Here is a 144,179-nt window from a genome sequence, read left to right on the forward strand (position 1 = left end):
GATATTAAGGATTGAATAAATTTGATGGGTAGATCTATGTATGGCCGTCCATAAGTTGAATAGATGAGTTAAAAGTTAGATGAAAGTTCTTGATCAAACTAATAAACGGTCAGATCATAATAAATGGTCCATATCTTCCTGAATGAGTTAGATTATACGCTCATGATTGAACCCATATATGGTCCAGGCCAAAAATAAAATAAAATTATATCAGAATGATATCAAGTGGACCAGATTATCAGACCAATGGGCCTTGAATGATGTCAGGGCCCACTAATTGAAATATTGGATAATAGAAAATCCGGTTCGGGTCCTGAATTGCAGACCTGAATAATTAAAATCGGGTCTGCAGGTCCGATTATTAAATAAAAGGAAGCAAGCTCCCTGGAATCGGGTCCATATACCCGAACGGACTCAAATCGGGTCCTCAAATCGGGTGTTTTATTCTCAACAGGGCAAGATGCCCTGGACTCCTCTCGAGGCTCTCCGAAATATCTCACCGTAAGAGAGAGAGAGAGAGAGAGAGAGAGAGAGAGTGATCATCCGACCGCCTCCATCAACCACGGAGATCATCTCCTGCCTGGATCTAAGAAGAGATGAAGACTCTTCAATCTCGGCTCTCGTGTCTGCCTGGAGCGAAGACACCGCATTGCATCAGAAGCGGCGGACATGGTCGAATGCCATCACCATCGTCTGCAATTCCTGTTCTCGATGATGACGGATGGCACTCACAAATTGCAGGTAGATCATGGTGAAGTTCTTATGGGTTTGAAGTCCCCAATATGGATTTTGGGATTAAAATCCCTAATTTCACCGATTTGGAATTGGAATCCCTAATTAGCTAGATTTTAGAGTTTCGAAAAATCCTAATTTCCTTGATTTAGGGTTTTTGAGATCTGGATCCCCAATATTCAGATTTGAGATTTTGAAATCCCTAATTGACTGGATGGGATTTCGAAATCCCTAATTACCTGGATTTTGAGCTAATTTGGATTTCCCCTAATTACCGATCTAAGATTCGAAAGTCTAAATCCCTAATAGGAAGTTGAATCTGAAATTCCCAAATAGGGATTCCGGTTTTCGAAATCTCTAATTAATTGCCGTATACACAGTTCGAAATCCCTAATTTTGTATTTCGGATTCAGAGATTTGAAAATCCCTGATGCTTATCTGATATGGGATCTAAATTAGAAAGCCTTAATCGCTGTATGGGTTTCGAATTTGAAAGCCCTAATTGTCGAATTTGATCATCCATTCCTATGCACATTGGCTCTGATACCAACTGTGGGACTTAATCTATATGCGGAATAGGCCCACGGATCTGACTGTGCATGGGACATGGTGATCAGGGGTCGGATAGCTTACCTAGCTGAGACGCCGCCATGGAAGCCGGATAAGAATACCAGAATACCTGTAGAACTTAGGATCTTCCTCTCCTTCACACCCTTTCTGCAAATCAGTAGATGGGACTCGAATTTTTGCTGTGGTATAGGATTGGGGACCCAGCTCTCTTTTATAGAGTTTGTGGAGAGGGAGTTTGAAACCCATCACAACTCTCTCTCTCATGCTCCACGTTGTAGCATCCTAGTTCAACTCAAACTGCTGTCTGCGTAAGACAGCTATAGCATTCCAGCCCTAGTACGCAGAGCTGCGCAGATAGACTGTGCAGCGCATCACCTGAAGTGGGGCCCACTGGTCTTCTCAATCATCCAGTCCAACTGTATAACAATCCAGACCGTTGATCAGTGAGGCCCACTAAATAGAGTTCTTACAGTGGGGCCACCATAATCTAATTTTCTTAAATTTGTTTTAGATATGAGCCTTAAAATGAGGCATATCCAATGCTCAAAATCGTAAATTTAGATCAATATAAAAGTATATCACGGTTAATGAGAAACACAATATCATTATAAAAGAAAAGAAACAGAAACTTTAGTTTTCTTCATTTTTACCTGTGTTATCAGAAAATGTCACTTGAGTACTGGACATGCACATTTTCCGATAACGTAGTTAGTGGAAAGGATTGTGATTTCTATTTTTCATGGGCCCCTGTGTAGAGAAGAAATATGACATGTTAGTTTTCTTCATTTTTAATTGGCTGATTAATCATGAGGGCTAGAGCTAATTACCAGATTATGATTCCCTTTCCTCGTATTACTTAGATAGACTCCTCTTCAAGCATTTATTTCATACATGGAAGCTAGTGTCTAGTGTTTTGCACTGGTTTTGCACATTGCACAAACTATTTTCTGGTGTGGTTATTCTTACTGCAGGTGGGTTTTCTTGGTTATACTCTTATCTTTGTTATGTCTTCTTGTAAGTTCACTGTGCAATTTGTGGCGGGTTTTTTTAGCAGAAGAAAATAGAGAGATGCTGCTCAAGGTCTAACAATAGAACATATTTCAGTCAAAGCTAAAATAAAAAAATATAAAAAAAAAGAAACAAAAAATAAGGATAGTATATATTTTGACAATGATTAATGGAAAGCTTGTATTTTTTGAATGTATCTCGTAATGTAACATCTCATCCCTGGTAATGTAGGAGCTCGTAAGGAACATATGTTTGATAATTACTTTTTCAGAACTTACCCAACAACATCACAAATTTCTGGTTCTTAATAAAAGATTTTTTTTTTTTTAATGATTGCTGCTTTCCAAAATTATTTTATGATCTTATCATCAATTTTTAGTGCATTTTATTCTTCGGTCATCTGTGCTTTTCGGTCGTATTACATTGATTAATACCAACGAAAGGTTATAACTACTGTGACTACATTGATGTTGTACTTACAGTAGTTATTCTTCAATGTTTAATGCACTGGTTTGGCAATTGGTAGCTAGTCTTACATTTGCTGAGGTTACATTCATTACATGGCCTAGCTCTCAACGTAGATAACGGGTCAACATGTGGCTTTCATTTCACATTTATGATTGTTCAACCAAAAATTGTCCTTGGGATTTTGACTTGAATCCAAAAAGCTCAATCTAGTCATTATTATTATTTTTTTAGTTAATATGTGTCACGTATACAATTTATAAGTGCCTGTGTATCAATAATCATACATAACAGGAGTACAATACAACTCTTCACAAAAAATATTTGTGCATAGCTAACCCACATACATGTCAATAAAATTCATATACATGCCAAATATAGCACCATAGCTGTCAATTCCAATCCATCAATTGTAAGAACTCGATGTGGTGGGCCTTACTGATCAACGGTCTGGATTGTCCTTCAGTTAGACTATGTGACTAAAGTACACCAGTGGGCCCCACTTCAGGTGATTCGTTGCACAACAGTGCGTATTAGGGGTGGAATGCTATAGCCTTACGCAGGGCTACTTGAGTTGAACTAGGACACAGAGATGTGGCGTGGGAGAGAGAGAGTCGTGATGGGTTTCAAACTCTCTCTCCACAGACTCTATATTAAAGACTGTTGGTCCCCGATCCTACACAACGACAGAATCCGAATTCCCATCTACTGTTCTGAATAAGGGTGTGAAGGAAAGGAAGACTACAACAGAGGTTTCTGATATTCTTATTTGGTATTCATGGCGTCTCAGTTGGGTAAGTCATCCGAACCTTTGATTTCCAAGTTCTATGCACAACAGTTCTTTGGGATTTCCACATCTAGAAAATCTTACATCAATCGGAATGATACCATTATATTGATTCCCTAACTCAAGAATTAAGTTGATCCACCTACTAGGCGGGCTACCCGCTACATTTTGCAAAACAAATGTACAACGTGAAATACTTAAATGAGGTATTTACCAAGTCATCACTTTAATATTGGTATCCACAAACTCATGGAACCATATTAGGATACACAAGCTAATGGAACCAATTTTTCTTTTAATGAACATGTACAAGGTCGGACTAACTTGATGGATTAGATCTCGCAATGCAGGCACATGTGTGGTGCATACCCGAGCTTTAGTGAACACATGTGTATAACAAAGTTTTTAGTTTCTTTTTCTATAAATAGGAAATTGTGAAGAATTATCGAGTAAAATGCTTTATAATTTTCTCATAAAACCTTCTTAATTGTGGAGGAAAAAAAATTAACAAAAGTTAAGAAAAAACTACCCAAAGGCATCTCTTTGGGAATAACTCGATTAATGGGGCATTTTAATGAAAATGTAATTTAAAAGTTACCAAATGCAAATATAATAAAGTACTATTTTGTAACCCAAAAGAAAAACATATCACGTATACCCAACCACTGAGTCAATTTGCAGACAGGGAGAGAGGCGCAAGAGAGAAGTGAATTTCCTCCTCCAAACACCAGCTATAAGTAAATTCTCTCTGAGCCACGTCTCGCTAACCTGACTTACAAGCATCCAAACACTAGCTATAAGTAAATTCACTGTGAGAATAACTTGATTTTCCTGTAAATGGGAAGGCACGACAGTAGCAGCAAGAGAAAGCATCATGAGAGTTCTTCCAAAAGAAGAAGTCGATCAAGAGAATCCAACACGGAGAGGGAATAAGAAGAAGAGGAAGAAAGCAGTAGCGATTCTTCCTCTCGTCGAAGGTCCCAGGAGAAGAGCGGAAGCAGCAGCGGCAGGAGCAAGTGGCATAGCTCCTCTCGTAACCATGTTCGAAATATCATTATCGCATAGGATATGTCGTTTGTATGGCATAATTTATCGTACTTTTTGGGAAACATAGGGAAACATTGAGAAAATGTCACGCCCCAAACTCAGAAACCGGGCTTACAAAATTTCCGTTCGCCGAATCTGGTGCCGACAGCCTCCGTAGTACCCCATTCTCGGCTCCCAGCGCAATGCACCAGATTCCAATCCTGGGATCCTAGAAGGAGGATTTTCCAATGTATATTTATCTTATAAGAAGCAGAACTACAAATATACCCAAATCATAAGAGCAATATCACCATCACATATCCACTAATATAAAATTTTGAATACAGTGTAGGATAGGAAATACATATATAAAAAATCAAAGCTCCAAAAGTCTGCTACATGCTCCAAGCTCCACACTGTTGTATTCTAACATCACCTGCACGCATCTATCGTACATAAGCTTATAGAAAGCTTAGGGGGTGGTGTAAATGTGTACACAAGATAAGTGTCAAGTATTCAATACAGTGCCAAAATCATACAATATCAGAAATACTGGTAAGATCATGAATCATACGATATCAGAGTAAGCGAAAATACTGACAAGTCCATGAGTTAATCAATATCATAATATGTAATATAGATCAGCTATATAAATGAGAACCAAATATCATGTGCCGATGATGCAATGTAATATATAATTCTTGATGAATTTACGAATACCGTCAGTCATATCCAGACCATATAAATGTAACAACAGAGTAACCCAAAATGTCATATGCCTGTGGATGTAATGTAATATGCAATGCGAATGAAATGACTATGCTGGATAGTGAAGTCAGGATGATAATACGTGGTATTGCAGGCTATGGGGTCCATCACAAGAGACTTCTATCCAAACTAGTCCCATACCTAATTTGAATAGTCAGACTCAATGTGGTAAACTCTTGATCTCAGGTTAGTCACGTGCCCCAACCGAAATCCTGGCCATTGCAAAGGTACACGTAACAAATAGTTGCGGACCACCAACCCAAGTGCATAGTGAATAAAGGAATGAATGAGTATGCAACTCCTGCTCAACAAGTCCACATATTAGTATTGTTCATCTCTGAGATCATCACCGGGGTTTAGTACACTCCAAATGGCACTGCCTCTCTCCCAGCCGCACGGTCCAAGTGAGCGTAAGAAAACCTCACATCCGCCTGGCCAATAGTCTGTCAATACCTATCCGGCACGTCGATAGCGGACCCATTCACGAGCTGGTCAAACTCAGCCTAGCTATGCCCCCTACGCTCGGGCGGGTAAGGCCACACCCCCTCCCAACTGACCATGACACAGTGGGAAACGCAGCCTCCTGGTATTCGGCACTCGGGTGCTCATGTATTCACTCGGTCTCGATGTTGAGGCGTCTCTTGGCCTCGGAGGTTTAGAGACTTTCACCCATGGACATCCAAAGTGCCCAGATGCTCGAACCAAACATTTTCGGTGTCCCATCTAGTCATCCACGACATGCCTGTGGAGGTCATAGCCCTGATGTCGCTAGGGCTTACAGTAATCACAATCACACAATGCAAGATGCATGAGTCATGTAGTCCAATCATACATCAATCCTCCGCATACCGTGCACTCATGTGGGAGAACTCCACATATCAAGGAGTCCCATAAACCATCTGCCCAATGGCACATGCAATGGTCAATCACATCTCATAACAAACATGCAGATGATGTTTATGGGCATGTATTATGATGCTGTGCTATCACATACCCATAATCGGCATTGATAATTGGCCTAACGAGGCATGAGGGAAGGTCATAATGTGGACATTTAACCATCATTGCCCATCAATGTGGACATTCAACCAACATTGCTCCTAAGGAGTGACCAACATAGGGCCGAACATATAGTGGGCCCACGGCCTCATACAAGGGTCTAATATACATCATAATGGGCCAAATACATGGGCTTAATATACATCACCATGGGCCACAACTCATGGTCCTCAAATACATCATAATGGGCTACGACCCATGGGCCTCAATATACATCAAGTGGACCGCATTAATGGGTCTCATATACATTAAATGGGCTACGTACCTGGGCCTCAAATACATCAAGTGGGCCACACATCATGAGCCTAATACATATCACAATGGGCCTTGCTCTTAAGCCACAAATACATTACAATGGGCCTCTGACACGGGTCTAATATACATCATGAGGGGCCACATCCTATGGGCCTTAATTATATCAAAATGTGTCATGTCTCGTGGGCCTCGAATACATCATAATGAACCGCACCACCTGGGCCTCGAATGTTTCACAATGGGCCATAACCCATGGGCCTTAATACGTCACAATAGGCCACAACCCATGGGCCTCAAATACAAAACAGGTGGGCCCCATATATATTAAGGGGGCTAAATGGGGCAGTCCACGGTTTAGCAAAACAGATGGACAGCGTGGTTAAAACATATTCATCATGGTGTGCCCCACATGTCGATGGGTGGCATGGTGAATACATACATCACGGCGGGTTCCCACACCACCCTGGATAGATGGACGGCTGGAGAACCACATACATTCAAGTGGGGTCCACATCCTCAAGCGGAAGGATGGTTGGATATAATAATACATCATGGTGGCCTTACGCCACTTGTCTAGATGGACAGGCGAATATAAAGCATGTACATCAAGGTGGGTCTCACCTGCCATGGATGGAGTGGATATACAACACATCATCAAGGTGGGTCCCAGGAATAGTCTGCCCAATGGCGTATGCTATGATCAGTCACTCCTTACATCAGGCATACATATGATGTGTATGATCATGAATCATGGATCTATACTAAACATGTTATGTGGTGATGGGCTCTGTTCATAACAAAGATGGGCCTAGACGGTCTACACACTACAAGTATGAACCTATCATTAGGCCCTAGGGAGAGTCACAATGCGGACATTTAACCAACATTGTACTTACAATGTGGGCGTCAAACCATCATTGCTCCCAAGGCATAGCCCGCTATAAAGGTCAACACATAAACCATGGTGGAATCACACTACAATGGGCCTTATGTACGTCCTATTGAGCCTCGACCCATGGGCCTCCAATACATCAAATGGGCCTCATAACATGGGTCTTATATATGTCAAAGTGGGCCTCAACAACGAGCCACAAATACATCAAGATGGGCCTAGTCACATGAGCCTCATATATATCAAAGTGGGCCTCAACATCGGGCCATAAATACATCAAGATGGGCCTAGTCACATGGGCCAAAACTATGGGCTAAATCAACCGGGCCAGATCAAATGGGCCGAATCAAATGGGTCCACTCGAGTGGGCCGAATCAATCATCCATTTATAGAGATCATTATAGAGCATTAAAAAAAATGAATCATATCCAAAGATCATATGGACCATACTACATCTAACAGTGGTGATAATAATTTCCCACTATCAAATTCCAGTAAGCCCACCATAACATCTAATTTTCATCTAGACTATTCCCATGGTCACAAGGATCTAGGGAGAAACAAATATTATATTGGTCCAAAGCTTTTGTAACCCAAAAGGGGTTTCAATGGTAGGCATTCAATCCACTGTTTCCTGTAGTGTGGTCCACTTAACAATTGGACCTGTCTTATTTTTAGTCTCAAGTCTTAAAATTATCTTCAAAATGGTTGGACAATTGGGATGCAACACATGCATCATGGTGGGTCCCACCGTCTAGTAATGTGGACGGTGTGGATAAAACACATATATCATTGGGTCCCACGTGGGGTCCACCATAATGTTTATTTTCCACCCAGCCCGTTGACATGGTCACACAGACATGGGGCCCACCGAAATGTTTATTTTCCACCCAACTTGCTGATAAGGTCACGTGGACCTGGGGCCCACCGTAATGTTTATTTTCCACCCAACCTGCTGATAAGGTCACGTGGACCTGGGGCCCACCATAATGTTTATTTTCCACCCAAACTGTTGATAAGGTCACATAGACCTGAAGAAGGGGAAAATTAAATTTCATATGATCCAAAACTTCTGACCCAAAAAGGGTTTTAATGGCAGAAGTTAAATCCACTGTTTCCTGTAACGTGGGCCACCTGGATCATGTACACGGCTGATTTTGGGTGGCTTGAAGCTAGGAGGGAGGTCCACTAGATGCACGGTGATGATGTTCAACTCACATCATGGTGGGGCCCGAGGTGGGGCCCACTGACCCTGGCCGTTTCACGTCCAGCGCAGCAGGCCTGCTGCGCGTTAGTCAGTGGCAGCGCCTACTACCTCTCATTTTTTTGGGATTTTTCTAAGGATTTTCATAAGTGGGGCCCGCATCAACAAAATCCACTCCGTCCACCTGCTCCTACGGCTTAAGACAAGCCAAACGAGTCTAATATCCAATGTATTTTGGTGTATAAGATCATCAGGTGGATTTTTAACAGTAAAGACCACCATTTTCCAAGATACGGCCCACTAGATACTTGAATTAACTTCATTTTTCGGCTCAACGCCTAAAATGATCTAGAGAATGAAATGAATGGCTTGGATTAAATATATACATCAAGGTGGGGCCTGCATGAACAGTCTACGCTTCACTGCTACCCACAACCCACGCCAGTACACACTGCACTGTTAGCCGCACCCCACCCATAACATTCACACCTCACTGTAAGCCACGTCCAGTGTCCTTGGACGCTGGACAGTGGATACAATGCAGGCATCATGGTGGGTCCCACATGTGCGTGGCCCACTTGATCTAGATCAACATGATGTTTGTGTTTTCCCTTCCATCCAGGCCCGCTAATGGGCTGGATGATTTAGATCCATTACTTCCATCAAATGGGTCCCACATGTAGGTGAATGACATAGGGAAAATATATGTTTCATGGTGGGACATACACAAACCAGGTGGGCCATTCACCCCTTCATCATCATCACCATATAAGAAAGAGAGAGAGAGGGAGAGAGAGAAAGAGAGAAACGATGATAGAGGGACCCCACCACTATGGGCTCCTCATGGTTACATCACATCCATTGAAATGGGTCCCACCAATAAGTGGAATAAGCGTGAATGGTGAATCACCCACCTTATTGGCATCCTTCTTGCTCCCTTCGACTTGTATGCACCTGCCTAGGGCCACTATGATGAAAATCAGCCCCTTCCATCCATTTTGCGTGCTCATTTTATGACATGCGATCCAAAATGAGGTGGCTCCAAAATCAAGTGGGCCATACGAGAGGGAAACGGCGGAAAGAGTTTCCTACCGTTGAATCTTTCATGGGCTCCACCTTGATGTTTATACGCCATCCAAACGGTTTATGAGGCCACACTCATTGCAATGAATTGAAAACACGTAGAGCTTATCCTGATATGAAATTTTTGTGGCCATAAAAATGTTTCAACGGTGGTCACCGAATCCTTAATGTTTCCTCTCATGCGGCTCACCTGAGTTTTGAATCCAACTCATCTTCGATCACACGTCCTAAAATTAGCTCGCAAAACAGATAGACATGGCTGATTTCTAACAAACATCAGGTGGGCCTCACCTGGCATCCCAACACAGGATCTTCATGCGCGAAGCCTTTCCCGTGAAATCCGTACAGCCGCGCGATAAAAAAGGGACGCGTATTTCCTCCGAAAGCTTTTGCAGGAAGTTCCTGGGAACTTAAATGGGGGCGACTGTGATGTTTGTGAGAAATCCACTCCGTCCTTCCGTTCTGTGAGATTATTTTAGGGTACAAGACTAAAAATGATTCGGATCCAATACTCAAGTGGGATGAAAAAGTGAGAATTGAACGACCACAGTTGAAATATTCGTGGGCCAGAGAAGTTTGAATCAGGATTATTTTTGTTTTCGGTTCGTTCCAGTAGGAATGACGCTGTGAACGGTATGGATGGAATGTAAACATCACTGTCGACTTCAGGAAGGTTTCAACGGTATAAATTTCCCTACCCACCTTTTCCTTTAGTGTGGCCCAATTGAGTGTTGGATACTGCTAAATTTTGGTCTCAAGCTATAAAATGATCTCAAAAAACGGATGGACAGAGTGGATTTCTCACAAACATCATGGTGGGCCCCACCTAGTTTTCCCGCGCAGGAACTTCATGCGAAAGGCTTACGCAGGAAATCCGCGTCCATCAAAAAGTGCTCGAAAGCCATTTTGGCCGGAACACTAAAACCTTGAATTCTCTCCCAATTCTCCAGATTTCTCTGGATTTATTTTTTTTCACATTTTTTTCCAAAATCACTTCCATTTTCAAGCAATAATCTATTCGAAGAAAAAAAAAAAAAGGAATCGAGATTTTCTTTACAGTAACCTACGAATGGCGAGCTTCGATTCGAATGGCCCACCAAATGCAGTTTCTAATCAGGGCAATCTCTTCTACAGGTACGGAAATCCACCCTACTAAAAGTTTCTTCTTCTTTATTTTTTATTTTTTTTCCGATTTTTTCGGAATATTTACGCGACTGCGATACCGGTAATATCGGCCGATAGAATCGATATTGCGAACACTAACAAAGATTCTGATTCCGATTCTGTCACTGACGACAGCCGCGGTGGTCGGCGGAGGAAGTCGTCGCTGAGGAAGATATCGGAAGATGTGATCAAGGAGTACCTCATCAAGAAAGCACAGAAGAAAGTATGCATCTCCTCCCCTCGCTCTGTGTGTGTGTCGGTTGATTTCTTTTCTAGGGCTCTTGTTCTGAAAATTTGGGTTTTCGTTTTCTTTTCAGGCTCTGAAAGTTAATAAGAAGTTGAAATCGCTGAAGGTTTATGGTTATTCTAATGATTCCAATCCGTTTGGTGATTCCAACCTCAATGAAAAGTAGGTTCTTACTTTGTAGATGAAAAATCCATCATAATTGTTTTGATTTCAGCCTTCGGTTTCTTCTCTGCAAATCAAAATATTAGAAGATCTTACTTGTTTATTTTTTGGTTTCATATGGTATTAAATCTCATCGATGAAGGTTTCTTAGGGTGTTATTGGATGCCCTTAGGGCTGGGTAGGTAATGCAACTAGATCAAGAACAACACTAATTGCAATAAATTTCGACCTACCAGATTGAAATTTCAAGTCACATAAGAGAAAGAAGCAATCACTGTGAGCAAGCAACCCTCTAGTCTTATACTAGAGATCACAACTCCCCCCATATGCTACAATCATCCATTTATTTCATATGGCCAATGTCTTATTTATAATGAAAGGTTTACAAGGTTTCCATCTTGAGAAAATCCCTAGCACAATCCAGGGGGTCTAAAAATAAAATTCCTTGCTAGCCAAGATCTCTAAAATACGAACCAAATAAATAGGAAAATTAAATAACATATAGAGGTATATTTCTCAATATAAAAATATAAGAAAGGAAACCGAAACAATATAAAAAAGGAAATTGGGCCTTTTCTTGTACACACATGTGGAGCATACATGTGTTGTGTGGGATGGGGATGCAATTGCATCAATTCTGCACCTCCTTTCCTTGAAGACTTCGGCTCTGTCAAGTTTTTGGCAATTTAGTCATTATAGAGCTCTGGGTTGATGCGCTTGACATCGTCCATTGAGATCCATGTGTTGTAGGATCGTGATTGACCCCTCTATTTGAAGAGAAGCTTTTGATACCTTCCTTGACATGTGGAAGCTATTTGGTTGCCAACAGCTTCAATGACTTCCTCGAATTGGTGTGGTATTTCGAATGTCTAGACAACCTATTCTTTTGTGCCCTTGTCTTCATGATGTCTATGTTAAATTGTGAGGTCTTCCACATTGAAAATAGAGCAGATCTTCATTCCGGGTGGAAGCTCCGTCATGCATGCATTATCACCTAGTTTCTTCAAAACATGATAGGTACCCGCTTTTCCCAAGTATCACTTTTGGGGGTTGGATGAGTGGGCCTTTTCGTGAAACACGAAGAATTCTTTGGAAAATGGTTAATTAAAAAATGTTCTATTTATGGGATACTTGGATTCGAAGAAATAATCTTATGATTCTTACCTTCGAAGATGAAGTTTCGTCCATGTTAAAGTTAGTGGAAAGGAGTGTCTCTGCCTGAATAGAGGCCTTGGTTTAAGGAGTGTCAGAACCTTGAATTTGGCTTTGCTTGGCAAGTGGAGTTGGAGATTGAGTCATGGGGAGGATTCTCTTCTGAGAAGGGTCGTTGTGCTTAGGTATGGCAAAGCTGACAGGGGCTGAATATTTGTTCCGCATCCACAGGTCAGTCTTTCCCATATAGAGATCAGGTGTAAGCGTGCAGTGTTGGCTTGATGTTTGGTGCTTTGATGTTCCCTTGGGAGACCTCCATTGCCAGCAACAATCAGGATTTTTCAGTGGTTGTGGCACGAATAGTTTGGTGCCCATTGTTATGCCGTAATCTCGAAGATGTTGAGGTTTCCAATTTGGTGCAGTTGCTTGATCTGCTTTAGAAGGTGTATATTTGGTAGAAGGATTTGGGTGTTTGATGCAGGACAATTAACCACTTGCTCTAAAAGCTCAAACTGTTAGAGCATGGCGAATTAATCATTTTATCTCATAGCCCAGGCCCCACATCGCATGGGTTAGTACCTCGGCCGAACCCTCTACGTGGGCCCCAAATCACATGGGTCACCCGCCCCGAGTGTGTCCCCGCATCCCACAGGCTACCCCACTCGAGCCCGGTGTGAAATGCGCATTAATCACCCCCGGTGAGGAGTCTCGAACACGAGACCTCCCCCGTGGGCCCCAAATTACATGGGTCACCCACCCCGAGTGTGTCCCCGCATCCCACGGGCTACCCTACTCGAGCCTGGTGTGAAAATGCCCCTGCATTAGTGTTGGAATATAAAGGCATTTCCCTTGTTAGGTCTTTAGTTAGATCTCTGGTGGGGATTCCGATTCACCAATCAATGACAGGTTTTCATAGATTCAAGGGGCCTCTTGCATTGGTGTTCGTCGCAGGATAGTATGGTGTCCTTCTCAGCCATTGTAGTCCTAGAATAAATGTTTCTTGGATTCCTTCTCCCCTTTGTGCCTTTTGAGGTAAATTTTGACAGTTGCTCGTGGGGAGATCCTGGGCGCATTTGGGTATTCTTCGTGATAATTGCGCCAAGATTTTCATAGTGTTTTTGGGGTCAATTGGTATTGACTCTAATTATGCTCTGAAGTTGCAGCTTTTCTTCAAGTGTGTAAGCTCGCTATAAATTTTGTGAATGGGCTGGTAATCATTGAAGGCAATTCGGGTGATGCTTTTTCCTAGGGCAGAAATCCTTGTCCTTGCAGAGTGGCCAATCTAATTGAGGAAGTGAATGGTGTGTGCTAGTCATGATGTCTCCTTTTCTTTTGTTCCTGGGCTAGCCAATTTCAAAGTGGACCATCTAGCTAAAGGTGGTGCATCTAGGAATAGTCTTCTCATTGTCGGTAGAAGATGATGTGCGTATAATAGCGTCTTGCTGATTGGCTGCTGTTTTTTTTTACTCTTCATCTTGGTCATCATCATGGTTCTGAATATTGGTATCGAAGGGGGTGGGGAATGTATCAGCCTGGTCAAAAAATGATACAAAACAGGCTTTGCGTATTGATAATAGATCATATCAGTCGATTTTTTTTTATAAGCCAAGGGAAGGTTCTTATGTGTTACTTACCCGTTTGCCATTGGAAATACCACTTCTCGTCCGACTTGCATGTGTTAAGCATGCTGCCAATGTTCATCCTGAGCTAGGATCAAACTCTTCATGAGATTCATAGTTGCATTAGTTATAGCTTCCTCGTTCCTAGACAAAGCAAATTTGGATTCGTCCTTCATTCCAAGGCATAACTTGTATCCATGTGCTTCATATTAGCTCAGAGTTTGCTCCCAGCAATATAGCCATCCCTACCCTCTCACATCAATCCCACGAACCTCTTATCCATTCACATTCGATTACGGCGGGGGAGTAAGTGAATCGAATTTGGCCCATGAATCTAAGAAATAGTGAGAATTCTTGATCTCTCTCAATTCGAAGTCCAGGATTTGAATTGATGTCATTTCATTGATTCCTCCTTAAGATTTCATTTCAATTGGAATTTGGTTGTTTGTGCTGTACGATGATCCCTGTTAAGCATCCATGGCTAAATGGTTAAACCGCCCAACTCATAATAGGCAAATTCGTAGGTTCAATTCTCACTAGATGTAGGTCCTCCAGATGTAGAGCTCGTAGGGCTTTGAACCTAAATACCCACAATGGAAGTAAAAATGTTATTCCAAATGTGAAGTCTCCGTATCTTATTGGTGAAACTGAATACTTTAAATTCAATGGACCCTTTGTTTTTTATTGTTCTTCCTGCAGAATAACTAAGATGAATGAATTTTTTACCATAAAAATAATTCTTCTCTCACTTTTTTTTTTCCCCCTCTCTTTTCCATATATATGAATTTTACCGTTTAGGAATAATAATAATGCTAGTCATGTAGATCTCATGTAGATTTGGTACACAATAAAATAATCTGGATTTATTCATAGACTACTTTCTATCGAATCCAATTAAGAAAAATACCAGGAAAAAAAGAGAATAATAGGACATTCAAGAATCTATCAAATTTTTTTTTTTTTTTTTAATTTTTTTATAAATATTTTGGACATGCATATGATGATGTATTGGACCATTCTTTAATGAGAATGTTGTCTGTCCGTTTCACTTGTTGAAGGTCAACTAAATAGACCCTAACTGAACACAAATCAGGCATGATTTGGTTAATTAGGGCCCATTACATCGAATACAACAAAAAGAAGATGAAGATATAAAACGAAAGTGAAGGTTTACTCTTCTTTTTCGATTTTTCTCATAATGGTCCACTTATTTTTATTTTTTTATTTTATTTATTTTATCGAATCCCATTCAAACATATGTTTTTATCCCAAAATAAGTCTAAATCTAGCCTAAAATGAGTTTTTAAGCTTCCTCCGTGGTTTAAATGATAAAAGAGAGAAGGAGGTAGAGCGAAATTTTGAAAAAAAATTAAAATTGGGCTTTTATCGGCCCCCATCAGCCTCATATTGGTGACAATACGCCCTGTATTGGCTGATATAGGGTGATACGGCCAGTACAACCCTGTATCAGGTATCGTCTTGTGCCAATACAGATATGATATGGTTGTATCGGCTGATACAACACCAATATTCATATCTATAGCCATCTTTCTTTGGCCCTTTGTTGTTCTGTTTTGTTCCTTTTATGTTCTCTTAAACAAAGTTCTTATCGTCTATAAAAAAACAAGGTATGTCCTGAAAAAGTTATGTAACAGCTGTAATGACTGTTACGTAATGGTAACGGTGGTAATATTGCGGGTTGTAACAGCCATTACAGAAAAATTGACTTGTAAAGTCCTGTAATGGCCATAATGGTCCCATAACGGTTTGTTACAGAGCCGAAAAAAGTTTTTTTTTATTTAAAAAAACCTATAACAGCCGTTATGGCCTGTTGGTGCCCGTTACGGCCACTGTTATCATTATGGAATACCTTAATAAAAAAAGTTAGCGGAAAGGATTGTGATTTCTATTTTTCATGGGCCCCTGTGTAGAGAAGAAATATGACATGTTAGTTTTCTTCATTTTTAATTGGCTGGTTAATCATGAGGGCTAGAGCTGATTACCAGATTATGATTCCCTTTCCTTCTGTTACTTAGACAGACTCCTCTTCAAGCATTTATTTCCTACATGGAAGCTAGTGTCTAGTGTTTTGCCTTGGTTTTGGACATTGCATAAACTATTTTCTGGTGTGGTTATTCTTACTGGTGGGTTTTCTTGGTTATACTCTTATCTTTGTTATGTCTTCTTGTAAGTTCACTGTGCAATTTGTGGCAGGTTTTTTTGGCGGAAGAAGATGGAGCGAGATGTTGCTCAAGGTCTAACGATAGAACAGATTTCGGTCAAAGCTGAAAAAATGAAACAAAAAGAAAGGATGGTATATATGATAGTGCTTCTTACTTTTCTCCATCTTCATTTGCTCTCTTTTCGTACATCTATTTTGTGCGTTTGTTGTCCCTCTGTATTACTGATTTTGTTAACTTCACTGATGCTATGTGCCTGTAGTTTGGGAAGATTTTGGTTTAGCAGGCTTACATGCTGTTGTGGTCTATAATATTTATACCAGTGTTTTAAATAGCAGTAGTGTGTTGCGTAGCGTTCAACCCTCTATAGCGTGTAGTGTAAATATTGTAGCTTACACTACATGCTACTTCTATTTTTCAATTTAAATATAGGAAAAATATGATAAATAGTAAGAAAAAAGCAGAAAATATCAAAACGCCTAAACGATTATTCATTTTTTCAATTATAAGCATATTCAAGTAAGTTATTAGTTATCATTTATCAAAAGCCAATCCACATATAAAGTCATAAACCAAATCAAATAATTATTACATCAACAACTTTCTAAGCAAACCAATTTAATTTTTTTGAATCAAATCACTTTAATTAATAATGTCTAATTGAAACCACAAGTCACAACTCACAAGTATGAAAAGAAATAAAAATTCCACGGGTTAAGCGTATCAAGTACAATACAGATGTCATCTATACAAAGAGGGGTTTTCGGAAACCCTTTTTTCTTTTAAGTTTAATTTTAAACTTTTCTTAGCGTATGAGTTTCACACCAACTTTAACAAAGGATCACCACCATTTTAAGTGAAAGTAAACAAAGAAAGGTTTGGTTTTGACTTTACATTTTAAGTTTTTTATTTTTATTTTATTTTTATATTATGAATTCTACATTTTTATTGTTATTTTTATTTTATTTTTATAATATGAGTTCTACACTATTTTTAACGAACATAACTAAAAAAATAAAAAATAAAAATAAAAATAAATGTTATCATCACTCTTCAAAAATTAAAAAAAATACACTAGCGTACGCTACAATTGCTACACGCTACGTAGCTGTTGTGTATGCTATGCCTGTACGTTACGTTATAGGAAATTTACGCTATTTAGCTATGCTATGTAGTAGGGTAACGCTATGCTATGTAGCGTACCCTACGAGCGCCATTTGAAACACTGATTTATACGAGAAGGAATTTTGAATGGCCATTTGGCACCTTGTTAGCTTCACAAGTAATGAAGGTATTCAATAATGGTAACATTGTGGTTATGACTGGGGCCGTAATGGCCATTATGGCCATCTAAACGGCCATTATAACCATTTTTTAAAACTATATCAGCCCTGTAACGGCCGTTACTAGCCCCTTTTCCCCCGTAACAGCCATTACAGCTTTGTAATGCATCAGGGTTCCCACCGTTACCATTATGTAACTGTTTTTTAATATCTTGTGTGGAATGTGATTATGAAAAACATCTCCACATATCTCATCCACTATTCTTGTCAACCCACCTGAGCCAAATTCTTCATCAATGCACATGAGACAGCATTAATAGAGCTTTCCTTTTTATTTTTGGATTAGTATATAGCATTACCAGAGTTACCTCAATAGTGCATACTGGAGAATGCAAAGATTAAAACTTACATACCTTCCAAAAAGGGCATTAGCTTCGTCATAACTAGATCTCTCTTGACAATTGGGGCAACAAATATAAAAACAATTATGCCCTTATCACCACAAACTATGGTTCTGAAAATTGGTATCGTATTGGCCAATAAGGGCGTATCTATCCGTATCGGCTTGATATGATACACGATACAGGGTTGTATCGGCTGTATCGGAATCAGTTGGACCATATCAGTGCCGATATAGGGCCGATATGCCCATAAAACCCCAAATTTGATTTTTTTTTTTTTTTTTTTTAATTCACTCATGTCTCTTCTTCTTCTTTTCATTTAAACCATGGAAGAAATTTAAAAACTCATTATAGGCTAGATCTAGACTTATTTTGGGATTAAAACAAATGATTTGAATGAGATTCGACAAATCAAAGCGAAGTAGGGTAAACCTTCACTTTCTTTTATATATATATATATATATTGTTGTATTTCCAATGTAATGGCCATTGTTCACCAAATCATGTTTAATTTCTGTTCAATTAGGGGCTGTTTAGTTGACCTTCAACAAGTCAAATCGACAAACAATATTCTCATCAAAGAATGGTCCGATACACCATTGAATACATGATTAAAAAATGATAGATTCGTCTCATTTTTTCCTATTTTTTTGACATATATTTTTTCTATATTTTTCTGTTATTGGATGTGGCTAAAAATGGCTTATTGTCTGCTAACACCAACTCGGCTTTATCTTGATTCTAAAAGGAATTGGTGCAAACATGACAGGATGCATGAGAAACAATGTATCCAATCTCTTCCCAACAAGGCATTATAATTTGATGAAGTGCCGACTACAAAGAAAATGGCCATCATTTTCTTGTTTCCCACCATCAATTCAACAGGCAGGACTCTGTGTTCGAGTTACTCCTCCAGTAAAATTGCTAACTGTGACTTTGGTTGGAATTAGATCTTCTGAGTTTTTTCTAATTTTGCCATCATTCTAGTTGGGAGAACATTTATAGCCGTACCATTATTGACCATGACCCTGGTAACTGGGCATCCCTCCAAGTGAACAGCTGGAAAACTCCTTAGAGTTTGTTAATGGATGTGGATGTGGGAAATACCATTGTACGACCCACCTAGGTTCACTTAGATTTGTTTCTATGCTTGCTATTTTGTTAATATTGATTTAGGATATGATGGGGATTCTTGCTTTTGTTATTTAGGGCACTCTTGTCATTATGAAAATTCATTAATATAAAAGATGAAGATTGAGGATGTCAACCCTAATTTGGGTCCCTGTCTTCTCCCAACCTTCTCATCTTCTCTTTCTTCTCTTCCCTTTCTCTTTGCCCATACTTTTACATGTTACCCTTTTCTTTTGTAATGTTTTGTGCGTGAGTAGGTGAATGAAATTCACGTGATCTCACCTCTCATGTAATTAGTAATTATTAGATGCGCGTGGGCTGGTTGTCCGTGTTGTATGTTTTGTTCGTGATCATCTTCATACATAGCCGGTTGGAAAGTGTGGACATGTAGACTGATTTCTCTCTCCAAGCGTGGTGTACACATTGTGTGAAGTGTACAAGTGGGGTGTTCATTGATCGTGCTAGGTCAACTTATGTTTGTGCAAGACTCGTCGTATTCTCTTTTTCACTTGTTTTGATGGAGATGAAAAGTTACCTGAAATCTGGATTTATAAATCCATCTGATTTTTTATCGGTCAAGATAATCTCTATTAAATTAAATAGAACAAATTATCTCCAGTGGTCTTAGTCCATCCAAATGTTTCTAATAGCCGAGGGAAAATTAGCATATTTGACCACAGAGAAACCTGATGAGAGTTCTAGTACTTATGATCAATGGATTCGGGAGAATGCCTAAATTATGAAATGGTTGTGGTGTGAAATGTACACGGTCCAACGTTTGGGCACCTTGGGCTTTTGGGATTTCAATTAGATGTTTGGATTGTGTTTTAGGCCCATAGTTATATCCCTCTTTAAGTCACTTAAGCAAGAGGGATATTTTTGTAATTTCTAGCAATTCCCGATACATTAGTAAAACCCTAATAAAACTAAGATGTAGGGATATGTGGAGGCTTCTCTCTTAGAGCTATTCCATGGTGCAACCGGGTGATGGGAAGGATCTGCCTAAGCGTAGGCACCTTCAATCTCAAGCACGAAACACAAACAAATAGAAGAAAACAATTCAAGAGATTTGAGTCAATTCAAAGGTGTCTTCATACCACTCATCTCAGGCCCTTATATAGGCTTTTGAAATGTACATACAAGGAAAAATATGAAGTCATTCACAACCGACGACTTATTACAAAGGTGGAAAAGAGATTAAAAGAGATAAGAATGCATTAAAAATGTTTGACTACTGGATTATTCTTAAAAGATCTAGGTCATCTTCAATGCTTTCTTCGTATAGAAGTAGCCAGATCCAAGGAAGGAATCATTCTTTCTCAACAGATATGTTTTGGATTTGCTCATGGAAACATGTTTTCTTGGTATTGAGCCAGTCAATACACCAATGGATCCCAATCACAAACTTGTAAGTGATCAAGGAGATGCAATGAAAGACTCAGAGAGGTATAGAAGGTTTATTGGAAAACTTATCAACGTAACTATCACTCAACCAGACGTATTATGTTGTGAACATGGTGAACTAGTTTATGAGTTCTTCAAGAGTACTTCACATGGATGTGGTTAAAGGAGCACCAGGTCGGGGAATTTTGTATAAACGAAACGATCATCTTCAAGTCATAGGGTACTCTGATGCAAAGTTGGTAAGTTCTTTAGTAGATAGATGATCTACCATAGGCATTGCATGTTTACAAGAGAAAATCTAGTCATAGAGGAGCAAGAAGTAAAGTGTGGTGGCCCAGTCAAGTGCTAAAGCAGATATAGAACAATGACTCATATTGCCGTTATTTTGGATCAAGAAATTGTTCTAGGAAATGGGGTTTACACTTTACAATGAGTCTATGAAGTTATTTTGTGATAATCATTCCACATCCCACATTGCGAACAATCCGGTGTATCATGAAAGAACTAAACACATTGAAGTCACTTGTCACTTCATACGTGAGGTCTCTAGTGTCAAGATCTCTCCACCATACGTCCAATATCAAGATCAACTTGCTAATGCATTCACCAAGGCTCTTCGTCACAGTCGAGCTATACTATGTACTCCAAGCTTGCATCGACAATATGCATGCTCCAACTTTAGGGGGAGTGTCGATGGATGTGAGTGTGGGTGGGTTGTACCACTGTACCCCAACTAGGTTCAGTTAAATTTATTTCTATGCTTGCTCTTTTGTTAATAGTGGTTTAGGACATGATGGGGGTTCTTGCTTTTGTTATTGAGGACATTTTTATCATCATGAAAATTCATTGCAGTAAGAGGGGCATCAACCCTAATTTGGGTCCCTAACTTCTCCCATCCTTCTTTTCTCTCTTTATTCTCATCTTTTCTATCTCTCTCGACTTCTACAAAGGTATCTTTGGTGATGTTGTTTTGCAATAGCCCTGTTATTGCAGTAAGTGCCAACCATCATGTAAGTCTTTCGAAAACTAGGACATGCCCTTATCTGAAGGTTTTATTGTTATTTAAATGGAATAGAAGCCATTGCATTTGTTGGTTTTTGTTGAATATTTGTGATGGCTTGGTTGTATTCACGATGATTTTTAGCCTGCATTGGTCCTTTGGCATTCCAGATTCTACATTTGAAGAGGCGGAGCGAGCTATCATGCACGGGCTTCCTTGCCTACATTTGGTTCTATCCTTTGTCTTCGAGTTGATTGTTGAGTGCGATTCACTATATGTTATGGCCACAATTTTCGATGGAGCATTGCAGATGCATTTCATGGGATAATTTGCATGTTGCCAGTGTTCGAGTTGTCGGTATCGCTACAAGTTTCGCTGACCAAAGATAAAGATATAATATTGTTATCACCGATAATATCGCCGATAACCGGAAATGTGGGAAAAACAGGAGGAAAACGGTAGATTTTTTCAATGAAACTTCAAGAGATGCCTAAATACACATATTTGCATATTTAGGAATAAAAAAATTTGCACAAAGAATGCATACACAATAAGTTTTCATTTAATGGGGCTTAAAAGCATGCGCTACCATAAGATATCATTCCAAATACCATGTGGTCCCCATAAGATTTGGATTTGCTTCAATTTTTGTGACTATTTCCTAAAATGAGCTGAAAATTTTGATGGATGACATGGATATACAACACATACTTCAAGGTGGGCCCCATGGTTAGGGAAACACCCACTATAGTGTTACCTGGGTAATACTAATCTACTCGTGACAAAATTGATGTACACAATGCACATGTGTCAACATGGCACATAAGTACAAGATGCGATCCATCCATTAGGTTGATCCAACCTTATACATGTTTTTCAAAAATAATTATGATCCAAATAACATGCGGGCCCTAACATGGAAAATAGGTGGGCAATTAAAAAGCTTCACCCCTGTTGTCAGAGTTGTACATTTGTTTTGCAAAATGCGGCCCACTCGACTAGTAGATCAAACTGATTCTTGGACTATGGCATCAATGCAGTGATGCCTTTTTTAAAAATTTATTACAGTTAGATCTTGGACACATCATGCCATGTAGGCACGTACATGATGCATACATGAGCTTTTATTGCATGCGTGTGGCTTAGCAAGGCTCCATGGGCAAAAGAAACCCTACAAGGGCGCACTCTTCACGGGAGTTTTATGATTTGCCGCCCCTCCAATACACGTGGCAAAATGACATTTCATTTGAGTTTATCAACACTGTCCATTTCATTTTGCTATATAATTTTAGGACACAAGCCCCAAAATTAGGCAAATCCATGGCTCAAGTGGACCACACCATAGGAAGCAGCGGTGATAAAATGATCATGGTGGGGATCCACTCGATATTTGGATCTACCTCATTTTTGAGATCGTATCATAAAATGATATAAAAAAATGGATGGATGGCCTGGATGAAACACATTTCATAGTCGGGTCCACATTACGTTGAAAAGTAGCCATTTGCTATTGGATATGTCGCAAGCCAAACTGCGTCCTTTTCCAACTAGGTGGGTGGGACGGGACTTGTCTGTGGGGCCCACCTCAATGTACATGTTGTATATCCACGTCATCCATCCGTTTTACCAGATCATTTTAAGGCATGGTCCAAAAAATGAAGTAGGTCTAACACTCAAGTGGACCATTGATTGCACCTCAAGAAACGATGGTAACTAACCATTAAAATCTTTTTGTGGGCCACAAAAGTTTTGGGGCAAGCTTATATTTATGTTTTTTCTTCATTCAGTTATGTGTGACCTTATGAACAGCTTGGATGGGAAATAAACATTATGGTGGACCCTAGCCCCTAGGAAGTTTTTAATGGTGGGTGTTCAACGACCATTGTTTCTTGTGGTGTGGTCCAGCTGATTTCTAGATCTGCTTTGCTTTTTGGCCTATGCTCTAAATTTACGTGGAAAAACTAATGGAAGGTGCAGATATACGATGCATACATTGATGTGGGCCCCACACAGTCAGACACATCATGGTTGTTGTGTCCATAAGAAATAAAAATGAAAGGGAAAGTGAGGGTCGAATCATTGAAGCCGACCTTTTTGAAACCCCCATTTCAAAACCCTAAATCAGATCCTCTCTTTTGAATCGAAGCGTTTTCAAGCCCCTTCAATGCAAAAATCGCAGATTCTTTGCAATAGGAGGAAATTTCAGCGGAAGATCTCCTACACCCTCGCCGAGATTCCCAAAATTTCAAGTTTTTTCATTCCCCTCAATCCAAGCACCTCCAAAAGGAAATAAAAAAGGTATTTTCTTCTTTTTTCGAGTATTTAGTTTGGACCTCGAATTTGTTGCAGGATGAAAATGCCGAAAATTTTCCCTTTCTGTTGACGATAATAGGGTGGTTGTTGGATAGAAACAATAACTTAGCGGCGATAATTTGAAATTGTCGGAAAATCCGAAAAAATCGGCAAAAATTCGCCGATATCTGGAAGGGAAACGAAATATGTGGTGTTCGATATCGATGACCCAGCAATACCGAAAATATCGACGACAATTCAATAATGTTGCCGATAATTTAAACACTGCAAGTTGCAGAAATTGACATTTTTCGGTGTATGACTTTCACAGGGAAGCAAACTTTATGGCCTAGTAGTATCTTTCCTGAGTAGTTATGCCTTCTCGGCTTAAGTTTCCATTTAGGTGTTATATGGGATGTTTTATATCTCAATTTTTATTGATAATTAAAATATAGTAAAACAAAAAAGTAGGATACATGCCTCCTTCTATTTCAATCACTAGCATATTATAGCAACATAAATTCACAACTAAGCTTGAATTTATACTGTACTGTCTTTCAAAAGAAAAAGTAGAAGAATCTTGAATTTATATCTCCATCCTATTGTTCTTTTTAAAAAAAAAATAAAAAATATAATAAATGTAGAGCTGAGCAATCAAATGACTCATCTTTAAAAGTTTGACTAGCTAGGTATACGGTCAGTTGTTCATGCGAAACCTTTCATTTAGATGATTTCAATGCAATTCAGATGGTTCCATGTTTCTTTGCTGTTTTAATTTTGTGCGTGTGTGCGTGCGCGGGCACCATACGATCTTAAGTATCATTGTGGCCAAGTATTTCATTTCATGCTATTGCAAGTGGTATCTTCTATTTTATATCTATGAGGGTCAATCTTCTTTAAGATCACATCATAGTGCACTTGTATTCAAATTCACGATGCAGGCAGAGATTGAGAAAGTGAAGAAAAGAAGGGAGGAAAGAGCAATTGAAAAAGCACAACATGAAGAGGAAATGGTTAGCTAAATCTTCTATCTTTCATGATGCATCATAGGTTTCAACTAAGCTATCGGTCCATGTGATATAACTGTGTTTATGCGCTATTGTAGGCAATGTTGGCATGGGAACATGCTCGGGCTGAGTTCCAGGATTGGGAGAAGAAAGAAGAGGAGGTATCAATGGAAAAGTCTTGGATGCCCATTTTCTTATTTTCACCCATGACATTGTTGCTTTCGATATATTGTAATATTTCAGTCTTTGTCCAGCCATTCACTAAGATATCTGTGCTTACCAGTTGCTAACATTTTTATCCGACAGTTCCATTTTGATCAAAGCAAAATTAGGTCAGAGATTAGATTGCGTGAAGGGCGTATAAAACCCATTGACATTCTTTCAAAGAACCTTAATTGTTCAGAAGATTTCGACATCGAAATAAATGAACCTTACACGGTCTTCAAGGTGAATATCCTTTATGTTAGCATTTATTTAATTATTTTTTGTTTCCATGATGGACTTCTACATTTATTTAATTATTTTTTGTTTCCACGATGGACATTACCCTTTTTCCTTTCGTCCTTGTTCCTTTTGTTTATTTGACACTAGTTCAAGCTTTACACATTTGTAACAAGTTAAGGGATTCCTTCCTTTAGAATTGAAATGTCTAATTTCACTATGTTAGAACAAGTTCTTTGGTATATATTGACTGCATTCAGATTCAATAGAAAATCTATGTGATAATGTGTTTATGTCCTATAAAAGGACTGCTTTTAATACGGACACTAATACGTATAATATATGGTTACAAATAGAACAATGTCAAGTATGTGAGACCAGTCTAGTTTTAGCAACATTTTGAATACGAGGATAAGGTGGTTTTTTAGTAGTATGTGCTCATTCATTGAAGATTCTTTTCTTTAAATGAATAGACCAAAACTCCCTTAGGGAATTTTTTGAAGATTTAGCTGCCGTCCAGTGCTCCTGCTTGATTCCACTTTGGTATAGGGACTAGACCACATTTCAAGAAAAAAAATGGTATTAGATTTCAGAGGGAATTTTGGCATTTAAGATCATGAATGCTGTGAAGTGTGAACTATGTGAATGGGTACTTGGTGTTCTTTTTTGGCACTAATTGTTTGATTTTGTGTTAATATTAATATGAGGTCCTTTGCTGGTTACCCTGATCAGACATTCTCGAAGATTCTCATAGATTATAATGCTTCTGCTTGTTTGTGATACTTAATCAAAGTCTCGATAAATTCAGAAGCTTGTAACCAAACTTGTCTCTAGACAACTTTCTGTTAGTTCAATCTATTAGAATTTCTTAATTGTGCAACACATTAATCTTATTGTTTCTAGTCTTCACTTTGTTCTAGAGGGTGTGTTTGGATTGAGGGTAAACTAGGGGAAGCATTCAATTTATGCCAACAAGACGTTTGCTCTTGCTTGGGAAACAAAGAATGCCATGGCAACTGTTTGCCTTTGCCTTTCTTACCTCAACAAGGGAGTAAAACCTTTTTTTTTCCCCCTCTAACAGGGTGTTTTAAATGCGAAATTGGAGGGAAAAGAGGCTTCCCTTAGTGGGTTGCAATCCAACACTGGACAATGCAAAGGAACAGCATTATTCAGGACTTTTCTTTAGCAAACCAAACAACTGCAAGGGTTTCCTACCTTTCAGAAGAAAAAAAAGTGCAGAGGGTTTCCTTCCTGATTTTAGTTTACCATCTATTTATGTATTGCTTTCCCTAGTTCACCCCAAATCGGAACCTGCCCAAATAATAACAGTAATTTATGTGCCGTTAAGTCATGTACTTAGAAATCATGGTATCTGCTGTTACTTTTATTGTAAGTTGTAATAAAATGCTATTAGCTGATTCATTTTTCTGCTTCCAAACTGATTGATTTATGGAATCATTTTATCGTAAAGTATTTCACTAACTAATGCTGATGACATTAATTTTTGTCATTATAAGCTGACTAGGTTGAGATGAATATAACAGGGTCTGACGGCTAAGGAAATGGAGGAGCTTTGTGATGACATAAAAATGCATATGGATTTGGACAGGGCAACACTGACACATATAGAGTTTTGGGAGGTCTTACTCTCATCCTTTCCCTTGCCTATAGAGAAGTACCCACAGTTTTTTTTTTTTCCACCTATGATTTTCTTGCAACCACATGATTCTAATTCAAATCTCCTGCATAGGCGCTGAGCTTCTTATTCATTTCTGACAGTGTAAGATGTTCCAATTTTCCATACAAAACATCATGAGAAGATCAATTGCATGCTTCCAGTGTGAACCAATTATCCCTCTTCCAAGTGAAAATACTTGAATATAGAACTAATTCTCATGTTAGGTGGAAGATCTACAAAATACGCATTGCAACCTAATATTTTCAATATTTTATAAGGTCCTGCACTACGGGCTTGTAATTTCTTCATGGCCCCTTGCGGATCCGTTTTGGCCTTATCTGAACCATCGCATAATCTTCTGCTTGAAATTCTTTATACTTGCAATGAGAGTCAGCAAATATTTTGTACTTTTCATTGTTCACATTAATCCATTTCTTAATTTCAGCATGTGAGTCATGAATATGTCGTGCAAATGCATCTGCAGACTCTGATGGCCTATGGGAGACTGACATGGGAATGAGATCTATAGGCTTCTTAGGTTTGTAACCATGAACTACTTCAAAAGGACTCATGTCTATCGACCTATTGACTAAACTGTTATAAGCAAACTCTGCAACTCATAAAACTGAATCCCAAGTCCTAACATGATCACCCATAAGACATCATAACAGGTTTTCTAAGCTTTGATTAACCACTTCCATTTGACTGTTAGTTTGGAGATGGTATGCCAACGAGAACTAGTGTCTCATACCCATCACATGCCAAAGTGTCTTCTAAAAATAACTCATGAATCTCACATCTCTATCAGACACAATGGTCTTTGACAGACCATGCAAGCGAACCACCTCTCTAAAGAAAAGCTTGGCAATGTTGGAGGCATCAAACATTTTCGAACATGGGAGAAAAAGGGCCATTTTTAAGAAATGGTCCACCACCACAAAGATAGAATCATGCTTTCTTATCGTCTTGAGTTAGCTCAAGCATGAAATCCATAATAATATCTTGCCACGGAGTGCGTGGTGCTGGCAAGGGCGTATATAATCCAATATTTTGCCTTTTCTGCTTTGCCAATTGACAAGTCCTACATTGCTCGATGATTTTGGCCATGTCTTGCTTGAGGCTGGGCTAATAAATCCTATCCTCGACAAGGGCAATAATCTTGTCTCTATCAAAATAACCGGCTACTCCTCCGGCACGAAGCTCCCAAACTAAAAAATCCTAAAGGGAGGTGCGGGGAATACAAAGTATGTCACATTTAAATAAAAACTCATTAATCAGTAAAAACCCACTATCACTCCTCGACTGGTCATCTAAAAGTGATGTGTACACTTACCCAAAATCTGGGCACACAGAATACTCTCAATTGTTCGAACCTAGTAACTTCTAGACATGTATTGGAGTAACACCACTGGACAACTGAGGGCATCGACAGGTTTGTTCTTGACTCCGGCCTTGTGTTTCAGAACAAATGTGTACTCCTGGAGAAACTTAACCTACTTGGCATGTCATGGGTTTAATTTCTTTTAGGAGTTGAGGTATCGCAAAGCCTCATAGTTGAAAAACAAAATGAACTGTTGCGGTAGTAGGCAATGTCGCCAATGTCACAAGGATTTGACTATCATGTAGAATTCCTTATCATAGGTAGAGTATCGTTGCTTCGCCTCATTCAACTTGTTACTGAAATAGGCAACATGGTGCCCTTCCTGGCTAAGCACTTCATCTATACCTACTCCAGATGTATCACACGCAACCTCGAAAACTTTAGAAAAGTCAGGAAGGCGCATGACATGAGCTTCAATCATCTTTTAATCTCTTTGAAAGCTTTGGAGGCCGCGTTAGTCCATTTGAACTCTCCCTTAGGGGGGTCTGTTTTGTTGTAAATGGAGGAAAATGCAAGTAAATGGGTAATAATTACCATTTACCCATGTTTGGTGCGGTGGTAATTACCTCCTTGCAACAGCCATTTGAAAAGGATCGATGTAAATTTGTGGGCCCCACTATGATGTCTGTGACATATCCATGCCGTCCATCCATTTTGCCGGAACATTTTAGGGCGTGAGTCCAAAAATGAGGCAAATCTGAAGCTCAAGTGGCCCACACTATATGAAATTGTGGTCATAAAAGGTTTTTAACATATGCATTCAACCCATTATTTCGTGTGGCTTGGTCCACTTGAGCTTTGAATTTGCCTCGTTTTTGGGCTCATGCCCTAAAATTAGCCCGCAAAATGGATGGACGATGTGGATAAGCCACATATATCACAGTGGGCTCCACATGAAATCTCACTTCTTCCTCGGTTTTATTTAAAAAAGTAAGCCATCACTATTAGCATAGAAAAAGTGCAAGAATTATATCGGTAATTAATCATTATCCATTTACTTGTATTTGCGTGAGGGAATTGAAAAACAAACACCCCCTTAATGCAATCTGTGATGGGAGCCATAATGGAACTAAAGCCTCGAATGAACTGCCTATAGAAAGTAGTGAACCCATGGAAACTACGCACTTTGTGAATGTTCCGCAATTTAGGCCAACATATTATGGCCTTGACTTTCTTGGGATCTGCAAACATGCCCTCTGATGAAATAGAAATAATGAACCCTAAGAAGATAACTTTGTCAGACATGAAATAACACTTCTTCAAGTTGGCATATAACTTCTAGGAACCGCGCAAACTTGCGTCAAATGGTGGAGGTGTTGTTCCCTGGAGGTACTATAAATGAATATGTCATCATAATATACCACGAGAAACTTACCCATAAAGGGCCTCAACACTTGTGCCGTCACTCTCATGAATGTACTCGCAGTGTTGGTCAAGCCAAAAGACATCACTAACCACTTGTATAGCCCATCCTTCATCTTGAGGTTGTCTTTTATTCATCTCCTAGGCGAATACGTATCTGATGATATCCACTTTTGAGGTCAATCATTGTGGCACCAGCCATCATATTTAACATGTCGTCAAGACATAATATAAGAAATCAATACTTTACCGTGATCTTGTTGATGGCCTTGTTGACCACGCACATGCGCCAAGTGTCATCTTTCTTAGGCGTGAGGAGGGGTGGTATGACACATGGACTCAAACTCTCATGAATGAATCCTTTTCTAAGAAGCTCATCCACTTGCTTCTACAATTCCACATGCTCCACAGCCCATGGGCTTCGTTTGGTAGTGAGGAAGGTTTGGTAGAGTTGACCCGGGGACAAGATTGATAGCATGTTGAATGTATGCATGGGAGGAAGCTCATTCGGTAAGTCCTTTAGGAAAATATCACTAAACTCCTCCAACACCAGAATCACTTCAGGTGGTAACTCTACACTAACCTCAGGTGTAACCTCTCTTACCACGAGGGCATACACCATCGAATCAAATTTAGTCTTCCTTTCAAATTCTTTGGTGTTGATTATATGGAGAGTCTTAGGCTGGGACTTCCTCACATCTTTTGAGTCACCCTTCTTGACGTCCTCCTTCTCCAGGGTGCTTTTGGGTGGGAGAGGATTTAACTTTATCCTCTTACCTTCATGAATAAATGAACACATTCGAACGGTTGAATATTGTCACATGACGGTCATACAGCTAAGGTCTGCCCAAAATGATTTGGCCTACGTCCATGCGCAAAAACATCACACCACAACGTCTTTTTAGGATATAAACTGTGAATGAGAATGAGACACCGGTGAGAAACCAGCATCGAGGATGCATTAACCCATGAAACTCAATAGGGCTAAGGGTGAGGGATGGGTTTTTAATCCAAACGAGATACAGTGCTCACAGAGACCACATTGGTGCAACTGGCACTATCAATTATCACCTTGTAGTTTTTGTCACCACACTTAAGTGTGGAAAATTGAATTCATGCGCCAATCATCACTCTCTTTAGCTTGGGCTAAGGTGCATCCGACAACTACAAGTGGTACAGTCGCGACTCCTTCAACTTCTTCATCACTAGTACCAATTTCGGGTTGATATTCTTCTTCTTTGCAATCTACATAATCATCCACATCCTCATCAAACTCACCAATCACGAAGGCCTTACTTCGCTCTTTCGTAAGGCACTGGTATGTGAAATGGTCGTATCCTTGGCAATTGCAACACTACGCTTGCCCACCTACCCTCGAGCTGGTACTAGCTAAACGTTTACCCTTCACATCCTGGTTGTTGGACAAAGTGCCAGTAGAGGCTTTAGAGTAACTCCCAAAATTAGGCTTGACTCCCTTGGGAGTGGCCTTGACATTGGAATCGCGTGAGTCGAATCGCCTCATGAATTGCAGTTTCAAATACCACTTGAGCTCTTGCACCAATTGATATGCATGCTCTAGGGCGCTAATTTTGTAAGATAAGCTCTCACTAAAGCTCGAGTCGAAGGCCCATCCTGAAATGAGAAATAATCACTAACAAGTCCGGAACATTACATCGCATCATATATTCATCAAACTTGGCGATATAATTAGCCACAAGCATTGATCCTTGACTATGGGATTGCCACTGATCCAAAAGCTTCTGGCTCTAAGAGAGAGGAAGGTATTTTTCCTTCAAGATCTCTTTCATCTTGGCTCACAGTGAGATCAGGTCATCTCCAAACATCTCCACCTTCCTATCGACATTCCTCCAAACAACTTGGCTCGGCCCACCAACTTCATCTTGGTGAGCCTCACCTAACGACAATTGGACATATCGTACCACTAGAAATAATGATCCATGTCCACAGGCCAATCGAGGAAGGCCTTAGGGTCTAAGTGACCATCATAACTCAGTGCCTCAACTTTCACACTTTTCATTACTCGCTCATCAAGATCATAGTGGTCTTGATACTCTCCAAGGGGTGACTAGGTACGCAACCCACCACAACCATTACCTTGGCTACGACCTCTCCTATGCCTTTGAACTTCACCTCACACTTGAGATTGGTCATCTTTCCAATTGTTGGGGTCAGTGTTTGAAATATCGGTATCGTGCAATGTATCACAACCTTAGGATACATATACGTATCAGTTATCACATGGGATATATCGTTTGTATCGCATAATTTATCGCACTTTTTGGGAAGCATGGGGAAACATTGGCAAAATGGTTGATTTTTTATTTTTATTTTAATGAAACTTCAAGACCTTAATACACACTTTTAAATCATAAAATCTCAAAAAAGAAGTGCGCATAATAAATTTCCTTTGTATAAGGTCCTAAGTTATGCGTTATCTGATTGAACTAAGGTAAATATATTCAAATATGATGCATAACATTTATAAATGGATAAAGATATGTATGAAAACATAACCAATGCATTCAAAAGCAAAAGATATAGTAGAAATTATAAAACATACATATCAATGATGTGTGTATTTAATATCCACCTCGTCCATCCATTTTTACATTATCCAAAAAATGAAGCAGATCCAATAATTAGGGGGACCATACCATAAGAAACAATGGTGATCGACCATTAGTGGGCCACAAAAGTTTTGGATCAAGCTGATAATTGTTTTTTCCCTTCATTCAAACTTATGTGCACCACGCAAGTGAAAACAGTTGGAATTGATGCTACCGTCGAAAACTTCTTGGAGCCGTAAAAGGCCTTGATGAATTGATGCTACCGTCGAAAACAATAGGGCCCACCTCGATGCATGCATGACATATCCGCATGGTCCATTTGTTTTGCAACCTGATTTTAGGGGTTGGCCTAAAAAATGAGGCAGATACAAATTTTAGGTAGATGTGGACCACTCCACACGAAATAGTGGTTATTGACCATTAAAAATTTTGTGGTCCACAAAATTTTTTGGATCAAGCTGATATTTGTGTTTTCCTTTCATCCAAGTCCGTGTGAACTTATCAACAGGTTGGATGGTCACAGTGGACCCTAGGAAGTCTTCAATGGTGGGGGATCAATGACCACTGTTTCTTATAGTGTGGTTCACTTGAAACTTGTATCTATTTCATTTTTGGGACCATGCCATAAAATAAGCAGTCCAAACATATGGACAACGTTGTTATGCAGTACATACACCGAGGTCGGCCCTAAAAGTTTACTCATGTACGCAATTTGTTTGGTCAAATCCAAGCAACCAATGACTTGGATGGAACCCTGACCATGGGGCTACCTTGATATAAGACGGTTTATCAACACTATGTATTCATTTTAACATATCATTTTAGGGAATGGGCCGAAAAATAAGGCAGATCCAAATTTGAGGTGGACCACACCACACAAAATAGTGGTCATTGAATGACCACCATTAAACTTTTTTGGGGCTATAAAATTTTTGGATCAAGCTAATATTTATGTTTTCCCATCCAGGTTTGTCAAACCTTACGAATGGATTGGATGGCAAATAAACATCACGGTGGGCCCTAAGAAGCTTCAATGGTGGACATCATTGCCAGCGCGTTTTCTTGTGGTGTGGTACACTTGAGCTTACACGTCTCCTTTTTGAGATCATGCCCTAAAATGACTTATGAAAATGGATGGACAGTGTGGATTGGCTAGTGTACTACACACCAGCGACTTGGCTGGTGTGGGTATGTGTCGTGCGAAGATGGGATGCGGATTTCTTGAGAAATCCTTTCACAGAGACTACCTAGGTGGGGCACACCATGATGTTTGTGAGAAATCTACCCCGTCCATCCATTTTGTGAGTTTATTTTAAGACTCGAGATAAAAATTGAGTAGGATCCAAGACTCAAGTAGGCCGCACTAAAGGAAAAGGTGGGTAGGGAAATTCCTACCGTTGAAACCTCCTTAGGGTCGACGATGATTTTTACATTCCATCCATACCGTTCATAACGTCATTACTACTGGGATGAATTGAACACACAAATATTAGACTGATTCAAAACTTTTGTGGCCCCAAGAATATTTCAACTGTGGATGTTCAATCCTCACGTTTTCGGCCCACTTGAGTCTTGTATCTGGCTCATTTTTGGCCCCATGTCCTAAAATGAGCTCAAAAAACAGATGGACGGGGTGGATTTCTCACAAACATCACGGTGGGCGCCACATAAGTTTCCAGTGCAAGAACTTCCTGCGAAAGCCTTTCGCAGGAAATCCGCGTCCGCGAAGATGAGCGCTGACGATCCTCAAGCTCGAGTTGTACAAACAGTTCAAAGGAGATCAAAATTACATGCCCCACAATAATGTATTTATTATATCCACACTAATCCATTTGGAGAGATCATTTTAGATCATGAGCCCAAAAATGAGTCATATCCAAAGCTCAAGTGGACCACACCACAAATAGCAATGAGGACAATGATTCTCACCGTTATAACATTCATAGGGCCCACCATAACGTTTATTTTCCATCCAATCTATTCATGGGGTCACACAGACCTTGATGAAGAGGAAAAACAAATAGCATATCGATCCAAAACTTTTGTGACCCCCAAAAGGGTTCATGGGGTTGTCTGTACGGACAGTCGTATGATGCATCTCTGCACGGGCGTACGGACCGGGTTGTCCATATAGGGGGGGGGGGGTGGACGGCTTGGGAGTGGTCTGGGTGGTTAGAGTAATGGTTTGGGTTAGGTTCGGAAGGACTAGGCTAATGGTGGTAATGTTCTTTGGTTGGAAATAAAGAAAAGGGGGAAAAAAAAGATGATAAGAGAAAAAAGCAAAAATAAGATTACCTGGAAAGAGAATAAAAGAAAGAAGATAATTATAATTAGTCCACGGCTTCACACCAAACTCCAATCACACGAGGAATTTTTCTCTAAAACAAAGCAAGAAGAAAATTTCATTCAATAGCCAATAATGCCCTAGGCTTCACATGTCCAAGCCTTGTATTCTCTATTTGGGGGTGTTTTTACAAAAAACACCCTTAATACTCTAAAATGTCTAAAACACCCCTAATATCAACTAAATCATAGAATAAGCCAAAATAATCAAATTAACTAAACAAAATAACTAAAACTAGTGTCCAATATGAGTCCACGATCAAGACGACCCAACGATCAAAATAGTCCAACGGTCAAGATGGCCCATGGTGCGAAATCCAATATTCTGATAGATGTATCCAATCGATCCAACAGTCCAATACTCTTTACTAAGCAACCCACATGCATCTTCCTAGTGTGGGTTCTTCAAAGATGCACAATCATACATGTGGGGTCTTCAACGTGACTAGGAACTTGAATTCGGCCCACTGGGCTCCATGTAATGATCACCTAGCCATAAAGAAACCAGGGCATCTCTCCTCATTTGATAAACTCTAAAAGGTGCTCGGAGAGAGAGAGAGAGAGAGAGAGAGAGAGAGAGAGAGAGAGAGCTTCCATGATAAAAGCAAATAAGAGGTGGATGTATATAGTAGGGAAATGAATGTAATTGAGTGGACTTCTTGTACAAAACGCTTTGATCCAAATGATGGGTCAATTCTAGCTCTAGCTCGAATGCAATTCTCTTTGTTAATTGAGCCTTCATTCTCCTTACTATCAATAAATAATTCGTCACCTTTGAAAAAAAATACCCCTTTTTGGTAGCAATTGATTGAGATAAGATCATTTAATGATATGCAGGATTACTTAATGCTACTAGAGATTTCAAATCCAACTTGATCTCTTCGTATATCACTCGCATGAAGTTGTTGTATAGTTGTATATGGTTGTATCTTTGTTGTATGTTCTATGTTTGTAGATATATATTAAATATAGCAATCGATTGTTATTAGAGGCATTATATGTCATTCTGACGCACCTTCGTGTTGAATCTTCTTATATTGATGCTTGCATGGGATGCTAGTGTAGAACATTTCAATTTTCTTGCTTTCCGTGTCTTGGTCATTGGCTTATGTTTCCTATTTGGGAGTGGAGTTGTTTGCTTTTAGTGCTAGATCGTCGTTTGCGGTTCCTTCCGTATCTCTTGATTGGTCTCCTATCATCATTTTATTATCCTTCTCACCACGAGTCTCCAATCTATATACTCTAATTATTGTTGGGATGGATCAATATGTCCATCTCAATTTTAGCAATCTCCTTGGGACTTGTTGATACGATTGTTGAATTGCCATTCATCTTTTCTTTCACTTTGATGTCTAATTCATCTACCGTTTCATTCTCAGATTTTTCAGCAAGTCCACCGATTGATCCGTCAATACTTTTCTCAATTGGTTCATCCATGTATTGATCAAACATCCAATGGTGGACTCTCTTTGTTCATCATCATGGACCTTGTCGCTTCTCTAAAAAACTTTTTCCTCGGTATCCAAAACGTATCATCCTTAGGTTCTTTAGATAGTTCTTGTCCTTCTTTTGAAGATTTAAAGGACAACTAGATCTTCTCATGCAATGGCTTCATTGTGAACTTGCTTTTATCCTTCTTGAATGGATAATTGGTTCTCTTCTCATCATGGATGCCCCCCCCCCTCCCCCCCCCTTTTTTTTTTAAATGTTGTATCCATGGTCTTCCAAGAACCAGATAGCTTTGCCCAGTTGGGTAGTATCTTTTTAGCCCTCGTTCCTAAGTTGGAAGAGGCTGATAGTCTTAAGAATTTTAGGCCTATTTGTCTTTTGGGTAGTCATTACAGAATCATTTCTAAGATGTTGAACCAAAGTTTGAGGATGGTGCTTCCCAAGGTTGTTTCTCCCTTTCGGAGTGCTTTCATCTCCGGGGGTACAAATACTTGATAGGGCCTTGGTAGTTCCTTTTCTGGTGTGCCACCAAGTTTGGAGTGTTCTCCGTTCAGTCCTACTTGCAAATGTCTCAATAGTTGTCACACCACCCTCGTGTGGTCTTACATCATTCCTCCAAAAGTTGTTGCCTTTGCCTGGCTCGTTGGGAGGAACAAAATCTAACCATTAATAATCTTTGCAATCAATCTATGATCCTACCGAATGTGTCTTTTGTGCTTGAAAGCCGAGGAATCGGTAGACCGTTTGTTCATCAATTTGTCATTTTCCAGAATCATCTAGTTCGGTATTCTTCGATGGTTGGACATTTCTTGGGTGATGCCTATCTCGATCGACTATCTCTTCCGCTCGTGGCGTACTGAGGGAGGAGGCCACTTGATTAAATCTAGATGGAAGGTATCCCTGCCTGCTGTCCTATGGTCCTCTTGTTTTGGTTTTCGGTCTTGTCTTGTGGGTTTTTCTTGTTGTTTTTGTTTTTGTTTAGGCTGTTGGCCTAATAAAATTCATCATCTTGCAAGACAAAAAAAAAAGAAGAAGAAGAAGAAGAAGAAGAAAAGGGTCCATGGGTGTGACTTTGCTCCATGAGGGAATGGGTGCCATGATTGTGGGTCTGGTTTTTCTCTTCTAGGCTTGTAGTTTTTCTTCTTCTCTTTGTTCTGTTTTCTTTTTGTTTTGGTTTTCGGTCTTGCCTTGTGGGTTTTTCTTGTTGTTTTTGTTTCGTCTGTTGGCCTAATAAAATTCATCATCTTGCAAAAAAAAGGGTCCATCCATACATCCTCGCTATATTTCTGTCCAAAATATAAACTTTTTTCTTCTTTCGATTTTCTTCTCTCCTTTTTATTTATATATATATATATATATATATATATATATATATATATATATTCTTAAATGAATTTTCTCCAAAGGATTAAGTTAAAAGGTATTGTCGAGTTGATCGTTCTTCACACCTGGGAAGATATCTCAGCTTTGACAATTTCGTGGAGTTGGGTGTTCTGCGCACACAGGAAGACATCCCAACTTCGACAATTTCATTATTGTGCCCTCGGAATCAAAATTTTCCTACTATTTCCTTTGCTGACATTTTTAGACCTCTTCCATGTACCATTCTCTTATTCTAAAATATTTTGCCTTGTGGCTTAGCAGGCACTCAACCTGTCATATCCTCTTTTTTTTTTTCTTTTTGGTCCAATCATCTATTGGAGCATCTTTTTCATGTCACATGGTTCTCTCCTGCCATTTTATGTCTATAGGAAGTCCGCTTCTTATTGGCATGAACAATTTGGTTTCACAAGGGGCTGAGGAACTCTCTAATGGCAATTGATGCGCTAACATGCTGCCAATGGACAGCAGAGAACAGCCATCTGCAGAAGTTTTGGACAGGATCTGGGCTAAATATGAGCTGTAAATCTAGGTAATTATGGGCTAGAATAGGATGCCTGGTAATGGGGAGGATTGGCTACTTGGTTTGGGCCACTGGTTTGGACAACCATGGTGGGGATGGGGTCACTGGATTGGACACACTGTAAATTTTCTGGGGCAGGATTTATGGTGGTTGATTTGGCGTATTTGGCTCCCCCAAGTAGTTGGTATAAGGCTTAGATGATGATGACGACTTTTGTATGTTTGGCTGGTGATGGACGAATTCTGGTCCTAAAAGTCCCAGAGAGCCAGCCACCTGTCCTGCTCCATCCCAAATATTCTGCCAATGATTGAAGACACTTTTTAACGTGCCTTTGAAACAAATAGCTGTTGCATCTCCTCCAAATGCCCCACCAATGGCCATTGACTTTTCGGTCTGTGTCTTATATAGTGAGAGTTTGGTTCTGCAATTTGGATTTGCCTCTTTGAATATATATATATATATAAGGAAAAGGTACTATATGCTCGACCGCATAGTACCTTCCCATAAGGTCGAGTGGTCGGATGGTGAAAGCTTCAAAAGGACGGTGAGATTTTATAGGATGAGTGAAGAAACAAAACCGAAGAAACCGGTTATTAAAATCCGACTCCTTGTGTTTCCTCCGAAAGCTTTAGCATGAAGGTAGTGCTCTGAAAATCTAGGTGGGGCCTATTGTGGGATTTTTTAAGAAATCCACCCTGTTCATCCGTTTTTCCATATCATGTAAGGGGTTGAGCCTAAAATTCAACCAAATCCAAGTCTCAAGTTGATCATATCACAGAAAACATTGGGAATAATGATTTCAACCATTAAAATCTTGTTAGGCCTCACAGTGATGTTTATTTGTCATCCAATCTGTTCATAAGATCATACGGACATGGATGAAGAGAGAAAACAAATATAAGCTTGATCCAAAACTTCCCTGGCCCCCAAGAATATTTCAACAGTAGACATTCAATTCAACTGTTTCATGTGGTGTGGTCCATTTGAACATTCTATATGATTAATTTTTGGGCTCAGGCCCTAACATTATATGGTAAAATGGATGGACAGAGCGGATTAGATATATAAATCATGGTGGACCTTGTAAAGTTTACTCAGTACACTATGCATAGCGAGTTACTCGCCCCGCAATTTGCTTACTGGCAAACAGGGCCGTTCTGGAAACGGATTTGCTACTCCCCTGCCACCAACCAATGGTGGGTGGTAGGTGCTCTGTGGGCCCCACAATGATGTATGTGTTTCATCCATGCCGTCCATCTATTTTTTAGATCATTTTCGGATATGAGACCAAAACTAAGGTATATCCCAATCTCAAGTGGACCACATTACAGGAAACAATATTGAATGAACGTCGACCATTAAAAACGTTTTGGGAGCCAAAAAAGTTTTAGATCAAGATGATATTTGTTTTTTCACTTCATCTATGTCTGTATGACCGAATGAACAAATTGGATGTCAAATAAACACTACAGTGGGTCTTAGGAGGATTTTAATGGTGGATATCCAATCACTATTGTTTTCCTGTGGTGTGGTCCACCTGAGATTTATATCCCTTTCATTTTTGAGATAAAGCCATAAAATGATATGTAAAAATGGATGAATGACATGGATGAAACACATACATCATGGTGGGGCCCATAGAGCACCGACCACCACCAAAGGGCTAGTGGCACCGTTTCTGCCCGTACCGCACTAACGCAAAAGAAAGGGAAGCGTACTGTCTCGGTACCCTAAGCATAGTGAATAAACTTTGCGGGGCCCACCTTCATTCATGCATTTTATCCAACCCGTTCATACATTTTACCAGATAATTTTAGGGCTTTAGCCTAAAAATAAGGTCCATAAAAAGATCTAGTGGACCACACCAACATAAACAGTGTGAATTGAACTTCTATCGTTGAAAAGTTCTTGGGGGCCACGGAAGGTTTAGATCAATCTTATATCTATTTCTTTCCCTTCATCTATTTTTGTTTGATCTTATGAACAGGTTTGATGAAAAATAAACATCACTGCATGCCTTAGAAAGGTTTCAACTGTGGAAATCAATACTTCAACTGTTTTATGTGGTATGGTCCATTTGAGGAGTGGGTATACTTGAATTTTGGTCTCAACGCCTAAAATGATCTTTAAAAATGGATGGACGGAGTGGATAAACCACATGTATTCACAGTGGATCCAACAAAGTTTACTCAATACGGTGAGAGCTCACTTGAGTAACTCAGTACGCAATCTGATTTCAGAAGAAAGAGAACGCGGATTGCATCCTTCCCCGCCTGGACGGTAATCCGTTCGGGTAGGGCTCGGTGGGGCACAACGTGATATGTGTTTTATCCGCATCGTTTGTTACTTTTCTCGGATCATTTTAAGGTATGATACTAAAAATGAAGCAGGTCCATAGCTCCAGTGGACCACACCAAAGGAAGCTGCAGTGATAATGACACCCACTGCTGAAACCTTTCTAAGGGCCACCGTGAATTTTTTTTACCATCCAACCTATTCAAAAGGTCACGTAAACGTGGATGAAGTGAAAACACAAATATCAGATTGATTAGAAACTTCTCCATCTCTCAAGAAGCTTTTAATGGTGGACGTTCAATCCCCAGCTTGTGGTCCACTTGATCCCTGGACCTGACTCATTTTTTGGATCATATCTTAAAATGATATGAGAAAAACGATGAACGGCGTGGATAAAACACTTACAATAATGCGGGGCCTAGAAAGGTTTCAATGGTTGAAATTATTATTCCCACTGTTTCTTGTGATATGATCAACTTGAGATTTGGATTTGGTTCAATTTTAGGCTCAACCCCTTAAATGATATGGAAAAATGGATGGACAGGGTGGATTTCTCAAAAAACCCCACGGTAGGCTCCAACCAAGGTTTGTAGGGTAGACCTTCATGCAGGAGGCTTCAGTAGGTAATATAAGAGAGAGAGGTGGACTCCAGTTTTGTTTCTCCACTCTCCCTATAAAATCTCACCTTTCTCCCTATAAAATCTCACCATTCTTTTGAAACTTTCACCATCCGACCGCTAGTATAGTGCCAGCACTCGACCTTATGGGAAGGTACTATGCGGTCGAGCGTATAGTACCTTTTCCCATATATATATATATATATAAATTTGTGTGTCTGTGGCTTTAAATTATCCAATTACAGAATTTTAATCTTAACTGGTCTTCAACACTCCTTTGCATTTATGGAAGTTCATTGATCTATGTAAGCTGCACTCCAATTACTGTAAAAGCTTCACATACTTACTGTATTCCAACCATCCAACTCCTCTTGTTTCTATTCAACTATGTTATATTTTTGTTTCTTATTTTTCTTACGCCAACTCTTTTGTAGTTGTATTATAGAGTCCAATGTTATTTTCTTTAAAGTAATTAAAAATATGTATGCATGCTTTGTAACAGGCAATGATGGTAGTTTGTGATTGGGAACTTGCTGAAGCTCGGAAAAGGGATGCACTTGATTGGGCAAGGGTACGTGGCGAGGAACCACCAGCTGAAGTACTTGCTGAAGAAAGGGGCTTGCATTCAAACATTGAAGCAGATGTCAAGAACCTGTTGCAAGGGAAAACATACACCCAGTTGGAGGCAATGCAGAGTCAGATTGAGTCTCAGATGCGTTCTGGTACAGCCAAGGTAGTTGAGTATTGGGAAGCTCTTTTGACATGCCTTCATATATTCAAGGCAAAGGTATATGATGCTCCTCTATCTCTTTTTATGTGTACTGGACTTGGAACTAAATACATGAAATAGCATTAGGTGGTCATCTGTTACTAGGCTATCTCCTTTTTTTAAGAACTAAGTCTTAGCAGTTTCATCCTTGAAGTTGCCCGAGTACATATAACAAATAATGGTTCCATAGAAAACTTTTTGTGCATTTCCATATCATGTGGCTGAAGTTTTTTACATGCTAGAAAAGAATTCTCTAGCATCTTGGTTAGTCAAGAAATGGAATAGGTTTAGAATGAGTTCTTACTTGTTTTTCACTAGTTACCTACTATTATTGTAGCCCTGAAGTCACCATATGCTGAATATTTAGATTGTTTGCTGCTGATTTTTGCGATTGAACTTCTGGAACTATAACTGCTATTTTTGGAGGATCATACTTGCTGATTCTGACGATTTAGGACTCTTATTTTTCTAGATGATTTTGTTTTAGCCTCCTTTTGGCCTTATTGAGAATTTTGAGATCCGCTGTTAGATTTTGGATCTTGCATATGGATGGGACTTGCTGCAATTTCTTTGATTCCTCATCATCGCCCTATTTTGTTTGTTCATGCTCCTGAGTGTTCCAAGTTGGTTAGGATTCACAGAAAGGCCAGAATCCCAAGAATGTATCGTCCACATATGAAATGAAATGAATCTTTTCGGCTATAGTTGATAAAAAAAATTCAAATGCATTCCATGCTAATCATTCATAAACAGAACCTCATACAAATGAAAGATTATAATAGCTTGTATTTTTTTTTTAAATTTTTTTTAAAATTTTTTAAATTTTTAATTTTTTTCTTTTAGTGTTGGGTAGGAGTCCTGCCATACCCTATTTTATCCATCGAAAAAAAATAAAATAAAAAATTGACAGGAACCAGCAGAATGATTTCAATTGTGGGCAATGAGATGGGTCCTGTCTTTCTATTTGTTGTACTTGAGTGTTTGTGATTGTTACCTCCATTTCATCCCTAATTGAGTGAGATATAGCTGAAATATCACCCATCAGGGAACTTCGGAGATGAATATTTCAGCGATTCTTGCTTTTTTTACTTGTAGTTTCTTAGTATCCATATTTTACTGTTTTCTCTTTTCTTCTTGTAATCGTCATTCCCTTTAACATTAAGTTATACTTTGGTACCTTTGAGGGCCCATAATCCATTGCACTTGTTCTTAGAGTCTGGATGAAAGAATCCTGCTTTTAGTGTTTCCATGATTCTTAATTTGTATCAGTCTTAGTTGATTCATGGCTTTTGGACGGAAACATCAGCTAAGTTGCTTCTATTGCAGGCTTGTCTAAAGGAAATTCATACCAGTCTGCTGCGTAAGCATTTACAGTGCTTAGAGCATCCTGTGGAATCTGAACAGCACTTAGACACAGATCATGATTCAAAACGTGAAGAGGAAGATACTATGGATGACATGGAAGGTATCGTATTTCTCAATCCTGGCTCCATTTATTTGGATTTGGTTATGGCTGCATGTTATTTGTGGTGTTTTAACTGAAATGCCTTACATTTCAGAAGCTCAGCCTTACTCCCCAGAACCCATAATGGCTGAACCAACAAATGAGATGCAGGAAGAGCCTGGTTCATTTTCACCGGAGTTGATGCATGCTGAAGATAATGAAGATGCAATAGACCCTGAAGATGACCGGGTTGAGCTGGTAATGTTATTTCATTGCTTGTCACTTTGTGTACTATTTCGCTTAGGCTACATACAAGTAAAATGTCATAGGAGTCAAACTGTAACCTATGGAAAGGAAAATAATAATAATAATAGGATAAACTCAGGTGATGTTGGTTAAATGTTACTTGCCGTATTGGATGTTAGTTGTTGGAACCTTCTACCAAGGTGTGACTCCCACTTTGGACTTGCTTCTTGGACTTGTGTCCCTGCTGCTTCCTAGCCTTTGACACTTGCTAAGGGTGCATTTGGAAGTAACCCACATACATTTGTCGTAACTTTGTTTTGAATTTTTCATTCATTTTGGGCTGGCACAGAAGATGAAACCCCAACAGATGGGCTATCATTTTTCTGCTTTGAAGCTTGTCGTGACCTGATAGACTTCTCGAAATGAACAAGATGTTTATATACATGGAAGCTATCTGCCTCCCCTGGGTCCTAAGTTACTTCCAAATGCTACCTAACATTTTGAAACAGACACTTCCCATCTCTAGGGCCCGAATCCGCTCTCGCTTTGTTTCCCACTTTATGCCACCAAGTTTTTGACTGGTGGAAAGACTGACCAATAGTTGGTTTGTTCTTCAGGGGGCATGACCTAATAAGGAACTGTAAAAGCAGAGGTTTGCTAGGCTCACAAATGTTTTAAGGGAGCCCATCTACACACTGCCACATATTCCAATGTGGCTGACATGCAGGTGGATCACACTGTTAGGATGCTCTTGCCCCAAATAGGCATCAGTTCTACCCATTACGTGGGCCACAACATTAGAAACAATGGACAACTTGGAAAACCTTGGCCAATTTTTTTAAGCAATACTTTTGTCTCATAAATAGTAGCCCACCTGATTAGCAGAACAGCCTTGTTTCTGAACAAGGTCATCTGCCCATTGGGAACTGCCTGATAGACAGGTTTGATCTCACACTCTTGTCCTAAGTTGGCCCATGTGATGACGTGTACATGGGCTTCCTTATAGACATCTGATGGTGAAGTAGTCAGTAGGTAAAGCCTGATGGTTACACTTCCCATTATATCCGAAGGTGTGAAACTTAATTTTGTGGGTTTGAGTTTTTAGTTGCATGTCAACATTGACTCATGCAATGTCCAAGTGGCCCCACCTACTATGCTGCAGGACCGATCAATATTTTTATAAACCTGCATGGGGGATGTGTTACAGGGTGCACAATGTGATGTCACTGTGAAAGGCCTGTTATTTCTCTGTCAGCTGATTTTGCTTTTGTTTTCCCCTATGAATTATTTGCACAACCTACAACTGCAGAAAATCAATAGGCAGAAAGTCATCATTAATGGGTGCAGCAAGTGCAGGCAGGCATCACCCTTGGGAACAAAAGTATCATGGGAAACATTGGAAAGTAGTGCGTGTATCATGTGATGTATCATAATATGAGGGAAAAACTGCAGAAACTTTAGGAAAATGGTGGAATTTTTCAGTGAAACTTAAGACGTTAAAGGAAACACGATTACCTACTAACAATGTTCCAAATATTGGTGATATCATCAGTATTGCCAAGTCAACAATACTAAAACTGCCGGCAGTATAAAAATTTCTAAATATCGGCTAATCCTTGGCGAAATTATCGATATCAGCGATATTTTGAAAATAATCCCTTATAAAAGTTCCCTGGTATCGGAGATACGATTGATAACATCCATGATGCTAGGGAAACATCCAAAAATAGGGAAAAAATGACAGAAATTTGAGAAAAAATAAAATAAAATTCAACTACCCCTTCACTCTTGGTTTTTATTGAATCAAAGTTTCGATTTGGGGGGAAATCTTGACCTGAAACAAAGATGGGCTTGAACTCATAGGTGGCGAACAATCCATAGAAACTTTTCTTTTTCATTGTTTTTGTTTTTGTTTTTTTTTTTTTTTTGTTTTTTTTTTTTTGTAAATGTTAGCATGGACTGCAATGGAAATCCATCTCTATGCATGATTCTCATGGTTTTTTTTCTTTTTTTTTTAAAAAATAACATTGATGATTTTATTTCAAAGAGGCCAAAAGCTAAAGAATTACAAGAAAAGACAGAGAAGGAAAAGCTAGAAACTACAAATCTGCTGGCATGGATTTGTGGTGAAAAAATAATATTTTAGTATTTTTTTTAGGGAAATTGGTGAATTCCTGATTTATTTTAAAAAAATTATTATATTAGGAAATATGTGTTTTTTTTTTTTAAAATTGTTAATTAATGTGAAATTTTGTATATTAATGAGTGTTATCCAATCTATTAATTGGCTACAAATTTTATATATTTATTTTAAATTGATTTTTTCGACAGCACATAGTTTGGCCCTTATAAAATGGAAACTGATTATGTATTGTTGTTTTTTGCAACATTTTGGTTCCTACATGTATAAACATGTGTCTATTAGTACTGTTTAAGAAAAGAAAAGAAAGAAAGAAAGAAATAAACAATTTTCTTTTAGCATCTCAGAAAGTTTTATTGAAAAAATTCCACCTTTTTTCCCAATGTTTCCCTCAGGCATCAATATTTTTCTGAGTATCGGTGATAATATTAGCAATACAAATGCATGTTTCTGTATCCTTGGTCATCAATACATGTAATGATACCGATACTCTGGACACTGCCTACTGAGGACTGAAAACAAAACAAAAATAGGGGGAAAAAACTGAAAGACTGTATAATAGTTTTCCATTGTCTAGGAGTCAACAATCCACTGTCTTAAAAAACTATGCTGGGAAATCCCTCTACAATCACAGTTTCTCCACCAAATGTGTTTTGATGAGAAAACCGCTAGTGGAGTTGTTAAAACAAAACTACGAAGAGAACACTCCCCCCCCCAAAAAGGGCTAAAAATACTTCTTTTTATTTTATGTTTATTTTTTCTGGTTTTCATTGATTTACATTGTTTTCAGTCGAATATCACAAAACGGCATAAATGGCGATTTTTATTTTTTACGACAAGGTGTCCCCTCCCCTTTTTAAGGCAGGACTAATCCCTGCAGATGCACGCAATCACCAGTAAACCACATGCATCGGCTAATCCTTGGGAGGGGAATTTTTGTCAAAAATTTCATGATATATTAGCATGTATGAGAATTTTCGTATTCCTGGATGGGTTCATATTACTGACATGTGATACTGGAAATATTGGTTGATACATTGAACACTGGTCTGATCATGATGCCTCAATCAATTTTGGATAATTTGTCCAATGCTGGAAAAACTACCAATCTTTTCGAGATGTGGTTATTTGGTCCCCATGGGCATAAATGTCAGATACTGTGGAATTTGAGCTTCTTACAGGTGGCCTGATCTATTTGTCTGGAAAGAAATTACAAAACTTCAGCAATAAAAGTGATAGTTTGCGTGAAGCAATTCAAGATCAGTAGCAAAATTTTCCTCATCATATGGTTAAGGAGTTAGCAGGCTACGGGAATGTTGAGTTTATGGTGTAGTTTAATGGTTTTTGTTAGTAATCTATAAGTCTTTTGTCCTGTTGGGGATTGTTTCCTCCCCAATTTCAGGCTTTGCATTTTCATGATCTCTTCCATCGATTAAAAACAAAAACTAGGAGTTTGAATCCGTATTAACTTCGTCATTGGAGCCTTATCCCAATTAAATGGGTTGGCTACATGAATTCTCTTCTGCCAGTCCACTCTATCAAGGGCCAGGCCTTTAGCCAGAACATAGGTCAAAGTCTCGTGATGAAGGTTATGGCATGAGTTTGACTCTGGCCATCAACCTGACACAACCTCCTCCTTTATCCGGGCTGGGGGACCAACAATGAGAGCACAAAACTCCCATAGGTGCAATGTAGCAGACTAGAATTTCAAACCTTCATTTAACTTACGGTATTGAAGCACAGCTCCATTGCAGAGTAGGTTATGGCACTTGATCCCGAGTAGCTTGCCATGTTTTAACAAAACTGTGAAGCTCTTTGGATAACTGAAGCTGACCGCTGATGTGCTGTGCTTTTTATTTGACAGGAAAGGAAATGCGTTGCTGTGTTAGAAGAACAGCAGAGACGGCTTCAAGAAGCAATGGCAGCGGAGTCAGCTCAGCCTGAAGATAACATGGAGATGAAAGCGATGAAAGCAATGGGAACCATGGAAGAAGGTGATGCAGTATTCGTCTCTGGAGCTGAAGTTAATCTGGAGTCACAGGTCTGCTAGAACCACCGCTATTTTTCATTTTCGGAAAATGCAAGTTCTGAAATCTTCAATTCCAGGGAATCTAGATTCGGCAGGCTTCATGCCTCCCACGTCAGATTGTTCTTGTTGTTTTACTAAGAGCACAGCTATCCAACAAGTGTGAAATCTCCTACTTCAGGCTTCTTGGTTTTGAGGCCCTCTCACTGCAAAACAACCAGATAAATTTGAGTTGGCATGGCAGGTGCATAGTTAGCAAAACTCTGTTTTAAACTCCTTATTTTTGGAAGAAAATAAAAACTCGTATAATTGATTAAATATTTTAAACTCCATCTATTTCAAAAGATGGGGAAAAAACATTTTTTAGGTGAATTGAATTAAACACATTTTATTTCAAAACACAATTTTTAGGGAAAATTAAAAAATATAGATTGATGGTCGCCACCCATTGATAAAATCGAGTAGAATGTGAAAAATTTTAGTAGGGATGGACTAATTTATTTGGGGATTACTTGAAAAGGAAGATTTGAGAGAGGCAAAGAACATTCGACCATCTATATACATCATTTCACATGTAGAAATTCTAATTATTTTAACTAAAGTTCTCTATTTTAACCTTACATACATATAATATATGTGGTACACATCCACATATATAGCCATGTTTTCTTTTCACCCTTTGTTTTTGAGTCCAAACTGTATTAGATCTGAACTTCTCATGCTCCAAATTTTTAGCCTTTCCTTTTTTACTGTATTTTTAACAATTGAAATTGAATTAAACATGAACATTACCCGTGTCATTTTTTCTCACATACCATTTTGCCAACTATGGGCGGGTGCAAGGCATGCCAAATCTTGATTTTCTGAAAGATCAAGATTTTCAACTGCAATGGGTTGAATAGCCTTATTAGGTTAGTAGTGCTGAAATGTTGATTTGCATTCAGGTATACTGGTGGCATGACAAGTACCGCCCAAGAAAGCCCAAGTATTTCAATCGCGTTCACACGGGATATGAATGGAACAAATACAACCAAACACATTACGATCACGACAATCCTCCACCAAAGATTGTGCAGGGATACAAATTCAATATATTCTACCCAGATCTCGTTGATAAGACGAAAGCTCCTGGTTATACCATAGAGAAAGATGGTAGCAGTGGCAAGACATGCCTGATAAGATTTCATGCCGGACCACCTTACGAGGACATTGTATGTCCTGCATCCTTTCTCTTTCCTGATCATATACATAGACCTTCATGCATGCGATGAACTTACCTACCTGCGCTCTCTCATGTCGTATGCAGGCATTCCATATTGTCAACAAGGAATGGGAGTATTCTCACAAGAAGGGTTTCAAGTGCACGTTTGAGCGTGGGATTTTGCATGTCTATTTCAACTTCAAACGCTACCGGTACCGTAGATGATTCTGGGCCCCAGTGAGGTCCGCATTCTATAATCTATCAGAGGCACATTTCAGTAGGGGATTCTGGTGTGTCCTCTACATGAATGGATCATGTGCAGCAGTTTGTAATGCTTGATGGATGGGATGTGTATTTCTTTCCCTACAGTAAGAGCTTTTGTAAAGAACAAAAGAAAATCTTTAAAGTTTCAGCTATTTCAACTTTTCCATCCTGTAAAGTTGTCTTCACAGCTACCCCATTTACGTTATTTGACAATCATACTACCATTCTTCTGTTTTGGTCAGCTAGTGGCCGAGCCAGGTCGAGCTGAGGCCGGTTCGACTCGATGTACACCCCTATGTGTGTGTAGATGACTTCCAACCTGTGAGTCTCCAAGTTCGCTCTTTTTTTTTTTTTTTAAAAAGGATTCCCAAAAAAGCATAGTAACCCAATAATCAGGTGGGCTGCAGAACTGAAGACAATGGACAACTATCCGAAAAAAAAAAAACAAAAAAATAAATAAATAATAAAAATGGCCCACCTGGTGGTTTGATCAGCCAGATTTTGGTACCATTTGCATGGCGGAGTGACCATTTTGATAGCCATGCCAAGAGGCCGCATTTCCATACTCCTTGTATGGTGTTTTCCACAATGAATCATTGAAACAGGGAATGCAGGGTTTGTTTCCAGTCTCCCGTTTGTTTGTTTTTCATGGTCTGCGCTTTTGAACATTTGAACCGCTGTTTGGTTGGGCCAATTTTAAATAAATTGCATCAGTCAACTGATCTAAAATCTTTTCACAGGTGGTTTGAGGCCGAATAAATGGGCACAAGCCAAAACATTTTTGGGGTCCAGTGGACGGATTATAATTGAATTTTACATTAGTTGGATCATATTAACCGTCTGTTGGGCTTGGACTGCGACACATTCACTCGAAACCATCCATTGGATGATCAACAGCTTGATGGATAGGATCACCTGATCATTGTGGGTTTTTAGCGGCATTTACACTGGAACTAGTTATTTGTACGGTTTGGATACGTATGAAAGGATGTGCGGTGGATGATGGGCTGCACCTGCCTCTGCCAGAACCTTTGTCAAGTGTTTGTAGAGAGAGTATTGTTGGTTGTGGATTGGCCAATGCGCCAAAACGTCTCCCAGATGGAAAATTCAACCGCTTAGTAGCTGGGCCAACAAATAGACGATTAAGAAAGAAATCCACCAACTATTCCACTAACTCTTCACTGGTGTTGACATGTGAACAGACACCTCTAGCCTTTAGTGGTCGATGTCATGTAACTATCAGATAGGGCTGTTAATGGGCTGGGCTGGGCTGGGCTGGCCCGCCAGACTTGGCCAGGAATAGTAGGCTCGAGGATGGGCTGGGCGTGAAATTTTGGGACGTTTAGGATTTCAATGGCATTTATGTCATAGACAATGCACGAGCACTTAATGAACAGCCCACATCTGTCATGAAAATGGGTGGCCATGCTCGGGCTTGGGCCTGTTTGTTCTGTCCGTATGGGCCTATTCCTGGGCCTGGATCATGCGTAGAGGCTTTTACTTAGCGGGTCGGGTTGGGCGGCATATGGATTTGTGCCGGGTTCTAGGCCATCTATCACGTGGGCTGCACTATGGATTTGTGCCAGGTTCTAGGCCATCTATCAGGTGGACCACACTATGGATGACGGCAGGATTCGAACCTGCGTGGGCAAAGCCCACATGATTTCTAGTCATGCCCGATAACCACTCCGGCACATCCACCTTCATGAAACATTCTCTTTTAGAGACTAGTTACTTAGTATAGAGATATTCTCTTTTAGATACAAATTGATTAATCTACATTTCTGGGTTTTTCAGCCATGTGTATTAGTATATTCCACATATGCAGTTTCTTACGTAATTCGTGAGTCATCGTCCATCTTTCAGTTTCGTGGGACCCTATCCATGCAAGTGCCCCCAAGGCAATCGCAGCATGCGTATACATGCATTCATCGTGGGAACCCCACTATGGATGTGCGCTGGCCCACAAATGGAGCCATTTTGGCAACCTTAACTGCTAATCTTTAGTGCTTTATGTCGATGCGTGAATTTGGTCGTACTATCCAGAGCTTCAGATATATGCACAGGTAAGGTGACAACGGATACCCTAACTATAGCAGGGGACCATCCGATGCCTAAGTTAGAGATCAGGAACTGAGTTTCAGTCAAATTGGGGTTACCTTTCTCTATTGTTTCTGGCTCTATTTATAGCCATAGTGCTGGTTACCTAGATGGAAAATTTCCTCAGTTGGTAGGTACATATTGTAGCTGTTTTCCAAGATCGTCGGCAGAGATCTTGGAACGATTTTAGCAACAAGTTGAGTAGTTGGGACTGAGAACACTGGGGTAGGTGGTCAAAGTCGACCAGCTGAGGCCGACCTTTAGGTTCAAGGTCTGAAGCCGCCCTGAGGACAATCTTCCAAAGTTGGATGTCAAGCTATGGTTGAGGCCGCTTTCGATGCGTAGGTCGTACTGATTCAAACAATAGTTTGTTGGCAGCCTGGACTTCTCTACTCATGGTCGAACCACCGGGTCGCATCCAACCATCAAACCCGAGCTACTCCTCAGGAACACTACACTTTCTCTTATACGGGTCACTCTTGATCTGTCCATTTTTACCCATAACAATAGTCCCACCACTTCCGAGCTTGTTCCCCAAGCTCGAGAAGTAAGTGGGGACGGACACTCATGCAATGTCTTTCATCTCAGAGGTCAGATCGATTTGTCATCATTGTTGGAGAGGGAAAGGCGGCAGGTGCGGAGATCGAAATGGCATACTAGAAGAAGCATGTGCTGGTACGACGTCCCTTCGGTTTTCGGCCAGTGGTGTGTGGGCACATGGCCTTGCCTCGAAGATCGGGTCAGAATTACGAATGGGCGGTTGCCCCATGGAAAGTAACATGAGTTGTAGCGCCTCCTTGACTACGGCATTAAATGTGGACAATTACTGCCTGCGGCCGAGGACCTCTATAAAAAGGTGAAAAACCTTAGTATCCCAACCATTTGCTTCCGCTTTCGCTGCTACTCCTTCAGACTTTCCAGACTAGGCGATTTTCGATAAGTCGGAAATCCTACTCTGACAAGCTCGTCTCCCTTCTCCTTCCTTGCTTTTACTCCTTTTTCTTATCATTTTGACCGATATGTTCGATATTTCGGACGAATGGCTCAAGCCCAGGGCTTTCCAAGGTGACTCTAAGCTAGAGAGCATAGATTCCCGGTTAGGAGCTCCCTACGATCCGCCGTCTCCAATACCATTGGGTCGCGACTGGGCGACAGCTCAGTATTCGGCTAAGAAACTCGTTGATGTTGGCCCCCCCGAGTCAAGGTAGAGAGGGACTGACCTAGTTCGGATTAGGTCAGAGTACCAAATACTAGACATCGTGGTAATCCGAGCTCCCAAGTGAGGCGAAGTCCCAGGCGATCCTCACAAGGGCGAGGTGGTCATCTATCTGATCGCCTTGCAATGTGGCCTCCACCTCCCCATCCATCGCATTGTACAAGAGGTCACCTCTCGTTTGAGGCTAGCTCTGGGCCAAATCATTCCTAATGCTTGGAGAGCTCTGCTGGGGACCTACATTCTTTGGTTCCAGCTCGAAAATGCCGAGCTGATAGTCGAAGAATTCCTATACTTGTATCAACCGAAAGTCAACCCTAAACATCTGAGCTGGTGCTATATCTCGGCATTGACGAACAAGGGCCAGGCCCTTATCACTAGCAATCTGTCCTCCAACAAAAAATGGAAGGACAAATGGTTCTAAGCATCCAGAGATTGGGAGGCCCTAGTTGTTCACTTGGTTGGGTTGCAGTCTTGGGTTACCACCGAATTCACCAATCTAGGTTGGACATTGTCTAGCAATGGACTTGTAAATTCCTTTAGATTTTGTAATTATGCTCGCTCACAAATGGTCGTTTTTGTAGGTTTTCCTCGTACTCAACCCCTTCACTCCAACCTTCAGCTCCATCAGGTAAACTGAGCAAAGGTGATAGACGCCGCTTGCAGGGCCTGAAGCAAGCTGACACACCCGACCTCCTACATCAATCCAGACTTTCCCCACCCGCTCCATCAAGTAGATAGTAGGTTATAGATTCTTCTTGAAGGTTATGTTCGGATTGTGATTCTTTTGTATTAACCAGAAGTGTCATGTCGCATAGGAATGACTGTCCTTTCACACCTTGTGAAAAGGGTGCGCCCCCCTTCTGAACTTGAGATGGCCCAGAAGATGTCGTTCGTGAAGAGGAGGATTGTTTTACCTCCGGCGAAGCAGGCGGGGTCCTCCATAGCTGTGGAGGCAAGGTCGGAGCCCATCGCTGAAGGGCTCACGAGTAGCTGGCCCTGGCCCTGACCACCGCGAGTGAAGGAGCTCAGGGCGCTCTTGCTTCGGCAATTCATCCTCAGCCGACGACTCTGGAGCTGGTAGATTCGAAGGAAACTCCCTCGGCCTCGGAGGCTCGCCCTGCCGAGGAGCCCCAGCCCCCAACAACCCAAGCTCTGGCCGGGAAGGGTGATACCTTAGGCCAATGAGCCGACGAGGCTGAGGGATCAGGCCCTCTGCCTCCTGGATATTATATGAACAGCTTTGCTGCATGGACAACCAGGCATGTCCAAAAGGTGCAGATTATCGAGCTGGTCAATACTCATCTGGTGACTCTTCTGGGTGACGTCGTTGCGTACTACTATAAGGTAAACTTCCTCCCTTTAGCTATGCGTGTCCGTTTGTAAACTGTTGATGTTTTCTAACATGTCTTCTTTGTTTCAGCTCGTTCCTGCTTTTCTGTTCGCCCGCCAATCAATAAGGTGAGTGGCTGAGGAGTGTGAGCAGGCGGAGGCGGCACTCCAGGACAAGACTGTTGAGGTCGGAGCCTTCCGACAGGATCTGGAGAGATCTGCGGAGGAGTAAGCTACTTTAAAGATCCAACTAAACGAGGCCCAACATAAGGAGGGCTTAACATTAGCTGAGATAGAGGGGGCGAAGCCGCGCTAACATTGGATAGCTGCAAAGAAAGTATTACAGTATCTACAAAGATCGAAGGAATTCGGTCACATACAGAAGATCTGATCAATTGGAGTTGATTAGATATTCAAACGCAGATTTTGCTGACTGCGTTGACATTAAGAAGTCCACCTCAGGATACATCTTTATAATGGTTGGAGGAGCTATGTCTTGAAAAAGTATGAAACAGTCTACCATAGCCTCGTCTATCATGAAAGTTGAATTTATTGCCTGTCACGAGGCATCTAATCAGACATTATGGTTACAAAGTTTCTTCTCAGGTTTACGGGTACTAGAGCATATCCCGAAACCATTGAGATTATTTTATGATAATTCAGCTATTATTTCCTTCTCTAGCAATAAAAAGCATTCATCAAGGTTGAGGTATATTGACATCAAATATCTTGTTGTAAAGGAAAGAGTTCAGAATCATCAAGTGTCCGTGGAGTTCATCGGCATTAAGAAGATGATTGCAAATCCGCTCACTAAAGGACTCCCTATCACGCCATTTCAGGAGCATATGACATCCATATGAGTCATTGATCCCATAAATGTTTTCAGTTAGTGGGAGTTGAGCACATTTTGATTTTCGCAGACATTTAGAGATCTTATTTTATACAATTTTGATGATTTTAATATAAAGTTTTATTTCTGTTTCTCACTTAATATGCGTAATCTAATTTGAGTAAGTAGAACTTCAGTCATGTCTCGTTGGAGACATTTGAAAGCTTCATGACCTCTTAAGGATAGACACACATCATCACACTGAGTGTGAAATCCTTATACCACACTTCCTATTATTAGATCTATGTCATCAAGATTGTTGGTATTTGTGACCGCGCTTAGCCTCACTTCGCCTAGATTAAATGTTGTGATGACTACTACGATTTGATGCTAACAGTTTTGGTGGACCAAATTGAATAGCATTACCCATATTATCCAACAGTTACATTTGTTAATCATTTGGATGTTTTCTTTAAATCAAAACTAATTTTTCAAAAGAATTTTACAGATAAAACCATTGACATTGTTCAATATGGCCCAAGTGGGAGAATGTAAGAACTCTATAAGGTGAGCCTTATTGATCAACGGTCTAGATTGACCTGACAGTTGGACTGTGTGATCGGGTAAACCAGTGGAGCCCACTTCAGTGTGATTTATGCAGATACTCTTCATATGAATGCGTAAGGGGTTGGAATGCTATAGCTCAATACGCAGGGCTGTTTGTGTTTGACTAGGATTAAAACAGTGTGGAGCCATGAGGGAGAGTTGTGATGGCTTTCAAACTCTCATCTTCACAGAATCTATATAAGATAGCTGAGTCTCCGATCCTACACCACGGTAGAAGTTTAAGTCTCATCTATTGTTCTGCAAAAGGGTGTGAAGGAGAGGAAGATCCTAGCTTTGTTTTCTCTGGTGTTCTGATTATTCATCCATGACGTCTCAATTAGGTAAGACATCCAAACCCTAGATCTTTATGTCCTATGCACAGCTTGATCTCAGGGATTTCTGTATCTAGATAAATTAATATGCCGATCCTCTGTTTTATGTAAAGAGTGAGTAGCTGATTCCACCTTTATTATTGGTCCACGTTACTGTAAGTGCCATGTCACCAGTTTTTAAAATATATTAAAAAAATTATGCTTTAGAAAAGTCTAACGGAAACGTTACACCGTTTCCATTTGGAAATCGGATTGGGTACTGAGTACACTAGGCTCTTATCGTACTGAGTAAATTCAGTTGGGCCCACCTTGTATGTATGTGGTCTATCCATGCTGTCCATCCGTTTTTCCATCTAATTTAAGGGGCTGAACCCAAAATTGAAGTATATCCAAATATCGAGTGGATCATACCACAGTAAACAGTGGGGTTAATGATTTCCACCATTGAAACCTTGTTAGGCCCCACGGTGATGTTTATTTGTCATCCAACTTGTTCATAAGATCATACAGACATAGATGAGGGTAAAACACAAATATAAGCTTGATCGAAAACTTTTGTAGCCCCCAAGAAATTTTCAACAATAAAAGTTCAATTCAACTGTTTCTTATGGTGTGGTCCATTTGAACATTGTATATTCTTCATTTTTGGTCTCAAGCCCTAAAATTATTTGGTAAAATTGATGGACGAAGTGGATAAAATATATAAATCATGGTGGACCCCACGTAGTTTACTCAGTATGCTGAGCGTAGTTACTCATTATGCAATCTGCTTCCTTCCATTTGAGGATTCAACGCACAGGTTGAGTAGCAAGACTCGCTACTAAAGTGACGTCACCTAGTATGTGGGTCCCACCATGATGTATGTTTTGTATCCACACCGTTCATCTATTTGGAGAGATCATTTTAGGGCATGAGCCAAAGAATGAATCAGATCCCAAACTCGAGTAGACCCCACCACAGAAAACAATGGAGAGAGTCACGCCCACCATTAAAAACTTCTAAGGGTCACAAAAGTTTTCGATCAAGCTGATATTTGTGTTTTCGCTTCTTTAATGTTTGTGTTAATTTAAGTTCCACCGTGATTTTTATTTAAGTTTCCATTTGGGGATTTAGTGCACACGTTGAATAGCGAGACTCGCTACTAAAGTGACACCACCTAGTTATGTCAGTCCCACCATGATGTATGTTTTGTATCCACACCGTCCATCCATTTGGAGAGATCATTTTAGGGCATGAGCCAAAGAATGAATCAGATCCAAAACTCAAGTGGACCCACCACAAAAAACAGTGAAGAGAGTACGCTCACTGTTAAAAACTTCTAAGGGCCACAAAAGTTTTCAATCAAGCTGATATTTGTGTTTCCACTTCTTTATGTCTGTGTTAACTTATGAACAGGTTGGATCTCAAATAAAAATTACGATGGACCTTAGAAAGGCTTCAACCATGGATGTCATTCTCCTCACTGTTTTCTGTGGTGGGGTCCACTCCAGCTTTGGATCTGCCACATTCTTTTGATCATGCCCTAAAATGATCTCTACAAATGTATGGACAGTGTGGATACAACACATACATCATGGTGGGCCCCATAGAACTTGGTGGCATCACTTCAGTAGTGAGTCTAGCTACTCAACTGGTTAGTAGCTAATCCGCCTCCAATTTCTTTCTTCTAAAATTTAATTAGGGCATGTCATCTCACAACAATTTTATAAGATAAAAAAAAATATTTAAAAAATCTGCTTGATTAGCAAGAAATATTAGCTACGACCCAGGATGAGTGATGTCCATAGGATCCTCACTGTGGGCCCACCTTGATCTATGCATTGTATATTACTCCATCCATCTGTTTTCAAATCAAGCTCAATCACAACCTTAAACCTAGATGCACCTACAGTAGTTCTGGTTATATATATATATATATATATATATATATGGAAAAGGTACTATGCGCTCGACCTCACGATAAGCTCCCGTGAGGTCGAGCTGTGTGGGCCCCACCGTGATGCGTGTTGACCATCAACACCGTGCATTTGATGGGTCTCCTTTAAATTATGGGATATCCCAAAAATCAGCCGTATACGGAACTCAGGTGGGCCATACCATCTAAAATCATGTGAAGACATCGTTAAAACATATAAAAGCACTTGGTGGGGCCCACTTGAGTTTTGAATGCTGCTGAAACTTGGTCTGAACCCTCATCCAAGTGGGACACACATAATGGATGGGCTGGATTTGCAAACCACATCTCGGTGGGCCCAAAAAATGATTATGAATGTTTTAATGGTGCACGGCCCCTCCCCACTTCTGCATGTGGTGTGGCCCACACAAGTCACGGATCGACTTGATTTTTCAGACCTAGGCCCACGATGGAATGGTGCATCTGACTGATGGGGTAGATGTTCGACATGCATCACGGTGGGGCCCACACAGCTCAACCTCATGGGACATACTAGTGAGGTCGAGCGCATAGTACCTTTTCCCATATATATATATATATATATATATATAGAAGTCAGGTTTCAAATTGAGCCGAGTCACTACCGAGCTAGATTTCAAGTTAAGTTACTGAGCGACCGAACTTAACTTGATTTGAGTTTGGATTGGACAAAGTCTACTTAATTTGGATTGACTCACCTACTTAGTTTGGATCAAGTTGGGTCTAAGTGTGTCGGATGAGTTGAGTCATCTCGTGCACAGCTCCAGTGCCAGGTATTACCAAAGGGCTCTCTTCTTCCACCGGAAGCTGATTAGGCACAGCCCATAGTGTGGGGCCCACCTTGATGCATATATTGTATATCCAGGTTGTCCCTCCATTTTGCCGGATCTTTCTAGAGAATGAGCTAAAAAATGAACAAGAACTGAATCTCAAGCGGACCATACTGTAGGAAACAATGGTGATTGAATGATTGAAAACTTCTTAGGGGCCACCGAAATGTTCCCATAATATTTATTTGCCATCTAACCTGTTGTTAGGCCACGTAAACTTGGATGAAGGGAAAAAAACAAATATTAGCTTAGATCCAAAACTTTTGTGGCCCATTAATGGTAAATCACCACCTTTTCCTATGGCATGGTATGCTATATTATTTAGATCATGCCATAGAATCATAAGAAGCAGTGGATGGACTGCGTGGATATAGAATACATACATCAAGGTGGGCCCCATGGTAAGGATCACACCATCTTAGGTGAGGCGGAGCCGCACCTAATCCACTCCCTTCTAATCAGTAGGAAGCTTCATGGGCCCAACATGATGAACGTGAGAAATTCTCTGTCCATCAGTTTCTCCTGCTCATGTTAAGAGATTATACCAAAATATGGTAGATCAAAACTCAAGTGGACCATACTTACAGGATATGGTGGGCCCATCGTGATGTTTATATACTATCCAAACCGTTCATAAAGTCATTCTAGCTGGACTGAACTGAAAACATCAATATTAGCCTGATCCTAAACTCCTGAGGCCCCATATATAAAGGATTCAACGATGGGCAATCCATCCCCACCGTTAGAATGACCTTAATTAATGTTTGCCTTTTTCACTTCATCCTCATAAAATGACCTTATGAACGGTTTGGATGGCATCAAAACACAATGGTGGGCTTACTGCTTCATGTAGCGAGGTCCACTTAACTTCTAATCTGCCTCCTTTTTTAAAATCATTTCCTAACAAGACCGGGAGGGCCGATAAACAGGGTGAATTTCTCCCCAGCATCTCCGTGGGCCCCACAACAACTTCAAAAAACGTAACGCATGGTCGATAAGAGCCAGATTAATCAGCAGGTGGCCCCCACCACTGATTGGAGGATCCCAACCGATAGTGTCTCTCGGATTAAAATCTTCCAGTCAGCACGACTCTAAAAACATTCTGAGTATGACATCTAATCCGTCCAGAAGTGTGGCCCAATCACGAAAGTAGGACCCTCCAAAAATCAGATCAATTTAATAATCATCCCAGCCACCACATGAATTTGGGATCACCTGATGATTTTATAAGAATTTCTTTTCAAAATCCCATTATAATGATAGGACTTACTTACCAAGTTAGTTGGATCACACAAAAAATATGTTGGGCCACACCATAAAAAATAAAAATTGGACCACCACCAACATCCAATTCATATGATGACCTACATGATGGGTGTGCTTTGACCCACCCCAATTTCATGATGGGAGTCGAGCTCACTTCTGGATGGGTTGGATGCTGCGAAAATATCATGGTGGGCCCCATACGCAAGAGTCCTCATATGATGGTTGGATAGGCATGAGTGGTGAGTCATCTCAAATTCATGGTTGAACTGCCCTTGGATGGGTTATGGGTTGGATGCCACGAAATCATCACGGTGGGCCCCACGCATGAATGTAAAATTAACTTATTCTAGATACCTCTATTCTATTTCAAAGATTCGTTGCAAAATCCGTATCTAAGGAATCCCCATCTGTTATAGTACGTTATCTTGGTGCAATCGACCATTTTCTTGTTACCTGCCTCATATGCAAATAGCTGAACATATGTGGGCACACTGTGATCTTTTTATGTCATCCAATCCGTCCAATATGGTCACTTAACTATGAAAATTGGATGGCCCAAAAATAAGGTTCATCCCATCATCAAGTGAGCAACGCGTGAATTTAGAATCGTTTGACTGGTTGTCTAATGGTTTTTACGATGGAGGCAATCTGACGGTTGGATTATCATGCACTTTTGGAATTACAATTTCTAAAGTGGACCGACCACGCTGGACGGGTTGGATGAGTTTTTATATGCCTTTAAAGAAAATGGTATGTTTGTAATTTGATATATTCCATCAATTTTTTTAAAAGGAGGAGGTATTTACAATTACTGAAAGCTGAGAGGAAATAAGTACAATGGCCGGTCGCGGATTGCCTGCCGACCCCGATCACACGAAGTTCCCGGGAAGCTAGGTGGGACCCACCTTGATGTTTGTGAGAAATCTACCCTGTCCAGTTCATTTTAGGACACGAACCAGAAAACGAGGGGATAACAAAGGTCAAGTGGGCCATAAGAAATGCGGGAGGTGAATGCCTACCGTTGAAACTTTTCTAAGCCCACCGTGATGTTTATATGCTACCCAAACCGTTCCCCTTCTGGAATAACAAATTTCAACGGTGGAAGTTCAATTCGCTACTGTTTCCTATCGTGTGGCCCACTTAACTTTTACATCTATCTCGTTTTTTGTGGCATAAGTTATAATATGAGCGGGAAAGACGGATGGACGCGGGGGATTTCTCACGAGGAGGCGACTTCCGTGAACCCCTTACTGCAGGGCCTACCATGATGAAGGTTCCTTACATCCACGCCGTCCATCGGTTTTGACACCTCATTTTAGGGTATGTTGCAAAAAATGAAAAATGAGGCATTTTCAAATCACTAGTCTACCACACCATAAGAAACAGTTGTTATTGAATACCCGCCATTAAAAACTTCTAGGAACCACTAAAATGTTTATTTGTCATCCAAACTATTGATAAGGTCACAAATACCTGGATGAATTAAACACACAAATATCGTCTTGATTCAAAAATTTTGCAGACCACAAGAAGTTTTTAATGGTCAATCACAACTATTTCCTGTACTATGGCCCATATGAGATTTGGAAGTGCTTTCCTTTTGGATCATGCCCTAAAATAAGCTTTCAATACATATGGACGGTGTGGATTTAGTCACATACATCACGGTGGGCCTCACAATTGGGGTTGTACCCACCTTGGTGTACCCGGTGTCTCACCTAATCCGCTCCCCTCACAAATATGAAGATAGTCCTACCCAGTGTTTTAAATATCAACGATATCAGCCGATATATCCCACGATATATCTTGTATCACACTTGTGCGATATGAAACGCACAACTAGTGTTAATATATCTCGTTTATTCAATTCGGTGAGCTTTTTCAATTTTTTATCCACGTTTTTGCTATAAATAATTTTAAATTAGTGTCAAAATAGTTATAAATCTACTACTCTTCATGTTTTCCATGAAAAATCATTGGAACTTCGATTTTGAGATTTGGAAGAGATGGGTCAAGTTGTGGAAAATTGAGAAAAATCTAAATTTCTTAATTTCTCACAAATCAGTTGTAATTTTTGTATCTAAACACAAAACTAAATATGTATATAACTTGATCTAGTGATTCTTTTTTTGCTTTTGAATGTGTTGCTTGGATTTTCATACATGTCTTTTTACGTTTATAAATTATATGAATAGACTTTGAATATACTTACATCAATTCAGCTAGAAAGCGCATATATTAGGACCCTATACAAAGAAAACTCCTATTATTAGACAGCTTGGACACAGTGTCTCATACCACCATGCTCGACTCATGAGTCTTAGCGGAATCGTATCGCACTAACGGTTATGAATGGACACATCCATTGGGAACGGGGTATCCTAGATTCAATTTGGTCATGTCATACATTGTGAACATACATGATCACTCCGGTAGTCGGCTAATTTGATTGACCTGGGAGAACCACGATGCAACCAGCATTGGGTGCTAGCATCTCGTGTAGTCCAACTACTGTCGGTCGTCCGTATTCAATCCAGGTCGATCGAACAAGCTTAGAGTGGCCGCCCTAACTTGGGCCACCCCTTGGTTTAAGCAATTTACCGACTGACCCAAAATTGTAAGCAACCTAAGCATCACTACAAACTGAACAATTCGTCATGCCGTCAACATAGATTCAACGACACAACCACATAGGCATTTCATCGAACATGTAAGCTTCAATAGGGCAATACATTCATTTAGGCATTTCATCAAACATGTGAGCAACAATAGAGTAACACATTTATTGGAACATATTATCAAACACATATGCATTAACAAGTCAACGCATTAAATCTAGAGTTCAATCACTCATGTGAGCATCATTAGAATAACACGTTTAATCACTTGACATTTTATCAAACATGTGAGCAACAATAGAGTAACACATTCATTGGAGCATATTATCAAACACGTAGGCGTCAACAAGTTAACGCATTAAATCTAGAGTTCAATCACTCATGTGAGCATCATTAAAATAACACGTTTAATCACTTAGGCATTTTATCAAACGTATGAGCATGCACAGACAATCAATGACACGTATTACAATAAAACACGAAATATGAACATACTAGCTATTCTAAATCATTCACCACAACAAATCATTAACTGAGACCCTTAATGGTCGATAAATGATAACCTACAGATAATAGTTTGCACCTTATGACGATCCGCTCAACTCATGGCTCTCTTAAGATTAGAAAATTGGAAAAAATCAAATATTTGCATCCTACATGACATGAAAATCATTAAGTTATATGATTGAGATATTAGGGTCTCATCACTTTTCATAATTTTAGTAATTTCTAGTCCATTATCCTAGTTATGCAATCCAAACATAGATTCAGCCACATGCACTAACATCCACCAAACAAATCCATTAAACTTATACTAGGCGCGATAACCGACCACCTAAGGGTAATGGTTCTCACCTATTCTTAGCCGGAGAGTGAAGAGGCTATCCTAACAGCGCCGGGTCCGTAGGCTTGAAGTACCGGGGCCCTACATTATGTAGGATATATAAGGATTAAAGATAAAGCTAAAATTCATGAAAATTAAAGGAAGAATCACCACATTACCTTAATTAGGGTGAGATCTCTCTTCCAACAGCAAGAAATTTGGGAATTTTGAGGGAGAAGGGGAGAAAGATGCCAGAATAGACGAGATTCGGCCGCCGGGGGTGCATACAAGGCAGTGGCCCCCACTATTTCTCTCCTCTCTCTCTCACTCTCTTTGGCTGAGAGAGAGAGAGAAGGGTTGGAGCTTTTATATGGGTGGAATTAATTCAGTTGGCCCAAAGGTTTGAAAAATCTCAAAAATGGCCAAATGGGGCCTGATTTGGATTATAGGGGTTGCTCTGATGCCTCCCTGGGCCATCTAATTTATGGGATAGGTGCCTCAAGGCTTGATGAAGGATTGGGTGAAGTTTGATCGAAAACAAATGCAGGATTTTTCCGCAGTGGCCCGATTTGCGATCAACAGTCATTGTTCCACTATCAATGGCCAGACTTTGTAGGCGTGGTCCTGAATTTATTTCCAGCCTTTGATGTAAATTTGGCAAAGATCCGACAGATGAAAAGACCATAATTGCAACATCAGTTACGGGGCTAAATAGGTAAATTTCAGACTTTCCCCAAATTAGGTCAGGTGACTCGCAGTTTGTAAGTGCCGGCTGGACAACACAATTTGATTGTTTCTGGGCATTTCCAGGGTCTGGCGTCCATGTGGGACATCAAGCCTAGTGAGATGGACATTACTCTACAATTTCGGAACTAGTGACCCACTAACGAGCGGTCTAGAGCTTGTTCAAGCAATTGAGACATTTCTGAAATAAATTGGGTAAGGAAATTTCTTAGGAGCAGTTATTGAGATATGGATTAACTAAGTTCACAATAAGGCCTATTCAAAATTAGTGAAAGTAGAGATTTGGTCATGATTACTCTAAACCGTTGGTTTTAGGCTAAAAGTGTAATGGGGTTGATTTGGTCCATTAGTCAAGATCTGGACCTTATCTGACTCGGGTTCGGGTAGATCTTTTAATTTAGTTACGATTGTCTTGATTAATCAGTGGTTGGTCGGTTAGATTTGGGCCCTATGTGAACATATTATGGGGATAAACTCGATACTTACTGTTCGAGCGGGTTCATCGGCTTTCTACGGTTGATTCAGTGAATTTGTGCAGCTCTTTACTGATACCACTCATGTATAAACTAACATTGAGTATTAATGGTCAGTAAGTGATAATATAAGTTAATTATATAAAAAAAAATTCAAAAATTTTTGGAAAATCCAAAACAGCGAAAATCTAGGACGTTACATCATAACTCAATATGACCATTATATGGCTATTAGTGAGAAACTAGCTATCATTGGTAGTTTCTTACCATTATGCATATGAGATAATTGATGTTACATGCTAGCCATTTAAACTCACTGGCTAGTCGTTTTATGGTTGTTGGGCTAACCACATGTAATAGTTTCTGCATGGTCGGGATTAATGTTGCATGAGGAGTTATACCTCACTCCAACGGCTAGTTTTTTTACCTCTATAAAAGCTACGCTGCTCTCATTTAGACCACTTACTCATTCCAGTCACCTGACCCATATTTCCTGTCGCACCGCGACTTGCTCTGATTCTCGAAGGAGCGACCTATTTGCGACATGTGCGAAGTGTAAAGTGTACCACTAAAGCCTCTAAAACCATACTGCCTCACATGCCCACGCCCTTGCACCGAGCCTGAGAGCAAGATTGTGACCGTGCCCAAGCCCGTGCACGGGTGTTACAGTGTTTCGCACTAGAATAAGCAAGTCACGGTACTTCACGGATCAACTAAGCAAATAGTAAGTTACTCCATACCTCACATATAAATACAGTTTTTTCTTCTCTTCTTTTTGATAAGTGACTATTCCCAAAAACGCAAGTTTTCAAACAAAAAACTTTTTATTTCTTTATATATATATATATATATATATATATATAAAATTAAAATATTTTTAATCAATATTTTTCACAACAATCACCCACTTGAATGAAAATATATTTTTTTAAAAAATATCTGACAGAATAGAAATAACTTATATACATAAAGAAAGCTATATTTCGATTTAAATATTTTCTTAGTGTTAGTATCTCAAAGCTTTATCAAAATTCATGGTAGTCGTAGCTTTGAACCAGTTATTCGTATATAATAGAGCCGGAGAAATCACACACACATTTATTTTTGTATTATTAGAGCTCACACAATCTTACTCAGTACAATTAATGGTCATGTGCTTATCCTATTTTCTGAACGATCCGAAAGAAAACTTCAAATCTCATGAGAGATGCCACCATCTCAACGCTCACATAGGTGAAATCCTTTCAATGTCTTCATTACTATTAATATACTTGTTCTTTATACTAGATTTCAATAAGAGTTCTAAGACTTAATCCTTTATATGTAACGCTCAGCACTTTATCTATTATGGATGAGGTTTTATATAATTTAGTGTTGAAACTTTTCTCATATAAGTAACTTGTTTTTACCCATTGAACCCGAACTTAGAGATTTTCTAATTTTAGGTCGGGTTTCCATCACTGGTAGAACTTTAATTGAAGAGTTTCAACCACATCTCTCTAGATATTGCATTTATTACCTCTCTCATTAGAGGTTTAGTAAAAAAAAGTAAGCCAAGTTATTACTCGATTTCATATAGAAAATTGCAATAATTTCATCTTGAATCAATTGTCTTACATAATTATGTCGTATACTTATATGTTTAGACTTCTCATTATAAGTGTCGTTGTAGGATATAACTAATGTGGCTTCATTATCACAATACAGTGACATAGCTGGTATAGGCTTTACACAAAAAATAATTTCTAATAAAAAAAATTCCTATGTCACTTAGCCTCTTTGACTGTTGCAGCCAAGGCTATAAACACAGATTCCATAGTCCAGTGAGTTACTTAAGTTTGTTTCTTAAATCCCCAAGATACAGCTGCACCTTTTATGATGAATACCAACCCTGTAGTGGACATGTTGTCTCCTGCACTTGATATCCACCTCGCATCCGTATATCTTTCCAATACGGTAGAAAACTCTAAGTAAAATAGCCATAAGTCTTTAGTTGCATTTAAGTAACCAAGAACTTTACTAATAGTATTCTAATGTTTCACACTAGGGTTACTAGTAAACTTACTGAGTTTATCTTGTCTACTGCATTACATAGCATACATTATACTGCATATAGCACTTGTATACTCAAGTTGTGCAACCGCTCTTCCATTATTCTTATTTAACTTGATACCTGGATCAAATGGAGTTTTTTGCTTCTTTTATGTTAAGATGATTAAACTTATTTAGTATCTTCTCAATGTAATGAGATTGACACAGAGCATAACCCCCATTATGTTTTTTAACTTTAACACCCAGGATGGTATCCACATATCCAAGATTGATCATTTTGAATACGAAAGATAGAAACTTCTTTGTTTTAGTTACACTTTTTATTTTATTACTAATTATTAATATGACATTAACATACAGACAAATAATAATTACACAGTCACCATCAACTTTAGAATATATGCATTTGTCAGTTATATTATATATTAAACCATGATACAATATTTTCGAATTAAACTTCTCATGCCACTGTTTAGGTGTTTGTTTTAACCCATACAAATATTTAATTAATTTACAAACTTCATTCTCATTTCCTGGTAGAAAAAATCATTTAGGTTGTTTCATGTATACCTCCTCATTGAGTTTACCATTCAGGAAGGTAGTCTTTACATCCATTTGGTGGATGTGAAGATGATGTATGGATGTTAATGCAAATAAAATCCTAATGAATGTTATCCTAGCGACTGGAGAATATGTGTCAAAATAATATATATTTTCTTTCTTTCTAAACCCTTTAGCTACTAATCTAGTTAAAGGTTTGGATAGTCCCATTAGTGTGATATTTCTTTCTAAATACCCACTTGCAACCTATGAGTCTAGAACCTAGAGGTAAGTTACTAGTTCCCATTTTTAGTTTGACATTATAAATTCTACTTCATCGTTAATGGCTTCCTTCCATAAAACATTAATGTTTTATAGGATATCCTAGGTTAAGTTTTCTAGAATCAAGAGTCCTACAATAAGCGAGACACCCCTCACATTCTAAGATATCCTAAGTTAGGTTTTCTATCTTTCCATATCTCATATGGTAATGTTTTATTTTTCTTAAAAGGAATTCTATTTAGAATGTGACACGCAGCAAGCAATGCGTCATCCCATAGACTCAGTGACAATTTTGCTTATATTAACATTGAGTTGACCATCTCCACCAACGTCTTATTATTCATTTCTGTTATACCATTTTATTGCGGTGATCATTGCCACTATATCGCTCTCTACTGCACTTGCTTCTTTTTTGGATTCGTGATATCGATACACACAAGCATAATGCCAAACTTTTCCACAAACATGGTAAGGGCCTTTGAACTTTACATTCTTCTTTTGTGTTTTCTTAAATTTCCCTTTATTCAGTTTCAAGGAATTGTCCTTCTCAAGATTCTTGTTATTAGTGTTTTTTACTGCATCTACTTTGTACGAGGAATTCTCATTTTCAGCTTTTTTATCGTGGTTGTGGGATTTTTCCTCAATTTGAAGATGTTTAGGGCATGCTTGTTTTCCTATTTACCATTGTAAATGTTTGTAAATAGGTAATTATAACCTATTTCTATTGTTTGGAAGAGATGAAATACAAAGGGTAATTACGCATCGATTTTTGGAATTTACTTTTTGAAAAAATAGGTGGGAATGACTAAGTGAAATTTGTGGATCTCACCATGATGTATGTGATCGATCCACGCTGTCTATCTATTTTATAAGATCATTTTAGGATTTGTGCCAAAAAATGGGTCGATTATAAGCTCAAGTGCACCACACTACAGCAAACAATGGGATATTGACTTCTATCGTTGAAATGTGAAGCCATCTGTGGGTCCTACATTAATTTGTTTCTGTGATCCAACCTGTTCATATGATCACACAGACACAGATGAAGGGAAAACACAAATATCAGCTGGATACAAAACTCCTATGGCCCACAAGAAGTTTTCAATGGTGTGTGTTTAATCCCCATGTTTCTTGTGTTGTGGTCCACTTGCACTTTGGATTTGCCTTAATCTTCAGTTTATGCCCTAAAACGAGCTATTACAATGAATGGACGACTTGGATCAGACACATATATCATGGTGGGCCCTGTAAAGTTTTGAAAATTTTCCTTGATATTAGTGTCAAGTCAAATTAAATGTCATTGTCTATGAGCAGCTACTGTGTATTTCTGATGGGAAATAATAATTGTTTATTTACTTTTATTTTCAGCTGTAAATAAGAAAACAAACACCCCCTTATGGATTTATTCCAGTGTGTAGTCATCAATCTTATGGAGCAACTTCTTTATGTAGTTTTTCCACATCAGAGGCAATTTTGTTATTAATAGCCTCGACTTGGAATGATTCAGGAAGATCAACTTTAATGGCCTTTATTTTATTCACTATTAGCTACAATTCTTGGATTTGGGGCAACAACGATTTATTATCTACTATGTTATAGTCGAAGTACCTGGTTATCTGGAATTTATTGGTACCTTCTTCTTCAGTCTTGTATTTGAATTCTATGGCGGTCCAAATTTCTTTTACAGATGATGTTTGTGTGTACAGATCGTACGTTCAGTCGGATAGTGCGTTCAGTATGTGTCCACGGCACAAAAGTTCATCTTCAGCTCGTTTGCTGTAGGCAGCAATTTGTTCAGGTGTGTCCTCGTCGATAACTTCAAGCAGCGACTGCCGATTTGAATCTTAAAAATAATAGATCTTTAAGGTCATTAGGAGAAACTTGATCTTGTTTTGTTATCTTGTAAAATTAGTTCTGTCAAATCAATCGAGATGAATCAGATCCTGATTCATCAACTTGATGGAATATACACATTCGATTTCCATTCGGATAATGCTCTAACATTACAAGAAAAGGGGGCTTTAGCCTCGGTTCAAAATTGAGGCTAAAAAGGTTAAAAACTGAGGCTAAAGCCTTTAGCCTCAGTTTTGCCTCAATTATCCAAACCGAGGTTGAAACCCCTGTGGCTAAAGGCTTTAGCCTCAGTTTTAGCAACCGAGGCTAAAATGACTTCTATAGCCTCCGTTCTTCAAGTGAGGCTAAAAAAACCTTTTTAGCTTCAGTTTTCTCGAAATGAGGCTAAATTTTGATTTAGCCTCACTTGTTTCCAATTGAGACTAAATCCAAATTTTAGCCTCGGTTGCCTCCAATTGAAGCTAAATCTAATTTAAACCTCGGTTCTCAACAACCGAGGCTAAAGCCTTTAGCCACGGGAATTTTAGCCTTGGTTCTCAACAACTAAGGCTAAATCCAAGCCTTGGTTACAAATTGAGGCTAAAAATGTTTAATTTTTTAAAATATTTATTTAAACTACTAATCCATTCATTTAATTCACTCATGAAACAATCAATCATGAAAGCCATAATACCAACAAAATAGTTAACAACTCAATGAAACAATCAATCTCACATGTTTACTATTTAAAGTTTTCAAAACAAACTCAATCAAACTATTACACAACATTAGGTTCCACAAATAATACAAAGTCACAACGCAAGATTTAGGTATGACTTTTGTTTGGCTGATGAACAACTACAGCTTGTTCGGTTGTCTGAAAGCATCTGCAAAGAAGAAGAACTCGCCATTAGCAATAATGTTGTGTGCGACTGTCCATGTGTCAAATGAACACAACTCCTCGTGCTATCTTCCCTATTACAACCCGAGAAAGTGACTGAACCCAAAAACAAAAACAGAAATAACTCTGCTTTTAACCTGTTGGAACATCGGATCAATGGAATCTTGGCAATGGTTAAGTGAGATGTGTGCAGGACCTTCTTGAACACATCTCACTCAAGTTTATTCAATACACACACCATGGTTCTTCACAAACTGTTTGATTAGGGACCTAATAGCTGACACTTCAAATGTGCTAGGAAGGTAATTTTTTTTAGTCCATGTATGGCGGAGCATACCAGTTCAATTGTGCTTATAACCATCCAAATCTCAGAGGACATGTAATTTTATTGATACTTATAGCAGGAGAAAAAAAAGAAGAAAAAAGATAGACTCTGACATCAAAGGAGAAGCTGGTAGCAAGCCACAACTGTTGGGCATAGTTCCAATCTTCCTGAGAGATATGTTCTAGTCACAGACTCTAAAACATTCAGAGGGAGTGGCTCTAGAAAAGGACAGAGCCATCTACCACTTGTTTTCTACTGATAAAGATAGACTCTGACATACACATGCACACCCAGGTTCTCTATGACTAATAAATTCTCAGATAAAATAATACATGCAAAAGTACCATCTAGTTAACTTGTAAGACAGTAGACCACATCAATTTCAAAATCAAGTGAAAAAATAGCAAAAAATCTCTAGGGATGATTATATAAGCTCTCAAAACAATCTAATTCTTCAAGAAAGTTTAAACTACAAACATGGATCTTGTAAATTAATTTTAATGCCTGCACAGCTTCCCATAAAGCAATATGAAAACCCAAGGATAACAAACATACTGGGAATTCACGAATCTTGTATTACTGGATTGTCCTTCCATCTGCATTCATAATGCCAATCCAATAACCAAAATGAGAAATGGTATCCAAGATACAACATCCAACTTCAAAAAAGGAAAAGGAAAAAAATATCTAAAACACTGCAATGCAAGCATAGTTTTCTTCAAAGCAACACTACAATAAGGTTGGACATAGGAACTTCAACTAAGATAATAAGATGCAACAGAGTGGAAATAAACAATCGCAACAATTTTCTGATTATAGATGCAGTTTTCTCTCAACATTGCTGCAATTGTTTTTGTTTCAAGTCCAACTTAAAATAAATGCAATTGCAACTTGGAACATATCACTCACTAAATAAAATGGGAGTAATCCAATTTTGGATATCTTACTTGTTGAAATTTAATTTAAATCAACTGCACATCCGAATGTAGCTTAAGTTAAAAGCACGGTTGTAGAAACTGCTATAGCGGCATAGTCAGTTGAGTGCCATGCTCATCTGAGCACACATTACTACCACTGGATTGTAGAATATGTTGTCATAGAGGAAAACTGAGCACACATTACTCCAACTTTTGTAAGTTTTCTTTGATGCACATCTGAAATGCCATATACATTGAAGAGAGCACCTGGCTTGTGGATTTTTTTTTTTTTTTACGAAAAGAAATGTTTGCATTTTTACCCTCAGGGGTACCATGGAGTTGATAAAGAAGGGAGACCCATCTACATTAAGAGGCTTGGTAAAGCTAAACCAAACAAGCTTATGCACATCACTATAGTAGATTGCCACTTAAGTTTCATGTACAGGAGTATGAGAGGGTCTTCCTTGAGAAATTTCCTGCATGTTCAATTCGGTAAAAAGGCGCATTAATTCCACAACAACAATCTTGGATGTTCATGGCCTGGTATGTGGCATGCTTGTTCCTTTGTTGCAGTTGGCTTTTTGCATTTTGAATACACTTTTTATCTTTTACATTAGAGGGATTCTCGTCTCTTTGGAGATTCGGGTCCATTTGCATCAATATGGATGACACATTTACCTCACATGGGTTCATTTGTGAGACACAGGGGACAAAAAATTTAACAAAGTGTGCTTGGGACCTCCTTGCTGGCATGCAGAAAATTGATTCGAATTACTATCCTGAGGTACCTAATTCTTTTTGTCACTGGGAATGTTCATGCTCCAAAAGTTTTTTGGTGAATTATTTAACCTATTAATTTATTTTATGCAGACATTACATCAGATGTTCATTGTTAATGCTGGTACTGCTTTCAAGATGGCTTGGATGAGTGTAAAGAAATTTCTTGATCCAAATACTATGGAAAAGATACAAGTACGAGACCTTCCTTTGGGGACTGTGCTGATTTTATAGCTTTCTGCCGCTTTGGGTGAATATCTTTGGGTGCTAAATTTGCAGGTGTTAGGATCCAAATTCCAGAGTAAATTACTTGAAGTCATTGACTTGAGGTATGTTGATTTTTTTGTTGTGCTTTTACTGTTGAGTTTTCCAAAATGTAGGATGTTTTCTCATTTTTCAGATTGTATCTTCTTTTAGTCAACTTCCAGACTTCTTGGGTGGCTCATGCACCTGTTCTGTTGAAGGAGCATGCCTTAGGTCTAATAAAGGACCTTGGAAAGATCCTGAAATTATGAAGGTAAGTTCTAATAAAGGACCTTGGAAAGATCCTGAAATTATGAAGGTAAGTTGCATTATGCTGTTGAGTGACTGGATGCATACTTCTATCACTTATTGGGCATGATTAACAAAGGAAAAAGTACTGATGCATACGGTTTCCTCATAGCTTGTACACAATGCGGAAGCAACATTTGTAAGGGAAGTCACACTAATATCAGAAGGAGAACAGAGAACCAACTCCTATACTAAGCTAAAACCATTGAAGGCAAGACTCGATCGAGCTATTATAGGTTGTTGGTTTGGTATAAACGAGATGGTGTTGCACTGAAACAAGTTGCAGGACAAAGCGTAGGAAGAGAAAATTCAGCAAATGTCTTCCCACATGGATTAAGTTGTGAATTGGCAACAGTTTTGATAGCAGGGAAGTATGAGCAGAGATAATTTCTAACAGGAGATCAGAGTCGCATGTACTACTAGTAGATAAGAAGCAATTGAAGGTTCCTAAGAATCTGTGTTTTATTGCAGGTTCGTGTATTTCAAATCACCAAAAGAAACAAAAAATCCAATGAAATCTCAAAATGTATTTCAAATACATGATATTACATAAATCAAAGATAAATCTCTAAAATCTAAATACAAAAACCTAAATTACAACTTAAATCAGCAAGAATCGAAACAAAATCCAATGAAATCTCTAAGAATAAAGAGACATAAGTTGGATCAAGATCAAAACAGATCAAGCACCAGAAATCAAGAAAAAATTACAAAAATCAAACCCTAAGTGGAAAATCAAAGCTCCAAACAATGAGATCCGAAAGGAAAACAGATCTATCAGCAAGAATCGGATCAAAATCCAACGAAATCTCTCAGAATTGAGAGACATGGATTCATATTAAAATAGATTAAGCACTAAAATTGAGAAAAAAAAATCCATAAGTGGAAAAAAGCTGCCTTTTGAGGATCTGATGATCGGGGGAGAGAGAGAGAGAGAGAGAGAGAGAGAGAGAGAGAGAGAGAGAGAGAGAGAGAGAGAGAGAGAGGTAGATCTGATGAAGACGAGAGAAATATTGAAGAAGACAGAGAGAAGAGCTAGGGTTCGTTTCGGTGAGGAGTTGCAATTAGTGTATATGCCCCTTGTTTATCTAGCCTGCACGGAAATCGACAATGGAGGAGCAGATTTCGCAGCAGAGAACAAGGTTTTGCTCTCAGATCGAACACCAAACCCTAATCGCTGATATTGTAATGCAAAAATGATAGGATTTTCTACTTCTTGAGCAAGATTTCAGTGAAATCAGTAAAAAAAACTCCTCAGATCGAACCAAAAAACGCGGAAATTGGATTTCGAACGGCCAAATGGGGAAAACGCACGAAAATGAGATATTTCTGCCCCGATTTCTGATTTTCGAGAGAAATCAGTAGAAAAAAAAAGAGATCGAGTACTTGAAATCGACGAAGAGATTCAAAAGATGAAAAATTAGGGCTTGAGCTGCGGATTGATTGGAAAACGTAGCGACTACAATGAAATGCGTCGGCTTCGTTCTTTAAAGACTGTTAAGTCGACACGCGTGTACAACTCATCTAGTGCATAAGCCACCACGTATGACAGCATGGCATATAGATGAAATAAATCCATTCCATTCATCATGTTGATCTCACTGTATATATGCTTTTATATGGATATAAAGGTGGTCCGCTCATTTTTTGGGCCACTAAATCAGTAGTAAATGGACGTGTTATAAAACTTCAGTTGATTTTTTTCACAATGGTATTTTTTTCAATTAATTGTGGCCCAACTGTCTAGTGTACTGATCTGGTTCCAGGGACAGTGAATCTATATAATGGTGCCCTTCCAATGAATGGCTTGGATTTTGCAATCGTGTGTCATGCTGGTGTATTTGCTGGCATGTGCGTTAGCTAAGGTTTACACATGCGTGGGCTTAGCAAAAATAAATATAAATAAAAGCAAGGAGTGGTTGAGAAGCTGGATCGTTGTACTTTTACTTAAAAGAACTAAATGGGTAAAATTATACAATGCTCTGGACAAATGTTTGTATGTTCATACTCAATCTTGTGGAAGTGAAGAACATGGGTCAGTGATTTGAGCCGATGACGATAAGGACCCCACTATAAATGGACAATAAATTAAAAAATTCTCTGGATGGAGAGATCCTGACCCTTGTAAGAAACAAAATATGACAACATTCCACATTCCACGGATAGAAGATAGAAGACCATTTTTTTTTTTTTTTTTATGGGGGATGGTTAGCCAATGGGCTATCCAGAGTGAGGTCCTTCATATCAACGGTTTGGATCACGGGGAAGTCAGCCACTCTTGTAAGAAAAAGAGTAAAAACTGTGAAATAGTAATACTTTTTTTTTTTTTTTTCATACGAAGTAAACTTTTGGCCTCGGTTCGTAACTGAGGCTGAAAACGTAGAGTTTTGGCCTCGGTTTGTAACTGAGGCTAAAAGTAGAGTTTCGGCCTTTGTGTCTCTACAACTTAGGCTAAAAAAATTGACTTTTGGCTTCCGTACCTATGCAATTTAGGCTTTAAAAAAAGGCTAAAAAGTAAGTCTTTCGCCATGGTTCCTATGCAATTGAGGTTAAAAAGTAGACCTTTCGCCTCGGTTCCTATGCAACTGAGGTTAAAATGTAGACCTTTTGCCTCGGTTTCTATGTAAATGAAGCTAAAAAGTAAACCTTTCGCCTCAGTTTTTATGTAACTGAGGCTAAAAAGTAGACCTTTCACCTTAGTTTCTATGTAACTGAGGCTAAAAAGTAGACTTTTTGCCTCAGTTTCTATGCAACTGAGGCAAAAATGTAGATTTTTTGCCTCGGTTCCTATGTAAATGAAGCTAAAAATTAGACCTTTGCCTCGGTTCCTATGCAACTGAGGCTAAAAAGTAGACTTTTCGCCTCGGTTCCTATGCAACTGAGGCTAAAAATTAGACCTTTCGCCTTGGTTCCTATGCAACTGAGGCTAAAAATTAGACCTTTCGCCTTGGTTCCTATGCAACTGAGGCTAAAAAGTAGACCTTTCATCTCGATTCCTATACAACTGAGGGTAAAATGTAAATTTTTCGCCTCGATTCCTATGCAACTGAGGCTGAAAATTAGACCTTTCGCCTCGGTTCCTATGCAACTAAGGCTAAAAAGTAGACCTTTCGCCTCAGTTCCTATGCAACTGAGGTTAAAAAGTAGACTTTTAGCCTCAATTACCTGGCAACTGAGGCGAAAAATGAACTTTTAGCCTCAGTTCCTTAGCAATTGAGGCTAAAAAACACATTTAGCCTCCATTTTTTCAACTGAGGCTAAAAAATTGAGGCTAAAGGCCTACTTTCTTGTAGTGGACCCAGCTCTTGCCCGGAATTAAAGAATCTAGCTGGGGCTGAGTTGGGCCTACACGTCGCACTTTGAAGATAGATCCACTACAAAGATTTGTAGGTTAAGCTTAATCTACAATGCGATGTATGGGACCCGTGTGAAGTGTTCATGAGGCCTAATCTGTCTATCACGTCTGCCCTCTTGTGTTTTCTCGTTGGTGCACAAAAATCAGGCCTTCCTAAACTCGGGTGGGCCACACTATAGAGAAGAGTTGGGATGGAATGATGACAATTAAAAGCCTTAAAAATTGTGCGCGGTGTACACTTTGTTTTATATATTCCATCTAATCCATGTGCCCCGCCAGGATGAATGGCCGGCTAAAAATCGGGCCATTGCGAAACTAGCTCGAATGGGCTGGACCACTCGATTCTAGAGGTTTCATGTTTGTTTTAATTTGCATGGCGTGGCGTGTTAGAATTTTGAATTGGACTAATTTTTGGAGACAAGGAGAGCATGATGGCAAGATACCTTGTCATGCATAGTTGCACACATCACTGTGGGCCCCACTTGGCCCAGATCATGGCCTAAGGACTAGAGTCTAGGCCCAGCCCATGAGCTAAAGTACCGGGCTTGAAGTGGGTGAGGCGTACTTGTCATGCTTTCAGACAAGAAGCAAGCTCCTAGTCAAGCCCAATTGGTTACCAGGGCTAAAACTCAAGCCCAGATCCAACCCACGGGCTGGCCTTGGGTCACCTCAAAACAGCCCTGGGTAAGCCAGACTTAGGCCAGGCCAGGACTGCCTGAGCCAATTGATATGCCTAGAGTAGAGAAAAAGACGGAAGAGAGTTTCCATTGGCAAACAACGGCTTGTACCCAAGAATGAAACTAAATTTAGAAATGGATAAAAGATAAAGATTTGCATTCTTGTGATGTGTTGGGTGTCACCCGGTGATTTAAATATCTCCATATTACACCCAGCCAATATGAAACAGGGAGGTATAGAATAACTGCTATTATAGCACCCAATAAATCAACATCAACAATATGTATTTCCATAATTCCATGATATAAGAATTATAAATAATAAAATAGAATTAGGAAATAAATAATTAAAGAGTAAGAACCTTAATGGAGGTGTGTGACCGGGTCACTTTTCTTAAAGACAATTCACGCCAATTTCTAATGCAACCATCTTTGGAATACAACCACTGAACGATAAAAGATTTTCATCTCAATCATTAAAACAGTTAATGCACGAATATAAAAAATAAAAAATTACTAATTAATAATTAAAGAAGTAATGCAATTTGTAGAAGCAGAGAGAGAGAGACCCGGTGGCACGGGAGAGGATTTTTGTTTGCTTTTCTTATGCCTTGGGTTTTCGAAAACACACACATATAAACCATGTGGACACATAGCAACCACATGGTGCTGGGTAGCTGTCAATAGAGCTATACACAAGTCGAACTGAATCAAGCTTGGCACAGCTTGACTCGGCTCGGCCAATAGCTAACCCCAGCTCGAACTCGGCTTGGATCAGTCCTCGAGCCTGATTGGCCAGCTCGACTCAGTTTGATCAGCAGCTCAGGCTAGCTCAAGCCTGTGTGACATTTGCTCAAACACATGAAGTGCACCTTCAATTTCTCATAGTATGCAAAATAGTAGCAACAATTTACATGTATTTCATCAAACACTCGATGGGTAGCATCAAAATCAAAATACAACAGTAGTTTTATCATGTAAATTTTTTTTTTGAAGTGATTTGTTTCATATTCATACCTTCCTCACCACCAGCCGATCTCGTGGAGAATGTATGCACCCGAAACAACATTTTGTTGAGTCATTTCATCAAACACTTGGTGAGTAATGTCAATATCAAAATAACCAAGTCACCGAACTGATTCAATCCAAGTTTGATTCGAGTTAAGGTTCGATCCAAGTCAATTCGAGCTTGGACAAGCTCAAACTCGGCTCAAAATTTTTTCGAGCTCCAAAAATCAGCTCGAACTTAGTTTCGAACATAGTTGAATCGAGCTTTTTCGAGTCGAGTCGAGCGAGTTAACCAAGCTAATTCGGTTTGTGTACACATCTAGATGTCAATGTGTAAAAACAGTCATAACAAAGTTGTTGTAATGTACGACAATGATCCAAACATCTCGCGCAAGACTTGGTCAAGGAAAAATCGAAAAAAAAAATCGTTTAGATAAGCCTGAGCTCAAGCCTTGCCTGGCACGCATGATCCAATGTGGCATGACGAGTGAAATGGAGAGCTAGCGATGTCTCAGAGGGGGTGAATAGGACAATACCATATAATCAAAATAAATGTGGAATATGAAAAGATTACAAAAATCTCAATCGCTTGAGTATTGAAACCTTGATTCCAAATAATTCGTAGGACAACCTTCACCTAAAATATTAGGTAGGATAACCTTATTCTATGAATGTCTTTAAAATCAAACTTTCAAACTAGCAAGAATAAATAAAAGGATTACAACATTTACCATTGAAATGAAATAATAAATTACATCCAATCACCAAAAATAATAAAGCATTCACTACATGACACAAGGAGTTATAGTGGTTCGGTGCTTAAACAACCACACCTACTCCACTCCCAAAATTACTATCCTCATAATTTTGGCTTTCACTATAAAAAGGTTTTCATAGGGTCACCTTAACAACCTGATACAGTTCTTCGTGATTTTGACGGGCTATTACAATAAAAACCTTACTGAGATTTTCACTGAGATTGTCACAGGCTATCTCAAAAAAACCTAAAAAGAATTTTAGAAGGTATTCTTATCTTCAAATGTAAAAGACGTAGCAGAAGCTTATAGCAGAAGGACTTCTTTCTTGAACGTATATGGCACAGTGTTCAATCAAACTGAAAGGGTCTCGGATTCTATAGATTTTAAAATGGAAAAACTCAATTGCTACTTGATTCAATTCTCTTAGATCTCAAAAGAAGTATATAGTTTGCTGTCTTAGATTAGGTCTAAAATGATCTTGAGAAAAAGAGAATTGAATAAGCTATTAAAATAAAATTTATAAATGCCAACAAATAGCTTGTCAAGGACTTGAGCTTCTCTCTCTCTTGCAGAAGAATTATAGTAAATTTTTGTTATAATTTGAAATGAGAGAAAGACTTAATTTATAAGCAAAGAAGTTAGAACTTCGGCTAACATAAGATAGACTTCGACTAGCCCGAGTTCACTAGATTTTGGATTGTGCGGGATAAGAATTATCTAAAATTTTGCTAGTTGAACATTACAATTCGGCTAACCGAATTTGCCATTTGGCTGGCTGAATTCCCGCGAATTTCAAAAGTTTGTGTTGCTGGAATTTCACCCGAACTTTCTCGGATTGGCCGAATTTCAAGCTTGGGCTAGCCGAACTAAAACTCGGGCTAACCGAATTTTCAACAGAAGTTGTTATTTTACTCGGGTTTGAAGTTGGGCTGGCCGAGAAAGTTTAGGCTAGCCGAACCAAAAGTTAAGCTAGTCGAATTTCAAAGCAAAAACACTTATAATAATCCATGATAAAGAATTTTTGAAAGCACCTAATTCTAAGGTCTTTATAGGGTTATATCATCTGAGATATATCAAATATTTGAGTCACTTTGACTTGTACTTTGTCTTTGAACTTTGACTTGGACTTTGTCTTGAACTTTGTCTTGAACATGTCTTGGACTTTGTCTTGAACTATGTCTTAGACTTTGTCTTGAATACGGGTGACGATTTCTTTGAGAAGATATGCTGATTATGTTTTGATTATAAATTGATCTTGAGTTAATTCTTAGGTTTTACCTTGAAGCGCTTTTGTCTTACGAAATTTAACAATCTATGTGTGCTTAACATTATAGCACTTACAATTTCCCCCTTTGTTAATTTCATGACAAAACACATAACATTACACAAATATTCATTCATTAACAAGATCAATCATACACAGATCAACCATATACATCTGTAATAAGCTTGAAGCTACCCTTCTAATCTTCGTAACTCACAACTGATGATGCTCAACTGACACTCCCCCTGAGAAATACACATATAGTATTCTAGCATTCCATTCTACTAGCATTTTTATCCATAAGTATATACAATCCATTATTCCATACTAGCATGCATTCAAAGTATTCATTCCAAACACACACACACACACACACACACACACACACACACACACACACACAACACTATTCTCTCTCCCTTTTTGTCACAAGTTGACAAAGGAAAAATATCATAATAGCATGAATAACAAAATATAGAATTAGAATAAACCAGGTAAATTAGCGAGATCACATGAAATATCCAAAACACATTATCCAAAATATCCAAATGTCATCAAACACATCATCAAAGCTATCCAAAGTATTGAAACAAACCACAAAATAAGTTTAGTACAAAACCAATATAAGTAAGAAAAATAAATGAAGCTCAGTCTGACTTAGAAGACAATGGTGCAGGCATCGAGGGATCATTAAGCCGCAAACTCTGGTTGATGTGATGGAAGTACTTTTTCATGTACTTCATTGTAGACAGTTAGGTTTTGGCCAATGAAGCCTATGATTCATGCAGAGCCTCAACCTTCTCCTTAAGTGCAGATAACCTCTCATCAAACTGAGAGGGATGATGGTCGGAATTAGCTGGATCATCAGAATCTTCTAACTCATTAAAAATATCATCCATGGTTGTGGTTTTTTTATTTCATTGCAACATTTATATTTATTTTTCATTTTTCTTTTCATGCATTTTATAATTACAAATAAATATAAATGCAAAGAAAAGAAAAATTAATTACAATACACAATCCAATATTATGCTTTAGATTTGAAAACTTAACATTGTCAATCAGCTTAGTCAGTATATCTGCAAGCTGCTTCTTAGTTTGAATGTATTTCAGCATGATAGTTTTTCTCTTCAACTAATTCTCAAATATAATGGTATCGTATGTCAATGTGCTTTGTACGAGAATGTTGAATTGGATTTTTAGAGATATTTATTGCACTAGACTTATCGTAATATAATGTCATCATATCTTGTGTAATTTCATAGTTAGCTCGCATTCTTTTCATCCACATTAGCTGAGTGCAAGCATTATCTGCTGCAATATATTTAGCTTCAGTAGTAGATAGAGATATGGAATTTTATTTCTTGCTAAGCCATGATACCAAGCATTTTCCAACATAAAAACAACCACCGCTGGTGGATTTTCTATCATCAACATTTCTTGCATTGTCTGCATCTGTATAACCTGCGATTTGTACAGACATATCATATGGATACCATAAGCCCAAGTTCGCAGAACTCGCAACATATCTGATTATCCATTTGACAACAGTTAAGTGAGATTCTTTAGGATCAGATTGATATCTAGCATATATTCCAACACTAAATGCAATATCAAGTCTACTAGCACTTAAATACAGAAGACTACTAATCGTACTGCGATATAGTCGAGAGTCTATATTTTTACCTGATTCATCTTTTGAGAGTTTAAGACTTGTACTCATTGGAGTGTTGAAATTCTTATCATTCTCAAAGCCAAACCTTTTTACAAGGTTCAATGTATATTTGGTCTGTGAGATGAACATACCATCTTCAAGTTGTTTGACTTGTAATCCAAGAAAATAGTTTAGTTCATCGACCATACTCATTTCAAACTTGAATTTCATTAAATCAGCAAACTTAGTAGATAGGTTAGTGCACGTATATCCATAGATAATATCATCAACATAGATTTGAACTATCAGGATACGATCATTATATTTCTTAACGAATAAGGTTTTGTCAAAACTACCCATAATAAAATTATAACTAAGTAAGAATTTAGTCAACTTTTCATACCATGCTCTGAGAGCTTGTTTCAAAACATAAAGAGACTTTTTAAGAAAGTAAACATGATCGGGAAGTTTGAAATTTTTAAAACCCTTTGGTTGTTCAACATAAACTTCCTCATTTAGATCACCATTTAGAAAAATACTTTTTACATCCATTTGATAAATTTTGAATTTTTATGGCATGAAATGAAAATAAATAATCTGATTGATTCAAGGCACGCAACTGGTGTAAAGGTTTCATCATAATCAATACATTCTATCTGAGTATAACCTTGTACAACCAGTCATGCCTTATTTCTGATAATGTTTCCCATTTCATCAGTTTTATTTTTAAAAATTCACTTGGTTCCAATTACATGTTTGTCAATAGGTCTACACACCAAATACCATACATCATTTCTAATAAATTGATTGAATTCATCTTGCATGACATTTATCCAACTTTCATCAGCAATCGCTTCATTTATATTACCTGGTTCAATATGTGAAGTAAAGTAGACATAATTACATATATTTTCTAGTTATCTTCTTATTTGAACACCGGTGTGAAGGTTATCAAGTATTTGATCAGTCGGATGGTCTTTGACTAACCTTAACTCAGTATTAATAGATTTAGATGAAGATTTAGGTATATTAATCAAATTGATATCATCATTATCTTGATTAAGACTGGGTGTGATCGATTGATCGTCTATCACAACATTTATTGATTCCTATATAACCCTAGTTCTTTTATTACGAACACGGTATGCCCGACTATTTAGGGCATAGCCTAGAAATATTCCCTCATCGCTTTTGGCTTCAAATTTTTTCAAAATTTCGTGGTTACGTAAAATAAAACATTTGCATTCATAAGTTTGAAAATATTTAACAGTGGGCTTTTTGTTAAACTATAATCCATAAGCTGTTTTGTTTTTAGCTTTTATAATATAAACACGATTAATTATATAGCATGCAGTACTAACAGCTTCAGTCCATAAATTTTTAGGTAAGTTCATGCTATTTAGCATTACACTAGCAATTTTTTTGTATTCTATTTTTTCTTTCAGTAACTCTATTTTACTATGGTGTTTTTGGAGCAGAAAATTCATGTAATATACCATGATCATTACAATATTTATCAAAATTGCTATTTTTGAATTCAGTTTCGTGATCACTTCTAATTCTGACCACAGATAACTTTTTTTCAGTCTGGATATATTTTATAAGTTTTTTGACTTCATCAAGAGTATTTGATTTTTCTTTTAGAAAGACTACCTAAGTATATCTAGTGTAGTCATCAACTACAACCAGAAAATATTTCTTTCCACTTTTATTCTCCATTCTAGTTGATCTCACTAAATCCATATGGATAAGTTCAAGAGGTTTAGCCGTGGCTAAGGAGTTTACTTTCATGTAATTACTCATAACTCACTTGCCTATTTAACATGCGCTACAAAATTTTTATATCATTTTCAATTTGGGTAAGCCATGTAAGTGATCTCTTTTGCTCAATTTATATAAATTTCTATAATTTACATGTCCAAGAGATTGATGTCATAGTTCAGTCTCGTCTGTTTGGACCATGTAACACAAAAGGTTTGCTGAGCAAGAATTATCAATTATATAGCAATTTTCAGACATTCTACAATCATTTAATATTACATTTCCTTTCTCATTTATTATCTCACATTTGTGGTCAGAAAATTTTATGCTATGTTTATTATCATAAATCTAAGATATGCTTAAAAGATTGTGTTTTAATCCTTCAATGTATAGAGCATTTTCAAAGAGAGATAAGTTAGGAAGTTGTACATTACCTTGGCCAATTATCTTATAGTTGCTTCCATCTTCGAATGTAATGAGCTGCCAATTACTTTGTTTGTGTTTAAGAGTATAGCCTTATCACCCATCATGTGTCTCGAACATCCACTATCCAGGTACCATCTTAAATAACTACTTATTTTAAAAGCTGTATGGATTACAAGACACTTAACCGTTGGAACCCATTTCATTATGGTTCTAGGTTTAGGAGGATCTCTTGCTTTACGCTGTATTTGGGAGTTAGGATTTCTCAATTTTCTATATATTCCAGTCTTATCAGAGTTGAATTTCAATAGCTCTTTAAGCAAGTCCAAAATTTTTTTCAACTAAAGGAGGATTTTTGTTATTATTCCTTTGATGTTTATAAAAATTAGCATTATTATTTATTTTAGAAACTTGAAAAGGTTTTGAGTTTTTGAAGTAATTCCTTTTATAGTTTGATCTTTTAGAGTCTCTGCTTTAGAGTTCGAGGATTCTCCTTTTACAAACGTAGGAGTTGTTCACAAGTGTAGGGTCGCGATGTAGTAATAATCTTGGTCAGACCAAGGTCGAATCGACAAGGACTAATCTTGTGTGTTTTCTGAAAGCAACTAGAAGAAAAACTAGAAAAAGATGAAAACCTAAATCTGGAAATATAGAAAGTAATTGTAAGAAATTTAATGTGAAACTTAAGAAATTCAAATGTGGGAAACTAGGGTTTCTAAGGATCCACTTATAGAGATTAGGGAGATCTATGCTTGATTTAAGTCACACGATTGGAATCGGTGTCAGGCCCATGTCCTAGTAACCGTTCCGTTCTATAGGATCCTGTGGTCCTCCCGAAAAAATTTCGGCGACCTGCGACTTGTAAATTGCATTTGCGCGCGACCCTAAGTCCCATCTTATAAACCTAAGTCGGCTTAACCTAAGACCTGTGCCATTGCGACCGCGCCATTGCTGCGTTTCCAAAGCCACGTCTCGTGCACCAATCTGACGTTTAGATCATGAGATGTGGGTCGAGCATGATCATGGCCATGGACTGCATGTTGTGAGACCCACCTAACCCCTGATACATTTCTCTAGGTCATTATGAGGATGACCTCACCCTAATCTACACCAAGCCACCCTAACCTACACGTAGCCACCCTAGCCTACCCTAGCCACCCTAGTCTCATGCTTGCTTGTAATCATGCTTTTCTCTTCCCCAAACTCATAATTACCTTCCAAGCAATCATTTCTCTCTTTTCTCCCTCTCTCCATCCCTCTTTCTCCTTTATTCTCCATTTCTAGAGCTTGAGACTCCAAGCAACTCCAAAAAAAAATAATCCAACAACTCTTTCTCTCTAATCTCCCATATCTAACCATCAAAACTTCATCTCAACCATTGAACCATGTCCCCTTGGAGCATTGGAAGCCATTGGTGGAAGGAGTCTAAGAAGCTTAGGTGGGTATTTTCTATGGTTAAATCTTTCTCTCTCTCTCTCTACTTACATCTACTGTTTTATTTTTCTGATGATCATGGCCCATCTAGTTGGTCTAATATTCATGTGCATGGTGATTTTTAAAAAAAATCAATTTCCAGCAAGCTTTTGGCCTGGAATTTGGTCAGCAAAATGTTGTTGTCCAGATTTTTTTCTCCAGGCCCATTTGATGTTGTGGAGGGGTTTTTGTTTGGATTTTTTCTTGGGATTTTGTGTTGGGATGGTGCATGTGGACCCCACCTTGATGATCATCAGCACCAGGCCCCCTGGACCTAGGTATTTGTGCATCCATGCCATCCATACATTGGAACCCACCTTACTGGACTGCCCAGCGGTAGGCCCGTTGGCCTGACCGTCTGGACTGGCCCAGATGTAAAGAAACACAAATATCAGCTTATTCCATAGTTGGTGGGCCCACACGTGTGGACCCACCTCGATGATGTCCATTTGCCAAGGACGTGGGTCTCACTGCTGATTAACGTCAGCAAGCTCTGTCGCTACCATGATGTATGTGTTTTATACAAACCATCCATCTGTTTGGGCGTGGCCCACCCTACACGTGTGGCACATGTGGGGGTGGGACCCACCTTGATGTACGTATTCTATATCCCCACCATTCGTTTGATGGGAGACGTCAACAAGTTTTGTGGTCCCACCATGAGGTATGGTTATATCCAGACAGTTCGTCCATATTCCATGGATGTGGGCCCACCCCAGATGTGTGGCACGTGTGGGGGTGGGACCCACCATGATTTATTTATTTTGTATCCACATCGTCCATCTGGACGGTGCTTGTGAAGCCGTCTATGATGAATGTATTGTATATCCACACCATCCAGCCCACTAAATGGTGGGACTCACCCCAATGTATGTATTTCATATTCGCGCCGTCTACTCATTTTGATGGCGCAGGGCCCACCTGCTACATGTGTTGGGCCCGCTGTATTGTATAGGCCCACCATGCTATGCATGTTTCACCTATACTGTCCACTTGTGCGGCCCACCTAGTTGTATGTATTTTGTATCCACACTGTCCATCATTGGAGCCCGCTGTGATATGCACGTTTTATCAGCGCCGTCCAGCCAGTGGACTCCACATGTGATCTATTTATGGTCCATTGATGAGGTCTAATGTGATGTATTTAAGACCCATCTTGTAGGTCCACCTTGAGGTATTTGTTGTACTTGTGGCCCATCTATTTTGCTGGATTATGGGCCGTCCCATAAGGCCCATTGTGATATATTTGTGGCCCATTTGGTGAGGCCCATTGTGATATATTTGTGGCCCATTTGGTGAGGCCCATTGTGATGTGCTTGTGGTGATTGATGAGGCCCAAAGTGATGTATGTGAGGCCCATGAGTGAGGCCCAACTGATGTGTATGAGGCCCATATGTGAGGCCCAATCATATTTGTATGAGCCCTTGTGTAAGGTCGTGGGCCCACTATATGTTTGGCTCTCTGTGGGCCATTCTTAGGGAGTAATGTTGGTTAAATGTCCACATTGATGGGCAATGATGGTTAAATGTCCACATTGTGACCTTCCCTTAGGCCTTCTTAGGCCCATTCTCATCATTCTCTAAGTGGGTTGACCCTAACTATTGGGCCCCATTGATATTGCATGATCCATCTATTCTTCTTGGGCTAGCCCAAAATGTTGGGCCCTCATTGGTTGCTTGTAGGAATTCTTTTTTTAATCTTGGAGTCTGTTTAGGACTCATTTGGGCCCCTGGTCATCTAGCGGGCCATATAATAGTATGGAGAAGGAACCCTTTCCGGATCCTTAGGCTTATATGTAGGCCATCTAGGCCCAACCTTGGTATGAGGAGAGTTCATCATCGCCGTAGACGGATGGATTCATGCTATTGGATTTGGTATATCCATCGTCGAGGGTTGATCGACTGCTCACCTATGGACCCCGCCTTGCATATAGGCCGATTATCAATGCCGATTATCGATGTCGATTATGAGTATGTAACAACATGAAATCATGATTCATGCCCATACGCATCATCTGTATGACTGTTATGAGATGTGATTGACCATTACATATATCATAGGGCAGATTGTTTATGGGACTTCCTGATAGGCGGAGTCGTCCCACATGAGTGTAAGATATGCGCAGGATTGATGCATGATTTAAACTGTGTAACTCATGCATCTTGCATTGTGTATTGTGATTGCTATACGCCCTAGCGACATCAGGGCCATGGCCTCCATAGGCATATCGTGAATGGCAAGTTTGGACACCAGAAATCTTTTCTTTACATGGGGCGCGAAGGATGTCCCTAGGTGAAAGTCCCTAAACCTGATGGTACTGGAAGATGCTCCAATATCGAGACTGAGTGGATGTATGAGCGCATGAGTGTTGTATACTAGTAGGCTACGTCTCCCACTGTATAATGGTCGGTTGGAAGGGGGTATGGCCTTATCCGCCCGAGTGAGGGGGCTTTAAGCTAGGCTGAGTCTGACCAGCTCGCAAGTGGGTCCACTACCGATGAGCTGGGCCGATATTGGTAGGCGGGTAGTGAGGTTTCTTTCACTCACTTGGTTGCGTGGCTTGGGAGGTGGTAGCCAGTGTGGAGTGTACTAGACTCCGGTGATATACATATTTCAGAGATGAGTTGTACTGATATATGGTCCCTGAGGAGGACTGGTATGCTTGAGTTGCATCTCGCATATGACCTTGGCCATGTAGGCCTTGCATCGCATAGCCTTGGTATGGCCGATAACATTCATGCCCTGCATCGTATAGCCTTGGTACGACTGATCACATCCAAGGACTTATCAGAATGTTTCTGTATTACTATAATATTATATTCTTGTATTTCTACCTTGCGCATATATTTTCACCACCCTCTAAGCTTTCTATAAGCTTATGCACGATTGATGCGTGCAGGTGATGCCAGAACGTAGACATAGCTTAACAGGAGCAAGAGCGTGCAGTTGAGCTTCAGGAGTTTCCGTTATTATTATCATTGTATTTCCCTTTATGCACATTGTATCTAAGTTTTTGATCATAGTAGATTTTGTGATGGTGTCTTTATTATTGTTCATGGGTTATGCTTATTATTATGCTTGTTACGAATAAACTCATGCTGAAATATCCTCATTGTAGGATCCCATGATAGGAGCCTGGTATATGGGTGCTGGGAGCCGAGAATGGGGTACTATGGAGGCTGTCGGCGCCAGATTCAGCGATTGGATATTTTGTGAGCCCAGTTTCTGAGTTTGGGGCATGAGAATCGGAGTCCCATCCTATCCAATTGGAAGATATCTCAGTAAAATCAAATCTAAACTTCTTTTAACCTAGTTCTCAATGGATGAGAGGTGTGAGAATTAGAAGTGATTCCATTATAAAACTATGCCCAGGAGGCAAGGTAAATAACAGGATTTACCATTCCCACAACCAATCATAAGAAAACCATGAAGATTAGAAGGATTCCATCACCTAACTATACCCATGAGACGATGGTGAATAACGGGATTTCCTAATTTCACAATCTCAAATCATGAAAAGAACATATTCAAAGCTATCACAGATCTATTGTAATTTAAGTCACAACAAATCATTAAAAATTGAAAGTATTTCTTAAATATCAAACTAGAATCAAAGATAGTTCAATTTAAACATGAATCAAAGAAATAGAAAACATCTCATCATGCTACAAGCTTCACCTTTTAGCCCTAGCTAAGAGGTTTAACCAACCATAGATATGATTGAACTGAAATCTCTTAATAAAAGCATAAAAACAACTAAGGAAAGGGAAGAAAAACTCTTGACGACGGCTTCTCCATGCTTTTGCTCCACTCCTCAAACCCTAGATGATGCTTAGGGATGCCCTAGGGACTCCTATTTATAGTTTTAGGCCTTAGACTTTCTTACTGAGTGGAAATTTTTGGAAACCATTTCAAATTTATGCAGTCTGTGCAAAAATTGCATAACGCTCGACTGGTCGTGGGATGTCCTTGACCGGTTGTGGGGCGTCCTCGATCGGTCGAGGGTCTCCTTCGATTGGTCGAGTGGAGGCCAGGACTGGTTGAGCGTAGCGAGGATTGGTTGAGCCAGAGCCAGGACTAGTCGAGAATCACTGAATTTCATTTTAAAACTACGATTTTCTTCATTCTTGACTTGGTTTTCTTGGATCTTCAGTATGTGCATTCTTCATTCTTGGTCTTGAAAGATCCATGCTTGACTTTGGTGATTCTTGAGCATTAAATCAATGTTTTTAACATCATTTTCAATCCAAGTTCTTAAATTCACCTTGCAATACAAACATGATTAAAATAGAACATTAAGCATTATCCTGTTCATAAAACCAAGTAATAGAAGGGGTCCAATATGCAATATTTGACCCTTAACACTCACCAAATTGGAAGAAAGATGAGGCTCAGACTTAGGTACTATGGGTATTTTTGGCAAAAAATGATGGTTAATTGTATTCAATGTGCTAAGGGGTGTGAGGCATGTTAGAAATATGAGCCGATACAACACGTGCCTGTGGATGAGCTTTATCCTATCATTACACCTTTGTTCCTTTTTGAGAGTGGGTTATTGACTTAATAGGCCAAATTCATTCACCTTTATCAAAATTAAATCATTTTAATATAGTGGTCACTGATTATTTCACTAAGTGGATAGAGGCAAAACTAAAGAAGGGGGTAGGCCAAAGAAAATTTATTGAGTTTATCGAGACTCATATTATTCGTAGATTTGGAATTCTTGAGTCTATTACTCTAGGCTGAGGTGCAATATTCTTGTCTAAAGAGGTTAAGGTGATGGTCGAGCAATACAAGATCAAAAGATTGCATTTGACACCTTACTATACAATTACTATACACAAGTTAATGGCAAAGTCGAGGCTAGCAACAAAGTCATAAAAAGCATCTTAAGAAAGATGGTTGAGGATAATCCTCGCGAATGGCATACTAAGTTATTCGAAGCCCTATGTGCAGAAATTGCCTCAGACTAGTACTGGGGGAAGTCATTTTGCACTCGCTAATGGGAATGATGCAGTACTATCTTTAGAGGTTATTGTGCCATCCTTAAGGGTTGCATATTAGGCTGGCTTAACCCTGGTCGAGTTTACAGAAACTATGTTGGTCGAATTAGAGGAGTTATGAGATATACGATTAAGAATTTTGGATTCCATAATATCTAACAAGGTTAAGGTTACTTGAGCCTATAATAAAAGAGTAAAGGGAAAAGCCTTCAGAGAAGGAGACATGGCCTGGAAGGAGGTGTTGCCATTAGGGTCCATTGATATTGTTTTCGTAAATGGTTGCCCACTTGGGATGGACCATTCACTGTTGCCTAAGTTCTCCGAGGTGAATCTTATATTCTTTGTGACATGCAAGGAAAGGTCGTAAATGTTACAATTAATGAGAATTTCTTGAAGACCTATTATCCTAGTATGTGAAAAATAATCTAAAGCCATGCCGAGTAAGAATATTAGTAACAATAAGTCCTTACTGCTAAAATTAGACCGAAATCTAACATAGTTGAGAAGAAAGCATGGAAAGGAAAAGCATTTTGTTGATGCAAGAGAAGGAAACATAGAAGGGCCTTTAGCCAACTACATATAAAACACAACTACACATAAGAAAAAAGAAGAAGAAAAGAATAGAAATAATGGCTCGATCAAGCAAGCACTTCAAGCATGCGCTGCCATGATTTCTTTAAATTTCTCATGTGCACGTGCTTTGGTATCATCCACCTGACATTTCCTATTCTTACAGGACTCCTCTTCACTCACTGCATGCTTAAGGAAGTGTAGGACTTCATCTACTTGAAGGCTGAGGACGATAGCATTTATGTTTGCCTCCCTCTTGCGGGCACTGCTCTCATGTGACAAAGGTCATGAATTCTTGTGGGTTGGAGCAATCCCTCCCATGGTAAAGGCACTTTGTCTCCTTGATGCCATCCTCTAGTTCCTTGTGTTGAACTTAGAGCACTTGCAACAAACTTTTATTAAACTGATGTTGCTGAGTCCAAAGAAGGTGGTCGTTGTAGGCCACCTCGTATTTCTTAGGGGGGTGTGGACCTCATCGCAGACAGAGGCTTGTTATTTTATCAAGCTAAGGATGCATTGAGTGTCAAACTCGGTCTAAAAAATCATTCATGAGGTCGTGAAGTTTATTCAAAATCTCAGGGACTTCTCCTAGAGGTGCATTGACCAAGGCAGTTTTTGAGAAATGGCATATGACATATTTCATCTCAAACAGGAGGGATGATTGACCATAGTAGTCAAGTTCAGTAGAGAGAACCTCCTTCAATAAGGCCTTATCCCGAGTGAGGGAAAAAGGGATTATAGCAAAAGACATGTTGGATAGGAAGTTAGAGAGGTTTATAAACAGAGTGAGTCTGGAAGCATGAATAAATTAAAGGTAAGTGCCATTTATATAGGTATCATGGAACATGGATTATTCCTACATTTAATGCATTATGGAAAATATGATATTCAATAATGGCATGCAATGCACCCTACAACCTTCTAAGGATTTGGAAAGTGTTATTGTGGTGGCATTTATTTCAACAAAAGAAACAATGCGCAACCCCTCATTTCAATGCGACGCATTATGGCTAGAGTTGGGCATCGAGTCGAGTCGGACTGAGTTAAGGATGACTCGACTCGATTTGATTTTGAAATATGCTTGGCCTGAAATCGAATTGACTTGGTACTGAGTCCAACATACCTGACTCGATCTGAGTCCGGTATGCCTTGGACTGATCCGGATCGAGTCCAATCCTATTAAAAGTACTAAGTCGGATCAAGGGAGGGAGTGGAATGGAGTGGAGTGGAGAGAGAGAGAGAGAGAGAGAGAGAGAGAGAGAGAGAGAGAGAGAGGAGGAGGAGGAGGAGGAGGAGGGTGGTGATGGTGGTGGTTGGTTGTAAGATTTAGAAGAGGAGGAGGATGAGGGAGGGAGAGAGAAAGTTTGAATTTGGATCGGGGTCAGGTGTGGCGGGTAGGTTTAGAGATACTTAAAAACTAGGGTTATATATATATATATATATATATATATATATATATATATATATATATATATATATATATTCCCCTCGTTTACTCGTTTCTTTTTTTCGACTATGAGTTTCTCTTTCCCAATGGTAGAAGAGAAAAGTCGAGCGATGATGAGATCGGTAGGTTCAATAACCAATTTATTATAATAATTCTTCCACCAATTATGAAAAGTGAGAAGATGACAACTTTAAAAGAAAAAGTTCAGAAGTAGTAATTATTATCTGGAAATTATTGTGGAGGGTTTAATAAATGCTGACCAATTCCACGAGTGAGCACTAATGAGGAGGTTGATGGGTAGTTTTATAAGTGAAAGGTTAATAAATGCATTGAGTTAAGCTGAATTGATGGTTAAGAAGATTGAGACAATATTGCTCAACTCATGCCTTAGCAGTGACACTAGTTTCTATGGTGCCACCATAGAGGAGGCCTCTACAAATGAGATAACTTTCCCATATCATATCTCTATTCTCAACTATGTCAATGTTGGCTAGTTCAAAGTCCATTTTAGAGAACCAGGCCGGTAGATTTCTTTATTATGAAAAGGATAAAAAGAACGGTTGTGTTGATTAGTACGGAGGGACAAGTAGTTCATACATTCCACAAATGTACAAATTATCCTGGGATAAAGGATATTGCACTGATCGAAAGAAGAATAAAGACTAAAAGGAGTAGTAGGGTTACAAGTTAAATAATAGAAATATTCATAAAACCCACATTGAGAGAAGCCATAGAGGTTCTCCACTGGTAAAAACCTTTCGTTCTTGCTTCATACATGCCGCTATACAAATGGCCAAGCACAAACGAAGTAAGAGCTAGTTGTCTTTCTTAAGCTAGCGCCTTGGCTAGGTGAACATACTTTTTCATAATTTCTATAGCATTTACGTAGAGAAAATAATGAATATCCACATTAATAGAAACGATGTATGTTCCCGATTACTAACTTCAGCATGATTCTTACATTGAATGAGCATGAAGTTGGAGTAAGCCCTTCCATTTTTATCTGGAAGGATGAAAAAATGATTGTCATCTTAAGGAAAACTTGGGTAGACTACTTCACTAAAAGAAAGAAGATGGATGAAAACAAAAACATCCATGACTGTTCGACTATTGGGACTGCATCCGAAGTGAAAGGAGATTGTCGATTGGCTCCATAACGTCGAAGCTGCAGTAAGAAGGGAAGTATACACTGAAAATTTGAAAAGAGAGAGCCTAATGCATTTATAGATGACTGCTTATTTCCATGTATCGTCATATTGCTGGACTATGTGATTGTACTAGTCTGCTGATCCTTTCATTAGTCTCGGTTAGGATCTTGAAGCTTTAAAGGCATTCACAAGATTTGGAAGATTAGATTAAAGAAATAGTTTTCAATTAGACAACTTGGGATGAACCGATCAATTATTGGAATTTCTTGGTAAGTAATTTCAGTCTTGAAGGCTAGTTCAAGTTAGTAGAATATTTTATTCTGATCAACATGAGTGTCGAAGATGATATCATCTATGATCTTAGAAGTGAGAGTGTCTAGTTCTCTGATGAAATTTTCCTAATGGAAGGTTAAAATAACAGAAGATGAAAAAGTAGACATGACAATAGTATGAAATTTTAGAAAAAGTAAGGAGTTAGAAATCAAGAGGCATAGAAAATCAAAATTGTTTTGAAAATGCGAATATATCGGTTAGAACGTGTGCATTAATGAAAGGATAGCCATGACTCCTTGTATGATTTGACTGTTTAAAGAAATTTAGTACGTGTTACAATGATAGCCATGGAAAAAGCAAGACCATCATTCGGGGTTTTGTCTTGGTTGAGTAGAGTCAATAGGGAGTTGGCACATGGAAGGAAAAGCTGATCACATTTATTGCATTAAATAACGAACCACTGTTGCTTTCACCTTTTTTCCTAAAGCCAAAGTGACATAGGGAGCAATTTGTACCATCCTTTTACCATTCATAGAAGAGCCAATTAGGAAAGGATACATATCATTGCACAAGAAGTATACAACACACATAAGATTTGTCAGGATATCTAGAGAGCGTGTCACAGAATGACAGTTGACACTAGTTGAGTAATACACATCATCCGAAGATGGAACTCAGCCAGGTAGTGAAAGACGGAATGTGGTCGAACAAGAAGAAGTCATACAAGCGGTTACTAAGACAGGTGTCAAAGAAGAATTTGGAAGGCTAGAGTGGTGTTGAAGGGGTTATTATAAACGTTAAACGTGGGAAGATGCATCTAGATGGTTATCTCAAGGAAATCTATAAATAGCAAGGAAGCTCAACGAAACAAAGTGTCTCATACCAGCATAATCAAACAAACCAATTCAATCAAATATGTCCTAATAATTATCCTTTATGTTTCTTCGCATAATCTATCATTTACATTCCTTAGCATAACCAGTAGCATAATTCTACATTAGGAGTAGAAGTAACTAGTAGTTGTAATACTTAGCAGTAATCCAAGTCTACACTCATATGCTGGATGATCCTATTTTATTATAATTGGTTCTTCTTTCAAAAAGATACTTTGTAATTACTCCTGCCGTCTATAAGTATTTCCTTCTTGTTTACCTTTGAATATGAAAGTACTTTGACAAAGAAGGCAACAATTCATTTTCGGAGGACAAGCACTACCTTTTAATAATTGCTTGATTATCTTAAACAACTTATGAGAGGCTGAATAGACAACCGATCTCCTTAGATCTTGGTCGCATACGATCAAGTTGGACATATCCGTGTGTCTTGGTGCTTGGGGTCAAAGTTGTTCCGTCGGAATTGAGACGCACAATCACTTTTGGCATACCTACAAATATCACATGTGACTGAATTTTGAAACCAAGAGGTAACCGACCAAAAAATGAAGTAGATCCAAATCTAAAGTGGACCATGCGGCGTGGAACGAATGGCCACTATTAAAAACTTACTGAGGGTCACAAAAGTTTCAGACCAAGCTGATATTTGTGTTTTCCCTTCATCCAGGTCTGTGTGACCTTATCAACAGGTTGGATGACAAGAAAACATTATGATGGCCCAGGAAGGTTTCAACAGTGGGTGTCATTGTTCCCACTATTTCGTGTGATGTGGTCCACTTGAAATTTGGATCTGCTTCATTTTTTTTTGCCCATACTCTAAACTGAGCTGGAAAAACTGATGGACGGCGTGGCTATACAACACATACAACAAGATGGGCATCACGTTTAGGGAAACACCCAGTAACTTGTTACCGGGTGACACCAAATCGGCTAGAACACATTGTTTTCAAGCCATCTACGAAAAGCATGGATGGATGTGACGTCCATAAGTTTCGTTCTCAAACATTGTCGGTAGCTAACATGTATGAAAGACCATTAATTATAATCCGTGGAGTAAAACCACAATTCACTTTATATTACAGGTTTGTTTTATGAGTATCACACAATGCTAGGGAGGAAGTTGGAACATCACTGTTTGGATTTTTGATGTGGCTGTCAATGGACTGTGAGCTCTCCTTGGGCGGGCTTGGTCTAGATTATCAGGTCCAACTTCCAGTTCCGGCGTACAATTCAAGCCCATTTGTCAATACGGCCTTCTTGGACCGTGTACACCATCCCATAAGCCCGGCCTGGCCTACTAAAGTTTTCATAGACAATTTTGTAATATACAGATACGTAAAAATTCTCATTTTCTCATGTTACGGATCCAACCCACCCTGTACATCTCTCTCTACACTCCAACCGGACCATCTCCCGGCTTGAGCTCAGGCTCGAACCTAGTGTAAACATTTTGGGCTGGCTCGTGCTGGAGTATTTTGGCTTGTAATGGGGCTAGGATAGGCTTGAACAGAGCTTGGCCGGCCCTTATCCTGTCCGCCAACACCTCTACGTTTTGAGGATTGTACATATCTGTTCCATGGTTCAGTGACCCAAAACTTTGATAGCGTGTACCATGTATGGCACCATACAAAACATCACTCGTAAGGGAAATCCTATCCATTGAATAGGTGCCACTGGAAGAGTACCAAAGGGGAGTCATTTAATATTCTCTTCTGGTAAAGTGTTGGTACTTCAGTCCAATTCAAGGAAGTTCTAAACTGTGTATTACTGGTTTGTGTATTACTGGTTTGTACATTCTTCTTTGAGAAATGCTCCAGTTCTCTCACATCACTGTAAGTTATAGTGCTCCTCGTTGCAGTGGAAATTCACTTGTATGGTCCAGTTAATCGATCTGAGCTGTTAATTAAGTCAAGAATACATTTAATAGGCTACCATATAAGAATCGTGTTAATTGGATGATTAATCCATCTTTGATTTGGCCTTATTTCTACAGCCATCCGTTTTCAAATCCATCTAAGGATGTTTACAATTGCCTAAGAAGGTGATTCTTTAAAATCTTAAGTACTCCATGATGAGCTCTAACAAATAGATTAATCAAATTATTGTTTGGAACTATTTTTATGTAAATGATCTTGGCCATCCATGTTAAAGACCAATGATCAAATGGTTCTTATTTGTCGATCCTTGTGATGTTTTCTTAGTAACCCAAGATATGGGTGATGAACCTAATGAACAGTGTAGATCAATGGATTGAACTAAGTATCTCAATGCAAATAGGAGCACTATAACTAGTAGTGCTATAAGAGCACTGGAACATCTCTCTTCTTTATACTCTTTTAAGTAAATAACTCCATCCAATTCAATTGGCCGATGGTGAGATAAGACGTCCAACCTTGATTACTATGTAAAACAACCCTAAAGAATAAATGAATAGGCATGAAGAAGGGTGACCTTACAGACATGTACCAATATACTTGTGCCATATATGTTGATCTTCATATCAACGTGTTTGTGGCTAAAATAAGAACTGCTCTAGCCTGACTATGCTTTGTTATTCGAGGCGACGCTTACAATTACAACCAACCAAGCACCACATGGGCGAGAACTATCATTTGATTCATGCTGAACATCAAATGCGCTGCCTCTTGTTCACCTTGGAAATCAAAGTTGGGCTCAATCCAACACTTAGCTAGGCCACACCATGATATAGAGTGGGAATAGGATGCCAATCATAGTTCTGTATGAGGGCCATTGTGATTTATATATGCCATCCAATCCATCCATACGGCTCTTCTTACAAATGCAGGAGTACTCTACTAACATACTATGTGAATTTTGTTGGGGAATCGCAGAAGCAAATCCTAAATTTAGATTACACGACGATAAGCAAGTGAAAACAAAGCAAGCACAAGTATACACGAATTTTTACTTGGAAAAATCATCATGGGAAAAAACTATGGCACAAAGTGATAACAATTATTATGAAAACAAAAAAAAATAATATATGAGATGGATGCACTTACAATTCAGAAAATCCTCATTTTCACTTCTCCAAACCTTATAAACGTTTAAGCCCCGATTGTCCTACCATAATCCCACAATTACACCCATATATATAGCATAATACTCGAAACAAGAAACTAATAACACAATTACGCAAAATCGTGCGTGTCGTTGATCTAAGCATTGATCGATCGACATCGATCGAGCACTCGCTCGAACATGGTTAAAAGTGTCCATGGAGTTTACAAGTATTTTCGAATATTGTCGATTGATTGACCCGACAGTTTGATTGGTCGAGATTGTCCAAAACCGTCCAGAGACTAATTTGTATAATTAGAGGCTCATTCAATTAGGTGGTCGATCAATCGAACCCTTGTTTCATGTACATATTGAAGACATCTGACAACAATCTCTACCATGACTTCAATCATCATAAACCATAACTTCAAGCTCCATATCTAATCAGCTCCATCATAACTTCACTATCGTCGTCGCTTTTTATGCACACTCTAGTTTCACCAAATCTTTGTCAGACCTAGAGAAGTCGAACAGAATTGGAACTTCTCTACATGCAACACCTTTGTAAGCATATCCATTGGTTAATACTCGTGTGGATCTTCTCGAGAGTGATATCGCCTTCCTCAAGAACCTGTCAGATAAAATGATGACGAACATCAATATGTTTAATTTTATAATGGTAAACTGAATTCTTTGCCAAATTGATTGCGCTTTCACTATTACGATTAATCAGCACAGCCTTTTACTGAAGCCCAAGTTCATTCATCATTTCATGCAACCAAACACCTTCCTTGAAAGCCTCCCTCACTACCATGTACTCATCTTCAAATGTAGAAAGAGCAATAAAAAATTGAAGCTTCGATATCTAACTGATCGCTTCACCCGCTAATACAAACGAGTAATCGGAAGTTGACATTATATTTTTCACATTTCCTACGTAATCTAAATCAACATTGCCTACTAACTTTCTCTTTAATTTCTGAAATGTCAAGACGTAGCCCACTGTACCTCATAGATAATGATGTAACCATTCTACTACCTCCCAATGTTTCTTCTCGCGGTTTAACATTTATATGCTCATAACACTGACTGCATGTGAAACATCTAGTCTCGTAGGGACCATGACATACATCAAACTATCAACTATAGTCAAATAGGGCATATGAGATATAACATGTTTTTCTTCATTTGTAATGGGACATTGCTCTAAAGAAAGTCTAAAGTGAGAAGCACGTGGTGTGTTAACTGATTTAGTATTGTCCATCCCACACTTCACCAGTACCTTCTCAAGGTACTCTGCCCAAGATAGTTGTAACTTACTGCATTTCCTATTTCTATATATATTAATGCTGAGCATCTTCCTTGTAGCCCTCATATCTTTCATTTTGAATGTCTCTGATAACTAAGTCTTCAATATATTGATCTCAGATATACTATGGCTAGTAATAAGCATTTCATCAACATATAATACCAATACAATGAATTCCCAATAACTTAGTGGCTTGAAGTAGACATAATGATTATATTTACTTCTGATAAACTGTTGTCTCACGATGAAAGCATCAAATTTCTTATACTATTGCCTAGGCGATTATTTCAGGTCATACAACGACCTCCTCAACTTGTAAACTTTATTCTTTGTCCCTTGAATTTCACACCCATCTGGTTACTTCATGTAGATCCGATTTTTCAATTCTCCATGTAGAAAAGCAGTCTTCACATCCATTTGTTCCAGTTCAAGGTTGTATTGGGCAACCAACATCAACACAAACCTGGTAGATATGTATTTGATAATAGGCGCAAAGTTATCATTGAAGTCGACACCTGCTTTCTGAGCATAACCCTTCATAACAAATCTTGCCTTGTATTTGTCCAGTTTCTTTATATAAATCTACTTGGACCTGATCACTTTACGCCCAATAAGAAGCTCCACTAGCTCCCATGTCTTATTCTTGTATAAAGAGTCTATCTTGCCTTGCATGGCCGTCATCTACTTCTTAGCATCTAAATCATCTAGTGATTCTTAGAATATAGATGAATCATCCTCTTTCGTAAGAAGGGTGAATGAAATGTTCGAGCTATCTCTATATCTCGTCGGTAATTTACAATCTTTAGGTAGATTTCTCATCAGAGGTGGTTGCTCCACCAGTTCCTGTATTGTTCACAGGTTACCAGGCTCTTGAAAAGGGTAGGTGATGCAATCGTCTCACATCCCACACGTGCACACTTCGCACATATGTACAAGAAAAAGACCACCTTCCTTTTTTAGCCACCATCACTTTCCAATTTTTTCAAATCTCTAAAATAAGAAATCTGCTCTTTCTTTCATATCTTTATTTTTAGGCAGGGAATAATTTTAAGTATTTTCTTATCTAAGTATCTTCTTATTTTAGATATTTTCTTAATTATAAAATGCTTTGTTACTTAGGTGCTTTACTATTTCATAGATTTTTAGATTTCATATCTTTTATTACATATCGTAAGGTTGATTATAAATAGGACCTATGTCCTATGGAATAGGACAAGCTGATTAATATTCTTTTTATGAAATTTCTTATTCTCTACAATAGATGTTGAAGGGGGGAAAAGTGATCTCTAGTTTAAGATTAGATGACTATTGAGCTTGCTCACAGTCTTGCATTTGTAATCTCTAGCATTTGGCTAGAGGATTGTTGGGTCTTTTTCTATATTCTCTTTATTTTCTTATTGATTTGTTTGCTTTTCCTTTCAAGTTTGCATCAAATTGGTATCAGAGTAAGTTCTGCTCTTAGGAAAACTAGAAGGTTATTTTTTCTCCATCTCAATCTAACATTTCATCCTTCTCCTTCATCCATCCATCATCTTTCCTCTTTTTTTTCCCCCATCTCAAAATCACCAAACCCTAACTCTCTCTCTCTCTCTCTCTCTCTCTCTCTCTCTCTATATATATATATATATATATATATATATATATATATATATATATATATATATATATATATATATATATATATATAAAACTCTTCCAACCCTGCCACATCATAATCCCATCCCAACATATCAATTCATTGCCCTTCCTCTCTTTGCTTATAAGAAAGAAAGAAAAAAAAAGGAAAAAAAGAGAAGAAAATTTTATTTTACTTGCTTGCCAAAGCCCGTTGTCTTATGCGCCACACTAGAAGAGGGATGATTTACAATTATGAGATGAACACACAACCTCAAGAAGAAACTGTCACAACCTTGCAACAAGTGGTTGATTTCATCACAAAACGGATGGATGACCTATAGGCCTGTTCCATAGCTAGAATGAATGCTTTAGAAGGACATATTATTATTTTCAAAAATGCAAACAAGGGAATCAATTCAGACTTCCAAATATCTATAGATGACCTTGATGGAGAATTGAAGTCTGAAAATGTTGACTCAAGGCATCCCGCTCGGAATGGTAATCTCCAAGATGAAGAATATGAGCCTGGCTATGGAGCCTAACAACAACACTATTTGCAATTAAGAGCTAGAGGGATGAATAACCTCCAATGAGATCATCCATTTATCCCGAAGGAGGAAGGAATATTCACACTTTGGATCCTGCCAAGCATATCAAGATTGATCTTCCAGATTATGATGGTAATTTGGATCCCAAAGTGTTCAATGACTGGATAAAATTGATGGAGAGATATTTTAGGTGGTATGAAATGGAAGAAGTTGTCATGTTGCACTTTGCTACCTTGAAACTTAAAGGTGCAACTCAAGACTAGTGGTATGCCATTGAAGAAGATTTACAACGGTGTGGCCTTCCTCCCTTAAGCAATTAAGAGGAAATGAAAGCAAGAATAAAGTGAAGATTCCTGCCGCTAGATTATTGGATGACCTCTTTTCAAGAGCTCCTCATGCTTCGACGGGACAATCTGACCATAGAGGAGTACACGCAACGTTATTATGACTTAGTCATTCCATGCCGCTTAATAGAAACTAGAAGACAACAAGTGACACATTATTGTAATGGGCTACGGTTTGAGATTCAAAGAGAGTTGGTAACTATTCGGCATAATAGTGTAGACGAGGCATATCAAATGGCCCGAAAAGTGTAGGACCAGAAGTTGATGATAAGGCGCAGTAACCTTTAAGGTAGGGGTTATGCATCTACTCATTCCAGGTTCTACTTCGCACCCACAACCATTCGTACTCCACACTAACTTACCTCAGGATTACAAAATCGGTCAGAACTTCACCCAATTTGCTTCCAATCCTCTTTCTCAAAATGGTGATACCAATGAAAAGTCTGTTGCAATAGTGCAAGGGAGATCAACCAACAATTTCTTTAAGTGTGGTGGTCGTGGACATTACGCGACCGAGTGTCCCTTTCGCAATCTCTAATTTTGCAAGACAATGGAAGATGAATACGCAAATGATCCAGAAGATGATGAGCATGAACTTGAGAAAGGCCTCGATAGCCTAAATGAAAACAAGTTATCATTGGTGGTCAAAAGGACTCTAACAGCACTAAAGGAGGATGCCTAAGAAGACTGGTTGCAAAGGAATATTTTCCATACACAAGTATTGTGTTGTGGAAATTAAGGTTGTCAAGGTCATTGTTGATGGAGGCAACAACATAAACGTGGTCTCACAAAGCACGGTGGATAAGTTGAAACTGAAACCTTAAATGCATCCCAAGCCATACAAGATTGTGTAGGTGATGACACGTTCATTCCTGTTACTAAGAGGTGCTTACTCAACTTCTCTCTAGGTCATTATGAAGAATCGCTTTGCTGTGACATCATTCCAGTGAAGGTCACACATATTATTGGGGTACCTGTGGATATATGACAGGAATGTAACTCACAAGGGTCACAAGAACACATATAACTTTATATACAAAGGAAAGCCCATTACTCTTAACCCTATGAAAGATGATGAACTTGAAGAGGCAAAGTCGACTTCCATAGTGTTGGGTATGGCCCGATTCATGGAGGAGAGTCATAAACATGAAATCATGTATAATGCTCTGGTAGGATGCGAGATCGATCTAGTTGATAATGTTTTTATTCAACCACTCGACATTTTGGACATTCTATCCTAATTTCAAGTTTGGTCCCTGATGAACTACCAAGTGAGCTTCCACCCACGCGCGACATTCAGCATGTTATTGATTTGATACCTAGAGCACCATTACCAAATCTTCTAACATATCGAATGAACCCGATAGAGCATACAAAGCTTTGTCGACAGGTGAAAGAATTGTTAACAAAAGGGTTCATTCATGATAGTCTTAGCTCGTGTGTTGTGCCAGCGTTACTGACACCAAAGAAGGATGGCAGTTGGCGAATGTGTGTTGATAGTCGTGCCATTAAGAAGATAACAATAAAGTACCGTTTTCCCTTTTCGCACATAAATAAAATGCTGGACATGTTGGCAAATGCTACAATTTTTTTGAAGATTGGTTTGCGAAGCAGGTACCATTAGATAAGAATTCATCCTGGCAATAAATGAAAAACTGCTTTCAAGACAAAGGATGGATTGTATGAATGGCTAGTTATGCCATTAGACTTGATGAACACACCTAGCACATTCATGCGGTTGATGATGCAAATTCTACAGCCATTCTTTGGCAAGTTTGTTGCCATATACTTCGATGACATCCTTATTTATAGCCATTCACGAGAAGATCATTTGGACCATCTTCGTCAAGTGATGAGAGTACTGCACCATGAGAAACTCTACATCAATTTGAAGAAGTGTACCTTCATGAGTTCTAGCATACTCTTTCTTAGGTTCATCATTTCAACAAAGGGCGTAAAGGGTGATTTAGAAAAGATAAGGGTTATTGTTGAATGGTCTACTCTCGTAAACATTCATAAGGTTCTTAATTTTTATGGTCTTGCGACATTTTATCAAAGGTTTATTTAGAACTTTAATTTCATCATGGTGCCAATTATTGAATATATGAAGTCCGGTCCATTTGAGTGGACTAAAGCAACAACAAAGGCATTTCAAGAAATCAAACACAAAATGATAGAGGCTCTAGTTCTTAGACTTCCTAATTTCGAAAAAGTGTTTGAAGTTGCCTATGACGCATCGCACATAGGCATAGGAGGTGTTCTTAGACGGGAAGACATTCAGTGGCCTTTTTCAGTGAGAAACTCAATGAGGTACAAAAGAAGTATTCTACTTATGATGTGGAGTTTTATGCTATTGTACAATCTCTAAAGCATTGGTGTCATTACCTCATTAATCTAGACTTTATGCTCTATTCTGATCACGAGGCATTACGTTACTCGAATTCTCAGAAGAGGACACAAATAACGTAAATTTAAAGCAACCTCAAATGCACAAGTATTGAGAGGTTGATACAAACGTTGTTCTAAGGATAACCTTACACTAAAACTAATGGTTTATGGTAGGACAACCTGATTTCTAGAACTTTGGTAAGTATCAAAAACTCAAACCGATACAGAGGCAAAAGAAATAAATCAGGCTATTACAACATCCACCATATGTACATGAAAATAAATATAACATTCAACACATCACATACATCACCATCATCATCATCCAAACTCTGAGATTTATAGTGGTTCGATTGTACAACAATTGTTCTCAAATAGCCATCCTACTCCACTCCCAATATCCACAACCCACGGGATATCGGCTTTCACTAAGAAAGAAGGTTTTCCAAGGTTCACCTTAAAACCTTTATAATTGTGTTTTCAATGGGCTATCATAATTAAAAATGCCACACATTGAGATTTTCTGGCTATCTTAGTCAAAACCAAAATAAAAGATTTTCTGGCAATTTTACAAACCACAATGTAGTAAATGAAATATACTTATCTGAGGAATGATCTTCAATGTAGCTGGTAGAACTGCCTCTTTGTAGATGAAGATGTTCAATGTTTAATCTCACAAAAGAGGGGGTTCTAGGTCTAAATGAATTTTAAATTAAATTCAACCTTAGGCTACTTGGATTCAATTTCTTAGATCTCACAAAGGGTTAAATCAAAATCTCTTTTATATTAAGTAGAATGGAATCAAGAGAGCAAGAAATTAAGAAACCAAAAATCTATTAAAATGATTTATAAATACCTCAAAATAGCTTCACAATAGTGGGGACTAATCTCCCAGAGTGATGACTTGAATTGGCTTGGAATGAATAAAAAGATTTGAGAAATGTCCTCAATTTATAGGCTGCAATTCTATTCCCTCGACTGGTCTAAGGTTTGTCTTGACTGGTCCTAGCAAAACCAATTTCAAATTTTTTGGCACGATCGGATAAAACAGACTCTCGACTGGTCGAGTGAATAAAATTAGCATTGCTAGAGTTCAAGTCAAGCCCTGCTCAACTGGTCTAGCAGGTCTTTACGACCGGTCGAGTAGGGTACTGGACTAGTCGTAGACCAAACAACCTTATCTGATTTTTTAAGTAAAATTCTGGACTGGTCGAGAAAAACCCTGGATTGGTCGAGCCACTGCCTGGACTAGTTGAACAATGGCTAGGACTAGTCAAAGAAAAGCCTAAAATAAGCACTATGACCCAAATTAAACATGCAATGTTAATAACCTAATCGTAAGGTCTTTCTATGGTAATGTATACCTTAAATGTGAGTATTGAAATTGAAACATTGGTCACTTCGGTAGATGGGTCACTTTGAAGCACATGAAGCTTAACCTCGTATACTTGAGTTTGTATCTCAAACTTATGTTTTGAGATAGTTACTTGAGACTTAAGCTTGATCAAACGTATTTGAGCTTGAAGTTGAGCTTTAACCTTGAACTTGAGCTTGAACTTAAGCTTGAGCATGAACTAGTGCACTTGGACTTGGTGAACTTCAACTTGTTCTTATAGTTGAACATGCACGGTTGAAGTAATTGAAGCACACTTAATGTTGATGTAGATAACATGAAGCTCATCTTCGAATGAAGGTGAACTTTCCATATATTTGAACTTGAAAGTAAACATTCCATCTATCAAAATAAGTCAAACATTCTGAAGTATTTTGGCACAATAAAATTTAACAATACAGGGTGCTAGATTTACAACATAACACTTACAATCTCCCCTTTGTCAAATTTGTGACAAAACCAACTTACAAAAGATTAACCTATTATAATACAGATTCACTCAGTTCACATTAAATCTAACTATCATAATTCCTCCTCAATCAACTCCCCCTTAACTTGAGCTCAGTAGAGACCTGTATTAAGATATACATATACATATCCAAAAAAAATAATAAAATCCACAATACCACCATGCATATCCACATCTCTATATTCATTCCTGAACCACATAATAACAAATAGATTAAGCAATAAGCAACATAAATAATACCACAATTTCTCCCCCCTTTTGTTACAAAATGACAAAGGAAGAAAAGATGAAAAATATGTGAATGTGGTATTTAAATATGTGAAGAGAGTAAGAAAGAGTGTGAAAGTTAGCAAATTAAAACATAATGGAATAGAGTATCCACATCACACACAGTTAACAAGTCCAAATATAAGAGTCACCAAGAAGAGTAAAGTTAAGAAGTTAATACAAGTCCAACAAAAGAAAGTGATCTAATCATAACCAAATGAAGAGGGAGGTGGAATGGATGGATCAATCTGGTGTAATCCCTTATTTATGCGTCTAAAATACTTATGCATATATTTCATTTGATTTGCATGGGATATTGTCGATCTATCCACTTCTCTTCCAATGAGCGAAAGCGCTCATCAAAATCAAAAGGCTGAAAATCAGGATCAGCCTCAACGTCATCAGATTCCAATTCATTAAAAATATCATCCATATCAGCATTATTTGGCAGCGTATCTTCCTCTCCAACATCTTCTCTAACTTCTTCAGCATCCTTATCTATCTGACCAGGTGCTAACTTCAAATTTATCTTGTTGATATTTAAATTGTTGAATAGAAGATGAGAAGTAAGAGCTTCTCTAGGTGGCTTGACCACAGAACAGTGTAAAGCAAGGATGGTCATTAAATAAGAGAATGTATATCACTATGTCCCGGATGAAGTCAAAATTGGATAATGAAATAACAGATTAACGAAGGAAGACACATAAGAATGCCAGACATGATAGAATGAAGAATACGGACCATAAAGGTGGTCAGTTTAGCCTTGTTACCAGATCTAGGGTAAATATTAGAAATAAAGATGCGATGTAATACTCTGTATCTGGGCAACATTTGGTTGGCCCGGAGCGCATTCTCGAAACTCCATTCCGAGTCCATGTTGCATAAATTTCTGGTTAATAAGCATTTTCCTGAATCATTCTATCTTTCAGCTAATGTTGGAATAGGAATGCCTTCATCATTCACTTGAATGTCCATTAACCTAGAAATTAAGTGACGATCTACTTTATATGAACCTTTTCTTAACATGATAGTGAAGGTCAAATCTTCAATAGAAACATTACCTATGCACGCATACATTGCTTGCGCAATGGAGCGGTATGTCGGTCCGCCCCAATTCAGAATGTTATCCCATCCTACAGCAACAAGGAGGGGAATAATGTTGAATTAAACAAGATGGTTTGCATTGACGATCCACTCAACTATTATGTTGCAGTGACGGATATCCCTCACATATTCTGGGTCCTCTTCATATGGTCGAAGAGTACGCACCAAAATTGAATGAGAAGAAGATGCTCTAGTAGGTTTCTTCTTCATTCTACCTTCCATTGCAAGAGTGAACAACAAAATGCAAGAAAGGATTTAAGGGTTTCAAACCCAACAAATTTTTCCCTAAAACTCTTAGGAAATCACAAGGAAATTTGAAATAAAGGTAAGAATCAAGCAAAATGACAATTAATCAACCCAAATCCGAAAGAAGAATGAAAATGATGCACATACCAAATAGAAATCAAAGGTGGGTTCGACAGGTCAGAGAAGGGCCAAGAGAGGAAGATGAGATTTTGGAGAAAAAAATGATTTTTCACCCTAAAAAGGGGTGTAGGCCCGCGCACCACGACTGGTCGAGTACATGCTCGACCGGTCGTGCCACGACTAGTCGAGTATGTGCTCGACTGGTCGTGAGAGCAAAAAAATTTGCATATTTTTATAATTTTAAAACAAAAAAAATTATAAAAAATAATATAAAAATACAAGCATGTAATCATGAAAATTTCAAATAGAATTACACATACCAATATCCATTTTTAATTTAAACAACCTATTTCTGTCAAGTAGTTTAGTGAATATGTCAGCAAGTTGTTTTTCGGTCTGCACATAGTCTAATGATATAACTTTTTCTTCCACTAATTCCTGAATATAATGATACCAAATGTCAATATGTTTGGTACGGGAATGCTGGATGGGATTCTTAGACATATTGATTGCGCTAAAGTTATCGTAATATAGAATCATTGTGTCTTGCACAATGCTGTAATCGTTTAACATTCTTTTCATCCACACAAGCTGAGTACAGGCATTTTCGGCTACGCTATATTCTGCCTCAACTGTGGATTGGGATATGGAACTCTATTTCTTGTAATGCCAGGAAACTAAATAGTTCCCAACATGAAAGCAACCACCGCTAGTGGATTTTTTATCGTCTATATTCCCAGCCCAGTTAGCATCCGACTATCCAACTAATTGAATATTAGTATCATGTGGATACCATAGACCTAAATTAACTGTACTTACCACATACCTAATAATCCTCTTAACAGCAATCAGGTGCGATTCGTTAGGATCTGATTGATATTTTGCACAGATACCTACGCTGAATGCAATATCTGGTTGACTGATAGTTAAATATAACAGACTACCAATCATAATGTGATGCAACCAAGGATCTAAGCTCTTACTTGATGCATCTTTAGAAATCTTAAGAGTTGTACTCATAGGAGTATCAAAGTTCTTACCACTCTCAAATCCAAACATCTTAACCAAGTTTAGAGCATACTTGGTTTGAGAAATGAAAATACTGTCTTTAAGTTGTTTCACTTATAGACCTAAGAAGTAATTCAGTTCTCCAACCATGCTTATTTCGAACTTGGACTTCTCAACTCTGCAAACTCAGTAGACAAGTTAGAACAAGTAGAGCCATAGATAATGTCATCAACATATATCTGCACTGTAAGTATGTGTTCATTATTTTTCTTAAGAAATAAAGTTTTAACAACACTCCCCATAATGAAGTTATGACTTAGTAAGAACTTAGTCAATGTCTCGTACCATGCCCTGGGAGCTTGTTTTAAGGCAATACACATGATCAGTGTGTTTAGGGTCTTCAAAACCCTTTAGTTGTTCTACATAAACTTCTTCATGTAAATCACCATTCACAAAAGCATTCTTGACATCCATTTGATAAATTTTAAACCTTTTGAAACATGCAATGGATATGAATAATCTGATGATTCAAGACGAGCTACTGGGGCAAAGGTTTCATCATAATCGATCCCTTTTATCTGTGTGTACCCTTATACAACTAGTCTTGCCTTGTTTCTTATTATATTCCCTAACTCATCAGTTTTATTTTTAAAGATCCACTTGGTTCCAATGATATGTTTATCAGCTGGTCTAGGAACCAAATACCACACATCATTTCGAATGAATTGATTTAGTTCATCTTGCATGGCTACTATCCAGTTTTCATTATCATGTGCCTCTTTTACATTGGCCGGCTCAATTTGGGAAGTAAAATACACATAATTACATATGTTTTCTAGTTGTTTTCATGTACGTACACTAGTGAGAGGGTTACCTAGTATTTGATTAGTAGGATGGTCTTTAACTGATCGAAGTTCAGTGTTAACTTGACTAGATGAGGAGTCAGGTTTGTCTATTATATTGACTTCATCATCTTCTGAACTTGTAGATGGTGTATTCAGGTGATCATCAATAACCACATTTATGGACTCCTGAATGACACCAGTTCTCTTGTTGAGAACACGATACGCTCAACTATTTAGAGCATACCCTAGGAAAATTCCTTAATCACTTTTAGTTTCCAACTTCCTTAAATTTTCCCGGTCACGCAAAATATAATACTTACTGCCAAAAATTTAAAAGTATTTAACTGTGGGCTTCTTATTAAACCATAGTTCATAAGCTATTTTATCTTTTAATTTTCTGATATAAACACAGTTTATTATATAGCATGCAGTGTTTATATCTTCAGCCCATAAATTTTTAGATAAATTCATGCTATTCAACATTACATTAGCCATTTCTTGAAGCACACAATTTTTCCTTTCAACAACCCCATTTTGTTAAGGTGTCTTAGGTGCAGAAAACTCATGTAATATTCCGTGATCACTACAGAACTTCTCAAAATTGCTATTTTCAAACTCCGATCCATGGTCACTTCGAATTTTAGAGATATTCGATTCCTTTTCAGTTTGGATACACTTAAGTATCCTTTTCACTTCATCGAGAGTTTCATACTTTTCTCTCATGAAAGCTACCAGTGTATATCTGGTGAAGTCATCCATAATTACCAAAAAGTATTTCTTTCCACCTCAACTCTCTGTTCTAGTTGGTCCAACAAGACCCATGTGGAGGAGTTCAAGGGGTTTAGATGTGGCAAAGGAATTCACTTTCTTGTGACTACTCCTTGTGTGTTTCTTGATTTGACATTCGTTACAAATTTTATCCATTTTCTTCAATTTGGGTAGACCTCTTATTAGATCAGTTTTGCTCACCTATATAGATTTCGGTAGTTTACATGTCGAAGTCGTTTATGCCATAATTCTGTCTCATTGGTTTAGACCATGTAATATGATAATTTAGATGAGCTAGAATCACTTACAATATAACAATTCTTAGATGTTCTTTGACCATTCAATATCACACAACCTTTCTCTTTAGAGATATCACATCCTTGATTAGTGAATTTGACACTATGTCTATTATCGCAGATTTGTGAAATACTTAAAATATTATGCTTAAGACCTTCTATAATAAAAAATTTTCAAAAGGAGGAAGATTGAAAAGTTGAATCGTACCTTGGCCAATAATTTTACAGTTGCTTCCGTCACCAAATATGACTGAACCGTTAGTCATTTCTTTATAGTTGGTAAACAAATTTCTGTCACCTATCATATGTCTAAAGTAACCACTATTTAGGTACCACTTTGATTGACTCGAAGCCTTAAAGGCGGTGTAGGCAACCAAACATGTAACCTTAGGGACCCATTTCATTATCATTTTGGGTTTTGGAGCGCTGTTGGTTTTCCTTCACTTGAAATTGTTATTAACACTTACATTTGAGTTAGATTTCAAAAGCTCCTTAAGCAAATCCACAATCATCTCAACTAAGGGGTTATAATTCTGATTTCTAAAATTGATATGGTTGACATTAGGTTTGGTAGCTTGAAAAGTTTTAGGATTTTTAAAACTGTTTTGATTTAAGCTTTTCCCTTTTGAGTTGAAGGACCCTCCTTTAACAAACTTAAGAGTTGTAATCTTATTTTTCAGAGGCATGTCTTTATCATATCCCAGACCCGATCTATTTCCACACTTTCTTGATCCGGTTAGTAATTTTTCTAGTTTAGGGTCTCCCTGGGCATACCTCTAAGTATCCTTTGACTCAAGAGGGAAGAGATTTCCAATTTTAGTTTCTCATTTTCTGATTTTAGGTTTTCAAGTTGAGATGTTTTGAAATCTAAATCACATTTAGTTTTTTCAAAACAATCAGAAATATGTGACTTTTCCAAAGCTAAGTTTTCAAAATCCTCTTTTAATTTTAGAAACTTTTCTTTTTGAAGTTCAAGTTTGACAATAATCTTACAACTCTCCATGTATAGGGCATTGTAAGCATCCTGATGATCATCTTTGTTTTTAGGGTCGCTCCTCAGACTTTCTTATTTAGATGAGTCACAGCTATTTGTGGAAGTGACTCTGGTTAAAGTCATTAAGGCCTTAACTTCACTTGTAGATTCAGGTTTTGAATCACTCGATTCAGAAGAGGCTTCAAAGCAAGACGATTCATCCCATGTGGCCAACATGCCTTTTCTCTTTGGCTTGTCCCTTTTAGGGCACTTATTTGCCAATTGCCAGTATTCATGGCAGTTAAAGCATTGGCTATCTTTTAGTGATTTTCAATTTTTAGTTTTACCCTTTTTTTTTCTTAGAGGGTTTTTGAAAATCAACTCTCTTTTTACTTTTAAAAATCTTATAAAACTTCTTGGCTAATGGGGCCATATTATCCTCTGAGTTTTCATAATCAAAATTATTACTACTATCTTGAGAAATACATTTAGATGATTTAAGGGCTATAGATTTACCTTTTGGAGCCTTGAAATTCAACTTGTAGGTTTGTAGAGAACCAACAAGCTCTTCCACCCTCATATTATCCATGTCTCTCAGTTCCTGAATGGCTATTACCTTGGAATTGAATCTCTCAGGAAGTGATAGCAGTATCTTTGCACTCACTTTACTTTCTCGGATGCTATCTCAAAGACCCCACATTGAGTTGACTATCTCATTCAGTTTTGTATAGAAGTCGATGAATGATTCACTTTCTTCCATATGTATTTTCTCAAACCTAGTGGTGAGGATCTGAAGTTTTGACTTTTTGACAATAGTCGTACCCTCATGTGTCATTTCTAAGATATCCCAGACTTGTTTTGCAGTATCACAAGATATAATTCTTTTGAACTCATCTGGTGATAGTTCATAAGTGATTGCATTTAAGCTTTGGCATTGACACTGCTCTCATTTTTCTAAAGAGTAGTCCACATATAATACGGTGTTTCTTTAACGGACTTAGTTCCATAGGTGCCTAGAACTTCAGATGTAGGTGGGTTCCATCTAGTCACTGTGGCTTGCCACACGCTCTCATTGATGGACCTCAAAAAGATTGTCATCTTGGCTTTCCAATAGGTATAATTAGAGCCATCAAAATGTGGTGGCCTAGTGATAGACAGACTCAAAATTTGACATATTAGGAGCTCGAGATCGTTTAGCTTAGGAAATTAATCCAATGGAATGAGTTATTAGGCTTTAATACCACTTGAAAAGGGTGAGCCCCAAGTCTTATAGGGGGGGTGGTGGTGGTGGTGAATAGGACTATGCCAAATAGAAAAATAATTGTAAAAAGATAACATAGATAGCAGAAATTTAAAACAACCTCAAATGCACAAGTATTGAGAGGTTGATACAAACATTGTTCCAAGGACAACCTGATTTCTAGAACTTTGGTAAGTATCAAAAAATCAAACCGACACAGAGGCAAAAGAAATAAATTAGGCTATTACAACATTCACCACATGTACATGAAAATAAATACAACATTCAGCATTTCACATACATCACCATCATCATCATCCAAACTCCGAGAATTATAGTGGTTCGGGTGTACACCAACTGTTCTTTAAACAGTCACCCTACTCTACTCCCAATATCCATAACCCACAGGATATCGGCTTTCGCTAAGAAAGAAGTTTTTCCAAGGTTCACCTTAAAACCTTTATAATTGTAAACGGGCTATCACAATTAAAGACCCCACACACTGAGATTTTCTAGCTATCTCAGTCAAAACCAAAATGAAAGATTTTCTGACAATCTTACAAACCACAATGTAATAAATGAAATATACTTATCTGACGAATGATCTTCGATGTAGCTGGTAGAACTGCCTCTTTGTAGATGAAGATGTTTAATGTTCAATCTCATAGAAGAAGGGGTTCTAGGTCTAGATGAATTTTGTAAGTGTTATAGTTTATATCCCTGTCTGTTGTCAAATTTGTGGTGCCAAAATCACTGTTATGTTATATATAACTTGCATAAGTGAAGCTCTCTCAAGGATCAACATTCATGAACAAGCTAAGCTCACAAGACAAGACTCAAGCTGAAGAGTACAAGGCAGTTGGTAAAGAACTCAAGACCCTTTCAAGATTGAGCTACATGAAGATTTCAAGATTGATCTACATCAAGACTTCAAGGCTGATACTTCAAGGTCACTTGTTCCTAATGTTTCAATGTCCATACTTCATGATTGAGGTTTGATTGACCATAGGTTGACCTTAGAAGTAGGTCATTTCGGATACATAAACCGAATGTTATTTTTCATGTGATTGGTCTGTTCTTCGACTAGTCGTAGGCCTTCTTCGACTAGTCCTAGACTTGCTTCGACCAGTCTAAGAAATTCCTCGATCAGTCGTGAGTTTGTTACAAATTTCGTATGAAATCTGTTAGGCTTCGACTAGTCCAGGAATTTGTTCGACCAGTCGTAGGAACAGTGTCGACTACATCTACAAGATTTTCAAGATTTGGCTCTTTTAGCTAAAACATTTTACAAGATTTTCAAAAGCAAGAAAAGGGTTGATTTTCAAAAATCAAATGATAAAAAGAAGTTTAGACCCAAATTTCAAAAATCTTTGAAAGATAGTCAATGTTACAACTGTCAAGATTATGGGCACTTAGCAAATAGATGTCCTAAAAGGGACAAACCCAAGAAGAAGGGTATGTTGGCTACATGGGATGAATCATCTGATTCTAAAGGTACTTCTGAATCAGAAGATTCTGAAACTGAGTCGGGCAATGAGGTCAAAGCTCTTATGACTCTAGCCAAATTCACATTTTCAGATAATGACTCTACAAGTGAAGAAAATCTGAATAGTGAATGTGAAAATGAAGATGATCTTCAAGACGCTTACAATGCCCTATATAAGGAAAGTTGTAAAATTGCTGTCAAACTTAAACTTCAAAAAGAAAAGTTTTCTAAACTCAAAAATTGTTTTGATTCACTTGTCTTAGAAAAATCACAAATTTCAGATTGTTTTGAAAAATCAAAATGCGATTTGGAATTCAAAAACCCCCTAATTATTGATTTAAAATATGAAATTAAGAAACTTAAAACTAAAGTATCTTCTCTTCTGAGTTTAAAGGACACATGGAAATATGCCCAAGGTGATCCAAAGTTAGAGAAACTTTTATCTGGATCAAGAAAAAGTGGTGATCGATCCGGGTTGGGCTATGATAAAAATTTATCTCTTAAACAAATGTATACTCCTCCTATGTTTGTTAAAGGAGAGTCCTCAAACTCAAAAGGGAAAAGTACTTATCAAGATTTTTCTAGAAATTCAAAAACTTTTCAAAAACCTAGAAGCAGCCATGTCAACTTTAATCAGAAACGAAATCCACTAGCTGAAAAGATAGTTGATTTACTCAAGGAGCTCTTAAAATCTAACTCTATAGGTCATTCCTACAAATATACACAAAAGAAGACCAACTATGTTCCTAAACCTAAAACAGTTATGAAATGGGTTCCTAAAGTTACCTGCTTGGTTGCTCACACTGCTTTCAAAGCAACAAGTCATTCAAAGTGGTACCTAGACAGTGGATGCTCCAGGCATATGACAGGTGACAAAGCTTTATTCACGGATCTGAAAGATATGACTGATGGTTCAGTCACATTTGGTGATGGTAGCAATTGCAAGATTATAGGCCAAGGTACGGTTCAACTTTTTAATCTTCTGGTGTTTAAAAATGTTTTATACGTTGAGGGCTTAAAACATAACTTGCTTAGTATATCACAAATATGTGATAATAACCATAATGTTCGGTTTTCTAATCAAAGTTGTGAGATTCTAAACAATAAGGGTTCTGTAATATTAACTGGACGTAGAACGTCTGAAAATTGCTATATTATTAGTGAATCCAGCTCATTGAATCAAACATGTTACATGGTCCATATAGATGAGACTGATTTATGGCACAAACGTCTTCGACATGTACATTATCGAAATTTATATCGATTGAGCAAACGAGAACTTGTAAGAGGTTTACCCAAACTTCAGAAATTAGATAAAATACGCAGTGAGTGCCAGATAGGCAAACAACAAAGAACTCACACAAAAGGGTGAATTCAAATACCACATCAAGGCCACTCGAACTTCTCCACATGGATCTGATAGGACCTACCAGAACGGAAAGTCGTGGTGGGAAAAAGTATATCCTGGTAATAGTTGATGACTTTACCAGATATACCTGGGTAGTCTTCTTAAGGGACAAATCTGAAACCCTTGAAGAAGTAAGAAAAGTTCTCAAAAGGATTCAAACTGAAAAATCTTCTCAAATCAGTAAAATTCGTAGTGATCATGGATCTGAATTTGAGAATAGCAATTTTGAGAAGTTCTGTACCGACCAAGGAATATTACATGAATTCTCTGCTCCCAAAACTCCACAACAAAATGGAATTGTAGAAAGAAAGAATAGGGTGCTTCAAGAAATGGCTAATGTCATGTTGAATAGCATGAAGCTCTTTAAAAATCTTTGGGCTGAAGCAGTCAACACAGCTTGCTATATTATTAACCGAGTATACACTAGCAAAGATAATAATAAAACGGCTTACGAATTATGGTTCAATAAAAAGCCTACTGTTAAATACTCTCGATCAGTCGAAGTGCTATATTTTACGTGATCGTGAAAATTTGGGAAAATTCGATACGAAGAGTGATGAAGGTATTTTTCTAGGATATTCTTTAAACAGTCGAGCTTATAGGGTTCTGAACAAAAGGACTGGTGTGATTCAAGAATCCATTAATGTTATCATTGATGATCACTTAAACACACCAATTTCTAATTCAGATAATGATGAAGTACTAATCATTGATAAACCCGATACTTCATCGAATCAGACTGATTCTGAGTTGAGGACTGTTAAAGATCATCCAACCACACAAATTCTTGGAAACCCTCTCACCGGTGTTCGCACCCGTAGACAACTTGAGGATATATGTAATTATGTATGTTTTACATCCCAAATTGAACCATCTAACGTAAAAGAAGCTCTGGCTGATGAGAACTGGATTGTTGCGATGCAAGATGAACTCAACCAATTCATAAGAAATGATGTTTGGTATCTCGTACCAAGACCTAAAGATAAACACATCATTGGAACAAAATGGATTTTCAAAAATAAGTCTGACGAATGTGAAAATATAATTAGAAACAAGGCTAGACTGGTGGTACAAGGTTATACTCAAATTGAAGGGATTGATGTCGATGAAACCTTTGCACCAGTAGCACGTCTTGAATCTATCAGACTATTTATATCCATTGTATGTTTTAGAAAGATAAAGATCTATCAAATGGATGTAAAAAGTGCTTTTCTAAATGGCGATTTACATGAAGAAGTCTATGTTGAACAGCCAATGGGTTTTGAAGATTCCAAAAATACTAATCATGTATATCGGCTTAAAAAGGTACTTTATGGATTAAAACAAGCACCTAGGGCATGGTATGAGAAACTAACGAAATTTCTTTTAAGTCATAAATTTCAAATGGGATCTGTTGATAAAACTCTGTTTGTTAGAAACATAATGATCATATCTTAATGGTGTAGATTTATGTTGATGATATCATTTATGGATCAACTTGTACTGACTTGACTACTGAGTTTGTAGATTTGATGAAATCACAGTTCGAAATGAGCATGGTTGGGGAATTGACTTATTTCCTTGGATTGCAAGAAAAGCAACAACCTGAAGGAATATTCATTTCTCAATCTAAGTATGCCTTGAATCTAATCAAGAGATTTGGATTTGAGAATGACAAGAATTTCGATACTCCTATGAGTACTACCCTGAAACTATCAAAAGACTCTAATGGTAAAAATGTTGACTCAAAACTTTATCGGAGTATGATTGGTAGTTTGTTATATTTAACTACTAGTAGACCTGATATTTCTGTAAGTGTTGGTATTTGCGCAAGATATCAATCTGATCCAAAAGAATCTCACTTGATTGCTGTCAAGCGAATTATTAGATATGTCGCAAGTACTGTAAATCTCGGTCTCTGGTATCCTCATGAAACCAATGTCCAATTAGTTGGGTACTCGGATGCTGACTGGGCTGGTAATCTAGATGATAGAAAATCAACCAGTGGTGGTTATTTTTACATTGGAAATTGTTTAGTTTCCTGATTTAGTAAGAAACAAAATTCTATATCACTTTCAACAGCTGAAGCTGAGTATATCGCAGTTGGTAATGCATGTACACAGCTTGTTTGGATGCAACGAATGCTAAGTGATTATGAAATTAAACAGGATTCTATGTTATTACATTGTGATAATGCTAGTGCGATAAATATTTGAAAAAATCCTATTCAGCATTCTCGTACTAAGCACATTGACATTAGATTTCATTATATAAGGGAATTAGTAGAAGAAAAAGTTATATCTCTAGAATATATTCCTACTGAAGATCAACGAGCTGACATTTTCACAAAACCTCTCGATAAAAGCAGGTTCAAAAAGATGAAATTTGATCTTGGCATGTGCATTTTAAATTGATTATTTATGCCTACTTGTATCATAGTGTATATATTTGCTAGATTGAATTCCAATTTTTGTTTAAATTGCAAGTAATTTGAATTTTTGGGGTTTATTCGACCAGTCGTGAGTATACACGACCAGTTGTCCTACGACCGGTCGTAGATACCCATGACCAGTCGTGGAACACGGGTTTCACTTCAAATTGGGAATTTTTCACTTTCTTCCTCATTTCTTCTTTCTTCTCCTTGGAGCCGAACTTCGACTTGTCGAACCCATCTTTCAAGTTCTTCAAGGTTAGTGTTCCAAATCCCATTTTTCTTGCAGATTTGTGTCTAGATTGTTTCCTTTTCTCTCTTGTAGCTTTCTATTTTGAAAATCATTGAGATTTGGGGTTTGGATTGTGAAAATTTTATTTTGATTAAACCCAATTTTCAATCCTTTGCAACTTCCTATTTTCTTGAAATCCTTGTTGTAAATGGCTTCTAGAGGTAGAAAAACTACTTCACGTGGTCCTTCTTCTTCCTCCAGATCGACCGCTATCTCTGAACGTCATCTTCTTGTTCCCAATGATGATCTATCATATGTTAGGGACATTAGATCTCGTAATGTTATTGTTGAACATCCTGTTGATGTCAATCATATTGCACCTTTTGACATCCTTCTTTTGCTTGAAGCTGTAGGTTGGATTAACTTATTGCATTGGGGTGGGCTTGCATACCGGTCCATTGCCCAATCCATGTTTACATGCATTAGTGCTTTCTCACAGGATAATTTAACTTTTCAAATTTCTACTAGAGAAGGGCCTTTTGACGTTGATCGTCATTTAATTTCAGCCCTTATGGATATTCCTGTGAATGATGAGGGTATTCCTATCCATAACTTAACTGATAAACCCTCAATGTCTGAAAAACGCATGCTCACTAGAGACTTGTGCAACATGGATGTTCAATGGACTCAAAAAGGGAATGCGCTCCCCGCAAGGTATTTGTTACCCAAATACAGAATTCTCCACAGAATCTTTGTGTCTAATCTATATCCTCATTCGGGTAATAAATCTGACTTGACTTCGTTTATGGTTCGTGTTATCCATGCTATTTCCAATGGTACTCAGATTTGTTTGCCATCCTTAATCTGTCATTTCATTCTTCAGTTTTGACTCCATCCTGGTCATAGTGACATTCCTTTTGCCTATTTTATGACTGTATTGGCTACACATATGTTAGTCGATATGCCGGTTGATGAGGCACCTATCCATCATCTGATCTTTAACAATACTAATATTAATAAGATGAAGTTGGATCTGCTTCCTGAACAAGGTGGTGGTGGTCCTGAAGAAGCTGGTGTTGACATTAATATGGATGACATTTTTGAGGGACTGGATTCTGACTCAGCTAATGATCCAGATTTTGTACCATCTGATGTTGATGCACGTCTGAGTGCATTAGAGGGTAAAGTTGAGAATATAAATGTAAAGTTGGAAAACATGTCTGTTGCTCATGATTTGCAATTCAAGTACATGTGCAAATATCTTAGGCGCTTGAACAAAGGCATGCACCAACTTGATCCCTCCATTCCTGCTCCGTCATCTAGTTCTAGTTCTGACTAGTTTTAATGAGTTTTCTGGTCTGTAATAACTTTATAACTTAGCACTTGGCTGATTTAGAGTTGGATTCTATTGTTATTTTATGCTGGATATTTATTCAATGTGATGCTATCACTCTTTTGCTATACTCATGTTTTATGCTTATCTCCTCATGTTTTCTCTCATGAATTCCTTTATTTAGTTCTCCTTCGTCATATTGTGACAAAAAGGGGGAGAATGGTTTGTTCTTAATGTGATTGTGAGAGGAGTAGCATTGGTTATGTTACTCAGGGGGAGTCAGGGGGAGTATATGTTTGATTTTGTTAAATGAAACTGGTTGAATGTTGAATATTGAATATTGATTTGCATGTATTAACCAGTTGTTTTATTTTTGTTTATCTTGGTTATGTGTTTTGTCACTAATTTGACAAAGGGGGAGATTGTAAGTGCTATAGTTTATATCCCTGTCTGTTGTCAAATTTGTGGTGCCAAAATCACTGTTATGTTATATATAACTTGCATAAGTGAAGCTCTCTCAAGGATCAACATTCATGAACAAGCTAAGCTCACAAGACAAGACTCAAGCTGAAGAGTACAAGGCAGTTGGTAAAGAACTCAAGACCCTTTCAAGATTGAGTTACATGAAGATTTCAAGATTGATCTACATCAAGACTTCAAGGCTGATACTTCAAGGTCACTTGTTCCTAATGTTTCAATGTCCATACTTCATGATTGAGGTTTGATTGACCATAGGTTGACCTTAGAAGTAGGTCATTTCAGATATATAAACCGAATGTTATTTTTCATGTGATTGGTCTGTTCTTCGACTAGTCCTAGGCCTTCTTCGACTAGTCCTAGACTTGCTTCGACTAGTCTAAGAAATTCCTCGATCAGTCATGAGTTTGTTACAAATTGCGTATGAAATCTGTTAGGCTTCGACTAGTCCAGGAATCTGTTCGACCAGTCGTAGGAACAGTGTCGACTGCATCTACGACCAGTCGAACATCTTTGACTCGAATTCCAGCGAAGCTTTTTAGGACCTACGACCAGTCGAAGGAGAGCTACGACCAGTCGTACGTGACCTACGACCAGTCGTAGGAGAGCTTCGACCAGTCGTAGAACGGTCAAAGCATATCCCGTCGGATTTTTCAAATATCTGTTATTGCTTCGACTAGTCGAAGAGCTCTCTAGACCAGTCGAAGACCCGATCTTCTCACTTATAAATAGTGCACGAATCTCAGAAGAAATAATCAATTTAATTAATTCATTCAAGCCAATCTTCGTCGAACTTCTGAGAGATAATTCTGTGCTCCATCTAAGCTAAGTGTGCTTATTATTTTACTTTTTCTTTTATGGAAGATTGTTTACTTAGATGCTTCCATAAAACATTTTTTGAATTTATATCGTATTCCACACTCTTTCCAGATATAGGGATGTTTCTTTAAACAAATGTTTGAAAGCTTCAGTGGTAGCTTATTGCAGTTCATTGCCTTCTAAAATGTGATCTTAAAGGTTGTAAGCTGATCAATCTTCGAGTGAAGTGTTGCCAACATTGAAGAATTAGTGCATTACATATCATCGAGCAAGAATAATGAGAAAATATTATTAACACAAATCACTATGTATCACTCATATGCTTGATAAGAAATGTAATATATCTGATAATGCAATCTCATGATGGGAAAAGAGTGTCTAATCTTTCAAATGAAGGTCATATCATTCCTTGTAAACATGATATAGAAAGCATAAAACCATGCTATATTTTTTTATTTATTTATGGTGGTAAGAGCTAGGTTCTCCATTTTAATCTATTTTATTCTTAAACAATGAAAGTTTTCTACGTGGCATTTAGTTAGTTGAATAGTTAGGTTCATCAATTTGAACTGCCTATTGATTCTAGAATACATTTGATGCATGCCACATGATTTAATGTTAACATGCAATGTGGAGATTATGAAGGAATCCATAAAGTAATTCAATTAACAAAAGATGCTAATTCACTAAGTAATTAAAAGTAATAATACGAAATAAAATTTGATTTAACCTAAATGACATGCTCGCATGTTAAGAAATCACATAGATCAATTAAAACAAGGCTCGATGGAAGGAAAGAACTTCCAATTTAGCATAGGTACGTTTCACACTCAAGGAATAGATTTGTAAATTTTATGATTTGGATTAGGCAGGGAAAAATTTGAAATTTGAAGAATTATGATTCATAGGAATTGAGAATTTTAGAATTAGGTTTATTTTTTTAGAATTTTGGAAAAGTCTAGGAAAGTTAGAGATTTTAGGTTTAGGGTTAGAGTTTTGGAGATGGAAGAAAGGGGTTTTGATATAATGATGGTGGGAAACCAAAAGGGGTAGGTGAGATTCACACGTGTGGCCGTACGATCACATATGTGGCATGAGAGGATGGGTTTAGGTTACCCAGGATTTGGATTGTGGATGGGTATGAGAAAATAGAGTTTGGGAAAAGACGAAGATCTGGGATGGAGAGAATGAAGAACCTGAAGAAAAAACATGGATGGGGGAGAAAAAAAGAAAAATAATGTGGGGATAGATGGAGACTCGCACCTCCGTTGATGAAGATTAGCCTCGCACCAATCTTCCTTCCAAATTATATGGAAGTATCTTCAAATTGCATGAAGATGGGAGAAGAAAATAAGATCTTTTCTCTATTTTTTTTTTTAAAATCACAAAATCCAATGAGAGTTGGATCTCCACCCCCTTTTGATTTTATTATTAAAAATTCAGCATAATTACAACTCTGTCACTCAAGTGAAGTGGCCCATCTTCTAAAATAAGAAAACAAAAACATTTATTATCAATATCAACTATCAAAAAAATCTAAAAAATAACAAAAAAATATAAAGCAAGCAAGATCAGAGTCTAAGAGGCCCAGATCTAAAAGATCCGATGGCTTGATAGCTTGATTGACAAGATCCAAGGGTCAATCAATCCTATGACAAAAATAATTTTCTATGCAGCTCACATACATCATCCCAAAGTGGGGTCTTCCTGATGCACGTCTAATGCATGCGGGGCATTCAAAATGGCTCGGTGGGCCCCATCTCGAGCTCGTCTCCCATCCATAAAAAAGGCTGCGCAGATGTGGGCGGTTGTATCCATCTCTGGTACATTCAAGTAGGTCCTCTGATTCCCCATCAATTTCCCTTGGTTGAGGAGATTTTGCCTCCACCGAAATAAAGTTGCAGTGATACTTGAGGAGATCCAGGTCTCGTCACTGAAGCTTTGCCTCTGTGATCCATGTACTGTCTGATTTTGGTGTACCCTTCCACTTAAGAAGGTACTCTTTGTAACTGTTATGTTGTGTGAAAACTGCTTCTTCATCTAACATATCCTCCATCTCCTCTCTTCTCATAGGTATGGATGGTACATATGGTAAAGGTTGAGAAGAGGGGTCAAGTAATGGCCATGGGTTTTGGGGACAGTTCAGGGGCATCATCATCATAGTTCATGTAAGTGTTAGGGGAATGTTCATTATTGATGCAGAAATCTGGTTAACCCCTTCTGGACCTGCTTACTTGCACAAAGAACGGACAAGGAAGACCCTGGCGAGAGCAGGGGACCCTCCGACGCCTACGTCAGGAAAGGGATCTGGCTCTAGTTGAGTATTGAGAGTTTTAGGGCTAAAGATAACGCGTACCTTTCACCATTAGAGGTACCTTATTTATAACTTTTAGGAGAGGTAGTAGCATAGAGAGGGAATTTCCCTATTTAGTAGATAGGTATTTGAGGTGGATTTAAATCCCAAATTAGTAGGAGGATCTTCCGAGATCCTCGGCGAAGATCTCTAGGGTCCAAGCATATCACAAATATCCTCTGAGATCCTTGGAGAAGGCTCTGGATGGATTTATCTTAGGCCCTATCTAATAATCTGAGATCGTTGGAGACTCACAACGGGAGATCGAGGTGGTCTTGGCCAACCTAACCAAGGAGTGGCGTGCTAGCCTGGGTTATGTCGTCCTAGGTCTCGCCAACCTACATTATACCGACCTGTCTGCTTAGTCAGGCAGCGGGGCAGGATGTCCCTGAAGAACTCTGGAGATCTTGGAATTGATTGAGGTAGTGCTCTTTCAGGTGTTTGGGCAGGTCAGTAAATGTTCTGATCTGATAATGAGATGCCAAGCGTAATCTTACTTCTTGCTCGAGTTTTGAGTATGGGATCGAACCCGCTGTAGTGTCCAACCTGGGGACGTATGCAAGGTTCTAACCTGACCTTTAATCATTGGTCACCCTATTTTCCCTATAATAGTAAGCCCCCTTACTTTTGAGTTCACGTAGTGGGCTCGATAAGTAGATCGGTTTTCGCCAGGTTGAATCACAATTTGTCCATGTCATCGAGTCATTCTACCAATAATTACTAAGAAAGGTGGTTAGGCAGGAGTTTCAAGGCGTATCAGCAATCATAGTACGGTAACCCTAAGGTGGCATGCCACAGCTCGAGGTCATGTGGCCTTCCATGATGCTTTTTCATCACCGAATGAGTGAGGCAGGGCTGCGTGGCCTGTCCTCTGACGTGGGCTTGTGCGGCAAGTGGGAGTGCACCACATGTCGAGATGGGGGAGCTGAGGAGGCATTTTCGGCTGCGCATTGATTGAGAGCATTGAATGCTCGTACACATGGCTCCAGTATAAAAAAGGGTGCCCTAATGCTGGGCAGGGTTACTTGCCCCTTCCTACTCCTGCATGCTTCTCCCTCTTTGGCGTCAGAAAATTTTCGGTGATTGTCATAGGCGGTACAGTCCTTCGGTGAGCTTCATTTCCTCTCTCCCCTCCCTTCCCTTTTTCTTTCTTTTTCTTTCACTAGGTTTTCCGGCATTTTTGGGCCCACAACGATTCTGAAAACCTCAAGCACAGTGAGGGGATCTCAGGCTGTGATGGTGGGGAAGATAATCTACATCCCATATCGAACCCACCATCACTGCTGATGATGATGAGTGACATCGATTTTCAGACATCGCAGGCGTTGCGGGTGCTTGAACGGTCCTTGGGGGAGCGGCCAGTTGAGGCATAAGAGGACTTCCCGGCGGAGGAGGGGCTTGTTGAGTCCTCGTCAGAGGAGGAAGAGAAAGGGCTAGTTGAATTTGTGCTGATGGAGGTCAACCTGGTGCGGATAAGGTCGGGGTACCACATGCCAGATTCTTCGGTGCTCCGAGTTCCCTCATCAGGCAAGCTTCCTAATGCGCCTCCTAAGGGCGAGGCGATTATCTATTAGGTTGCCCTCTAGTGCGACCTCAGGCTTCCCCTCCAGTGGATAGTGAGGCAAGTGCTTACACACTTAGGGTTAGATCCTATGCAGTTGATCCCAAACACTTGGAGGGCACTGGTGGGTCGTTCATCCTCTGGTTCGAGCTTGACCAGCCCGAGCTGGCTGTGGAGGAATTTCTCCACCTGTACCAGGTGAAATCTAACATTCTTCAAAAGGGTCGGTATTATTTCTCCTCTTAGCGGGAGTTGGCATGGCCATTATTACTAACATCCCGACCTCAAATAAGAACTGGAAGAATAAGTGGTTTTAAGCATCGGGAGAGTGGGAGACGCCGGGGATAGCTGGGCTACATTCGTGGGTCCCGACCTCCTTCACAAAGCCAAGTCGGTACACCTGAGCTTGGATCTTCCCTTTCATATTTTTTTATTTCATATGGTTATCATTTCTTTCCTTAACTTATGTTCTTTCTTGCAGTTCTTCCCAAGTACCTGTTCACAACCTCAAGTGTAGGGTCACGATGTAGTAATAACTCGGTGAGACTGAGGTCAAATCCACAGGGACTAATCTTGTACGTTTCTGAAAATAACTAGAACTGGAACTAGAAGAAGATATAAATCTAAAATCTGGAATAAAGAGAGTGATTATGAATAATGTTGAAATTGTCAATTGAAAGGTGGGAACTAGTGTAAGACCCGTATCCTAGTCCATACTGTTCCGTCGAATCCCGCGATCCTTCCCGTCAAATTCCGGCAACCTGCGACCGATAATCAACGTTTGCGCATGACCCTAAGTCGTATCCTGTAGAATTGAGTTGGCTCTATCCGAGACTTGTACCATTGCGACCACACCGTCGCCGTGGTTTCAACGCCGCGACTTGTGCACCGATCCGATACCCTGGCAAGGAGATGTGGGCTAGCATTCAGTTCGAGAAAACACCACATGTTTGCAATCTCAAGAGAATCTCTATGACATGTCCAATCAATCAATCACTCCATCAATCAATCAATCCCATCAAGGGTCAAGTACACCATTACCTCCCATCCCCAAGCAACTCGCAAGTCAAAAGTTTCTTACACACCCCATACCCTTCTTACATCATCTACCTCTAAAGTTAACAAAGTCCTTACACACCCATCCTTCTCTCCCATCCATCACTCCATCACCCACCACTCTCTCTCCTTACAACCCCTTCTCTCTCTCTCTCAACACTCTATCCCAAGCTAGCAAGAGCATCACACGTCCAAGGAATTCCAAGAGAGAAAGTGAGTTGTGTGGCCCACTTTTCCATCCCTCATCCTAGCCATTCATTTCCCATCTTCCACCATTAAAGTGAAGCACAAGGAGACTGGCATTCGAACGGACCAAGAGGATTGACGGTGGGTGCTCATTAGGCTAGATTTTTCTTGTTTTGATGATGGGCCAAGTGAGGCCTACCGATTGATGGTATGGATCTCACTTTGGACCCTAGGTGTGGCCGATGGCCCACCTTGATGCTCATGATCATTCCATGATGGGGCCATTCTCCATGGACCCCATCATGATGTTTATTTTCCTTACATGAAAAGAGGTCATCTAGACCTTACATTTGGTGGAGAAGGGATCTCCACCGTTGATTTTTGTTTTAGTGGGCCCACATGTATTGGGACCCACTTGATGTATGATTGAATGCAATGAGGGCCCATAGTGTTGGGGTCCCTCCATCACACGTATGTCTCACTCTTTCTCTCTCTCTCTCTATCTCCCTTTCATTTTCTTTGTTCCTATTGTATGTGATTATGTGGCCTTGTGGCCCACCCGGTTGGACCCCACCATGAGGCATGACTTTTACCCAAGCCATTTATACGTGGGGCCCACCTTATATGTGTTGCACCCACACCATCCTCCATGTGGTGCCCACCTAAGCCAGGCCCACCTCAAATGTATGTGTTACGTCCAACCGTCCAGCATCCAGGGACGCTGGACGTGGATTAGGAAAAACATAAATATTAGCCTTAGTTCAAGGCTATTTGGAGTGAACCGCTCACACAGGCCCCACCCTGATGCATTGATCCAGTCCACGCCATCCATCTCATTCCCTGGATCATTTTAGATGTTGAGTCAAAAAATGAAGCTGATCCAAGTATCTGGTGGGCCATAGCATGGGAAACTGTGGTGGTTACCGTTGAAAAACCAATTGCTATTTCTATTCACCAAAATATATTCAATATTGGGCTTGTTTGGCTTGTATTAAGCCATGGGACCCAACGGTTGGGTCGGATTCACTTGAAGCGGGCCCCATGTATGGAAAACCGCGATAAAACTCGGTTTTTAAAAAAAATACATGCAGCAGATGCTACCGCTGTCAGAGACGCAGGCAGCGCCTGCTGCTGGCGGGCGGGCGGACGACAGCAGACCCACGGCCCTAGCCGTGGGCCCCACCATGATGTATATTTTCCATCCAACCCGTTCTTATGGTGGGCCACTTCCAGCAGTGGGCCCCCTCCAAATTTCAGACACATCCAAGACTCAGGTGGCCCACATCAGAGGAAACAGTGGCGTTGAACTGTCTGCCATTGAAACCCATTTTTGGGTCCACAGAAGTTTTGGATCAAGATGAAATTTGTCTTTCCTTTTCATCCAGGTCCGCCTGACCTTACCAGCGGGTTGGATTGTAGGTAAGCATTATGGTGGGCCCCACGTGGGACCCAAAGTGATGCATGCGTTTTATCCCCACCGTCCGCACCCACGGTAATGTATGTGTTTTATTCAAACCGTCCAGCCATTTTGCTGGCTGCTGGACAGATAGTGGACCCACCCTTATGCACATGTTGCATCCCAACCGTCTATCCATTTTGAAAGACCATTTTATGGCATGAGTTAAAGAATGAGGTAGATTTAAGTTCAAGTGGAACCCACCATTTTAAGTAGTGGTCAATGATGCCCACCATTCAAAAACCTCTAAGGGCCATAGTAACTTCCCATTAAGTTGATATTTGTTCCTCACTTCATCTATCTCTATGTTAATTTATGATTAGGTTGGATGGGAAACATATTTTATGGTGGGCCTTAGGGATTTTAAATGGTGGAATTCGTTATCACCACTTATCTTGTGTATGGCCCATTTGATATGCAAAGGGCCCAGTTGGGGTGGCCCATTTAATATAAATGGCCATGTTATTAGGCCCATCTTGAAGTAATTGTGGCCGTTGTTGAGGCCCACCTTGATATGGATAGAAAGCCCATGTTATAAGGCCCATTGTGATGTATCCTAAGGCCCATGGGTTATGGCCCATTGCAATGTACCTAAGGCCCATTGGTGCAGCCCATTGATGTGGCCCACTTGATTATATAAGGCCCATATGATATGACCCATTTGATGTATTTGAGGCCTATGGGTCGAGGCCCTATGAGATGTATATAGGTCCATTGTAATGTGTGATTCCTCCATGGTTTGTGTAATGATATTTTATGACGGGCCATGCCTTGGGAACAATGTTGGTTTGACATCCACGTTATATGAATAATCTTGGTTAAATGTCTGCATTATAACTCTCCCTAGGGCCCATTGGTAGGCCCATATTTGTTGATGGTTCACCACTTTGTAACATGCTTAGTATATCTCCATGATTCATGCCCATACACATCATATGTATGCTTGATATGAGGAATGCTTGATCATAGCATAAGCCATTGGGCTGAGACATTTAAGGGACTCCTTATGAGAATGAGTGCCCCACATGATCACGTGGTACGCGCAGGCTTGATGCATGACTGACGGTGTGACTCATGCATTTCGCATTGTGTGTCGTGATCACTATACGCCCTAGCGACATTAGGGCCGTGGCTCCACAAACACATCGTGGATGGCCATATCAGATACCGAAAATGCTTGGTTCTAGCACTGTGGGCACTTAGGATGTCCTTGGGTGAAAGTCCCAGAACTTTTTTGGTACCAGGAGATGCTCCAATGTCTAGATCGAGTGGATACACGAGCGCCCGAGTGCCGAATACCTATAGGCAGCGTCTCCCACTGTGTCGTGGTCGGTTGGAAGGGGGTGTGGCCTTATTTGCCCGAGTGAGGGGGCTATAAGCTAGGTTGAGTTTAACCAGCTCGCAAATGAGTCCGCTATCAATGAGCTGGGTAGTTATTGACAGACTACTGGTCAGGAGGATAGTGTGGTCTCTTCCACTTGCTTGACTGTGCAGCTAGGGAGGAGGCAGTCAGTGTGAGGTGTATTAGACCTAGGTGATATCCAGAGAGGAACTGTACTGATATGTGTACTTGATGAGGACTGACATGCTTGCTTTGCATCTCGCATATGACATTTGGCTACATAGGCCATGCATCGCATGGCCTTGGTATGGCCGATAGCATTCATGCCTTGCATCACATCATTTTGGTATAGCTGATTGCATTCGTGGACTTACCCGCATATTTCCGCATTACTCTGATATTGTACACTTGGCGCTTGCCTTGCGCACACATGTACACCACCCTCTAAGCTTTTGTAAGCTTATGCACGACCGTTGCATGCAGGTAGCATTGGATATCAGCAGCGCTGAGGCAGGAGTGTACATCTGATCATTTTGGAGCTTTTGATCACCTTGCATTTCCCTTCTCACTTTGTACTTAAAGCTTTTGATATAGTGGATATGTGGTGATATTGTTTTGTGACTTGGTTATGTTTGTGGTTATGCTCCATTACAAAAAAAGAAATTCATACCGAAAATCCTCCTTATAGGATCCTAGGATCGGAATCTGGCATGTGAGTGCTGGGATCCGAGAATGGGGCACTACGGAGGCTGTCGGCACCAGATTCGGCGATCGGGAATTTTGTGAGCCCGTTTTCTGAGTTTGGGGGTGTGACAACTAGGGTGCCAAGATCCACTTGTAGATATCAAGATGCTGCCTTACTTGATTCAAGAGGTACAATTGGAATCAGAGTCTTATCTTATCCAATTGGAAGAAGAGATGATCAAATCTCTAAACTTTTCATTGAACTAGCTTCAATGGATGAGAATAGTGAAGATTTGGAAGGGATTCCATCACCATACCATGCCCAGGAGATGATGGTGAACAATAGGATTTACCAATCCCATAATCTCAAATAGAAAAAGAAGATATTCAAAGCTATTGCAGTGTCTATTGTAATTTGAGTCACAACAAACCATAGAAAACTGAAAATATTCCTTAAAATCAATTAGAAATCAATGAAGTTCAATCAAAACAAGAATCAAAGCAAGATAAACATCCTAATCATGATACAAGCTTCATCTCTTAGCCCTAGCTAAGAGGTTTAGTTAATGATAGACATAATTAAACCAAAATCTCTTAAACAAAACATGAAAAAAAAACTAAAGAAGAAGAAGAAAAACTCTTGGCGGAGGCTCTCCACCATGTAGCTCTACTCCTTGAACCCTAGAAGATGCCTAGGAACATCTTAGGGACTCTTATTTATAATTATGAATCGCCATCATACGACACTACCTTAGAATTTTTGCAAATTGACTTGAATTTACGCACTCTGTGTAAGCCCCGTGTTATGCATCGGTTGGACCGAAATAAGGCTGAAAATCTCACTTTCTCGTTAGATAGTTCTGCGTAATTTTCACAAAGCTATTGCAGTGTCTATTGTAATTTGAGTCACAACAAACCATAAAAAACTGAAAATATTCCTTAAAATCAATTAGAAATCAATGAAGTTCAATCAAAATAAGAATCAAAGCAAGATAAACATCCTAATCATGATACAAGCTTCATCTCTTAGCCCCAGCTAAGAGGTTTAGTTAACGATAAACATAATTAAACTAAAATCTCTTAAACAAAACATGAAAAAAACTAAAGAAGAAGAAGAAAAACTCTTGGCGGAGGCTCTCCACCATGTAGCTCCACTCCTTGAACCCTAGAAGATGCCTAAGAACATCTTAGGGACTCTTATTTATAATTATGAATCGCCATCATACGACACTACCTTGGAATTTTCGCAAATTGACTTGAATTTACGCACTCTTTGTAAGCCCCGTGTTATGTATCGGTTGGACCGAAATATGGCTGAAAATCTCACTTTCTCGTTAGACAGTTCTGTGTAATTTCGGTCAGATCAAAGTTGGCTTTGGTCGAACAAAATTAAGGTTGAAAATTCAGTGCAGAAAATATGTCAAATTTAGGTCGGATCAAGTCGAACTGAAGGTCGAGCCAAAGTTGGTTACAGTCGAATCGAGTTGAGCTGAAGGTCAAACTGAATTAATTCTAAAAATTACAATTTCATGCTGGACTGTTTTGTGCGATTTCGGTCGGACCAAAGTTGGCTTAGGTCGGACCGAATTAAGCTGTTTTTTTGTTGAGGATTTTGTAATCTTCTCCAATCTTTCTTCATCATTTGTACTTGATTTTCTTGGATCTTAAGGTTTTGAAATCTTTAATCTTGGTCTCCTAAGATCCACTCCTTACTTTGGTGATCTTGAGCATCGAATCCATGCTTTTGACATTCTTCTCAATGCAAGCTCTTAAACTCACCTTGCAATACAAACATGTATAAAATATACCATTAAACATTATCATGTTCATAAAACCAAGTCATAAATAGGGGGAAATATGCAATATTTGACACTTAACAGTACCCTACTGTGTTAGGTCTGGAAGCTCTTGCTCGAGTTACCAGAGCGAGGTTGGTAGAGGTCGAGCTGAGATCCTAGAGGGAGCTTCTCATTCCCTCTTACTTAAATCATGTCTTGACTCCTCCTTGATAGGTATAACTTTTGCTTATTTTGGAATTTAGCATATTTCATGAATTTGCTGCTAACCCTTTTAGTTGTGTAGATATACAAGAGGCAAGGCCGTTGAAGCATAAGGCACCTTATTCACTGCCCCAAGTTTAGGGTTTCGATGTAGTAATAATCTCGGTAAGACTGAGGTCGAATCCACAGGGACTAATCTTGTGTGTATTCTGAAAATAACTAGAAGTAGAACTAGAAGAAGATCTAAATCTAAATTTAAAATATAAGGAAGTAATTGTGAAAGGGATCTCAATAATTAAAAGGGAACTAGGGTGTTAAGGATCCACTTATAGCAATTAAGATTCTACCTTGCTTGATTCAAGAATTCCAACTGGAATTAGAGTCCTATCTTATCCAGTTGGAAAAAGTGATAGTCAAATCTCTGAACTTCTCATTGATCTAGCCTCAATGGAGGAGAATTGTGAAGATTTGGAAGGGATTCCATCACCCAACCATGCCTAGGAGATAATGACAAATAACAAGATTTACCAATCCCACAATCTTAAATAAGAAAAGAAGATACTCAAAGCTATCGCAGATCTACTGTAATTCAAGTCATAATAAACCATTAAAAACTAAAAGTATTCCTTAAAATCAACTAGAAATCAAAGAGGTTCAACAAGGACAAGAATCAAAATAAGAAGAACATAGCAAAAATGCTACAAGCTTCACCTCTTAGCCCTAATTAAGAGGTCTAGCCAACTATGAAAGAAAGCATTTAAAACTATGAAAGAAAGGAAGGAGAACTATTGGGCGGAGGCTCCACCCTTTTGCTCTACTTCTTGAAATCCTAGATATCCATAGAAGTCTTTAGGAAATCCATATTTATAGCCTTGTTTATGTAGAATTGAAAAATCGCATCAAATTTACGCAGTCCACGTAACTCTCTGTAACGCCTTCTATGTCATTGAAGGTATTTGAATTCGAAGGTCGCGCCTTTTCGCCTTTCACATTACATAACTCTTCTTGTCATCGAATATTCCTTCGATTTCATCGAACGGTGTTCGATTAATTGAGAATGTGTCCAGCGAGTTCCAGCGAGTTGCTACAAAAATCTATAAAAAGATTAATGTCATCGAACTGTCTTTGATGTCATTGAGCATATCTTCGAGCCATCGAATAGATCTTTAAGCCATCGAGAAATGTATCCAACTTGTCTAGTGACCAACTTGATTTTCATGTAATTCTTTGATGTCATCGACCCATGTTTGATGTCATCGAACATTGTCTTCAATGTCATCGAAACGTGATCAATGACATAGGCGGTGAAGTGAATTTTTGCACTTTGTTCTTTTGACTTCCTTCATTCTCCACTTGGTTTTTTTGAATCTCGAGATCTTGAAATCTTCAATCTTTGTCTTCTAAGATCCATTCCTTGCTTGGTGATTCTTAAGCATTAAATCCATGCTTTTAACATTCTTTTCAATCCATGTTCTTAAACTCACCTTGTAACACAAACATGTATAAAATATACCATTAAGCATTATCATGTTCATAAAACCAAGATATAAATGGGGGAAAATATGTAATATTTGACACTCAACACACTCCCCAACCAACATTTTTCTAGTCCCGAGCAAAACATGCATGAAGTACTTCTCACTTCTCAATGTTCGAATCATTTCTAAGAAATCAATCCTTTATGCAATCAAGTATGATTGAGTAGAATTAAGGTGAGAAAGTGAGATTTTGAAAACCTAAAGCGGAATCATATAAGCATTCAATCAAATTGGTTCTTTATCAATCAAATTAGAGCATAAGTTTATATATTAAGTTTTTCACTGTGCTCAGTGAAAATCAACTTACTTCTCATAAGAATACTATCATTTCATAATGCTAGACATGTCCATCATATCATGAATAGTTTAAAAATTCAAGTACCGATTCCGAACTTATCCCCTTCTCCTTCTTGTTTCAGTTTTTGATTTTATATCTATCAACCCTCAAACTCAGAAACTAGACACACAAAATTTTCGATCGCCGAATTCGGTGCCGATAGCCTCCTCAGTACCCCATTCTGGGCTCCCAGCGCCCATACACCAGATTCCGATCCTAGGATCCTACTAGGAGGATTTTTCAATGTACATTTAATTTGTAATAAGCATAACTACAAGTTTACCCAAAATAAAAAAGGCAACATCATGATCACATATCCACTAATATAAACATTTTTTTTAGGTTAGCTTGTTAGTACACACCCATGTCAGTACACACACTCCATGTTAGCCACCCCCGCTAGGGATCGATACCAAGACCTCAAGTGTTGAAATGAGGTATCTCCACTTAGTCTGCCAGTTGAGCTATGGATCTGGGTGTCACTAATATAAACATTTGAATACAATGCTGAAAGGGAAATACATATGTTAAACATCAAAGCTTTGGAAGTTCGCTGCATGCTCCAAGTTTAATGCTGCTGCGACATAATGCCACCTGCACGCATTTATCATGCATAAGCATATAGGAAGCTTAGAGGGTGGTGAAAGTGTGTGTAAGATAAGTGCCAAGTATACGATAAAGCTCATAAATCATACATCATCGGAATAAGCAAAAATATACAGGTAAGTCCATGAGTCATATAATATCAGAGTACGCAATGCAGATCATAATGAACCAAATATCATATACTATAGACGCAATGCAATATGCAGATCCTACCAAGTCCGTCTAAGCCATATAAGTGCAGAAACGTAGCAATCCAAACTGCCATATGCCACAGATGAAATGTAATATGCGATACGAATGAAATGACCAAGCTGGAGTGAAGTCGGGATGATAGTACGTAGTATCGTAGGCTATGGGGTCCATCACAAGGGAATTTTATCCAAACCAGTCCCATACCTAAATTTGGATAATCAAACACAATATGGTAAACTCCTGATCTTAGGTTAGTCACGCGCTTCAACCGAAATCCTGGCCATTGCAAAGGTACACATAATAAATAGTTGTGCACTACCAGCCCGAGTGGATAGTGAATGGATGAATGAATGAGTATGAAACTCCTGCTTAATAAGTCTATGTATCAGTACGGTTCCTCTCTGGGATCATCACCGAGGTCTAGTACACTCCACATTGACTGCCGCCTCCCTAGCCGCATAGCCCAGTGAGTGGAAGAGACCACACTATCCACCTGACTAGCAGTCTACCAATACCTACCCAACTCATCGATAGCAGACTCATTTGTGAGCTGGTCAAACTTAGCCTAGCGTACAATCCCCTCACTCAGGGGGATAAGGCCACACCCCCTCCTAACCGGAGACATGACCTATTAGTATTCGGCACTCGGGCGCTCACGTATCCACTCGGTCTAGACGTTAGGGTGTCTTTTGGCCTCGGAGGTTTAGGGACTTTCACCCACGGACATCCAAAGTGCCCAGATGCTCGAACCAAATATTTTTGGTGTCTAATCCGGCCATCCACGATGTGCATGTGGAGGTCATGGCCCTGATATCGCTATGGCATACAATGATCATGTCACACATATGCGAGATGCATGAGTCACACCCTTCAGTCATGTAGCAATCTTGCGTGTATCGCGCGCTCATGTGGCTAACTCCTATTAGTGAGTCTCATAAATAGTCTGCCCAATGACATTTGCTATAATCAGTCACTACTCATATCAAGCATACATATGATGCGTATGGGCATGAGTCATGGAGTTATACTAAGCATGTTATATGGTGATGAACTATCCTTACAACGAGGATGGGCCTAAATAACTTACGCACAACAAGTATGGGCCTATCAATGGGCCCTAGTGAGAGTTATAATGTAGACCTTTAACCAACATTATTCTTACAATGTGGACATCAAACCATCATTTCTCCCAAAGCACAGCCCGTCATAAATATCATTACACAAACTATGGTGGAATCACCCATTGCAATGGACCTTATATACATCCCGTTGGGCCTCAACCCATGGGCCTCAGATACATCAAATGGGCCACATCACATGGGCCTCATATACATCAAATGGGCCACATCACATGAGCCTCATATACATCAACGTGGGCCTTATATGCATTGTAATAGGCCATAACCCATTTAGAGATCATCCTAGAGCATTTCCAAGGGAATGAATCGTATCGAAAGATCATCTAAGGTCCCACCGTCCAAGGTTTGGACGTTGTGGCTACACAAAACATGCATCATGGTAGGGTCCCCATGGGTGGATGGTATAGATATAACACATACCTCATGCATGGGCCCACCAAGACGTTTATCTTCCATCAAATCTATTAATAAGGTCACAAAGACCAAAATAAATAAATAAATATCATATTTATCCAAAACTTCTAGACTCCAAGGGAGTTCAATGGTAGATGTTCAATCCCTCACTGTTTGTGTGGTGTGGACCACCTAAGCTCGTTGCACGGCTGATTTTTGGGGTGTTCCACAACTAGAAGGGGCCCTATCAATGCACGATGTTGATGTTCTACACACATCATAGTGGGGGCCACGGTTGGGACCCACGTCCCTGCCCATTGAGTAAGGTAGCAGTAGTACGCTGCTGCAGCGTCCTCTGGATGTGCAGCAGTAGCAGCGCCTGCTACATGTTTTTATTTTATTTTATTTTATTTGTTTTCTTATGGATTTTCCTAGGTGGGGTCCGCATCAGGTGGATCCACTCCACTCATTGGATTTTAGGACCCAATACGGACCAAACAAGCCCAATATTTAGCATGTTTTGGCGTGTAGAAACTTCAAGAAGGGCCCTAACTGATTTGAACGGTAAAAATCATTGTTTCTTATACTATGGCCCACCAGAAAATCGGATTGGCTTCATTTTTCAGCTCAACGCCTTAAATGAGTTAGGAAATAGGATGGACAACGTGGATTAAACTCATACATCAAGGTGGGGCCTGCACGAGCGGTCCACCCAAAGTTGTAAATCAAATTGATATTTTTGTCTACTCGTCAGTACACTACACTGTCAGTTCACACTTCACTGTGTAGCCACGTCCAGCATCCCTGGACGCTGGACGGTTTGGGCAACACGTATATATGGTGGGCCCCACCTACAGATGGCTTGGATAAAATACATGCTTCATGGTGGGGTCCATCCAGGTGGGCCACACAGTCACATCATCACATAAAAAAGTGAAAAGAGAGGGAGAGAGAGAGACACACTTGTGATGGAGGAACCCCGACATTATGGGCCCTCCCTTCCATGCATTCAATCATACATCAAGTGGGTCCCAATACATGTGGGCCCACCAAATCAAAATCAATGGTGGAGATTCCTTCTCCACTAAAATGGAAGGTCTAGATGACCCCTTTCGAATTAGAAAGTAAACATCATGATGTGGTCCATGGAGAGTGGCCCCATCATGGAATGATCATACGAATCATGGTGGGCCATCGGCCACATCTAGGGTCTAAAGTGAGATCCATACCATCAATCGGTAGGCCTCACTTGCCCCCATCATCAAAGCATGAAATCTAGACCTATAGAACACCCACTGTTCGATCTTCTTAGTCCAATGGAACGCCGAACTCCTTGTGTCTCACTTTGATGGAAGATGATGAGAAATGAAGGGCTAGGATGATGGATCTTGGAATAGGAAGTGGGCCACACACAACTTCTCTTCTCTCTTGGAAGTGCTTGGATGTGCACTTTTTTTGTTGCTTGGAAAATGTGAAGAGAAAGAGAGAGAAATGGTGGTTGTAAGAGAGAGGTGATGGTTGTGAGTGATGGATGTGAGTTGATAGGTGTACTTGACTTAAGAGTTGACTTGGTAAGTTGCTTGACTTGGGGAGAAAGAAAGCATAGGTTATGTACTTTGATTAATTGATTGATTGATTGATGGGATGGGGTTATAGAGATTCTCTTGGGTTCGTAAATGCATGGCGTTACTTCGAGATAAACGCTGGTCTATACCTCCTAGCCTGGGTATCGCCTCAGCATACGAGATACGGCATCGGAACTGCTGCAACAACGTTGTTGCAAGGATACAAGTTTTGAGTCGGGCTGGCTCTGATATACAGGACATGACTTATGATCGCACACAACTATTTTCTACGCATCGCAGGTCGCCGGAATTCGACCAGGAGGACCGTGAAAACCTATGGAACAGTACAGGCTAAGATAAGGGTCTTATAACTCTCATCTCCTAATAAAAATTTTGTCCTTGAAATTTAAAACATGACATAACCAATACAAAGTTCACAATGTAGGGAAATCGTATCGTTATACATGTATTCATCAAACACCTAAGAGATGGGGACAACGCCTATGAATATCAGCCTCTTACTCCCAAGATATCTTGTCAGCACTATGATGATCCCATTGAACCTCAGATCTTGTATCAGAGACGATCGAAACTGGAATACTATGCAGCCTCACAATCTCAGTGGTAGGGAGCTATATCAAAAAATCTCTAAGTTATTCAAACTCGGGGATCTAACCATTTTAAGTTCTCAACAATCATAGAGTGCAGGGTAACTATTAGTAGATACGTGATGTTATCTTTAGGTATTCCCAAGTTATGCTCTGATACCATCTTCTGTCTCGCCCTAAACTCAGAAACCGGGCTCACAAAATTCTCGATCACTGAATCCGGTGCCGACAGCCTCCGTAGTACCCCATTCTTGGCTCCCAGTGCCCATGTGTCAGATTCCGATCCTGGGATCCTACCAAGAAGATTTCCAATGTACATTTAATTCATAATAAGCATAACCAAAAGTATACCCAAATTAAAAAGGCAACATCATCATCACATATCTACTAATATAAACATTTGAATACAATGCTGAAAGGGAAATGCATATGTCAAAATCAAAGCTCTAGAAGTTCGCTGTATGCTCCAAGCTCAATGTTGTTACGACCTAACTCCACCTACACGCATCCATCGTGCATAAGCTTATAGGAAGCTTAGAAGGTGGTGAAAGTGTGTGTAAGGTAAGTGCCAAGTATACAATAAGGCCCATAAATCATATATCATCGGAATAAGTGAAAATATACTGGAAGTCCATGAGTTATATAATATCAGAGTATGCAATGCAGATCATAATGAGCCAAATATCATATACTGCAGATGCAATACAATATGCAGATCCTGTCAAGTCCGTCTAAGCCATATAAGTGCAGAAACATAGCAATCCAAAATGCCATATGCCGTGGATGAAATGCAATATGCGATGTGAATGAAATGACAAAGCTGGAGTGATGTTGGGATGATAGTACATAGTATCACAGGCTATGAGGTCCATCACAAGGGAATTCTATCCAAACTAGTCCCATACCTAAATTTGGATAGTCAAACACAATGTGGTAAACTCTTGATCTCAGGTTAGTCGCGCGCCCCAACTGAAATCTTGGCCATTGCGAAGGTACACGTAATAAATAGTTGCGCACCACCAACCCAAGTGGATAGTGATGGATGAATGAATGAGTATGCAACTCTTGCTTAATAAGTCCACGTATCAGTATGGTTCCTCTCTAGGATCATCACTGGGGTCTAGTACACACCACACTAACTGCCACCTTCCTGGCCACACAGCCCAGCAAGTGGAAGAGACCACACTATCCGCTCGACTAGTAGTCTACCAATACCTACCCGGCTCATCAATAATAGACTCATTTGTGAGCTGGTCAAACTCAGCCTAGCGTACAACCCCCTCACTCGGCCTGATAAGGCCACACCCCCTCCCAACCGACCACGACATAGTGGGAGACGCAACCTATTAGTATTCGACACTCGGGTGCTCATGTATCCACTGGTCTAGACGTTGGGGCATTTCTTGGCCTCGGAGGTTTAGGGACTTTCACCCACGGACATCCAAAGTGCCCAGATGCTCGAACTAAAAATTTTCGGTGTCCAATCCGGCCATCCACGATGTGCCTGTGGAGGTCATGACCCTGATGTCACTAGGGCGTACAATGATCTTGTCACACATATTTGAGATGCATGAATCACACCCTCCAGTCATGCAGCAATTTTGCGCGTACCGCACGCTCATGTGGGTAACTCCTATCAGTGAGTCCCATAAATAGTCTGCCTAATAGCATATGTTATGATTAGTCACTATTCATATCAAGCATACATATGATGCATATGGGCATGAGTCATAGAGTTATACTACGCATGTTATATGGTGATGAACTATCCTTACAATGAGGATGGGCCTAAACAACCTACACACAACAAGTATGGGCCTATCAATGGGCCTTAGCGAGAGTTATAATGTAGACCTTTAACCAACATTATTCTTACAATGTGGACATCAAACCATCATTTTTCCCAAGGCAAGCCCGTCATAAATATCATTACATAAACCATGGTGGAATCACACACTGTAATAAACCTTATATACATTCTGTTACGCCTCAACCCATGAGCCTCAGATACATCAAATGGGTCGCATCACATGGGCCTCATATACATTAAATGGGCCACATCACATGGGCCTCAAATACATCAACGTGGGCCTTATATGCATTGCAATGGGTCGTAACCCATTTAGAGATCATTCTAGAGCATTTCTAAGGGAATGAATCATATCGAAAGATCATCTGGACTATACAACAACTAGCAGTGGTGATCATGATTTCCACCCCTAAAAATCCTATAGGGCCCACCACAGAAAACTGTAAGAGCACCCGCACCCACCATTAAAACATTTAAAGGACCCACTTTTATGTATTTTTGGGATCCGACCTATACATAAGTTAACATGGAGATAAATGAAGTGAAAGAAAAAACATCAGCTTGATCGGAACTACCGTGGCCCTTAAGAAGTTTTGAACGGTGAATGTCACTATTTTCAATGGTGGGGTCTACTTGATCTATAAATCTGTCTCATTTTTCTCATGCCATAAAATGATCTCCCAAAATGGTTGGGTAGTATGGATACAACACATGCATCATGGTAGGTCCCTCCGTCCAAGGTCTGGACAGTGTGGCTACACAAAACATGCATCATGGTAGGGTCCCCATGGGTGGACAGTATAGATATAAAACATACCTCATGCGTGGGCCCACCACGACATTTATCTTCCATCCAATCTATTAATAAGGTCACAAAGACCAAAATAAATAAATAAATATTATATTTATCCAAAACTTCTAGACTCCAAGGGAGTTTAATGGCAGATGTTCAATCCCTCACTGTTTCTGTGGCGTGGACCACCTGTGCTCGTTGCACGGTTGATTTTTGGGGTGGCCCACAACTAGAAGGGGCCTCATCAATGCATGGTGTTGATGTTCTACACACATCATAGTGGGGGCCACGGCTGGGACCCACGTCCCTGCCCATTGAGTAACGCAGCAGCAGGATGCTGCTACAGCATCCTCTGGACATGCAGCAGTAGTAGCACCTACTGCATATTTTTATTTTATTTTTTTATTTTTGTTTTCTTATGGATTTTCCTAGGTGGGGTTCGCATCAGGTGGATCCACTCCACCCATTGGATTTTAGGACTCAAGTGGACTAAACAAGCCCAATATTTAGCATTTTTTGATGTGTGAAAACATCAAGATGGGCCCTAACAGATTTGAACGGTAAAAATCACTGTTTCTTATACTATGGCCCGCTAGAAAATCGGATTGGCTTCATTTTTTGGCTCAACACCTAAAATGAGTTAGGAAATAGGATGGACGGCGTAGATTAAACTCATACATCAAGGTGGGGCCTACACGAGCCGTCCACCCAAAGTTTTAAATCAAACTGAAATTTTTGTTTGCTCGTCAGTACACTACACTGTCAGTTCACACTTCACTGTGTAGCCACGTCCAGCGTCCCTGGACGCTGGACGGTTTGGGTAACACATATATAATGTGGGCCCCACCTACAGATGGCTTGGATAAAATACATGCTTCATGGTGGGGTCCATCTGGGTGGACCACACAGCCACATCATCACACAAAAAAATAAAAAAGAGAGGGAGAGAGAGAGAGACACACGTGCGATGGAGGGACCCCGACACTATGGGCCCTCCCTTCCATGCATTCAATCATACATTAAGTGGGTCCCAATACATGTGGGCCCACCAAATCAAAATCAACGGTGGAGATTCCTTCTCCACCAAAATGGAAGGTCTAGATGACCCCTTTCGAACTAGAAAGTAAACATCATGATGGGGTCCATAGAGAATGGCCCCATCATGGAACGACATGCGAATCATGGTGGACCATCGACCCCATCTAGTGTCCAAAGTGAGATTCATACCATTAATCGGTAGGCCCGACTTGGCCCATCATCAAAGCATGAATTTTAGACCTATAGAACACCCACCGTTCGATCTTCTTGGACCGATGAAATGCCGAACTACTTGTGTCTCACTTTGATGGAAGATGATGAGAAATGAAGGGATAGGATGATGGATCTTGGAATAGGAAGTGGGCCACACACAACATCTCTTCTCTCTTGGAAGTGCTTGGATGTGCACTTTTTTGTTGCATGGAAAATGTGAAGAGAAAGAGAGAGAAATGGTGGTTGTAAGAGAGAGGTAATGGTTGTGAGTTGATAGGTGTACTTGACTTAAGAGTTGACTTGGTAAGTTGCTTGACTTGGGGAGAAAGAAAGCATGGGTTATGTACTTTGATTGATTGATTGATTGATTGATGGGATGGGTTATAGAGATTCTCTTTGGTTCATAAATCCACAGCGTTTCTTCGAGATAAACGCCGGTCCATATCTCCTACCTAGCCTGGGTATCGCCTTAGCATGTGAGATACGGCATCGGAACCATGGTGATGGCGCGGTCACAGGGATATAAGTTTCGAGTCGAACCGACTCTGATATACGGGACACGACTCAGGATCGTGCGCAACTACTGTCTACACGTCGCAGGTTGCGGAATTTGACCGGGAGGACTGCAGAAACCTACAGAATAGTACAGGCTAGGATACGAGTCTTACAACATCAACGGTCAAATTTTTTAATTATTCATTATTTTCTGATTCTTTTCAGAACTTTTTCATTTTTTTCAAACTTTTTCCAGTCTTTTCATCATTCATGACCTTTTTGTCAATCTCATTATTTTTTAACTAGTTTTTCATCTTTTAAGGTGGATAAAATTCTCCAGATTGAATTCTTAACATCTATCAATGATTCACTTACTAACCATTAGAAATTCTAGCACACTCTTAAAAAGAAAATTGAATGTGTCTTATGGTTTAGATTAACATGATATTCAAACTTCCTCTTAATCAATTGAGTGCAAGAACTGTAGGTGATATATTGCTTAGTTGATCAAACTACAACAATTCAAAATTCAATCTCTATCTCATCATACTCAAAACATTCTTAAATGTGTAAATGATTATTTTTCAAACAGATTTCAACTCAAAATATTAAAATTTTCAATATTTTTTGCTCAAAACTAAGAAAGCACTGATTAGTTTACCTAATTCACCCCCCAACGTAAAATCTACATTATCCTTATTGCAAAAGAAATAAGCGTGTAATGCAAAAGTGGTAATGAAAAGAAAGGAGAAGTAATGGAAAGGTAGTACTTGAAGAAGTAATTTTGTGGCTTTGCCAAGGCTCTCAATGTGAAGATGGGTTATCACAAAGACTAAATAAACAAAAAGCAAACTATCTTAAGCCTAAATTCTATGAAAGTAATAAACCTAACTACACCTCCCTCAGACTAAGAGATCAATCCTGGTAAATAGGATCAATCAGAGGTATGGACATGTCCTTTGAGTCAAATTTCTCAACAAATGGCTTTAACCGATGTTTGTTCACTTTGAAAGCATTATCATTTGTTGGATTCTTTATTTTGACGGCCCCATGAGGATAAACATTAGTAATTGTGAAATGGCAGATCCAACGAGATCGGTGATTACTTGGAAAAAGATGTAACCAAGAATTGTACAAAAGGACTTTTTGACTAGTTAAAAATGATTTCTAAAGGATATTCTTATCATGGAACACCTTCATCCTGTCTTATAAATTCTTGAGTTCTCGTATGCATCATTTTGGATTTTCTCGAGTTCATTTAATTGAAGTTTACGTAGAGAGCCAGTGTTATTAAGGTTAAAGGTCAGATTTTTAATAGCTCTATGTTCCAACTCCATAGGCAAGTGACAAGCTTTCCCATAGACAAGTCTAAAGGGAGACATTCCAATAAGTGTTTTAAAGGAAGTACGGTAGGCCCATAAAGCATCAGTCAAGTGGATTGACCAATCTTTGTGGTCAAGGTTAACCATTTTCTCCAGAATATGTTTAATTTCCCTGTTAGAAATCTCAGCTTGCCCACTTGTCCGTGGGTGGTATGGAGTGATCACCTTATGAGAGATGACACATTTCTTCATTAAGTTTGTAAATGGCATATTATAGAAATGTGAACCTCTATCACTAATGATGGCTCGAGGGAATCAGGGAGATCAAGTCTAGAAAGATGGCAAAAAACTATTAAAAATTAAATTTGAGTCACAATAAACCATTAAAAACTGAAAGTATTCCTTAAAATCAACTATAAATCATAGAGGTTCAACAAGAACAAGAATCAAAGCAAGAAGAACATCCTAAAAATGCTACAAGCTTCACCTTTTAGCCCTAGCTAAGAGGTCTAGCCAACCATAGACATGATTGGATCAAGAATTCTCAAATAAAGCATTTAAAATTATGAAAGAAAGGAAGAAGAACTCTTGGGCAGTGGCTCCACCCTTTTGCTCTACTTCTTAAAACCCTAGATATTCCTAAAAGTCTTTAAGAAACCCATATTTATAACCTTGTCCATGTAAAATAAAAAAATCGCATCAAATTTGCGCAGTCCATGTAACTCTGTGTAACGCCTTCGATGTTATCGAACAGTCTTCGATGTCATCGAAGGTATTTGAATTCGGAAGTCGTGCCTTTTCACCTTACGCACTCGTAACTCTTCTTGTCATCGAACCTTCCTTCAATGTCAATGAACTTCCTTGGATGTCATCGAATGATGTTCGTTTAATCAAGAATTTGTCAAGAGAGTTCCATCAAGTTGCTTTAAAAATCCACAAAAAGAATAATGTCATCGAGCATATCTTCGAGCCATCGAGCATATCTTCAAGCCATCGAACAGATCTTCGAGCCATCGAGAAATGTATCCAATTTGTCCAGCGACCAACTCAATTTTTTTGTAATTCTTCGATGTCATTGACCTGTGTTCGATGTCATCGAACACTGTCTTCGATGTCATCGAAACGTGATAGATGACATAGACGGTGAAGTGAATTTCTGCAATTTGTTTTTCCTTTTTCTTCTCCACTTGGTTTTCTTGAATCTCGAGGTCTTGAAATCTTCAATCTTTATCTCCGAAGATCCATTCCTTACCTTGGTGATTCTTGAGCATCAAATCCATGCTTTTAACATTCTTTTCAATCCAAGCTCTTAAACTCACCTTGCAACACAAACATGTATAAAATATAC

At 39.0% G+C, this 144,179-nt stretch overlaps 1 protein-coding gene and 1 non-coding gene across 2 annotated transcripts; one reads left to right on the top strand and one right to left on the bottom strand.

Annotated features, from left to right (window-relative positions):
- The first annotated feature begins 10,741 nt into the window (after positions 1-10,741).
- LOC131225674 (splicing factor Cactin-like) lies at positions 10,742-49,254 on the top strand. The gene is made up of 14 exons (XM_058221242.1): positions 10,742-10,983; positions 11,149-11,236; positions 11,331-11,422; positions 16,408-16,507; positions 24,826-24,897; positions 24,990-25,052; positions 25,198-25,338; positions 26,877-26,972; positions 41,451-41,735; positions 43,044-43,182; positions 43,277-43,419; positions 47,412-47,588; positions 48,518-48,784; positions 48,880-49,254. The coding sequence occupies exons 1-14, from the start codon at positions 10,919-10,921 to the stop codon at positions 48,997-48,999; spliced, it is 1,848 nt and encodes a 615-aa protein (XP_058077225.1). The 5' UTR covers positions 10,742-10,918; the 3' UTR covers positions 49,000-49,254.
- Positions 49,255-50,657: 1,403 nt separating this feature from the next.
- Positions 50,658-50,740, bottom strand: TRNAS-AGA (transfer RNA serine (anticodon AGA)). Its single transcript has one exon. It is a non-coding gene; the product is annotated as a tRNA-Ser (tRNA).
- Positions 50,741-144,179: the final 93,439 nt, after the last annotated feature.

This window comes from Magnolia sinica, chromosome 14, assembly GCF_029962835.1.
Source record: "Magnolia sinica isolate HGM2019 chromosome 14, MsV1, whole genome shotgun sequence".
Lineage (NCBI taxonomy): Eukaryota > Viridiplantae > Streptophyta > Magnoliopsida > Magnoliales > Magnoliaceae > Magnolia > Magnolia sinica.

Excerpts from the sequence above, each read along its gene's own strand:
- LOC131225674 (XM_058221242.1), top strand. The coding sequence starts at position 10,919 with ATGGCGAGCTTCGATTCGAATGGCCCACCAAATGCAGTTTCTAATCAG. Across the intron at positions 25,053-25,197 it reads GGGAGAAGAAAGAAGAGGAG|TTCCATTTTGATCAAAGCAA; the intron begins GTATCAATGGAA and ends TTTATCCGACAG. Across the intron at positions 43,420-47,411 it reads AAGATGACCGGGTTGAGCTG|GAAAGGAAATGCGTTGCTGT; the intron begins GTAATGTTATTT and ends TTTATTTGACAG.